Raw genomic sequence first — 144,179 nt, forward strand, 5'->3', positions numbered from 1 at the left:
GGGGCCCGGTAACATGGGCCCCTGTCTCTTTAAAATGTACTTGTGCTCTCAGTTTTGTAAGGAGGTCTCGGCCCAACAGAGGGTAAGGACAGTCAGGTACGTGCAAAAAGGAATGAGTTACCTCTCCGGTAGCCAGATGTACCTTCCGGTCCGTGGTCCACCGATACCGCTTGCCCCCTGTGGCTCCTTGGACCCAGGCCGACTTGCTGCTCAGAGGTCCCGTCGGATGAGTCAACACGGAGTGTTGTGCGCCGGTGTCCACCAGGAAGGTGACAGGTTGCCCCCCAACGTCAAGGGTTATCCTAGGCTCAGGGGGGGGCTCCTGGCCCTGACTTTCCTAATCTTCTAGGGTCAAGAGGGACGTCTGGGGCTTTGGTCGGCGGGCCCCCTTTGGTCGCCTTGGGCAGTCCTTGACCCAGTGACCCTTTTCTTTACAGTAGGCACATTGGTCTTTTTCCACTCGGGGCCCCTTCTTGTCTCCCCCTAACTTATCCTGTCGCTGCCCTGATACTACGGTGGCTAGCAATTTGCTGAATTCTTTATTTCTCTTGCGATCTCTCGCATTTTCTCTCTCTTCTGTTTCTTTTCTAAGCCTCTCGTCTCTCTCTTCTGCCTCTCTTTTTAGTCTTTCATCTCTCTCTTCTCGAGTCTCCCTCTTATTGAAAATGCGTTCTGCCTCTTTTACTAAGTCTTGTAAGGAACTTTCTTTGAGGTTGTCTAGCCTCTCAAGTTTCTTTCTAATGTCTGGTGCAGATTGCCAAATAAAGGACATAGAGAGGTTACACCCTGGGTCTTCAGGATCGTAAGGAGTATATATACGATAGGCTTCTTTAAGCCGCTCCAGGAATGCGGAAGGGGACTCCTCAGGACCCTGAATAACCTGTTTTACCTGGGCCAAATTGGTGGGGCGCCTTGCTGCCCCATGGAGACCCGCTATGAGCAACTGGCGATAGAGACGTAGGTGGTTCCTACCTTCAGCTGTAGAGAAATCCCAGTCGGGACGTTCCAGAGGGAAGGCGGAATTAATCTCGTTAGGCAGTTGCGTGGGACGGCCATTTTCGCCTAGGACGTTTTTTCGAGCTTCCAGGAAGACCTTTTGCCTCTCTTCAGTGGTCAGCAGCGCTTGTAGCAGTTGTTGGCAGTCGTCCCAGGTGGGTTGGTGAGTAACTAGGATGGACTCAATCAAAGAGGTTAACATGGAGGGATCTTTGGAGAAAGGGGGGTTGTTATTTTTCCAGTTGTAAAGGTCGGAAGCAGAAAAGGGCCAGTATTGGGCCTGGCCGTTGGACCCCGTTCGCAGGGGAAGGGCCTGGGAGGTGGAATCCGGAGGTGGCTCTCTGCGGACTCTTAGTCGTCCGGCCACCGGGGACGGTGCTGGCGCGACTGGGGCAGGAGCCGCCGCTGCGGCTTCCCTTATTGGGGCTGGGTCTCGGTAGGGTGGGGGGTCCTCGGCTAACAGATCTATGAGTAGGTCATCTCCCGGCGGCAACACAGTGGCTGCTGTAGGTTTTTCTTTTTTAACCTTTTCCCGTGGAGACTTAGTTAGGGCGGGATATAGGGACGAGTGGGTAGGCGGTTGGGCCGAAGCAGGGAGGGGGAGAGGTGGAAGGGCAGGGGCCGATGGGGGAAGGGGGCGCTTGGGATTGACGAAGGGCTTGACCCAGGGCGGAGGGTCGTAGGCCAGGGCTTCCCAAGTCACGATGTATGCCACTTGGTCGGGATGACCGAGGGGCCCGGGATCCATCACTCTTGCCTTTACCTGGAAAATAGTATCAAGGTTAAAGGTCCCATCCTGTGGCCAGCCCACATTGAAGGAGGGCCACTCGGACGAGCAAAAGGTTGTCCATTTCTTTTTTCGGACTTCTACTGACTGGTTATGGGCGATGTCTTGGACATCTTTCCAATGCTGTAAAGTAAGACTCAGTGGGGTGGTTAGAGATTGACCCATTTCTTCTAGTAAGAGTACTCCTGTTATAAGACAAACAAACACGACACAGAGACTAATACACCAAAATCGCACGGCACGGTTTTTGCGCAAAACTGAAAACAAAAGCTCGGATGGAGGCGTAGATGAGGGTCCGGATCCCTCGCCTCCCTGAAGTTTCACGTACCCCTCGGACAAGGGCAGAGCCCCGAAAAGTCCGACTCTGGTCGTGAACTGAGACGGATGAGCACCGAAAAATCGGGCTCCAGATAGCCTTGGAACGTCTTCCAGGCTTGCGGAGGGAAGTCCGAGCTCGTCAGCTCCTTCCTGCTCCGCCAGATACAGATTGTTTCAGCTGAAACCCGAGTTGCACCACAACAGACACACAGAAAGTACGAAAACATAAAACAGTAAAACGTAAAACGCTGGCCAGCTTACCTCCCGACGAGGGGTCGGTGGTCCCTGGGCGAGGGGGGGGTCTCCGGATCCCGGACGAGCCCCCAAATGAAAGACCTCCGTGGAGTATCTTTCCCACAAGGGAGACCCTTCCCAGGGAACAGCGAGACCATTCACGTTCGGATGCAAACAGCAAGAGGTTTATTCAGATACACAGGTACCTGGGGCGACAAAGTCTCTCGGTGGACTTGCGCGCCCAACGGCTGGAGCAGGGGGTTTTTATGGGGTCGGGATGCAGAAAGTGCGGGTACAGAAGCGAGAAGCTTGGTTACAGGGTTTTCATTGGTTGGTTTAAAAGAAAACCAAATGGCGGGGACAGGTTCCAGGATACATGAGCACCTATTTCTGTTCAAAAGATCAAGCTGGCAGAAGCTCATTGGCCAGTTTATACATGCACGGAAGTTCATTGGCCAGCTTATACGCGCGCGGTTTTTAGGGGGGGGGGGGTTTCCCTCTTTTACTGATTGGCTCGACTTTTGGCGCCGGCGGGACTTTTCTTGGGAGAAGTTTCTTAATTCTTGGCGCCGGCGGGATCTTCTTAGGGAGGAGTCTGTGACTCAAGTTTGTGTGTCGCAATCCCCTCCTCCCTCTAGGGGCTTTTTGAGACCTGGCCCAAGATAGTCAAATTATGGATCTCTCAGTGGTAAGCGGGGGGGTGGGGGGCTCCAGGTGCCTGGTCACCATGGAAACCCTCCATCCTGCCCACGCTCACTACCACTTCCCTGAGTGATGGGACCAGCCCCGTCTGCAAGCGTTTGAGGATGTGTTCTGATTGGTGCTGTAGCTGATACCTGGAGCTCTGGGTTTCTCTGTAAACCACCCTGTCGCAACCCGAGGTGGTCCTGAGGGTTACAGGTTCCCTAACAACAGTCCCAGCTCTCCTCACCTCTCATTCCAGGCCACCTCATCATTTCCAGCTCTCTCAGAGCCTTGGACGATCTCACGGTCATCTTCTTCATCTTTGTGACAGTCCCAGATGAGGAGAGAGGCAGAGGTACAGTCTCCCTCAGAGTACAAGAGGGGAAACCGAGGCCCTCAAAGAAGTCACATCACTACACCCAAGTGCCCCCTACAGGCAAACAGGAGCTGGATGGAGCCCAGGATTTGCTCCTTGTTGTGAACCCAACATCTGAGCCTCCCCCAACTTCATATGTTGCAAGCTTAGCCCCCAGTGTGGCTGTATTTGAAGGTGGGGCCTCCAGAGAAATAATTAAGGTTGAATGAGGTCATGGGAGGGGGTCTGCTCTGATACGATCAGTGTCCTTCTAGGAAGAGACACAAGAGAAGACTGTCTGTCCCTCCCTTCTCCCCCCCACACCCTACAAGCATGACCATGTGAGGATCACATGACAAGAATGCCATCGGTAAGTCCAGGAAAGAGTCCTTAAGCCAGGAAAAGAGTCCTCAAAGCGACCAGATTGGCCAGCTCCTTGATCCTGGACTTGCAGCCTCCAGAACTGAGAAAATAAATATCGGGTGTAGAGGTCGCCCAGCCTGTGGTTCTGTTATGGCAGTCTGAGCAGACTGAGTCATACCGCACACTATTTTATAAACTGCTTTTCTCACTTAATGGTGCATCGTAGACATCTGGTGGGGTCATTCCTCCCAAGGGATACCTCCTCATTTTTTTTAACGCCCACATGCAGCTTCGTTTCTGAAATCCAGGCTGTTGATGTCTTGGGGCAGGGAGTCCCTGAGGGCAGGATCCCAAGCCTGGCTGAGGGGAGACCCAGGAAGGGCCAGGACCAGCCTTGGGCAGAGAAGGGATGGCGTCGGTCATGCGCCTGGACAAGACAGCCATGCCGGCGCGGCCTCCTTTGGTGGCCAGGGAGGCGCTTCCTGTCCGGTTGCTCTGTGGCCCCATCCCCTCTCCCTCAACACGCAGGCACAACTCTCAAGTTGCTGCCACAGGAACTCACCAGCCAGAGGTTGCTACGTTCTCAGTGTGATTAGGGATAATGGTGCTGAGTCACATGAGCCGTCTGACTGTTTTTCAGCTCAGTTTTTCAAATTAAGGCTATGAGAGCACTCTCAACACCACCCAGGCTGGCAGTGTGGAGTACCCACCCCTCCTCGCCTCCTCCCGCCAGTTAGAGGGCATGAGACGCCCAGCCGCGTCTGCCAGTGCTGTTGACAACAATCTGCTGGATGCTGAGTTCCCAGGCCACCTGATCACAAAGCCCTCATGCCTACACGTGGCCCGGCTGGGAACAGGGGTCCTGCAGCCTCCAGAGGGGGTCCCTGAGGCTAGGAGGTGGGGGGAAGAAGGGCAGGCCTGGAAAAATGGGATGCAGGCCCCCTCTAGCTGAATCCCTCAGTCCTTGTGGCGTGGCTGAGATGACAGCCCCCTCCACCCTGGGGCTGCCGCTAAGGTCACCCCTTCCTCCTCTTTCCCAAAGACAAAGACAAAGAACCACTCTCGGAACAGCTCCTGTGCACCAGGCACCCTCCTGAGCCTTTTACACAGATCGTCTCGCTTAATGTTTAATGCCCCGTTTAGCTCACAGTGTGGCATGTCCTAAGGCTCTCCTCCTCCACGGATGATGGAAAGGAGATGCTGAGAGCCTCCAAAGGCCTTGATGGGGCCAAATTTAAGAAAAGGCCTTTGATTCCCCTTTCTTGCCACTGCCACAGAGAGAGATGGAGCAAGGGAACCTCAGAGGCAGTCAATGCCACGAGGAGAGAGGGGTAAGTGAGGGTGATGTATCCAAACTCCCCCCAGCCCCATCCTCTGTCTGGGCAGTCTCTACTTAGCCACGGACCAGGCTCTGCCCCTGAGTTGACAATATATGGCCTGCAGCCTCTCCCTGGTCTGATGGCCTTGGCTGTGCAACCTCTGGCAAAGTTGCCTAATTTCTCTGAGCCTCATACTTCTCAACTGTCAGATGCAGCTTTCAGATTAAAAAGATTTTGTTTCCAAAAACCTTCAGCTGCAGAGCCCTCAAACACGCAAGAAGCAAAAGCAGAGCTTGATAAATTTGGGGGTTTTGGAACAATAGGGGAGCTCACCCCTAAGACCATATCTGTGTGGTTCCTCGCCCCAAGGCTGGCTGAGCAACTTCTCCACGGACACTAAAAGCATCCTATTCACCAAGAACCATTTTGCTAAATACCAAGGCATCCAAAGAAAATATCTTACATGAAAAATTAGCATATGTCAACTTAAATATAGTCACAACCTAAAAGTGGAGAATTGTGTTTTATTTTGCAGAAATTTTTAAGATTTCAAGCCCAGGAGACAGCATCTCAAGTAACCCTGAGAGAACTGTTCTGGGTGGGGGTGGGTAGGAGTGAGGGGGAAGAGTCGGGTTATAGAGAAGCTTGCAACAAGGGGCAGGTAGTCTGAGCATCGAAAGATTATTGTTAATTAAATAAAACCAGATATCTCAAGTTGAAGAATTTAGTACTTTTCTATGTATGGGAAGATGAGAGAGTCTGGGTTCACTAAAATCATTCCTTTCACATGTATCTCAGCTCTCTGGGGCAATAGCTTATGTTTTTTTCACATCTGCCTTCTCCGGCTCCTCAGAGCTCACCGTCGGGAATGGCTGCAATTAGGTGGTTGCCAGATAGCAGGTATTGGCCTCCTTCCTGGGTGCTCTCAGGGCTCAGAAACTCACATTTGGATCCTTGTCTGCTGTGTTATTGTATGTTATGTTATTATATGTTGTATGTTATGTTGTCGTATTTAACGTATATGCAGAGTACATCATGAGAAACACTGGGCTGGAGGAAGCACAAGCTGTAATCAAGATTGTTGGGAGAAATATCACTAACCTCGGATATGCAGATGACACCACCCTTATGGCAGAAAGTGAAGAAGAACTAAAGAGCCTCTTGATGAAAGTGAAAGAGCAGAGTGAAAAAGTTGGCTTAAAGCTCAACATTCAGAAAACTGAGATCATGGCATCCAGTCCCATCACTTCATGGCAAATAGATGGGGAAACAGTGGAAACAGTGGCTGACTTTATTTTCTGGGCTCCAAAATCACTGCAAATGGTGATTGCAGCCATGAAATTAAAAGACACTTACTCCTTGGAAAGAAAGTTATGACCAACCTAGACAGCATATTAAAAAGCAGAGACATCACTTTGTCAACGAAGGTCTGTCTAGTCAAGGCTATGGTTTTTCCAGTGGTCATGTATGGATGTGAGAGTTGGACTATAAAGAAAGCTGAGCACCGAAGAATTGATGCTTTTGAACTGTGCTTTTGGAGAAGACTCTTGAGAGTCCCTTGGACTGCAAGGAGATCCAGCCAGTCCATCCTAAAGGAAATCAGTCCTGAATGTTCATTGGAAAGACTGATGCTGAAGCTGAAACTCCAATACTTTGGCCACCTGATGCAAAGAGCTGACTCATTTGAAAAGACCCTGATGATGGGAAAGATTGAGGGCAGGAGAAGGGGACAACAGAGGATGAGATGGTTGGATGCCATCACTGACTCAATGGACATGGGTTTGGGTGGACTCCAGGAGTTGGTGATGGACAGGGAGGCCTGGCGTGCTGTGGTTCATGGGGTCGCAATGTTGTAGCTACACGTTCCGGGAAACAAACTCACTCAGAAGGACGATGCAGATAGTGAAGTGCAGTTTATCACACGGGCGGGCCCAAGGCAGAGTCTCCTCTTAGCCAAGGATCCCGACCAGCATTGTGAAAACCTTATACACCCTAAGTGTACGTGCCCAAACCCACCTCCCCGAATTCCCTGAAACTAGTCTGAACAAAGGAAGAGAAAGACACAATCAAAGTTAACCCGTGATTCTATGCCTTAAGCCTATGTAGTTGACAGTGGACAATTATCAATAGGCCTGTGGTCGTACCCCAATAAGCATAATAGAATTTATGATTCTATTTGGTTACACAGATAATTAGGGTATTCTTTTAGGCAATGGAGAGTCTAGGTATGAGCCCTGGGGTTCTTCCACATTAGAAACAGGAAATCACACTCTTGAAGAAATACCTGCATCCGCATGTTCACTGCAGCATTATTCACAATAGCAGAGACATGGAAGCAACTTAAGTATCCATCATTGACAGACAAACAGATAAAGGAAATGTGACAGATACGTGTATACCTATGTAATATACGTAGTATATTCCGCCACAAAAAGGCAGGAATTGCAACCATTTGTAACAACGTTGTTGGGCATTTTGGTAAGTGAAATAAGTCAGATAAGCCAGACAGAGTGACAAATACTGTATGGCATTTATATGTGCAATCTTAAATAGCTGAACTCTAGAAACTGAGAGTGTATATTGGTGGATACTAAGGGTCAGGAGGTGGGGAAAAGATGTCGATCAAAGGTACAAACTTCGACTTACAAGGTGAATATGTTCTGGGGATCTAGGGTACAGACAGTGGCTACAGTTGACAGTGCTGGAGTGAACCCTTGAGGTGCTAAGAAAGGAGATCTCAAATGTTCTCACGACCACAAAAAATAGTAAGTGTGTGAAGTGATGGATGTGTTAACTACCCTATCGTGGTAATCACTTTGCATTATATACAAGCATCAAGCCACCACATTGTACACCTTAAACTTAAAGCAATGTCATATGTCAATCATGTCTAAATAAAGCTAAGGGGGTGGGAGGAAAGAATCATGTGAGGAGCTTTACAAACCTGTCAGTGCCCAAGTCCCAGACCCAGAGGGTCTGATTTCCCTGGCCGAGGGTGAGGTCTGGACTCCCTGTTTCCAAGCTCCACAGCTGCCTGGTGTCTACATTTCTCTATCTCCTCCCTCCCCTCTCATCCTCCTGGGGACCTGGGAGCTCCAAGCTGGTTCCCGACGCTCTCAGCGGGGGACCTGATTTCTATCATCTGAAGCTGACAGTCAGTCACAACAAGCCATCAGCCAGGGAGATGCATCCATTTCAGAACAAGCCGTGAGCAGCCTCCCCATCCACACCTTCCATGGGACTAATTACCGGCAGGATGACAGTGCAAGATGCAAGCCCTGCAGACTGCAGATCAATGAGACCCAACCAGAAGCAGGGCCAGCAGCGGTGAGGCCAGAGGCAGGGTGCCAGCACTCACTGACCACTTACTTCATGGCCTGCTCTCAAGCCCATGAGTAGGTTTGGAAAGGACATAGATCAGGGAGCCACCAGAGCCAGAAGGAGACTGCTGGGCTGGAAGAGGGAGTCGTGTGGGGCCAGGGGAGGGAGCCAGAGCTGTGAGTTGTGGCCGAGTTTAAAGCCAAGATGTTGAAGGCTCCTTGAGCTACTACCTTGTTCAAGCTCTAGCACCCCAGCTTCAACTGCAGGGCTGGCCTCACCCCCAGAGTCTCTGATCCGGTTGTTCTAGGGAAAGGCCAAGAGCTTGCATCTCAAACACATTCTGAGATGATGCTGATGCTGCTGGTCCAGGAACCACACTTTGTGAACAAAATGTCTTTGAGACTATACTTTGAAGCAACCCCTCGATCACAGACTGCTCAGCATTATGGTTAGTGGAGCAGCCTCAGGGGGCAACCACACCTGGGTTGGAAGCCCAGCTCCACCAGTTCCCAGCTGTGTGACCTAGGGCAAGTTACTTAACCTCTCTGTGCCTAGTTTTCCTTTATGCCCATTTGCCAAGAGGTGCCAAGGACAGAAACTATGCCTTAGGGCTGTGGGGATGAGTAAGAGAAGGAATACCTGTGAGATGTCTGGAGTACTGGGTGTCCTCTTAGCACTCCTTACCTGAACTGTGGCCAGGATGTGTCTGGAGAAGTGTATGCATACCTCCTGTGGGCCAGGCTCCTTCCAGGGTTCAATTGTACTTCACCAAATTATTTCTTTCCATCTTCAAAAGAACACTTGGGAACAGGTGCTTGTAATACTCGCCCTGACCCCTCAATTTACAGATGAGAAAATCTGCTCAGAGAGTCCAAGTAATGAGTCCAAGTTTACACAATTCAGAAGTAGTGGGGTCTGTATTTGAACCCTGGCTACTGACTCCCTTGCCCTCCTATCTTTTGTTCAAAGGCACTGAACTGATGTGACTTCAGCCTGTGCAGCCTTGCTGGGTACACACAGTTGTGTCCAACAGGGTGGTTCAGAATCTTCTGGAACATGGGGCCCTCCAGTTATCCGTAGTTTCTTTGCTTTACAGTACCCGCTAGCCACACTGGGCTACTGGCATTTGACGTTAAATTCATTAAAATTAAATAAAATTAAAAACTTCAGTTCTTCACTGGCGCTCACCGCATTTCAAAGGCTCAGTAGCCACCCATGATTAGTGGCTACGCTATTGGACAGCGTAGCTCTAGAACCCTCCCACCTTCACATAAAGTTCTATTGGACAGTGTTTCTCTAGAACTTCGATATACTTATTCTCTGTACTTTCCTATGTTGTTTTCTAAGTAAATAGAGGGAGGAAGGAAGGAAGAGAGGGATGGAAGGGGTAGGGAGGGAGGCGCAGAGAAGAGGAGGAGCATGATTTAACTCAAGTAATCACTCTGGGGGTCACCTGTCTCCCCATGAAACCTGCAGATCAGGCCTTTCAGTGTCTCCTCTTGAGACAGGCGAGCGGGAGCCTGTTCTGAGGAGGGTTAAATAAGCGTCAAAGACAATGAGAGCCTTAACAGCCCCACTTGCAAGAGTCCAAATACTGCCTGGGGGAGACCTGGAATCTCCACCAGAACAGAGATCCACCGGCCTCTGCAGGGGCTAGACCCCTCTCTGCTGGCTTTCGTCCCTATCTGGCAGCCTGGCTCAGAGGGCAGCTGGGGCTGGCAGTTAGCTCTTCCCCAGAAATTTCTCCATCTGAACCTGACAGGAGGCCTTTGAAGACCATTCCTCGGCGGTGTTCCATAAACCAATGGGGTCATTTGCCTCTCTGCGCAGTGCGTGAGTGATGCAGGCCGAAGTTAGACACTGCTAACTTTCCCAGGGACTGGGGTGACAGGGCAGGATGGGACTGATGCTGAGTCCCAGACCCAGCTCAGAAGCTCTGGGACTCCCACAGGTTTCAAGGACAGCACCTGGCACAAAATAGATACTCACTAAAGAATTGCTAAATGAGCAACTAAATTGATGGGTACAGGTTTCGAAGTTAAACCACCTGTGTTTGTACCAGGCTCGCTGACTGTGCCACCCTGGACCAGTGCCTAACATCTCTCAGCCTCATAGAGCTACTGGGAAGACAAGCCGAGATCTCATAGGCAGAGAGCTTGTGTAACAAGAGAGCTTGTGTAACAAGGTGCTCAAGAAATGTTGGCATCTGCGATGAGATGGGCCCTTGACTTCGGTCTGGTCTCCTTGTCCATGTTGGGTCAGCAGTGTCCGCAGAGAGAATTCCAGCAACTGGTACTGTGGCTTGGCACCCATCCAGGCTCCACTTGCCAGAGGTCCCCTTCCCAGTGCTCCCGGGGTCCTTCCTGGCTTGTCCTCAGACGCTGTCTCTATGTACCTCTAGAGGGCTTCACTACATGGGTGGAAGGCAGCAGGAGGAGGCTCTGTCCGGGCACACCCCCTGCCCCAGATGAACCCTCTGCCCCAGGTGACCTCAAATCCTCTTGCAGGATGCATTCTGGGTTAGTGCTACAGGGTCAGTACCCACATTATCTTCACATATCAGAACCACTGCTGTTGGCACTCAATGCCTCTGGTGATGAGCCCACTGGACCAGAACTTGGAGGCCAGAGAGCCACACCAGACCTGCCTATTTCCCCCTCAGGGCCTGGCCTCACCCCAAGAGGCCAATGGAGCCCCTTAAATAACAACCTTCCTCTCGCCACCCCAGTATTTATTCACCAAGGCCATGTGGTTGTCATCCGGGGATGAGAATTTAAACATCCCCTGGTTAATGGCTTTGGGTCTGCCACATCCAAGAGTCATGTCCTTTGTCTCTGGCAGGGGAGGGAGCAGTCTCCTGGCTGTCTTGGGCGTCGCAGAGAGAACACACTGTGTTTCTTGATCTTAACACGTTTAGTGGTCACATGATTCTGCATGACCTCATCCAGCCTGGTCTGAAGGCTCTGCCACCCCAAACTCACTGAGTGCAAAGTCAGAGAGCAAGAACAGAGATCCTGCCAGGCCCTCTCTCCTGCCCCTGGATAATGAATGGAGCCAGCCCTGGTTGCTGGAGTAACCATTCAAAATCCATTTATTTAAGGAAATCAAGAATCCTGTTTATGCCCATTAATCTATATTAATAAAACCTTTGACTGCCGAGGGCTCTGGAGGAGGGGTTCCAAACCAAAGCTTCCTCCTGCTCCCTCTCAATCTGCCCCAGCTGGCGGGGTAACCACGCCACCCTAACTGGGCCAGCGGACAATGGGCTCCCCGGGGCTGGGCTGCAGCAGGGCTCAAGGGGCTTGCTCGAGAGAGGGAAGCTTCAGCCAAGTCTCTTTCAGGACCCCCATCTGGGGAGGCTGAGAGCTTTGCTCAGGGAGAAAGCTGTCATGAATTCCAGAAAATGTGCCCCGCATGCTGGGCCCCCATTGAAACGGTCTCTGGGCTCCTCCCAGCTGCCACCAAGGGCTCTGGGTGTGAACCTACAGCAGCAGGAGCCCCATCAGCCCCAGGGCACGGTGACCGAACTGCATAAAAACATCCACCGAATTTGGGATTCTAATTTCAGCCCCAGATGAGAAAAATTGAAAAATGATTTAAGAATTAGTCTTCATTTCAGACCCTCCATAGAGGGCTTCCCAGGTGGCACTAGTGGTAAAGACCCCGCCTGCCAATGCAGGAGACATAAGAGACATGGGTTCAATCCCCGGGGTCAGGAAGATCCCCTGGAGGAGGGCATGGCAACCCACTCCAGCATTCTCGCCCGGAGAATCCCATGGACAGAGGAGCCTGGAGAGCTACAGTCCACAGAGTTGGACACAACTGAAGCAACTTAGTCTGCACAGACTCCATAGACGTGAGAATCTTAGACCTGGTCCAGCCTGTGTCCCCACTCGGGATGGGCCCAGGTGTATGTAAGTCTCCTGGGGCGTGAGGCTGAAATGCAGGTTTCTGGGCCCCGCTCGGGACCTAGAGAATCAGAATCTCGGCAGGTGGGAGAGGGGTCACAGGTAACCATCCCCACTGGCTCTGCAGGCCGAAGTTCAGGAACCCCACCTCTTTTCACCAGTGAGAAGAGAGGCAGCCGGTTGGCCAGGGGCCCCCGGAAGGTAAGGTCAGGAAGAAGCCTGGGAACCATTCACAGAAATGCCATCTTTGCTGACGAGGAGAGGGGTGGTAGTCAGGCCTCGATCGGTTGGGAGGCAGGTAGATGGAAGCTTCTGGACTTGGGACTTGGGCTCTGGCAGCTATTTCAGTCTGGCAGGTGGAGTCTCAGCCCAGGGTGGGATCTTCAGGAGGGAGCAAATCCACTCGGCCAAGGTCCACTCCTGTGTGGCAGCCACGAACCAGCAGAGTGGACAGCGCAGGGAATGGTTCGGGGGGCTCTGCTCTGCGTCCGACCACCTTGGCCCTGCCAAACAATGGCTGTGTGACCATTCTCTGGGCACTTCTCTGGGTCTCAGCTCATCTGAAAATTGGGTCTAACCAGGGTTCCTGCTCCCTGGGTAAGCTGGGGTGGGGGGACGGGGGTGGTGGTGAGACACCACCTGCAATTGCAGCTGCTCAATTGCATTTGCCTCTCAGTTCTTGCTGCTTCCCCGACGCCCACCCTCATCTCTCCGTGAGGGTGAAACGGGAGCCCCAACTCTGCTCCCAGCCCTGAGCCTCCCAACTCTCCCTCCTAGGGGCACAGCGCAGTTCACTTCCTCCCCCACTCCCGGCCCCACCAGACTCCTTGCTTGGAAAGAGGCTGCCTGCCCACCATATGGTTAACTCACCCCCTGTGTTATTCATCACATCTTTAACTGCCCATCAGGACCGGGTAGGCCAGAATGAGACTGCCAAGGTGGTCGTGGAAAGTTAATCGCTTTCCAGCTGCCAAACAGCCCAATCTGAACAGCATTTCAGAGGTAAACGATTGGTTGGGTCCTAAAACGCTGAGGTGGTTCAGAGCCTCGTTCTCGAGCTGGGGTCTGCAGAGTAGCCCAGGCTAAAACCACAGCCCTTGGGGACAGACCCAGATTGGACCACAGCTCTACCCCGAGTAGCTGTCATGCTTAGTCGTGCTCAGTCCCTCAGTTGTGTCCGACTCTTTGTGACCCCATAGTCTGAAGCCCGCCAGGCTCCTCTGTCCATTGGGGATTCTCCAGGCAAGAATACTGGAGTGGGTTGCCATGCCCTCCTCCAGGGGATCTTCCCAATCCTGGGATAGAACCCTGGTCTCCTGCACTGCAGGTGGATTCTTTACTGTCTGAGCCACCAGGGAAGCTCTAGTAGCTGAGGGACTTTAAATAAGTCGCTGATTATCTCTGAACACCACTTACCCCATCTGTAAAATGGGGCTGAAAATGCTCATAGCTCCCTCCTGAAGAGTCTTGGGGATTAAATGCCACAGTGGATATAACATGCTTCACCCACGGCCTGACAATGCTCAAGTTCAATAATTGAAAGCCACTGATCCTGCCCAAGGCCTTCCTTCCCTCACCCGCAGCCGTGGACGTCGAGGCACGAAGCTAATAAGATGGAGACGTCTCAGACTACTGTGGAGATTGTCTAATCTAATCTGCAGAGGCTGCTCTGTGGCTGTTTATTGAGTTAAAAGAAAACAGGAATCTAATTTTAGCCCAAAGAAGAGAAAGCTATATGACAACTAGAGTAATGGGCTCTGGCTAGACAGCTTGATAGTAACCGATGATGTTTCCAGCATTCACTTCATGGTACCTGCTTTCCCTCAAAGGAAAAAAGTCATTTAAATTGACTACAATTGTAGCTGCTCTCCGTTTTCCCAATACGATTACTAGCCCCACTTCTAATACAAGCCCAGTGTATCCGTAGAAAGGGAAACGACAAGACAGTCACATCTCTAAGGAGCTGAGCTGAACTGTCTGCCTCCCTGGAACCAGGCTCCTTCCCAACAAACACCCCGTTCTGAGCATCAGCAGGAAAACTCAACGGCAGCTGACACAGCACCGGCTCTCGCAGCTCTGTGTCTCCCCTGGGAAAAGGGACAGATGGTGTGGCCCCAAGCAGACCTCCAATGTCACCCGCCAAGGGAGCGGACGCCACAGTACCGCCATGCCAGGCGCCGGCTGTGCCCAGGTGCTGGGGTGTGCAGTCAGGAGAGGATGGCCCAGGGCTAAGGACGAGTGTTTATCGCCAGCTGGTTCCCCTGGGCCGCTGCCTAACAGACGCGGCTCTGGAGCCAGGCAGCCCTGGTCCGGACGATGTCTGGGCCTCGTGCAGACGGCAGGGGTATAGTAGCGGGGTGAGGACACACGACGCAAAGTGTACAAAGTGCCTGACACAGCGCTCGACTCAAAGCAAGGCTTGCTAAGCGGGGCTTATTCCTAAATGGCCTCATTTCGAGAACAGACACTGAGGCCTTCAACTCAGCGTCCTACTCAGGGCACAGTGAGGCTGGGGGGCCTGTGGGGACCCCCTCCAGATCCTGCCAGGCACAGAATGAGAGGGCCGCTGTGCGTGGGGACAATGGTGCCCGTCGCCTGCCCCCTCCCACGCCCACCAAGCTGGCTCCCACCACCCCAGAACATCACCTGTCCTCCCCAGGCCCAGGGGCCACCCCAGCCCAGCATGTTAGGTTGTCCCTGCGAGCTCAGAAATGCTGATAGAAGTACACCTACTGCTACCTGGAGATTGAATATGTGTTTTTCACGCTGTCAGGCAGTAGGGCAAACGCAATTTACAAATGGTCAGCCACAGGAGAGCTGCGGCTGGAAGTGTTTGGTGGTTTATCAAACAGTGCTGACCAGGGCTACAAGACACGCAGTGCCCGGACGGGGCTGGGGTGAGCGTGCAACTGAGTTTCTCTGCAGGGGGGGTGACCAAGGACACGGGCTCTTAGGAACGGCATGCCTGGTTACTCCATGCTGGGGACCTTGGCTTTGGGATCAACTGAGCATCTCCCATTTCTACCCAGAGAGAAAACGCAGAGGAGGAAGAAATCGTAGACTTTATCTTTTAAACGTATTTGCTACTGAAAGTATGTGTGGGGTTCAGTGAGCGCCGCTCAAAAGCCAATAAACAGGCCCGGTTGGTGGAAAGGGAAGTCTGCTTTATTTTAGATGCCTGCAATGGAGTGGGTGGTGGTGGGATGGCAGGCATCTGTTCAAAGGCCGACTCCCCCACCCCACTCCACCCCCTCACCCCATTCCATCCCAACATTGGCAACCAGTAGGACAAGAGCTTTTATAGACAGAAGGGGATACATGAAGAAACAGCACAGTCAACTCTGACAGTCATCAGTGGTCTGACCAGCATTATCCTGGTTATTTTAGGTACAGTTAACCTTCAGTTCCAGCATCCATTCGTTCCCATTTCTTTGAGGCTTGTTCTTGGAGTTGTAGCAGCTTAGGCCATGGGTACAGTCTGGTCACCGTGTAGTTAACTTCTCCCACCTGGGGTTTCAGTATCTATAAGACAACTCACAGGATATGGTTCAGAATATTACCTAAAGTCCAGATCCAACCAGTCTATCCTAAAGGAAATCAGTCCTGAACATTCGTTGGAAGGACTGATGCTGAAGCTGAAATTCCAATACTTTGGCTACCTGATGCGAAGAACTGACTCGTTGGAAAAGACCCTGATGCTGGGAAAGATGGAAGGTGGGAGAAGGGGACGACAGCGGATGAGATGGTTGGATGGCACCACTGACTCAATGGACATGAGTTTGTGTAAACTCCGGGAGTTGGTGATGGACCGGGAAGCCTGGCGTGCTGCAGTCCACGGGGTCACAGAGTCAGACACCACTGAGCGACTGAACTAACTCGAGAAGGAACTAAAGGTCCTTGACCATCCTAATGACTACATCATTATTATTTGGTCTCCTTTGACTGTTTCCGTTTCTGCGTTTCTCACTTCTCTGATTAAACTTATTCTTTGACTAAAGTTTTCCACAAAAGGCAGATGAAGACATGGTGGGGGGGCGGGACAAGGACTGTAGGGTCCTGCTCCAGTTCATATTATTTGTTCACGACTGTTTCAGAAAAGCTCCAAAGTGGGTAACAAAGACCCTGTTTATTGAAAAGGGGTCACACAGATCACCCAAGAGATCTTCTGGGGGGCCTTAGGACACTTGGGCTGCAAGCAGCAAACACTGACCTTCACCCCTTACGGTGAAGGAAGTGTGGTCACCAAGTGGACAGCAGAGCTAGCCTCTGTGGGAACAAGAGCCTGGTGGTTCCAGGATTCCAGCAGGCAGATCCCAGCCCAGTCCCTGGGGCCTCTTTCAGGGTTCAAACGGCTCTGCTCAAAACTCCATCTCCAGGGGAGAAAGCTGATTGGCTCAGGTAACACACCCATCCAAAGGCTGAGGAAGGCAGGACAGTTTCACTAGCCCTGTCCAAACATGTTGAATAGGGAAAAGCAAATCCTCTAAATTATGTGCAGGAGATGGATTTTACAGCAGAGCAAACCAAGGCTCAAAGAGAGCTGAAGTGACCTGCGTGGGGACACACGACACAGGACCCCAAATGCATCTGAGTGAAGAGCTTATGTTATCTGTACGGCTCCACATGGCCTCTCCGAAGTCCTGGTCCACATCTGTACTTGCCCGCTAGCCTCTGGGTCTCCAGGTCCCCATGACTCCTGCCTATGGGGGCTCACCCTGGGCCCTGGCATGAGATGGCCTGATGAGACTGGGAAGTCTTGGCTCTTACAAATGCTTTTACACCAACCCACCCGGAGCACTGCCTTGCACCTGAATTTTCCCACTTCTCCTTCCAAGACCCCCTTGCACCCCTGATAAGATGGCACCCCACAGTAAGCAAGCCCATTATGCCTGCTTCTTCTCTTTGGTCTCCTTTCCTTATTAGTAGATGGGTCTTGTACCTTTAATTTTCTTGCTGTCCTTGTAGCTCTGACACAGTTCCCCCCCTTCACACTGCCGCCTTGTATTAGTTTGATTTAGCATGACTTTCAGTAGACTAGAACTCCAGATCTGTGGGACTTGGGAAGGTCTGACTAACCAGGTTATCCTTGAAAGCCTGAGAGCAGAGAGTGCAGGAACCCAGAAGAGAGGGCTCCTTTAGTGCCCAGGGACAACCCCACTCATTGACTACACGCCAAGGACTTTAACTGCTCCTCCATCAAAGCTTCCTCTGATGGGGTGCAATGACATTTTCTCCAAATGTCAATCTAATTCTCTAACCCTGACTGGAAGCCAACATGTACAATCAACTACAACAAGAGGATCTATGAATGAAACACGTGATTCACGTGAGAGCTTAAGCTGACCCTCCAGTTTGAGGATGGACATTTTTATCCATCTCAAAACAGACTTTTGATGCGCCACCAGCCCCAATAGCTATGTGTTCACTGGATTCACTGTGGTTCTCTACAGTGGAATCATTCCCCTTATAATTCTGAGAAACCCATGGGATTAAAGAAAAAAAAAAGAAGCTTTCTTGGGGAAACAGATTTACCTATCAAGACTTGCAAAGACAGGACAGTGTTTCTATAAATCCTTCCCCCAGGTTCCCCTAGGGTTTAAACTTCAGGTAACCATGGTACAAGCTTCCCCAATGGCTCAGCAAGTAAAGAAACTGCCTGCAATGCAGGAAACATAGGAGACATGGATTTGATCCCTGGAAGAGGAAATGGCAACCCATTCCAGGATTCTTGTCTGAAAATCCCAAGGAAAGAGGAGCCTGGTGTACTACAGTCCACAGGGTCACAAAGGGCTGGACATGACTAAGCATGCAATTTGACAACCATGGTACATTTCTAGAAATGAAGAAGTCATCAGAGCAACGCTATGCCTCAGATTTTATCCAGATTTCTCCAGTTACTCCACTTATATCTTTTTTCAATCTCAGGATGCCAAATGGCATTTTGTCACCATGACTCTGTACTTACCTTCACATGTCACAGGTTTTTGGTTTTCCCTGGTTTTTCACGACCTTGACACCTGTGAAGAGGGGCAGTCAGGTGTCCTGGAGAAAATCCCCCTCTTGTCTGACACCACAGAGGTGAAGTGTCCTTCTCAGGGCATCGTTATCGGGGGTAGGATACCACATGACTCATGGTTGGGATGTGAACTGTGACCACTTGGTTAAAGGGCTGCCCCCAGGTTTCTCTGTGATGAAACCTTTTCCATACTCAGAAGCCAGTCACTGAGTCCAGACCATATCCAGGGGGAGTGTAATTAAGCTCCACTTCCTGAAGGCAGAAATATCAAAGCATTTCTATACATGTGTTAAAACCACACTAATAAATATTTGAAGAATGAGACAACTTTTGAGTTTATTTCTCCTTCAACAACTTCCATATACTAATTTAGCATTCATCAGTCGACCTTGTCTATAGCAACTATTACTATGGTTTTCTAATGGATTTTCTATTTCTCCACGCACGCGTGCATGCACGCTTGGCTCAGTAGTGTCTGACTCTTTGTGACTATAGCCTGCCAGGCTCCTCTGTCCATAGAACTTTCCAGGCAAAAACACTGGAGTGGGCTGGCATTTCCTTCTTCAGGGGATCTTCCTGATCCTGGGATTGAATCTGCAAAGCCTGCATTTCCTGCGTTGGCAGGTGAATTCTTAACCACTACACCACCGGGGAGGCCTCACTCCCCCAATACTGGTTTAAAAAGCGATGTATTCTGAAAGGAGCAGTGGGACTCCACAATGCTGGGACGACGACACCATTCTCTTCTTGAAAATTGTGGTCTGAGTGCCCCCACAAGGCAACCGGACTTAGACTTGATCTTACATGAGAGCATCTTTACGATATTTTACGAGATGTGTGTGTGTGTGCGCGTGCATGCCCAGTTGTGTCTGACTGTTTAGTTGTGTCTGACTCTCTGCGACCCCATGGACTGTAGCCTGCCAGGCTCCTCTGTCCATGGGATTATCGCTATTGCAGCAAGAATACTGGAGTGGGTTGCCATTTCCTTCTCCAGAGGATCTTCCGGACCCAGGAACCTAAGCCAAGTCTCCTGCTGCTCCTGCATTGGCAGGCTGATGCTTTACCACTGAGCCACCTGAGTAGTCCCATTTTCTGAGATGGAGAAATTTAAATCCCAGAAGAGTTTGTTGGTTATCTCACAGTAACATTTGAAAAAGTATCATCAGTATTAAATATGTTCTTTATTTTTTAGTGATAAAAACACATCTGCAATTTGCCAACCTTTTTTGTAGTGACAAGTGCCTGTCAATAATGCAAACATGGAGGTACTTTAAAAACAAAAAAGACTTTATCCAACCCTTCAAACTAAAGATGCTATACTGAGAAAGAAAGTTGCTACTTTTTCTAAAGAAATTCATGTTAAGAGCATCTCAAAATGGCTAGACATGATTCCAGCTTTATGAAAAATGTGTTGTCCAAAATCGTTCACCTATAAAACCTCTTATAAGAGCACACTCAAACTTGGGAACTAAAATTCAAAAGTGAGTTTCAGTAGATCTTGAAACCATTTAACAATAAAAATACCACACTCACAATTACTGAGCAAGAAAAAGTTAGGGACAGTGAGACAGATGGAAATTTATTACAAAGATTTCAACAAACACTTTAAGACTAATAGATGGAACTGAAAACAGTACTGTTTTTCAGAAAGCCAAGTCATCTGGATCCACGTCTTAATGAAGTGGTTGTTTTTTTTTTTTTCCCAGCTACAATAGCCATAAGAACTTAGCATTAAAATAAACTTACCTTAGAATCACACATTGCTTTTATTGTGAAGTGTTAAAACTAGGAGTTTCAAAAATAATGAAGCATTTTAAATAATATGGCTCTTACTAAACTTTTCAGAAAGAGTAAAGGGTTTTTTCTTTTTTAACCACAATACACACAAAAAGTATTTTAAAACATTTTCACCTCATCTTTCTCATCTACTTTTTGTCTTACGTGTATTAGTACAGTACACAGACAATTTAAAAATATGTATGTATGTACAGATGCTGGGTCAGTGCTCTACACAGTGCAGTTGGGCGACTGATTTACACAGGGTTCTGTTTCCAGACCATTGCTTACATTCATAGAACAAGTGTCTCCCACCTCAAGAAAATATAAATGGTACTGTCTTCTAGTTCTTATAATTTTTAGTCCATCTGGAATTTCTTTTTGGTGAACTGTATGACTGAATTTTCGCCAGCTGGGTCAGCACTTTCCACTGAATAATCTGTCATGATCAGAACCATTTTAAATACCCACCTTTAACATGTTTAAAAGCATTTGAGTCTATTTTAAACCATCTTCCATTAACTTGTCTTTTGACACCAGTGAAAAAATTTAATTGCCATTGTAAAAAAAAGTGTTTTTTGGTACAGCAAGTTCCTTTTCCCTCTTTCGATGAAGATTTTACTTTCATCTGTTCATACTATCACACAAATTTTTTTATACTTAAAATACTTTTTGGTGTTTGGACTGGCTTTGCACTGAATTTATATATTAATTCAAGAACTGACATGTTTACTAAGATCAAAATGTTCCTATCCTCAACTGCTTACAAGCCAATGTTCCTCTTTGTTCTCACTTCCCCTTTACCCCACCTTCAAGGAAACCATGGTCTTGAAAATGAAAGTTGTTCTGTCGTGGAATTCTCCACGCTAGAATACTGCAGTGGGTAGCCTTTCCCTTCTCCAGGGGATCTTTCCAACCCAGGGATCAAACCCAGGTCTCCCACATTGTAGGTGGATTCTTTACCAGCTGAGCCACAAGAGAAACCCACGAATACTGGAGTGGGTAGCCTATCCCTTCTCTAGCACATTTTCCCAACCCAGGAATAGAACCAGGAGCTATCAGGGAAGCCCCATGGTCTTAAATGTTAATAATTCTCTTTACAGTTTTACTACTTATGAATCCCTAACAGAATATACTGTCTTATGACTTTATATATAAAGGTAATTAGGCTGACTATACTCTTCTGATTTGCTTCTTTGTAACTCAATGTGGTTTCTGAGACTTACCCAGGCTGATGCACAAGGCTGTGCACTGCACTTAGGCCTCGACACAGATCCCATGCACACACACACATTTCATCTCTTCATTTCCCTGTAGGTGGGCAGCTGGCTCTTTTCCTTTTTGATTACTACAAACACTGCTGTTGTGACCATTGCTGTACATGTTTCCTGGGTATTCACATCTGATGTGAATTTCTCTAAAATTCTTAAGATACACCTGACATTCAACTTCACTAGCTAATACTATTTTCCAAAGTGGTAGTACTGACTTACACGCAGAGTAGCAGATGAAGTTCCTGCTGTCACCACCTCTGCAATTTTTAGTATTTCTGACCCCTCCCCCCTTTTTAAAACTGCAGTTGACTTACAATGTGGCATAAATTTCTGCTGTGCCGCAAAGTGACTCAGTTATACACACATAAGTTCTTTTCCACTATGGTTCACCCCAGAACACTGAATAAAGTTCCGTGTGCTACACAGCAGTGCCTGGTTGGTTATCTATATGTAGTAGTTTGCACTTGCTAATCCCAAGCTTCTAATTTATCCCTCCCCCGCTGCCTGACTTTTTAATTGTTGCCAATATAGGAACCAGACACTGCTACTTATGGTTTCAGTGCGTGTTTCCTGATTACTGATGAGGCTGGGCACTTTTTCATGCTTATGGGCCATTTCTGTTTCTTCTGTGAAATGCCTACTTGTGCTTTTTGCCCAGCTCTCTCCTGAGTCGTTGCTTTCTTACTGATATACATTCAGGTGCTTTTTAAGGATTATGCATATGTCATGATTATCTCTACCTTGTTCCAGTTTGGCCTGACTTTTTCATTCTGTGGCATGTTTGGTAAACAAAAGTAGTTACTATTAGTGCAACCAAATTATTTATTGCTTAACTAATGGTTTGCACCTTTTCCCCTTCCCCCTAAAGTCATAAAAAATATTCTTCTATATCATCTTCTAAGTTTTACAGTTTTAACTTTAATCCAGTAAATCTTTAATCCACTTGGGACTAACTTTTGTGTCTGGTGGAAAGTTGAAGTCCAATTCACTTTTTTTCCTTTGTGAAAAATAACTGAAGCCCCATTTAAGAAATAATCCGTCCTCTTCTTCACTATCTGCAATGACTACCTTTAACAAAAGCTGGTTCTAGAACATGAGTGGGTCAGTTTCTGAGCTCTTTATTCCTGTCCGTTCATCTACTTATCATCTCGGTGCCAACTACACAGTGTTTTAAGCACTCACTGTATTTCACAGTGAGGGTCATACTCCGGTAATTCTAGTTCTCCTCATACCTCACCTTCTTTACTAGTATCTTGGATATCCATGGTCCTTTGTTCTTCCATTTAGATATTAGCATCAGCTGGGATTTTTTTTTTTTTGATTTACTTTAATCTACTAACAGACTCGGAGAAAGAGTTGAGACTGAGATGATCTTACCAACCACTGTCTCTCTATTTATGTCAACAAAGGTGCTTTTTAAAAATTATCGATTTCTCATTAAAAGGCTTATGTATCTTTTATTACGATTTTTAGGTACTTTATGACTTTTCTGTTCCTAGTATAAATTCTATTTCTTAACAATATTTTAAAAATTTACAGACATTACTGCTTGTGGTTGCTGCATGAAAATGTAATAGACATTTGCATATAGATTGTGTTCCAGCAACCCTGATAAACTCACAAGGCTACTAATCTGCCTTGTAGATATTTTGGATTTTCACAGACAATCTGATCACACATTAATCTGTTGATAGATGGGTCACATTAATTGATTTCCTAACATTAACCAATTTGCATTCCTGAGATAAATCCAATTTGGTCATCACTGATCACCATCATCACATACACACACTCACATTGGTGTAGAGGTCAGGATGGCCACTCATGCTGTAGGCTAATGAATGTGGTAGAATATGGAGTGTCGTTATCATTTAGGAAGCATCATGAATATAAGCAAAACCATACATTCTGTATTAAAACAAAGTTCCAGTAAACCAGGTATCAACATAACAAGGCCAAGGACATCTGTACAAGATTTATTTCATTAACCACAATGTTTTAGAGTGACGGTATACACCCTAACACAGAAGGAGTGATTCAAAATCCATCAAGAGTTAAAGGTCAGAGCCAAAGTCAGTGGCTCTGAATCCCCAGTCAGTAAGAGTTTCATCCACCATCTTGTTCTTCTTGGATTCATAAAAGAGCTGATGTAGAGAACACCCTGTTCTAAGCTCTACCATGCTTTCTGACAAACAAGGACCCCCAGGAAATAGACTTCATCGCTTCAGCCTTGCTCTGGCTACGCTGGCAGGTGGCAGAAGCCTTTTGTCTGCATTTGGCCTCCCATTTACTCTCAAGCATCCCTGTCTCCAGTCATAGCTCCCCTCAACATCACATCTGAACAACTCCTGAATTGCATGGCTGTAATACTGACAAACAGGGCAAATGAGAGCAATTAACTTGCCAACTGTTGAACAAGACATACCCTTTGAAGAGAACAGCCACAGTCTTATTGCATTTAGTACATAGTCACAACATTGAAATGACATTTGAGAATCAATACAAAATATTTATTTTTTTCAAACCACAGAATTCACCTCAGAGCCACACTATCAATTTCCCAGAATTATAAGCCAATAACACATTGCATTTCTAAACAATGCAATCCAACCAGAAATGAAGATAATTTCCAATCAGTAGGGGTACAATATACCCTACGGTCCTATAAGAATGTACCTCTAATTACCATTTTCTTAAATTCTCCCACAGCCACTCCACCAACATAAGCAGAAATAGTATAGGTACGTGTGCCACTTGGCTCTGGAAAGAGGTTCGAAATGAGGTCTTGGCCAGTGGACATGGGAAAGTGTCAATGACTGAGTTAATGAACAGTAGGAATAGAAGAGGAATCATTTCCCTTGAAAAGAACAAAGGTCCTTTCATAGATCCTGGTGGCCAGAAACTGGGTCAAATTTCAACTCGGTAAGGAAAATAACAGGAAAACCATTTCTCCATGAATACCTATGACCTCTGTTTTAACTTCTGATACACATAAATTTCATCTTATGCAATCTTACTGAAAAGAGAAATCACAACTAAAAAGGTCCTTATAAATCTCTTCTAGGTGTACATCAAGGGATTTATATTCTGATCTTAAAGTCCTGTTAAGAGACCTGTGAAGAAAGCTGAAGAACTGATGCTTTTGAACTACGGTGCTGGAGAAGACTCTTGAGAGTCCCTTGGACTGCAAGGAGATCCAACCAGTCCATTCTAAAGGAGATCAATCCTGGGTGTTCTTTGGAAGGACTGATGCTGAAGCTGAAACTCCAATACTTTGGCCATCTCATATGACGAGTTGACTCATTGGAAAAGACTCTGATGCTGGGAAGGATTGGGGGCGGGAGGAGAAGGGGACGACAGAGAATGAGATGGCTGGATGGCATCACCAACTCGATGGACATGAGTTTGAGTGAACTCCGGGAGCTGGTGATGGACAGGGAGGCCAGGCGTGCTGTGATTCATGGGGTCGCAAAGAATCGGACATGATGAGCAACTGAACTGAACTGAACTGAAGAGACCTAAAGTGGATTAAAGTCAACATAATACTCTGAAGCTCAATGAGATACTACTAAAAACAAACAAACAAACGAACATCCAAACAATGACTGGATAACTAATGCAGGGGTTCTGTTTTGTTTTTTAATTGTAAAGTTTTTTAATAACCCAGATTAGTGTATATTCATAGAACAATGTTATCTAATACTAGCTGCTTATTGGACAACTGAATTTTAGCTCAAGGGTAATGCCTCGTGTAATAATCATGGAAATAATAAACTGCAATAAAAAAGAAAAAACACAGAGAAGAAAACAGAGCCGGTCTCAGTGAGAAGACGAGATCTGAAGGGTGACCCTGGGAGAGTAAACAGCTTCTTTAAATACTACGACACAAGCACTCCTGCTCATTTAGCTCCGGAAACCAATTGTGTTTGCGATATCACCATTACCTTTGCTTGTACGTGTGCACAGACCATCACTCTGAAGTTCTCCTTTTGTGCTGAAAAACTTTCAAATCCCTTGTTTGTTTGGTACGGAATATTACAGCGAGGTGATGCGTGTGCAAACTCTTCCTGAGGAATTCTTTGTGTGTGCAAATTTGCAACCTACAGAAAGCATGGCATGCAGCAAGAGGAGTGACGGCGTCGTGGGGCTGTAGCACTGGGGATATCTGTGCGTGCAGCGTTATCGCCACAGCCCACTCTTCTGCAAGCTCACTTACTTACACTTTGACTTTCCGAAGGGAGGGGAGGGGAACCGCCTCCAACTCGTAAAAGGGACAGGGAAAAAAGTCACTTTTCCACAAAATTTAATAATGCACAACTCATGCGCCCAGGTATTTGTCTCTTTTCACTAACTCCTATCTAAGAACTAGTAGATGAAGAGTCACACCACCAGGTTTTGCTCTCTGCCCCACAGAAAACACAGCAGTCAGGTTAGGGTGCAGCTGTGATGAGAGAAGGATATGAGACAACACATACTGAAGCTTAATGCCAACTTTAAAATAAGTACCATCTCTCCAAATAACGATCATCTATTGATGTGAAGTGTCACCATTCCACAGTGAGTGAACTGGCTTTCCCTGGAGGGTCCGGTTTCAGGCTGCACGTATACACTAGTCCATTTGGCAAACCAACTGCATGTGGTGACTCATGAGACGATCAACCTGCTTTACAATTCTCTGCCTTTGATGATTTGGGCCCCATAAAAAGCCAGTGTTTAACTATGGTGTGTAAACTACACACTGTACTGGCAAGAAGAATACAAGTGAACACGTGCAGGAAATACTTATAGGCAGACAGTGCTTAGTCAATACAAAATGGAGGCATTTCTTACTTCTTCATTGCAGACTAAGAATTTTGTTAAGAATCCCAATTAAATAAGCAAGGTCAATACTGAGTTAAAGAAATAAGTTCTTCATACTACAGTATACCTCAAAAGGCCAAGATGAGTAAGAACCAGGTTGAATGCACTGGGAGAAGGTGTTCCTCCAGTGCCTTCCAATCATAGCTTTGCACCACTAAGCCCTCACCCATAGCGAGCTGTAGCCACTGTGCAAAAATTTACAGAGAGACTAAATTCTGCAAACTTTCCTCTGCCCACTTTCTTAACACACACATAATAATAAAAAGAAGACAATACAAAATATTCCCCCATTAACTAAACAATGCAAAAAACATCCAAAGATTTTAATGCCAATTCACATCCTAATGTGATGCTTTCAAAGGGAAGGTTCCGTTGTTGGCCAAAGAATACTTCCTTCCCAGAAAAAGCATTTGGGTACATTACTAGGATAATGAAGAAGTCATCCACATTTAAGGAAACATTCCAATTTAATTCTTTTTCAGAAATATTATTATTAAAACTACTTGAAAGAATTTGGTTGCAGGTGTTATATTTATAAGCCTGCAGTAAGCATTCCATTGAGTAAAGTAAAATTTGAACTTCATGATAAAAGAGAATTATTCCTTGACATTAGAATGTTATGATGTGGCAAATCAAACCGTACAGGGCACAGTGAGAGCCTATTAACTAGTCTTAACAGTAATTCAGTGTTTATCAATACAATCCAAGACGCTAACGGCATTAAAGGAGCACGGGTCAAAGTCCTCCTCAAAATCTACCAACTCTGGTTGATAAGTACTTAAAAAAATAAATCGAACAACCTTTAACTTTTGCTACTCTGAATATTAATTTTACAAATAGAGGATTTCTATTGGATGACTTGACTTGCTCCTAACACAACACTTCGAACTCATCCCGACCCTGCTCTCCGCAAAGGACCAAGTGAACTGGCAGAGGCAATTCTATGAACAACCTGCAAATCACAAGTATGATAGTCAGTATTCCTGATATGTCTTCTTTTTTTGCCCCTAGTCCTCTGAAGAGATAAATCAGTCTGACATAGCCAACAAAGCCAAAGAGAGTCAAGCATATGCTTGATTTAGATTTAAGCAAAACTGAGAAGGAACACATTTTCTACTTGTCGCATCTATTTTCCTTTGCCTTTCAAAATCAATAGGGTAAGCGTCAGAGTCTTTTATAAGGAACTAAATAGCACTGTGAGTGTATGGAAACAGAAAATATAGCTTGGCCAGAGCCAGAAGGGAGCCTTAAAACAGCAGTGCTACTTCTTCTCTATGACACTCGAATATAATGTTTTAAAAGATACAGACTGCAGACTTTTTAAGTATTTATCTCACCCATTTAAAATGAGACTGATCAGGAAACCCACACTATTGATTACGTTTGGATTTAATAACCGTATCTGCTTCCGAGAGCATCCCAGGAACCAGCTTTGACCACTGGGTAATTCTTAACAGTATTAAAAAGTGAGCTTTAGTGCTGAAGTACTGCCCAACCCTAAACTAGCGTAATGCCAACACTACAACAGCCAGGGAAAGCCTGTTCAATGGCAGAGGAATGGAAGTGTTCTACAAGAGTTGGTCCCCAACATTTAACAAGAAAATACCACTGCAAGGCAGGGGGAAATCTGACCCGTGCATAACGTGCTTCTCTTTCCCAGCTGATTTCAGCGTCCTGCTATGAAGTCACACCCGACATCTTGGCGGGTCAGACTGTGATACCATCAGCTTTTTCGGGAAGCATTTGTGAGTTTGACAACACGGTCACAGAGCTGCAAAGTGCAGAAAGCTCAAGGCACAGAGTAGAAAAGAGCTGTGAACCGATGGGGGTGTGGGGAGGGGAGAAGTTACACTGAAAGCAGAGTTAGCATTTTCCTGTAACAAGACTTTCTAATGCTAAATAAAGACCAACTCTTTCTTTTAAAGGGGGTTGTTTTGGTTATGGGTGAAAAATACTGTATTTTGTAATGATCTGCTTGATTTTAAAGCAAAAGACATCTTGATGTGTGAAACCAATATGCCAAAGTGCTAAGTCCACAAATGAACCAAACAAGTGCTTTAAAAAAATTCTTCTGCTCTTATATTTTTTGGAGGAAGCTGCTGATTTTGGCTGCCGGATCTCAGTTAGCAATGGTCACTCTTCATGATGTGTGTTCCTCACGGAATCTGTAGATAAACTCATTAGAAGATTGTCCCATTTCAAAATCATACCCAAGTCTAGCAGCAACTGTTTTGTTTTTGTTAGTTTTTTTTTTTTTTTTAATTACAAACCAAAGAAAGAAGTCCAGCATCCTCTTCCAAGAACAGCTTGGTGACACGGCTCCTGAGTGTCTGCGGGACCCCCGCTGTGCTCTGAACACAGTCTCTGCAGCTCCAGTGTCCTCTCTTCAGGAAGGAAAGTACGTTCAATACATTCACTATCTGTACCCTCTGGAACTTGCACAGGCTGATGAGCTGTCTGGAAAAAAAAAAAATTGGAAAAGGGAGAAATATTAACAGCAGCCAGCATCTGATAATGGTAGAAATCTGCTTATGTGACACATATTTCTCACCCCTCTCCCAAAAGTAGATCAGGAAAAGAACCTCAAAACCATGTGACTGTGAATGACAAGAAAGGGGACCACATCACCCGGAACTGAGTCTGGATACTTATCTCATTCGAGTGGAGAAGAAAGAACTGGCAGTCTCTTGACAACTGCCTGAGAACTACCACCAGCAACTGGGCTTTCCAGATGCCACGGCTTACGGAACAGTCTGACCTTGACCATACACAGTGCCCTTGGAGACCACCATTAGGAACTCTGTGGATATCATTATGGCCAGAGGCTGCTTCACATCACAAAACCATCAAAGATGGTAAGGAGCATCATTACTTACTATAAGTCAACTCATCCCCAGCTCTCTTCCGGGACTGGTCACCTCTGGGGATAAGAAAAGAAGGAGTCAACAGAACTGACTGACATCTTCACACACCGAAGCAGGGGAGAAATGCGCCGGCATCACTGACGATGGAGGTGGGGGTTTTCCCACGGTAACAGCCTATTTTCAAACTGACGTTAAGTCCCTTATAACCTCAATATTCTTAGCTAAAAGGTGCTACCTTATAGAAAGCCATTAAATGAAGGAAGGATTATCTATAAGGATGGGTCCTAGAAACTGGTTCAGACTAAACTGTCCTTGAGGACAAATCTAGGCTCGATTAACAACATCCCTGGTGAACTGCATATAACAGGGCAAATTTCAACTACAAAATAGAATAAATCAAAATCTCCCTCTAAGAGTCCTATTAAGGGATTGAAAACTGCTTAAAGCGTTTGAAAAATCTCAGAAATCTTAGTGAATACCCTTCTTGCAGATAGAACATGAACCTTTACATACAGTAACCAGTTCACCTTAAATACCCACAGTAATACCTAAATACCTACAGAAGTTCGAGTTCCACTTAAGAGATAGGAAAATAAGAGTTCTATGCTATTTGTAAATCCTTTTGTCTCTGCGGTTTCTTAGACAATAGCCCAGACAAATGACTAAAATGCCTAAATAATGAGTAATAATAACCAATCCACAAGCTTTTTCTTCCTCAGTCTCAGCAGCATTTACTCGGTTGATCTCCTCCTTCGTGAAACCCTCCAAGTTCTGCCCAATGCTCTGTCCTTGGACACTTTCTCTTCTCCTCCACATATGCTCTCCTTAGTCTAGGAGAGTGGTCATACCAGTCCTGTGACTTGAAATACAATCCTTATGCCCACGGCTCCCAGATTTCTATCTCCAGCTCTGAGCATCATTACTTACTATATCATTACTTCTCTCCTGACACTTCGGTCTTGTAAGGCCCAGTTGTCTCATCACCACTGTCACCTGGATGACTTCCACATTCTGCAAATTTACCACGGCCAGAATGCATTCCACCCCCACGCCTTCCTCAATAAACTGCACCAACATCCGCCCAACTACTCAGGCCCCAAATCCTACCTCATCCTTGATTCCTCTTTGTCCCACTCTGGAGCCTTCTGTCTCAACACATAACCCAAAATCAACCACCGCTCGACCCCACAGCTACAATGCCAATCCCAATCCACTATCACCTTTCCCCTACACCACGGCAAGATCTTAGTATTAGTCCAGGCAAGAGCCAGAGCTATCTTATGTTAAAAGCATGTATAAGTCTAGTCAAGGCTATGGTTTTCCAAGTGGTCATGTATGGATGTGAGAGTTGGACTGTGAAGAAAGCTGATCACCAAAGAATTGATGCTTTTGAACTGTGGTGTTGGAGAAGACTCTTGAGTCCCTTGGACTGCAAGGAGATCCAACTAGTCCATCCTAAAGGAGATTAGTCCTGGGTTGTCACTGGAAGGACTGATGTTGAAGCTGAAACTCCAATACTTTGGCCACCTCATGCGACGAGTTGACTCACTGGAAAAGACTCTGATGCTGGGAGGGATTGGGGGCGGGAGGAGACGGGGACGACAGAGAATGAGATGGCTGGATGGCATCACCGACTCAATGGACATGAGTGTGAGTGAATTCCGGGAGTTGGTGCTGGACAGGGAGGCCTGGCATGCTGCGATTCATGGGGTCGCAAAGAGTCGGACACGACCGAGCGACTGCACTGAACTGAAGACGACATCTCAGCTCTGATTAAAAGCCCTTCAGTGGCTTTTTATGACAGTTAAAAAAAATAATAAAAAAACCTCAAAGTCAAATTTATTTTCCCAGTCCTGTGAGTTATGGCTCTTATACCTCTCCACACCCATTTTCTCTCTCTGTTCAGCATACTTCAGCCACTCTGGCTTTCTTTCTGTCCCTGGACACGTGAGCACTTCTGCACTTTTTTCTACACCTGCAACACTCTTCTCCCAAGTTAGGCACGTGGCTATCTCCTTACTGTTCAGCTGGAATCCTCCTCCTCAGGGTCATTACATAACCAAGTGAGGGGAACAGCCCCTCGTGCATGCCCTCGCCAGGTACTCTCTATCCTATACTCCGTCTCATTTTCTGTGTAGTACTCATTATTACTCAAAATAATTTTTTTACATGTTTGCTATTTATCTCCCAACAGCAGAGTGTAAGCTCCATAAAAATAGGAACTCTGCCTGTCTTGTTCACCCAGTATCTAGAAGCAGTACCTAAGCACAGAGTTCAGTTCAGTTCAGTTCAATCGCTCAGTCGTGTCCGACTCTCCACGACCCCCTGAATCACAGCACGCCAGGCCTCCCTGTCCATCACCAACTCCCGGAATACACTCAAACTCATGTCCATTGAGCTGGTGATGCCATCCAGCCATCTCATTCTCCGTCACCCCCTTCTCCTCCCGCCCCCAACCTTTCCCAGCATCAGAGTCTTTTCCAGTGAGTCAACTCGTTGCATGAGGTGGCCAAAGTATTTGCAGTTTCAGCTTTAGCATCAGTCCCTCCAATGAACATCCAGGATTGATCTCCTTTAGAATGGACTGGTTGGATCTCCTTGCAGTATAAGGGACTCTCAAGAGTCTTCTCCAACACCACAGTTCAAAAGCATCGATTCTTCGGCGATCAGCTTTCTTCACAGTCCAACTCTCACATCCATACATGACCACGGGAAAAACCACTGCCTTGACTAGACGGACCTTGGTTGGCAAAGTAATGTCTCTGCTTTTTAATATACTATCAAGGTTGGTCATAACTTTCCTTCTAAGGAGTAAGTGTCTTTTAATTTCATGGTTGCAATCAGCATCTGGAGTGATTTTGGAGCCCAAAACCACAAAATATCTGCTGAATTAACAAATTAGTGCATAACGGATAAACAGCCTCCACAGATGGATTAAAATGCTAACCCAAGTATTTATTTCATGCTTTTGTGTAATCTTCCAGATTACCAAAGTTTCCCACTTTTTCTGGTTACGATCAAGACCAGGAAAGAAACCTCTTGCTAAGCTGATGAGGAGTCTTAAGGACCAGAAGAAAGAGACACACCAAACGCTCTCTGAAGGATTTTTCTCTCAGCCGAGCATTTAGAGAAAAACTTAGCACGAACTAGGTTCAGACAGCCTAACAAATTCTAAACAGATCCACCCTAATGCTGCTTTTGAACACCTCTATTGTTAATACACTATTTGGCCAAAGCCGGCTGAGAATCTTACATTAGTATCATCATAGCTTTGTTGCTGTTCAGTCACTAAGCCGTGTCCGACTCTTTGCGACCCCATGGACTGCAGCACACCAGGTCTCCCTGTCCTTCAATCTTTCCCAAAGCTTGTTCAAATTTATGTCCGCTAAATTGGTGACGCTATATTACCATCTCATCCTCTGTTGCCCCCTTTCTCCTTTTGCCTTCAATCTTTCCCAGTATCAGGCTATTTTCCAAAGAGTCAGCTCTTCGCATCAGGTGGCCAAAGTATTGGAGTTTCAGCATCAATCCTTCCAATGAATATTCAGGACTGATTTCCTTTAAGATGGACTGGCTGGGTCTCCTTGAAGTCCAAGGGACTCTCAAGAGTCTTCTCCAGCACCACAGTTCAAAAGCATCCATTCTTTGGTGCTCAACCTTCTTTACGGTTCAACTCTCATATCCACATATGACTACTGCAAAAACCATAGGTTTAACTATACAGATCTTTGTTGGCAAAGTGATTTTTATGATGCTGTTCAGATTTGTCACAGCTTTCCTTCCAAGGAGTAAGCATCTTTTAATTTCACGGCTGCAGTCACCATGATTTAGGAGCCCAAGAAAATAAAATCTGTCACTGTTTTCACTTTTTCCTGCTTCTGTTTCCCATGAAGATGGGACTGTATGCCATAATCTTACTTTTTGAAGGCTGAGTTTTAAGCCAGCTTTTTCACTCTCCCCTTTCACCTTCATCAAGAAGTTTTTTAGTTCTTCTTCACTTTTTGCCATTAGAGTGGTATCATTGGCATATTTGAGGTTATTGACATTTCTTCCAGCAACTGTGATTACAGCTTGTGATTCATCCAGCCTGGCATTTCACATGATGTACTCTGCATAAGCAGAGTGGTAATATATAACCTAGATGTACTCCTTTGCCAATTTTGAACCAGTCCATTGTTCCATGTCTGGTTCTAACTGTTGCTTCTCGACCTGCATACAGGTTTCTCAGGAGACAAGTAAGGTGGTCTGATATTCCCATCTTTTTAAGAATTTTTCAGTTTGTTGTGATCCACACAATCAAAGGCTTTAGTGTAATAAGTGAAGCAGAAGTAGATGTTTTCCTGGAATTCCCTTGCTTTTTCTGTGCTGTGTTTGGTCTCTCAGTCATGTCCAACTCTCAGGCTCCTCTGTCCATGGGGATTCTCCACGCAAGAATACTGGAGTGGGTTGCCATGCCCTCCTCCAGGGGATCTTCCCAACCCAGGGATCAGACCCAAGTCTCCTGCATTGCAGGTGGATTCTTTACCAGCTGACCTACCAGGCAATCCCTTGCTTTCTCTATGATCAACAAATGTTGGCAATTTGATCTCTGGTTCCTCTGCCTCTTCTAAACCCAGCTTGTACATCTAGAAGTTCTCAGTTCATGTATGGCTGAAGCCTAGCTTGAAGGATTTTGAGCATTACTTTGCTAGCATGTGAAATGAACTCAACTGTACAGTAGTGTGAACATTCTTTGGCACTGTCCTTCTTTGGGACTGGAATGAAATCAGATCATGAGCTCCTGATTACAAAATTCAGGCTTAAATTGAAGAAAATAGGGAAAATCACTAGGCCACCCAGGTATGACCTAAATCTAATCCCTTATGATAATAGAGTGGAGGTAACAAAATAGAGTCAAGGGATTAGAGCTGGTAGACAGAGTACCTGAAGAACTATGAACTGAGGTATGTAACATCATCACAGCAGCATTCACCAAATACTCTGAAACAAGTAAATTAATGATGATCAAAAAGGAAGACACAGGATGGATCTTGAATTTGGAACTTAGACTTCTATAAACAAACTTCACTCCTACCCCTCTACCCCTCCAAAACTTTTTAAAAAAATGAAACGTTAAAATAACAGGAGAAAAATATGGATATGAAAACAACAGGAGGCACAAAGAATGTCAGTGTGAGTACGTGAGGCTGTTAAACCATATCTGATAACACTATTAAGTCAGCTGCCCTCAACACCAGACCCAGGCTCCTACTGAAAAAGCCCCGATCCTGGAGTGACCGTCTCAGCTAAAGAACAATACCCCTAACAAGGTTCTATTTTGTTCCAGAAATCCAGGTAACAATCACTCAGCAAGAGTGGTTTACTTGCCTTTAAAAGTTATCTGTCACATGCTTTGAAAAGGCCCATAGATGGGTTTGAATGAGGACACTCCATCTGAGGGCCTGCATGTTAGAAGTTCCCCAGTGAGCTTATCTTCCATAATGTAATCTTTGACAACAGCAGACAACAACCTGCCCTTCCCCCAATAAGCAATTCAGCTACGCAGGTAACATGTTTAAAAAAAAAAAAAAATACTGCTTTTAGCTGGTATATTATTTCTAGCTTGGAAATAAGTCCATACTGTATTTCTAAAAGATGCTTAAATTTCCACACCTAAAGATGCTTCACATAAACTCCAACTCAAATAAGAATCTGTCCATTAACTACAAAGACAATATATTTGACAATATTCACTTATTATTTTAAAACATTTCAAAGACTGTGCCATCTACATTAAAGCAATGCACTGTCATACCCTACATCATGTAAATGGAATACAGCCTTAAACGAAAAAATAGCTTGCAAAGCTGAACAGGAATCATGTGACTGGCTAGACATAAACCATAAAACGATTGCTCGTATGAAGGCAGCCAGTAACAGAATTTTTGTTAGGCAGCTTATATGCTATTTTTTGCATCAGCGGACACCATTTCTTCAAAACAATTCTAGCCAAATAATGATCAAAGGTAGCATCAAGTTTGGCAGGAGCAGAGTACGGAAGGTCCAGACACAAGTGCTAGAAGCATAGGTGACTGCCGTCAGCTGCTAAGTATATGGTGTGTGCACAACCTTTCCAACTGGTCTGAGCCAGCCCAGCAGTTCAGAATGTCCGCTGAAAGCAGGGCCTACTCTGTGCAAATCACAGAGTAAGTCATGAGGCAGCCTTTAATCTTCAGAATAAATGTAGAATAATTTGTTAACAGAAATAGCTCAACTCAGTTTGTAAAATAAAACATTTTTAATTTTATCATCTTTTGGAATACTAGCGTTTAACCTGACCATCCTGACCTTATTAGAACAGTGCCAGGCTAGTCCTTCATGTTCAAAGGAAATGTTACCTGAGATTATTGATGGAGTCAGTGCCTCAACTCATACCAAGCAGATTTTACCTAAGAGCGGTGACACACCAAACAGTGCTGCGCCCCGTTCCCTTACTCCCGGTCCCAAGTGTTACCGAAGAGCGGCGGGCCCTGCGCCCTGCTCCCTTACTCCCGGTCCCAAGTGTTACCGAAGAGCGGCGGGCCCTGCGTCCTGCTCTCTTACTCCCAGTCCCAAGTGTTACCGAAGAACGGCGGCTACACACCAAACAGTCCTGAGCCCTGTTCTCCTACTCCAGCTCCAAAATCAGGATTAGGAAAATGTCTCTGGATGTGTTCCACAGTCTTCTGTAAGGTGAATTCAGGTGTTCAGAGAAACCTACAAGAGCTGTCTTCCTACACTGGTTCACAGAAATAAAAGCCTTCAGAGGGCTGTTTGTTAAAAGCATTGATAAGCTCATCTCTAAAATTAAAAGCAAACATTCAAATATAACATGGAAAAAAAGCATAAAATAATTCAAAATTATGGTGAGCCTAGGAAAAAACATAAGAGGTATACTCAGTTTATTCTGCATTTATTTTTAAAACATTTCAAGAAAAAACTTTTAACTATAATTCAGAATGCATAAGTCATAAAGAAAAAACTTGATATAGTTACATAAAATAAAAAAAACTTCCACATGACTTCAAATAAAACAAACAAAAAACCCCACCATAAGCAAAGTCAAAAGAAACAGAAAAAAACTGTCATTTTGGGCAAACAATCTCTTCACTATAGAAAGAGCTCCTAGAAACCAAGAAAACAAGACTAACAATCAAATAGAAAAATGAGCAAAAAAGCAGAAACCGTTTACAGGAAAAGAAACACAAACACAGGAAAATATGCTGAGCCTCACTCATAATAAGAGAAACACAAATCAAACTACCTCTGAGTAACTATTTTTCACCGCCAGATTGGCGCTGTGAACAACATTCTCCATAGGCAAGGGTGCGAAGAACAGGCACTTTACTTAGTGAATGCACAAACTGGCACGGTCCCCTGTGGAGGGCTGTATGCAATATTAATCAATCACCACTGCATTTACTCCTGACTCAGCAATCTAACTTAAGGGCGTTTACTCTCCAAACATACTGACAACCAGTATGAAAATTATGCATGCAGCATTCTCTGTAACAGCAAAAAGACTGGAAATGATTCAGTTTGCCATCTATAGGGGACTGGTTAAATAAGTTATAGTACATCTACATAACAGAATGTATAAGAAAGGAATAAAACTAAGAATATATATTGTGCTTGCTTATATCTGTATATTATATAAACGCTGGAGGGGCTCATAAGAAACTAATAAAAAATGGTTACCTAATGGCTGAGACATGGAACAACTGACTGGTTCCAAATAGGAAAAGGGGTACATCAAGGTTGTATATTGTCACCCTGCTTATTTAACTTCTATGCACAGTACATCATGAGGAACGCTGGGCTGGAAGAAGCACAAGCTGGAATCAAGATTGCCGGGAGAAATATCAATAACCTCAGATATGCAGATGACATCACCTTTATGGCAGAAAGTGAAGAGGAACTCAAAAGCCTCTTGATGAAAGTGAAAGAGGAGAGTGAAAAAGTTGGCTTGAAGCTCAAAATCCAGAAAACTAAAATCATGGCATCTGGTCCCATCACTTCATGGGAAATAGATGGTGAAACAGTGGAAACAGTGTCAGATTTTATTTTTGGGGGCTCCAGAATCACTGCAGATGCTGATTGCAGCCATGAAATTAAAAGACGTTTACTCCTTGGATGGAAAGTTATGACCACCTAGATAGCATAGTAAAAAGCAGAGACATTACTTTGCCAACCAAGGTCCGTCTAGTCAAGGCTATGGTTTTTCCAGTGGTCATGTATGGATGTGAGAGTTGGACTGTGAAGAAAGCTGATGGCCAAAGAATTGATGCTTTTGAACTGTGGTGTTGGAGAAGACTCTTGAGAGTCCCTTGTACTGCAAGGAGATCCAACCAGTCCATTCTAAAGGAGATCAGGCCTGGGTGTTCACTGGAAAGACTGATGCTAAAGCTGAAACTGCAATACTTTGGCCACCTCACGCGAAGAGTTGACTCACTGGAAAAGACTCTGATGCTGGGAGGGATTGGGGGCAGGAGGAGAAGGGGACAACAGAGAATGAGATGGCTGGATGGTATCACCGACTCGATGGAGATGAGTTTGACTGAACTCTGGGATTTGGTGATGGACAGGGAGTCCTGGAGTGCTGTGACTCATGGGGTCGCAAAGAGTCGGACACGTCTGAGCAACTGAACTGAACTGAACTGAATGGCTGAGAGCAGACAGGGAGACAGGCGGGAATAAAACTTCTCAGTGTATGCTTTTTAATATCTTTATTTAAAAAAAAACCTATATCAGCTCTTTAAAACTACGTAAAATTACTATAGCATTAAATGGCCTCATTCTGTGTATGAAAATAGTACCACTGTTAGAAATACTACAGTTGATGTCAGAAGACACCCAACCACTGGACATCAGGGAGAAAAGCCAGTTGTTGGCATGCAGTTGTTGGCCTTTTGTTCCTCTCACTTGCCAGAGAAGGCGGGATCCTGGGCCTGTCTACATAGCTTCCTTCTGACAGCTGACCGAGCCCGTCCAGTGTCAGCTGCCCACGAGCTGGATAATGACTGGCAGGTTACTCAGCAGCCCCTCTACCACATGAATACAGATGCCACCGGGACACAAAAGAATAAATGCCAATCCATGGGCCAACAAAGAACAAAGGATCTGCTTTCTTTTCTAACTGGGGCTGAAATGAGAAACTGAGAAACAGTGATCTTGATCGAGGCTGGTGTTCTGAGACTGAATGTGGCCTCAGAAACTGTGAAAGAGCGTGGCCATCCCCTGCCCAAGCCAGAGAAGTGAGTCAACACCCAACCACTCTTTGTGGTCACAACTACGCCTCAATGAGGAACCCAGGTGTCTTTCTCTCCACCAACTTTCTCCCTTTAATGTGAAGGATTCAAATAAGAGAAGACATGCAACCATGCTACGGAGAGGGCAAGGATTATGAAAATTATAAAGTTCTACTATACCCTCCAACGATCTGATTACAGAACAGGGTGCTTTCCCATGAGAAATCACAAAATTTTTGCATAATTTTTGTTGAAAATACACACTTTGAAAGATGTTCTGGGATAAAGCCAGGATACTGAATTGCAACTTTCAGAAAAATTAGCAAAGTGTTTATATCAAAATTAAGGTAGGTGAATTTTGTGGACACATATAAGTGATACCCTACTTTTTAAGAAGAAATGACTAGAATTTAGTGGAAAAAATGGAAATATGAAAAACACAATCTAAAGCTTCCTTACCAGTTTAGTCATAAAACTAATCCTTTGCTACTTTAGTCATAAATGTACCTTATAACTGATCATAAAATTTTGACAAGGTTTTTCCAAATATTCAAAATGAGTATAAGAGGATCAAAGCTAGAAGAGCTCTTCGGAGGCTGCCCAGACTAACTGCCCACCTGATGAGAAATTCCTTCTTCAAAATCTACTTAAAAGCAGCTCCCATAAAGTCAAAACCCAGCTTCAACACTTTCACAGACAAGGAGCTCACCACCTCTCCCCTCAGCACTGGCCCTATCAGTGGGCAGATGGCTCCCATTCAAAGAACCTAGCGTCCCTCCCCTCTACCAAGCCAAACTGGCCTAAGGAAATGGACACATTTTATCATGAAAGGAAAAGAAAACTTGCCTCGTGAAACCATTCTGTATAAGTTCTCTTTGAAGCTTCTGATCTTGAGCAGCATATTCAGACAGTTCAGACTCCACCGCACGAGGGAGAATGTTTGGAATAAACTTAGAAAACAGAGTCGGAGCCATCTGAACCCACTCTGTGAGGGAAGGAAAAGATTCATTAAGGAAATCATACAATTTAAATAGAAAAGGAAAAGTTTTCTTCCCAAAGAACAAGATTATAAATTAAACCAAACTTAAAGTGGGGAAAAAATTAGTGCAACTCCTTCTGATAAAGAGGTTAAGTTTCTTTTCTAAATGGAATTTACAGAAAGAGGATATTTTACGTTTTACTGATTTAACAAAATTTAACCAAAAATCCCTAGAGAATTTTTGAATGAACCGTCTCAAAAATTCTAAATGTGGAAGAAAACACGAGAGAAATAAGCAAAGAATTCTGAGCAGGAGGGACTTGGAAGGAAAAGATTTGGTGGAAATACTTAGCCCTGTGGAACATTAATTAAAAAAATACACTGGCCTAAGAACAGAACAGTACATGAAGTAATAAGCAGACATATTTTTAAAGAACCATAAAAATGGGGAGGGAGGTGGAAGAGATGAAGGGTAAGTACCTTTAAAATATAAACCAACTTTGACTCAAATTAAATTATAGCAAATTAAACACATATAACGGTGAAAGAGAATTAACTGGTAATCAACTATTAAGGAAAAGATAAAAGATCAAGAGAATACTCTATAGAAAAAAATTCATTCATCAAAATAAAGACAAAAAGAAGTCTAAGGAAAATATCTGCATTAGACATGACAAAGATAAATTAGTATCTTTACTATAAAGCATTTTAACAAATCAGATACTCTTCCCCTTACTCAGTGAACACTAAATATAAATACTGCCACTTCTGTGCCCTCTTGGATTCTTTTAATCTAGTCCTTTCAAATTTTTTCTTTTCAATATATATATAGGCTTCCCAGGTGGCACTAGTGGTAAAGAACCCAACTGCCAATGCAGGGGACCTAAGAGATATGTGTTCAATCCCTGGGTCAGGAAGATCCCCTGGAGGAGAGCATGGCAACCCACTCTAATATCCTTGCCTGGAGAATCCCATGGACAGAGGAGCCTGGTGAGCTATAGTTCATAGGGTCGCACAGAGTAGAACATGACTGAAATGGTGTGTGTGTGTGTGTGTGTGTATGTATGTATGTGTGTGTGTGTATCCTGGCTGCATATATCAAAACTGTACTGCTCACAGAGTAGAACATGACTGAAATGACGTGTGTGTGTGTGTATGTATGTATGTGTGTGTGTGTGTGTATCCTGGCTGTATATATCAAAACTGTATTTAATCCAGCATGCTCACTTTAAAAACTGTAATCTAAGTAAACAACTCAAAATCAGAAAAACTAAGCAAAACACATTTAATGCTATACAATGCTGGATCACTGGCAAGTTAAAAAAAAAAAAAGCCTAATGAGAGAAGAGCTAAACTAGAGATGGCGAAAAACAAACAACAAAAAAACCAAGTACCACAAACACTATCAAGGTGATCCAATCACCCTTTGTACAAAATGTTCTCAGTAGTGTCCCTTTATCTAGCTCAGTTCAAATGGCTTTCAAAAAAAGTCTGAGTTCAGTGTCCTGGGGAACCACTAACCCATAAGTCAGAGAAGGCAAGGAGTCAAACCAGTCTTACATTTTATGGAACTCCAGGCAATCATTAAAATGAAGATAAACAATGAAAAGTGTTTGTATTAAATGAACAAAAGCAAGATGGGATCATGGGAACTATTCCTAGTGAACTTCTAAAGACTAGATGGAAACACATTTAAATAACAGATGTCATCAGAATCTCCAAGGACTAGGGCCCAGGAATCTAGTTTAACAAACCTTTTTGGGTGATTCAGATGCATCCATTATATAAAAATCAGCACTACTGTAATGAAAGGAAACTTTACATTTAAAATTCAACTTTTAAAATATTTTAACCTTAATCTGTCAGGTGAATAAAACTGCTTTAACAAACTAGGAAGACAATGGGTACTGGCAAGACGAATAAATGTCAAAATAAGCTTAAGATATCTCAGAAAACAGCTAGGACAGCAAAAGATTCGTCTGTGATAAAATTTACCTTTTCAAAAGGGCAATTCTCAAATACAGAATTCTCACAAGTAGTATGAATCCTATTACAAGAGCTCAAACCTGGATAAAAACAGCATTTGGATAAACATGGATCTACAAGTTTTTCTACCCTTAGTGACTAGTTTCATTCTGTAATTTTGTTACCAATGATAAAAGTCAGAGCTGATAAAGCTGCTCACTTTGGAGGCAGAATTTAGAAATCTGTCATACTGTACTTGGATGTCTTCCAAAATAAAAGAAAAAAATCATTCATAATCTAGCACTAAAAGAAAAATTCATGAGTTACTTTCACCACACTTAGCAAAATGAAATTTAAAATTCTAAGAAAAAGAACTGTGTCCAGTATATTGGACACAGGCAATACTTTTCATTTTATATACATAATTATTCTGTAGGAATAATATGTCTAAAAATTATGAAGATTAGAGCAAGAACTGATTCCAGTTTAAGTAACATTACATTTGAATACTCTAGAAATCACTAATTGTTTAAAGTAGCCTGAGAAAGAAGGTACTTCTGGTAGATCAGTCCATCCCTAACATCACCGTTTTCACTTGGTTTCCAGTTTGGTAAGCTAAATTCTGCTATATCTTTTAAATTAAGTAAGTACACTATTAGATATCAGTCCATTAAAATAACCACTGGACCCAAATGAAAAGCAGTAACGACAGTTAGTATTGGCATGCTTATTACATTATCAGGTACTGTATGTTAAGTTCTTTAGATCCTGTTTTATTTCATTCAATCCTCAAGCAACAGAATTTCACAAAAAGATAATTATCCTAAAAAGGCATCCTGTAAGTTTCTAGACTGAAAAGTATTTTTCTTTTTTTTCCTCTTTCTTTCTTTCTTAAGGAGCAAGAGTTTACTAAGCAGAGAGAAAGTACACTCCCAAGTAAGTATGAGAGGAGACTATCCAAAAACCACAAGCAGTCAGAAAACAATTTTCTACCCTGAACTTCAGCAATCTCTGTCCTATGGACATTTTTTAATTGGCTAGACCACCGGGATAAATTTGAGTTGCTGGGTTATAAACAGAAATATATGTATAAAAGCATCTGGAGAACCCTTTAAATTCAGTGTTTTTATTACAAGACATATATTAAGATAACTTACAAACCATGCCTTGAACACAGTGATCTTTGATTTCTGGTTCTGCTATTCTATCTCACTCCTCAAAGTATCCTTGAAATGACTATAATTTTATCAGAACTTCTAGATTCCTTGCAAGATACATAACAGGTCTTACAAGATGGAGCTGTGGATGCATATGCCTGGGCATATTTGCAGTATGAGGTAGGAGAACCTAAGAAAAAAAGAGACTCAGGCCAGAAAAAAGATTCAACTGTGTCTCAAGTGTCTCCTACAAACGATTTCTTGTATTCCCTAAACTACCTGCTTTTCACTAGTACAGAAAGATTTCCAAGTGAGATCTTGAGTTTATATTCCACAATAATGAGTATCTACTTAACTTTCTTCTGTAACAAACCCAAATACCATTAAGACTAAGAAAACACAGAGAAACAATATCCTCTCACAAATCAGGCTGGAATTGCCATAAACAAACAAATCTAACCCCTAAACAAATGATGAATGTTTACCTGGTCTGAGAGTATACAGGCCTTTCACAATATTTGCCATAGTTGAAGGTGTGACCTGAAATGGTGTTGACTGGGCTTCTAAAAGTAAAGCTGAAATAAAGAGAAAATGGGTTATAAAAATGATACAACTCTTACTGATTGTCAAGGTTTCACTTTCTATCACCATTTTGCCCAAAGACTGAAGGATAAACAAGGATAAGAAAAGAACAGCTCAAGAGGGCAAACCAAGTATTTATACACTAAACTTCTTTTTTTAAATTAATCCATCACAGTCGAGTTCTATCTACCAAGTAAATATGTGCATGTCTGTTGAAACATTGACGGAAATGATTCAATTGATGTAGGTTCTGAAAATAAGCAAAGCTTTATTAAAGCAACAGCACTCATAGTACTTAAGTGAATGAGCTATAAATACTTCCCATTAAGTTCATGATTTAAAACACTGACATTTGAGGAATGAAAGCTCTTTAACTCCCTCATCTCTAACTCCCTCAATCATTTCCCTTTCCCCAAAATCACCATATATTAACTAACAAATACTCATGAAACTTAGCGTAATTTTAGTCTAAGCCAGGCTTGTCAAATTATTAAATTGTTTTTTCTATTCACATCTTTTTAAAAATGGAAATGTCATCTCACTTGTTCAACATTTCTGTAGTTTCAAACATGCAATGTGTGTTACATTTGAATTCATGTACTGAAGGCCAGGTCACTGGTTCAAGTTTTTCCTTCTGATTTTATCATCAGTAGATAGTTATAATTTTGAATGGCATAATAGATAAATTTAAAGGCTAACAAATGCTAGGCACTGCAGAAAAATCATGTCTTAAAAAGCAATGTTTAAAAACTGAAATTCTAAATTTTAGTTTCTTGGAGTCTCTTCTACTAATTTCAACATGACCCCAAACGCAGACTCTGTCTCTGTTAATTCATCCTCCTACTTTTGGACCAATCATCTGGCTTTCAGTAAGTCTTGAGAGTGAAAGTCACTCAACCGTGTCCGACTCTTTGCGACTGTATAGTCCATGGAATTCTCCAGGCCAGAACACTGGAGTGGGTAGCTTTCCCCTTCGCCACGGGATCTTCCAATCCAGGGATCGAACCTAGGTCTCCCGCATTGCAGGCAGATTCTTTACCAGCTGAGTCACAAGGGAAGCCTAAAAATACTGGAGTGGGTAGCCTAGCCTTTCTCCAAGGTATCTTCCTGACTCAGGAATCGAACCAGGGTCTCCTGCATTGCAGGTGCATTTACCAACTGAGCTATTGTCTTATTCCCAACTAACTCTACAGGTTCAATCACATAGTCATTATGTCATCAGATACATACATTTGCAAATAACCTCTACATAACTATAACCACCTATGTCAAACTTATAGCTATATGAGGAAATGATAAATTCACAGATTAAATATAAAATGAATACAAATTTGGGATGAATTAATTGAAAATAATCACATTCAGTTACAAAAAGATATAACATTTCAATAAAATCCTCTCCACTTAAAATTATTTGTAGAAAGTCTTTAATTAAAAAGTAAAATTTTCTAGTTGAATTCCCCTTTTAAGTAAAACAAAATGGAGTTTGAGGGAGCCGTAGCTTGAGAGAAGGGACAAACATATGTTTAATTCTCATAAGCTTTAACTTTTTAATAAAAATAAGGAAACTGAAAGAATACTGTGCTATTTCAAAAATATTAACATTACCCTTCTAGAATTACCGTAACAACATTATGGGCAAATGAACTCCTTAATATTAATAATATTTCCCCCAATGTCAGAGGAAAACAAAAGAGGCAGCAAGTATCACTCCAGCTATGACGGCGCTTTTCAGAGCCTGGCTTCTCCCAGCTCACTGGGTGACCTTCAAGTTACATTTCAATTCCTCAGTGTCTCGCTATACAATGAGGCTTTAACACTTCTTATGATATGATTCAAAAGATGTCAACATTGGGGTTCAGATGCCACTGCTCTCTGATTCAAAAAAGAAAACCTGCTAGTGTCATGTCATCCCTCCAAGTTGAAACACTTACGCATTAGGCTGTAAATGTGCTTTTCTGCAACATGTTCGGTAAACAGCTTTATAAGGTCATCTTTTAAGTCTCTGTTAAGCTTGGTTTCGATGTAAAACTTATTCTGAAATAGAAAACAAGTTATTTTTCAGGGCATCAATTAAAGGGAAATAATTAGTCTAATGAACTGAAACACTAAAAAATAATTTTAGGAAACAATTCATAAAAGCATCAATTAAAACATAAAAAACCAACATCAGAAAACGAAAGCTCTGCCACTGTTATAGTCTTCTTAACATGGAGTTTAAAGCACATAAAGATAAAATGCTATAAATCATATAAAAGAACATGGGAAGATACTCAACATTAACTAGAGAGGGATGTAATGAACCATATTGGATGACAAGCACTTAATATGCCCTTTTATATGACTACATCATCATCTAAAGGCAATACCAGGAAACACAAGTGATAGGTAAGCTATTTAAAAAGCCAGGCTTAAAGCAGGCAGTGGGCACGCACCGGTTGACTCCCCTACATTCCACTTTAATGATGAGTCCAAATCATTCAGTTTACAGCATTCCTTCCAGATGGGTAGTCTTTGGTTCAAAGGCAGACAAGTGACCCAAGGTAACCCAAGCAGACTAAGGGAAACTGAGGCTTGAGTGAAGAGTACCTTACAGTCATCTTACAACCATGTGGAAAACAAGATGAAATAGATATGTAAAGCAAGGAGACAAAAAACAAGCTAAGACTTTGATAACACTGCTGAACTACAGGTTTAACCAACCCTGGAAACTACTTTATTTCTAGAATTTTAAAGGAAGAGATAATATTTTTCTTTATTTATCTAAATCACTTTGAATCAAGTTTGCTGTTTCTTACAGCCAAAAGCATCCTAATTAGAATGACTGGCAAGTCAAAAAGACTAAACTCTTTCGTGTTTAAAAATGCTAACTCCATGTATAGGAGTGGAAAATACAAAGAGGAATATTAACAAGTTGCTCACTGATTCTCTCAATTTTTAACATGTTTTTATCTTCTCTGATATGTTTTATTTCCCCTAAAATAAAGAAGAAAACACTTGCTAATGAAGAAATATAACTCACACTGCTTTACATCTTGCTTTTCCACCTAATGTTGTAGCTTGAAAAGATTTCTCTCAAAAATAACATACGGACATGTTATTTTTGACTGTATAGTTTCCACTGTAAATATCCTTCATCCATTATTTAAATAGTAGTCTCCCACTGACAACACAGATTTCTCCCAATGACCTGGTTTTTTTTCCCCCAGTAGAGCATATCTTATGGACAACAAATCATTTTGAAGTTTGGTATTACATACATAGTGACCTCTAAGCAATAGAATGTAGGATCAATCTAAACAACTCAACCTAACAACAAGAAAGTGGGACAATGGTTTCTAAAGGCTCTTCCATTCAGTACAAACACAAACATTAGGATCCTATAACTTTATATATTTAAAACAGGGTGGGGTTGGGTGGGAGTGGAGAACACGTCAGCAAAGTCAAGAGACTACAAATTATACCCATGGCATAATCCTCCAAATGAAAGAGATCATTAGAATGAAAGAAAATTTTACTGTTCTACTTTTTATGGAGTTACCTCCTTGGCATTTATTATACATCATGTTTTTAGATACATGTCTTAACTGTACTTTCTGAAGATAACCAATCTTCATATGTAGGAAAGATTTTATTTTCTTACCTTTATTTATTTTCTAAGCACAGTATCTTTCATATGGTAGAAATAAAATAAATGCTAATTGGGTGACTGCGATTAAGTAATGCCTAATTGTCTACTTCAGCAATAGTATTTATGAAATTTTAAAACACTGTACACAAGGCTAAATAAGTTTTCTATGTCAACACTATCAAATATTGCTCAGAGATTAATTTCCATTTCTAACATAATACTTAGTTAAAGAAAAATAGACTATACTTAACTTTCTGCATCTGTTTGCACTTAGACCAATAAACCAAGGTATGTGGAGAGGGAAAATAGCTCTAACTTACCATATATATGAAAAGAGGCACAATGCTCTGCAATGCTCCCATATACTGTCCAAGAGCTATATTAAATCTTTCAATATAGAGGTCTGGAGGGCTGGCCTGTGAAAAACAGCATACATGGGATCATTTTGAGAAACCAGGTACAAAGATCTTCCAGCACAATTTAAAATGCAAATAGAACTCAATCAAAATTCATATTGAAATTCACAATTAGAAAAAGAGGAGGCTTATATCCTGAAGTTTAATTAAAACATTTATCTCTATTCCAGTATCTGTTATGCAAAACTAAGGTTTGATTTAGTTGTCTTTAAAATTTGTGTAACTGTACCACCTTAAAAGGCTTGCTCTGTTAATAAGCAAAAATGTAAACTCATAATTAAGATAAATGATATAATTTTTTAAATTACCACTAAACTACACACATTTACTATGGGAACCAAACTATATCTGGGCTTGGAAAAGGTGGGGAGTGGGGATTCAAGGAAATGGTATATGCTTAATATACTATAAGAAAGGCTGTTGGTATTCTGTAATTATCTTTGACACAGTAATATTCTGAGTTCTATAACTAACTCGGTTGTAAACCACTTGGGTAGCTAACCAACTATAAACCTCATCAACTAGAAAGCAGGACTTAACAGGGTCCATACACATCTGCAGCTCTGGAGAGCAGATAAATATAATACATGACTGGCACTTAACTGTTATCAAATATTATGCTGTAAACCCATCAAAAGAGAACACTTCCAATTTCAATGCATGTTGTCGAGTGTGTCTGTATGCCTGCATGCAAGCTATGTGTCCCTCAACAAGCAAGTCCTGTATGCAGAGGCTAAATGAGGTCACAAGAGCCCTGATCCTAAAGAATTAGTGTCCTTATAAGAAAAGGCACCAAGGGGTTCATTCTCTTACCCTTCTTCTCCCTTCCCTCCCCCAAAGCATACTCGGAGGAAAGTCCACATGAGCACACTGCAAGATGGCTGTCTACAAGCCAGGAAAAGAGCTCTCACCAGAAATCACATCAGTTGGCACCTTAACCTTGGACTTCCCAGTCTCCAAAATGATGAGAAATAAATTTCCACTGTTCACACCACTCAGTCTGCAGTATTTTGTTATGGCAGACCAAACAGACTGCGTTTTACAAAAATGTACCCAGGTTCTATTTCACTTTGTTCTCCGAAGCTAAATTAATTAGGGACCATTTTAACATTAAGAAACATACAAATGGGCAAGGATTTGCCAAAAATGAGTGTGTAGGAGATGACAGATCCAGGTCTTCCAAGTCTGAATTGAGTCTTGGGCCAAGAAGCTGGGAGAACAGGCATGGCACACAACATCACACAAAGCTGATTCCACAAAAGGGCTGACTCGTAACAGTCCGATAAGCTGATAATCATATCATACACAGAAAGTCTGGCTTTCAAACAAGGCTACAAAGAAACACCACACTGACAGGCTCCTAAACATTAAATATTGAGCTTATAAAACCATTTCAGCTAGGCTGCTTTAGAAAATGCCCAAATAATCCAATAATATTTCAAAATAAAATTTAACTCTTTTTTTCAGTTCTGCTTAGAAAGAAAGTGAAGTTGCTCAGTCGTGTCTGACTCTTTGCAGCCCCATGGACTGTAGCCCACCAGGCAATTTTTCAGGCAAGAGTACTGGAGTGGGTTGCCATTTCCTTTTCAGGGGATCTTCCTGACCCAGGGATCGAACCCTGATCTTCCGCAATGCAGGCAGATGCTTTACCATCTGAGCCATACTTACTTCTAAGTCATCTCCCATTACTGAGTTCTTACATAGAAGTTTGGTGCACATTATTTTAATATTTATTTTTCTTACTCTACTGCAATACATCCAACATTTTTCCATTTAACTTCTGAGGTAACTGAGCTCTTACATAGAAGTTTGGTGCACATTATTTTAATATTTATTTTTCTTACTCTACTGCAATACATCCAACATTTTTCCATTTAACTTCTGAGGTAACTGAGCTTAGTTCACTTGACTGTAGTTCTATTGCTAATAAGCCCAAGAATTAAGACTCAAACACTGTTCAAACTCAGTCCTTGAATCTATTTATTAGGTAGGTGCAAAAGTAACTGTGGTTTAGTACTGTTGAACTTTGCTATTTCATACTAGAATACATTCTTAAATAAATGTGGTTATGTTATACATCATTTTAATGTGCATTTCTCGTGTTTTTTTTGGCTATTGACTTACTACTTGGTGTGTATTTCATATTTATTTCAGACTAGGAAATGATGTTAGACGAAAAGCAAATTCGAGCGATTTTCTTATTCAAGTTCAAACTGGGTTGTAAAGTAGCAGAGACAACTCTCAGCATCAACAACAAACGCATTTGGTCTAGGAACTGCTAAAGAACATACAGTGCAGCAGTGGTTCAGGAAATTTTGCAAAGGAGACGAGAGCCTTGAAGATGAAGTGTATAGTGGCCAGCCATCAGAAGTTGGCAATGACCAACTGAGAACATCATCAAAGCTGATCCTCTTATAACTACACAAGAAGTCGCGAAAGAACTCATCACTGACTATTCTCCAGTCGTTCAGCACTTGAAGTAAACTGGAAAGGTGAAAAGTTCAATAAGTGGGTGCCTCAGAAGCCAACTGAAACCAAAAAAATCTGTCATTCTGAAGTGTCGTCTTCTCTTGTTCTACGCAACAACAAACCATTTCTCAATCTGATCATGATATGCGATGAAAAGTGGGTTCTATACAACAGGCAACAACCAGCTCAGTGGCTGGACTGAGGAGAAGCTTCAAAGCACTTCCCAAAGCCAAGCTTGCACCAGAAAAAGGTCACAGTCACTGTTTGGTGCTCTGCTGTTGGTCTGATCCACTACAGCTTTCTGAATCCTGGCAAAACCATTACATCTGAGAAGCATGCTCAGCAAATTGATGAGATGCATCGAAAACTGCAACACCTATAACCAGCACTGGTCAGAAGAGACCAACTCTTCTCCAGAAGGGCGAAGGTTGTGCCCTTCGCACGACCCATGCTTCAAAAGCTGAACGAACTGGGCTAGGAAACTTTGTCTCATCCTCCGTGTTCACTTGACCTCTCCACCAACCAACTGCCACTTCCTCAAACATCTTGACAACAGGTAAAACACTTCTACAACCAGGAGACAGAAAATGCTTTCCAGAGTTCACTGAATCCCAAGGCATGGTTTTTATGCTACAGGAATAAACAAGTTTACTTCTCCATAGCAAAAGTGTGTTGACTGTAATGGTTCTTATTTTGATTAATAAAGATGTGTCTGAGCCTAGCTATATTTCTTGGGCTCCAAAATCACTGCAGATGGTGACTACAGCCAGGAAATTAAGACACTTGCTCCTTGGAAAAAAAGCTATGACCAACCTAGACAGCATATTAAAAAGCAGAGACATTACTTTGCCAACAAAGGTCCATCTAGTCAAGGCTATGGTTTTTCCAGTGGTCACGTATGGATGTGAGAGTTGGACCATAAAGAAAGCTGAGCGCCAAAGAATTGATGCTTTTGAACTGTGGTGTTGGAGAAGACTCTTGAGAGTCCCCTGGACAGCAAGGAGATCCAACCAATCCATCCTAAAGGAAATCAACCTGAATATTCATTGGAAGGACTGATGCTGAAGCTGAAGTTCCAATACTTTGGCCATCTGATGCGAAGAGCTGACTCACTGGAAAAGACCCTGATGATGGGAAAGATTGAGGGCAGGAGAAGGGGACAGATGGTGGGATGGCATCACCGACTTGATGGACATGAGTTTAAGCAAGCTCCAAGAGTTGGTGGTGGCAGGAAGCCTGACGAGCTGCAGTCCACGGGGTCGCAAAGACTGAGTGAACTGAACTGATAATGATTTAAGATTCACAGTCCAAAACTACAATTATGCTTGCACCAACCTAATACAATCAATTTTTAGCACCTCGAAACTTAAGAGAAAAAAATCCAAAATTCCAGTTTAAGGCACCATCTTACCTCTCTCCTTTCACATCCTGCTCTCACATCCTCCCAGGCAGCCCAGCACAGCCATCACGTGCAGCTACTAACAGCTCCCAACAACATCCATGTGCCGTATAGGCCTAAGTGCCTACACGTTCGCCCTAACCAGACTCACCCTGGCTAACCTCTCCTAACTCATCCTTCAGGATCTGTGCCACCTCCTCAAAACCAACTGAGACACATGGCCCTTCAACTGGGCACCACCACACTTATTTTCTTCTCCACGGGGTCGTCTCTGTCACTCAACTTCCAACCCCTAGAGGGCCAAGATCTGTGTCTTGTCTTTATATCTCCAGTTGCAGACCACAGAACCTGGACATCACAGGTATAGATAAATGTTTTTGGTGGGTTTTTTTTTTTTTTGCATTTAGAACAGTCCTGCTCACATCTAAAGTTGTTTGAAACTAACCTGTGCTATGTGCTCACTTGGTCACGTTAGACTCGGTGACCCAGCAGACTGCAGCCCACCAGGCTCCTCTGTCAATGGAATCTTCCAGGCAAGAATACGGGAGCGGGTTGCCATTTCTTCCTCTAGAAAAATCTAATCTAGCCTTGCTTAAATTTATATTGCTATTTTATCATTTAACAAGGTTATATGACAATTTACTTATTTAGCCTTCTGAATTTTGATTTCCATACATACAAAAAAAAAAAACAAGAAAAATACTAATGTGCTACTTCCAATATGTGTTGAGAATCAAAGAAAATAATGTGTAAGTGCTCTGAAAAATGTCAATTATTACACATGTACATGCAAATAGTAAATTCCTTTCTGAATTAACTATCTGTCTAATACCTCAGAAAAACTTATTAACATTATTAAAGGCATTCTTGGTCAACTAAAGAAATTGGGAAAAGAGTTCCACATTATGGGCGAACTGTTCACTATAACTAATGAACAGAATCACATGTAATATCTTTCTCCAAACTGCATCAAAGAACTCTGGAAATATTTCAGCATTCAAATAAATAAATTTTATAAGTATTATATGAAAAAAGAAACTCTGAAGAGTTTTTGCATTAAAATAATTATCTCTTTTCATAAAAGGATATTTAATCTATCCAAAAGTTAAAAGTATGAACACTGATCAAAAGTCATGCTTAACAGCAGACACAATAAATAAAATTTAATTCCTTAGCTATTCTTTTAAAGAATTCCCAAAGCCTCAAAGAAGTGTTAGAAAGTACTTTTTGTACTGAATCAAATGTCAAAACATTCACTTAGCTTTTATACTTCCATATTTCATGTAGTACTTTTTCGAAACCTCTTAAATAACAGACTACAAATTGTAATAGTCTTCTAAAATAAACCCAGTCTCTACAAGAAACCTAGAAAATACCTGCTAGTAAAAAAACTAATCAGATTTTTTTCTCCTTAAAACTTAAGTTCAGTATACTTTGGGCCCCACTGGGGAAACTGCTACCTATTTGATTTATATAATTTCACCATAAGTGTATTTGGATTGGACAGTATGTGAAATTTTTTACCTGTAAAATAAGCAAGCTTCATTTACTTCACTAATTAAGAAAAAGCAAGTCGCCAGAAAAATAACCATTATTCCAAACTTGCTCCAACTATCATAACAGACTTATATATTCCCTGAAATTTGTAATACAGCTGGTAGGAATATTTTAATTTCTTTTTTTTTAAATGAGTAATGCATTCAACTGGTTTTAAACTCAAGGAAATTCAAAAGAGTTTAAAGAATTTACGTTTCACTCCTTCCTTACTGAACAAACCAACACTTAATTCCTTTATAACCTTCCAGAAGAATTTTACTTACATACAAGTAAATAAGAGTCCTATTTATAGCCAGTGGGAACTTGGTATATAACACAGGGAGCTCAACCTGGTGCTCTGTGACAACCTAGAGGGGTGAGAAGGGGTGGGAGCGAGGTTCAAGAGGGAGGGGACACCTGTGTACCTAAGACTGATTCATGCTGATGCAGTAAAGCAATTATCTTCCAATTAAAAATAAATTTTAAAAAATCCCACTTATATTCTTTTTCACATAAATGCTAACTTACAATCATAATGGATCTGCACTTTTCTTAACAATGTATCTTGGAGATTGTTTCCTCCTAGTGGTTCTCAAACATTTGGATGTCAGGAATCCTTTATACTCTTAAAAAGTAATTGAATATTCTAAAAGTATTTATAATGTAGGTTATTCAGTTCAGTTCAGTTGCTCAGTCGTGTCCGACTCTTTGCGACCCCATGAATCGCAGCACGCCAGGCCTCCCTGTCCATCACCAACTCCCGAAATTTACCCAAACTCATGTCCATCGAGTCAGTGATACCATCCAGCCATCTCATCCTCTGTCGTCCCCTTCTCCTCCTGCCCACAATCCCTCCCAGCATCAGACTCTTTTCCAGTGAGTCAACTCGTCGCATGAGGTGGCCAAAGTATTGCAGTTTCAGCTTTAGCATCAGTCCTTCCAATGAACACCCAGGATTGATCTCCTTTAGAATGGACTGGTTGGATCTCCTTGCAGTATAAGGGACTCTCAAGAATCTTCTCCAACATCACAGTTCAAAAGCATCAGTTCTTCGGCGATCAGCTTTCTTCACAGTCCAACTCTCACATCCATACATGACCACGGGAAAAACCATAGCCTTGACTAGACGGACCTTGATTGGCAAAGTAATGTCTCTGCTTTTTAATATGCTATCTAGGTTGGTCATAACTTTCCTTCCAAGGAGTAAGCGCCTTTTAATTTCATGGCTGCAATCAGCATCCACAGTGATTTTGGAGCCCCAAAAAATAAAGCCTGACACTGTTTCCACTGTTTTCCCATCTATTTCCCATGAAGTGATGGGACTAGATGCCATGATCTTAGTTTTCTGAATGTTCAGCTTTAAGCCAACGTTTTCTCTCCTCTTTCACTTTCAAAAGAGGCTTTTTAGTTCCTCTTCACTCTGCCATAAGCGTGATGTCATCTGCATATCTGAGGTTATTGATATTTCTCCCAGCAATCTTGATTCCACCTGTGCTTCTTCCAGCCCAGCGTTCCTCATGATGTACTCTGCATAGAAGTTAAATAAGCAGGGTGACAATATACAACCTTGCCATACTCCTTTTCCTATTTGGAACCAGTCCTTTGTTCCATGTCCAGTTCTAACTGTTGCTTCCTGACCTGCACACAGGTTTCTCAAGAGGCAGGTCAGGTGGTCTGGTATTCCCATCTCTTTCAGAATTTTCCAGTTTGTTGTGATCCACACAGTCAAAGGCTTTGGCATAGTCAATGAAGCAGAAATAGATGTTTTTCTGGAACTCTCTTGCTTTTTCCATGATCCAGAGGATGTTGGCAATTTGATCTCTGGTTCCTCTGCCTTTTCTAAAACCAGCTTGAACATCTGGAAGTTTTGGTTCACGTACTGCTGAAGCCTGGCTTGGAGAATTTTGAGCATGACTAACATAGTTACCTTCAAATAAATAGCTTTCATATGTTATAATGAAACAGGGGGGTAGAAAGGAAGGAAAGGAAGATTCTAATAAACCTAACAAGGCCACTAACACATATGTTTGTTGGAAGTAATACATATTCATTGAAATTTTTAAAAATAAAAAATGCAATTATAGAAAAATAACCACTACCAAGAATGGTTGATAACTACCATCAACATTTTCTTCTGTTCTTCTGCGTGTGTGTTTTTATGGAATGATTTTGTAATCTAGTATTATCATTCAGCTATATATACTCATTAACACCTCCCAGATCAAATATATTTCTACAGTGTAATTATAATGACTGTCTGGCCCCACCAGTGTCTACTTCATCAGTCTCCCTTCACTAGACACGTAAACCAAGCTCTGCTATTTGTATTACCCAGGGATGCATGGTACTCCTACTCCAGACTGGCACTGCAGTGATGCAAATGTGTGTCTTTAGCAACAAGACAATCTCACATTTAAACCAAAAGAGACACCACTCCTAGCTTGAGAGAGTCCAGGTTCGGGAATCACGACACATTTCCCCAGGCCATTGCTCTCCTAAGCACCTGAAGGGTTTATTAATGATGCAAATTCCTTTGCCACACTCCAATCCAAAGTCCAGACTCATTTTTTTTAAAAAAAAAAAAAAAAGAAAAACAAAGTCCAGACTCAGAAACTCTCCAGAAATGTGTATTTTTAATGAGAACTTCAGGGGATTCTTTAGATAGCTGGCCCAGCAGCTGTTAAGCACTTAGAAACCTCTACCTTCAACCACTTCAAAAGAAAGAGAGGTGCTCTATGGGAAGGAAGTCTAAAGGATCCAAGGGAGAGTGGAACAGTAATCACTCACTGACACAAGGCATTTACTGCGTGACACAGGGACACTGCAGCTGCAAACTAAACCGAAACCAGTAAAAACATGGTACACTAACATTTTAACATTAGCATTAAGACTAAAGGTGAATTGTTTTTTCAAATTTAACAGCTTCTTGCTTATTATCAAATTCAGTGATTATGAAGTTTTTAAAGTCTAACAGTGAAGCTCTAACTCCACTTAGAATGCAAAAAACCACCAGAGAACATCAGTCCTGCCTTGATGATAAGAAAAAGCTGGTCAACCTACAAAATCAATTTTCTGAGCTCATCAGAGACCTGACATCACCATATTTTACAACTGCAATGTCCAATCCCTCCTGATTCACACTAAGAACAGTCACAGTGAACTGCTCGCGAATCTGAGGCTTTCTTATCTATTGAAACAATAAAACTCAAATCCAACTCAACTACTAATATGACTGACTCAACTCCTTATACTAAGAGCCCAACAGAAGAGTGGCAGGCCCGTTAGTAAGCATAAATATCATTTATGCCAGTCTCTACCATTGTTTCCATACACACTATCCAGCATTCAATTAGAAACACCCAAAAAAGGCAAGAAAATACACCCACTGTCAAGAGTTAAATGGCCAACAGGCCCAGACAGAGATACACACAAGTTGAAACTATCTTACAGACTTTAAAATAACTACGATTAATATATGTAATGATCTAGTAGAAAAGGTTGGCAACATGCATAAAAAGATGGGGTTTTTAAAGTCAAACAAACATCAAAAATGTTCAAATACTTCCTTCAAAATCTTTTAACATTTATTCCTTACTGTACCAAGCAGGACTTCAGCATTTTGGATGCCATACAAATGGATCTGAATGCTGTCTTAATATTTTCCGAATCAAAAATTCGTTTTTCTCTTTTAAATCTGCCTCTGTATGAATAACTTTAGCAAAAAAGAAGAGCGTGTAATAATATACTTTGTCTCACTAGCTTAATCCATGACTTTCCAGAGCAGTTCCATGCTGCCAACAGCCAGATTTCTTAAGGCTCCAGAAGCAAGGAGAGACTGGCAGAGCTACATAAAAATGGAATTTCTTTCCAAATAGACAAATACATACATCTGGTATTATATTCTTATCCATTCCCATTTCCAATGTGCAGATATTGTTTCCATAGTAAAATATCCAAAAAATGATAAGATATGTACACGGTAAATGAGTCTCGGGAGCTATTAAGAATTATAATATATATATTTCAGTTCAGTTCAGTTCAGATGCTCCTAATATAAATTTTAAATCTCAGTTTTTTAACTGACTGGTGGTAGTTTAGTCAATAAGTCGTGTCTGACTCTTGAGACCCCATGGACTGCAGCCCACCAGGCTACTCTGTCCATGGGATTTCCCAGGTCAGAATACTGGAGTGGGTTGCTCTTTCCTTCTCCAGGGGATCTTCCGAACCCAGGGATCACACCCCGGTCTCCTGTGTTGCAGCTGGATTCTTTACCAACTGTTGTTCCCCAACCAGGGAACAACAAAGAACAGTTACAAAAAGTTCAAGGATTACTTAATAGAGAAAATACCCAAAGAAGTCAGATGGACTCGGATGACTTCTCAATGTCCTATACCCTCAATGTCTTTGAACGCTGAGCAAAAATGGTCTGATCACTTCTCCATATTTGCTTATTTTTTGAAGGAAACTTTTTTCCTTATCTTTTCCAATTTAAGTACATAAATCTGTCTTAAAACAAAAAGATTACTTTAAAAACAGTACAACTCATCAAGGTACTCTGTACACTCTGATAATAAACAACTGCAAATAATTATTATTTAACTCATTTGACTCTCCTGCTCATCACAAATTCCATTTTCCAAGTTAACTCTTTTAACTGGAATAGATGGTTCGAATAATCTTAGCTGTAAGGCAAGCATATGTTTTTTTATCTTTATCAACTAGTAACCACTTTTACTGGATCTCTTTGGGGCCTGGTGGTCCTATTAGGACAAATGAAAAGAAAACACAGACCTGCCTTCAAAGGATGGTGGTAAACATATTAGAACTATGGTCTGAATGCAAGCCTATAGACTGAACAAGGGTTAAGGCGTCTCACTGCCAAATTCCCTGAGATAAGAACAACTTTGCTATAACAACTACTTTAAGTTCTAATTTGTACTTAAAAATACATCTCTAAATAACTTATTCGGAAAGACTTCCTGTGAAGAGTTACTTATCAGTTGGCAATGAGAGTTAACTCACTTGAAATCTATGCAGAAAAGGTAACAGACATTGTTCTTATTATTTAAAAATCTGTTAACCTTCCTACATAGTTATAGAATATATGTATACACTTTTTAGTTCAACAGCTATAGAAATTATAGCCTCCAAAAAATATACAAAATCTCATAGGAAGACATTCATGACAACTAGTTGAATTATGCTGCCATCCACTGGACAAAACACAAATGGCAAAGCAATTCTTGGCTATGATTTTCAAACACAAAGATAATCAGGTTCCATTTGTTAGCAGTTTGAAGAGTAAAGGATGTCAAACCCACACAGTTCAGTTATCCAAATGGTAGCAGGGCAAAACAGAATCTTCTAAATATTGTCAATTCAAGTGCTGATGTTACCCGTCAAAATACAACTCCCCAAACCTCAGTAACTCAACAGAACAGAACTTAGATAAACAAACTGTGGTATAACCATACAATGGAATGCTATCCAGCTAAAAAGAAGAATGAAGCATCACGCTATAATCATGAATAAACCTTGAAAACATGCTACATAGTTATTTAAGACAGATACAGAAGGCCACATATTGACTAATTCCATTTCTACAAAGAATAGGCAAATCCACAGAGACAGAAAGTAAATAATCTAATTTACTGCCAGTGGCTGAGAGGAGTGGAGATGACGGACTGGCTACTAATAAGCGCTGGCTTCTTTCTGGGGTGAATAAAATGTTCTGACATTAGTGGGTATGTTACACCAATTTGCGTCCACACTAAAACTCACTGAGTTGTAAATTTCAAAAAGGTGAATGTCAGGGTATGTGAATTGTATCTCAATAAAAATATAATAGATTTTTTTACCGTGTTTAAAAAAGGAAAAAAACAATGTATGGCAAAACCAACCAATATAATATTGTAAAATAATTAGCCTCCAATAAAAATTAAAAAAAAGTAAAAAAGGAAAAAAAATACATATAGCACACTTTTCTTTCTCCCTGTTTCATGCCCATCTTGAGTATAGCTCCACACTATGCTCACTTAGGGACCCAGGTTATGGGAGGCTTTGCCATCTAGAGCACTGGGCAGAGAAAGGGAAACGTGGAAAATTGCACTACCCATCTTAAAGGCTCCAGATCTTTGCGGGGTGCACACCTCACTGAACACACTTTCTCTTACAATTCACAAGCCAATGCACTTGGCCAAGTCTAACTTCAACAGGATTGAGAAGTACTCTTGACTGGGAACATTTGGTTAACAGCATCAAAGACCAACATATTTGCCTAATGAATTGTTGCTGCTGTTTAGTCAATAAGTTGTATCTGACTCTTGTGCGACCCCATGGACTGTAGCCTGCCAGGCTCTTCTCTCCATGGAATTTTCCAGTCAAGAACACTAAAGTGGGTTGCCATTTCCTTCTCCAGGGGATCTTCTAGACCAGGCATTGAACCCACATCTCCTGCATTGACAGGCAGGTTCTTTACCACTGAGCCACCAAGAAAACCCTACCTAATAAGTACTGAGTTCAAGACCACAATAGGCCAAGGAAAACAAAGTAAAGTTAGGATCCTTGCCCTTAAGAAGCTCTCGGTATTACAAAGGTGACTTCCTGCTGGTAACTAAATACATGCCAAGTGCTAAACTAAGGACTCTAGCAGCAACACAAATTGATAGGGCAGCAAACCCTAACAAGGGAACAAGTAGAATGCCCCCTCTGAAAAGATGGAAAGGAGGAAAGAAACAGTGGCAAAAAGAACTAAGAAAATACACAAACAGAAAAAGACAATCCCCAGCACCACCACCATTTAAATTTTAAAAGCAAAATACTCTTACACTATCTTGCTGAGTTCAGGTGTAAAGAGTCTTGAAATCCTTGTTAAGCACGATGGTCTTTGTTCTTTGGGCAAATGGAGAAGCAAAAGGTTAAGAAAATGAATGGCATGATAAGTCTAAAAAAATAAACAAAATGGATAGAGGGAAGGTGCAAGGTCAAGATATGAACCAGAAATCTTTTTCTGTTGTTTGAGCAAGTATGAATGAGGACCTAAATAAACTAGGGACATGGCAGGGAATAAATCTGAGACAGTTTATAAGGGAGGAAAATCAGCAAGACTTGTGACTCATTTCGAATCTCTATCATGCTATTCATCACACTCCAGTACATCAAAATGACCATCACACTTCTTCCCTGAAGAGTACAAAGAATAAACCCATCTTACTTATCACTGTATCCTTTGCATCCAGCACAACGCCTGGCATATGGACACTAAATGTTAGCTGAGCTAAATATTCAAAAACCACTCTCATCTTCCCTCCCACTCCCACTCCTAACAATTCCCCTGAAGCCAAAATGACCTTCAAATCCTCTCATCCTACCTCTCTTCCAACTGACTGTCTTATCTGTCCGCCTCTTTCATCTGTGCAATGCACCCCAGACATCTCTTTCTCCCTTTTGATTGACAACAGGTTCACAACTTTTCACCCAAGATGCCTGGGACTAGAAGTGTGTTACAATTCAGAGTTTTTCAGATTTAGGCCACCTCATGCGAAGAGTTGACTCACTGGAAATGACTCTGATGCTGGGAGAGATTGGGGGCAAGAGGAGAAGGCGACAGCAGAGAATGAGATGACTGGATGGCATCACCGACTCGATGGAGGTGAGTTTGCGTGAACTCCGGGAGTTGGTGATGGACAGAGAGGCCTGGCGTGCTGTGATTCACGGGGTCGCAAAGAGTCAGACACGACTGAGCAACTGAACTGAACTGAACTGAACTGATGGTACATATACCATATACTCTGTAAAATATCCAGTAGAGAATGGGAGTATCAACCCACTGATATTTCTGGGAGAAAACATATGTAGGTTCCCACTAAGTTCCTTCCTCACATGAGTTTTAACCAAGTTTTACTGCAAATGAGTTTTGGCACCAAACTTACAGGGGGAAAAAAAAATCAATTTTCAAAGCTTTTATTTTGTATTTTGGAATTACAGACAAGGGACTGTGGACCTATATATATTCAGAGATATGCAATTCATATCTCTATTTTCGTTCACTCCTACTGACTCCCCAAGTTTTCACCTAGGGACATTTCCTTCTATCTGAAGAACACTCCACTATTTCCTCAAAAGGAGAAACTACTGGTGATGAATTCTCCCAGTTCTTGTCCAAAAATGTATTTCACTGTTTCGCTCCGTTTCATGATCACCTCATCTCCTAATATAACCAGGTATTTCTGACTTAACATCAGACACTGTTTATCAAAAATTATGCAAACAATTTGATGCCTAGGATAATGATCTTGCTCTAGAGAGAATTTACTTTTGCTTCTGGTAAGCCACTAGAGGAGCGAGCAAATCCAGACCATCTTCATTCCATCAGGAATCAAATGCCAGCGACCATGACAGCTCTAACTGACCATTCTTACTATACCTGGGATGTGATCCTTTAGGCTTGGTGGGACCTGAACCCCAATTTTTATCACCCTACCCCCATAAACCCATCAAAGCTTTATAAAATTTCTCAGCCTATGACACTACTCTTCCCAAATAAACAGGCACCTCTAGTAGAGAAACGGCTCAAATGCTAGTCTCCCCTCTCTAGATTTCCTTCTTTTCCCAGATCTTGGTCCTAAAATTCTTCACTTTTTAATTAGCTCCTTGGACTATTCTTTTTTAAAAAAACATTTTTGTTTTTTGGCCATGCCACAAAGCATGTGGGATCTTAGTTCCCTGACCAGGGATTGAACTCGTGCCCCTGCAGTGGAAGGGTGGAGTCATAACCACTGGGCATCAGGGAAATCCCCATCCCTGGTCCATTTTTAGAACTGCTCTCAACTGTAGGGTTGGTCCAAAATTATCCAGTCTTATCAATCATATGTCTATGGCTGTACCTACCAGAGTACCTTGCACACTTGCATAGGAGAGAGCAAGCCACAGTAGGTTCCCCACTAGGGATCCCTACAACGAACCAACCAGATCAGTTACTTCATACTGGCTGAGAAATCAACAGTGATTAAGAAAAGCAAATGGGAGTCTTTGATGTTTTTGAATAAGAAAGCATGCCCATCAAAAATTAGCATTTTTAGAAGATTCAGTTCAGTTCAGATGCTCAGTCGTGTCCGACACTTGTGACCCCATGGACTGCAGCATGCCAGGTTTCCCTGTCCATCACCAACTCCTGGAGCTTGCTCAAACTCATGTCCATTGAGTCGGTGATGCCATCCAACTGTCTCATCCTCTGTCATCCCCTTCTCCTCCTGCCTTCAATCTTTCCCAGCATCAGCGTCTTTTCAACGAGTCAGTTCTTTGCAGCGGATGGCCAAAGTATTGGAGCTTCAGCTTCAGCATCAAGATTAGTCAGTCAAAAAAACAAAAACAAACTGGAGAAAGGAAGACCAGTTAGGAGAGTCCTGCACTGAGGAGGCGCGAGCCAGCGTGACAAGGAAAAGGATGACACAGTGGGAGGAAAAGGGACAGAAACAGATCAAATTACCCAATTCTGTCAACCTTGACTATCACCTGGAAATAAGAGATAAGGGAGAAAAAAGAAGTCAAAGATGAATATGCAATAACAAGCCAGGGAGTAAAACTGATTTGCGAGAAGAGGAATTTCAATTTATGCATGAATATGAAGTGTTCAAAAGGAGAAATCCAAGTTGAAACGTCTAACAGGCATTTGGAAAAGCTGGTCTGAGCCCTCATCTAAAGTATAACGATTGCTACAAGTTTCAACAGAATTTTCTAAAACTAACCAGAATGAATGTCATTTACTAAACTAATAAACCAATTTTGGTATATCAAAAAATCAGAACTGTAAATTCACATTTTGAGGCTTTGGAGACATGGGAAAAAAAAAACAGATGTTCATTACCACAGTTAAAGAACAGAGGAGTGACGCACAAGTCCAGCAGAACACCTTTAAAATAAAAACATGCAAGATATGCCAAGTTCAAACAATCTAGTAGTTTAAGTAAAAAAAAGTGTAGATACACACGTAAGAAAAATACAAAAGTAAGTAGAATACTAAGCTGGTTTAGCTATGAAAGTGATTTAATAAATTTAACAACAAAAAAGTTTTTAACTTATCAAAGTGGTCAAAAGTCATTGTTTCCAAAATGCAAACAAAAAATACATCTTTTCACGAACAAGCAAGTTAGATTATGCTGTTATATTAAAACATTTAGGTTCAACGAATTAAAAGAATCTTTTAAAATGTCAAAAACCAATATTCTCTAGTTTTTAAGTCAATACCTGGGGAACATGAAACTTTATTTCATACACTCTTCAGTCCCTTCAATGCAATATGGCTTTTGATAGAAATAAATAAATCATTCTGACAATGTAAACTATACACACACCAGTAGTTATTTTAAGATGCTCTTGAAAGATAAGAGGTTGATGCCCTAAAGGTCCAACTCACTGATTAATCCCAACACCAAATTTCTGATTATCAGCCAAATGCAACTCACCCCACACTCCTGTTTTAGCTCATAATAATAGTATTTCATTACTAAACTCAGAGCTGCAAACAAAACATTCCACCCAAATGAAACTCTTTTGGCTCAAGGGACCTGAGCATACACTCATGTTCTGTACCAAATGAAAACTGTCCTTAAGGTCTCTATAAAGTAGCGATTACATCACAATTATGCCACACACCTGCAACACTGAATAAATTAATATACTGGATTAAGTGAAAAATGAATAAATTAATAAAATGCCTACACAACTAGTTAGGACTTCCCAGGTGGCTCAGCGGTAAAGAATCTGCCTGCCAACGCAGGAGACGTGGGTTTGATCTCTGGTCTGGGAAGATCCCCCTGGAGAAGTAAAGGGCAACCCACTCCAGTGTTCTTGCCTGGGAAAGCTCATAGACAGAGGAGCCTGGGAGGCTACAGTCCATGAGGTCACGAAGAGTTGGACACGACTCAAGAGACGGAACAACAACAGGCGTCCAGAGACACAAAGATTAGCGGTCACTAACTATGCTACTCTCCCCACTGGTCAGATCTGATGCTGAGCATTCACTTGACAAACAACTGGTGAGCTGTAACTGTGCCAGGCACTACGGATGAAAAGACAAACAAGACAGAGTCCCTGCCCTCTAAGGAGCAAGGAGCTGTCAGGCGTCCAGACGTGGATGCAGGAACAATACAGAGTTGTTATTGCCAAGATGCTATGAGTACACAAAAGAAAAAGTTTCAGTGGCATTTTGTTTGTCTGAGGGAAATGTGAGAGTGCTAGATTTTACACAGGTGGACACTAATGAGTTTAAGCCTGAGAAAAGAAAGGAGATCAATCCTGGGTGTTCGTTGGAAGGACTGATGCTAAAGCTGAAACTCCAATACTTTGGCCACCTCATGCGACGAGCTGACTCACTGGAAAAGACTGATGCTGGGAAGGATTGGGGGCGGGAGGAGAAGGGGACGACCGAGAATGAGATGGCTGGATGGCATCACCGACTCAATGGACATGAGTTTGAGTGAACTCCGGGAGTCGGTGATACACAGGGAGGCCTGGCATGCTGTGATTCATGGGGTCGCAAAGAGTTGGACACGACTGAGCGAATGAACTGAACTGAACTGAACTGAGCACTGGCCAAGAAGTAAGCAAAGAAAGAATATCTTAGACCTGAGAGGGAAGGAACCAGATATTTCGGTAAAGCCACTTCATTTTAACACTGAGAAAATTTGCAAGATGATATCAGCATGCTTGATCAAGAGGCAAATAGCTGCTGATGGGCAAGAGTTGAGACCAGTGCCCAGGTCCTCATATTTTTATCCACTTCACCCTGCTATTTAATAATGGTTTGACTTAACTATTTTACAACAGAGATCATTTCAAAGTAAGATTTTTCATAGTCCCATGATGCTGAACTCAAAGTAGGATATGTATTGATTCTAAAAATAAACTAAGTTCCCTGGTTTTACATAGCATATTATCTACATATTTATCAATATGGCTTTTAAAATATTCGCTATCACCTAATACTAGCTCACAAGAGCTATCACCCCGTCTACATTTTAATTTTTATAAGAATTATCCCTATATTAATATAAAGCAAAAATTCTTTAGTTACCTAACATGCCATATTAGTAATGGTAGAGAAAACAGGCATTCTGATACACAACAAACCAGTGGGAGCACATAACTTGGCACATCTTTTGTGAACCACAAAATATGCATAAAGTACATGAGATGGCAGGCAGACCTCAGAGGAACTATAGGTTCAGCGGCAGACCACCACAATAAAGCAGTTATCAATAGATCAAGTCACACGTATTTTTAGTTTTCCAGTGTTATAGCCTATTAAGTGTATAATAGCATTATATCTAAAAAAACCCAATCAATGTTCATACTTCAGTTTAAAAAAACCAATCAATGTACATACTTTAGTTTAAAAAAAAATACTTTATTGCTAAAAAATTCTAAACATAATCTGAACCTTCAGCAACCTAAAGTAATCATATCACTGATCACAAATCACCATAACAAATATAATAATAATGAGAAAGCTTGAAATATTGCAACAATTGCCAAAATGTGACACAGAGACACTATGCAAACAGATGTCGAAAAATGACGTCAAAGGACTTGCTCAGCATGCGGTTGCCACACACTTTCAATTTGTAAAAAATGCAGCGCCTGTGAACTGTAATAAATCAAAGCACAATAAAACTGACAAGAGTGATTATTCACTGTAGCACTGTTAGTAATAGCCAAAGACTGGAAGCAACCTAAATATACACTGGTTAAAAAGTGGTTAAATAAACTGAGGTACATCCATAAAGCAAGGGGCAATGATCTATGATAAAGGAGCTCTACACACAGAGATCACTCTCCAAAACCGTGGAAACTCACTCTGTGAACCTCAGTGACTCCCAGGTATTAGTTCCCTGTACACTCCATCCTGGGCAAGTAACAGTTTACCTTTGGGATACGGATAACTGATCAAGCAAATTTATGCCAGAAACTGTAGCCACGTGGTCTTCCAAAACTACCAGTTAGATAGAGCTTGATAATAGTATACTACAAGGCCCTCTACCTTTAAAAATATTTTACAGTAATATTCTAATTGTAAGAATGAAAAGTCTTACAGTGCTTACAAAATGAAGAACCAGAAAAATTTACTCAAGCAGAAACTGCAATACGACAAATAGCTTTGGCAAATCAGAACTCTATCAGTCTAATTAATGACACGTGAAGTCAGAGCATAAGCGTAAAATGTATTATAAAATTTCCAATTCACATTTCAAAGATGACTTTTATAAGTAAGACAAGTAATATATTTTATCCTTATAATTTGAACTGAAAGGCTTGCTTTCTGTTTAGAAGACTATTTAATGTTATTTCAATAATAGCAAAAGAGTATTAATAAAACGATCCTTTTTGAGATAAGTTCTTTGCTGATCTAATGAAATCTCTGGTACATCCTACACCCAGAAGACCACCTAGATTTCAGGTTAAAAACAAGATCAAACTCAGATTTCTGCTAGAAAAATTTTCATTACCCAAGAGATAATAAATATTCAAAACATTCATTCACTGTACATTTTATTCAGTAAGTGATGCCTCGTGTGTATCAGACACTGGGCAAGGTACTAACAGCACAATAATCAAGCAGACAGACCTGCCCCTCTGCTCTCTCAGGACACGGTACTGGGGCAGCGGATGTGGGGAGAGGGAACAGCTAAACTAGAAATTACAGTACACAGTGAACTGACTTGGGGAACAAGGTATCAGAGAATGTTTAGTTCACAATGACTGAAAAAATAAGAGGGAAGAGAAAAAGGAAGAATATTTCAGGCAGTCAACTTAAAGTGGCAAAAGTCAAAATGTGAGAGAGTACCTAAAGTGTTCAAGGAACTGAAATAAGTTCAGGAACAGAAAAGCCATTATTGCTGTTCAGTCGCTAAGTCGTGTATGACTCTTTGCAACCATGTGGACAGCAGCTTGTCAGGCTTCCCTGTCCTTCACAATCTTCCGGAGTTTGCTCAAACTCATGTCCATTGAGTCAGTGACGCTATCCAACCATCTCATTCTAAAAGCCATTAGGCTACAGAAATAAGCAGAAGTCAAGACAATGAAATCCCATTAAGAAGCTTAGATGTTATTCCAACAGGAATATGATTAGCAGAGCTGTATTTTAGAAACAGTCACTCTAAAATGCAAGATTCTAGTTAGAAGTGTTAAAAGTAGAGGCAAAGCACCAACTGAGATGAGCATTTTAGAACACACCTAAAAAGACGTAGGCTAGACTGGATGATGAAAAGTGGACAGAAGCCAAGACAGAAGTAGAACATAAATGGGATTTGGCAATAAATTGGATGTGGGGATTCAGAGAGGGTAGAGTCAAGAATTATTAAGCAAGCCATTCAAAGCTACAATGCACAGGTCTTAGGTTTTACCTGTAATTCATATACTATGCCCAGTACTAAATATATGTGTTAAATGAATAAAGATTTTGTATTTACATGTGTATGCATGGCTGAGTCCCTTCACTGTCCAACTGAAACTATCACAACACTGTTTGCTAATCAGCTAGACCCTGAAACAAAATAAAAAGTTTAAAAAGACAAAAAAGACAGATTTTGTATTTAATGGCAAAAAAGACGAAAAACAATTTATACCAACAATATATAGTTGGCTGTGACAAATACAACTCTGGCTATAGAATTTTTTAAAAAACTACTTTTACTTAGTACAACTGTTTGGGGTAAACAAACACTAAGACCCCTCAGGCCACAAGGGGCGTGAGGAACAGCACCCAAACAGGAGCCCAGCGCTTGCTGGGAACCGGGTATTCAGGACTGCTGAAGCTCGTCCCAACCGTGGGGCGGACCCGGTGATCCACTGCTGAGCGACCTTTCTGCACATCCTGTAATTTCTACACCGCAACTAAAATGTGAACTTGCCCTGGAACAAAGATAGTACGTGACCTTCAAGCACTGGAAACTTTACTGAGGTGGGGAGGACCAGAGTGCCATCAAGAAGCCAAGTGCCTCCTTAAAATATTTCTGCAACTTGCCCCAGATTTTACAGCTGGGATGATGTTCATCTGTAGAGAGTTGACCAATAAAGCGCTAACTTCAGTTGTTAATATTAGCAAATATTAAAAACTGGTAGGCAAATAACGCTTCAAAGATAACAACAACAAAAAAAGTTCAGAAAAAATTAAAATATACACACGTTTATAATATAAAAGTCACCAAAGACTGAGGTTAACAGAACAAATAGGTTTTAAAGAAAAGAAATGCTGACATGGTTAATAAATGGAATTAAGGTCGGAAATACATGTAATCTAAACATGTCCACAGTTTATGTCAAATTTTCAAATTAATCTATTCCCAAGATGAAACAATTTGAAGAAGTAAAAATCAATACAATCAGTTCTTTACCTGCAGCTCCTTTGAGACTCGTTCTAAGTGGTTAGTTATCTTTTTAATCAGATCACTGTACATCTGCTCCGAGTGCTGCTGGCACACACATTTATACACACAACTGTGGGGAGGAGGGCAGACAGAAAAATCAATGATGACACACTTAATTCAGCCCAAGGTAAAGGCATACCCTCAATATACAACCACTGGTGAATTAATTCGGGCCTAACAAAGTGACCAATTGCAACTCTTAAACAAAAATGTACTCTGTCCCAATCAGTGTTCAGACAGAAGAGCCAGCACTGCCAGCTACAAAGAATCTTTCTGAGGATCCTATCAACTATTTTATCAGTACTAGATAACCTAATACTGGGTAATAATCTGAGTTTGACTATGATAACTACTTAAAAGTCGGCTTCTCTCTTTGACAACGAAAAGAAAGTGAAGTCGCTCAGTCGTCTCCAACTCTCTGCGACCCCATGGACTGTAGCCTACAAGGCTCCTCAGTCCATGGGATTTTCCAGGCATGAATACTGGAGTGGGTTGCCATTTCCTTCTCCAGCGGATCTTCCTGACCCAGGGATCGAACCTGGGTCTCCCAAATTGTAGGCAGACGCTTTACTGTCTGAGCCACCAGGGAAGCCCCATTAATGAACGTCAAAATAAGGAAGAGAGACTGATACACAGTACGAAGTTTCTAACTCACGAAAGTGTTTGCAATGTAACGCCTTTGTGATTCACTTGCGTAGAACAGCACAGCTGTCACTCCCTCCTCTTGTGACTGGGCTGATCTGACATCCCACCCCAGTCCTCACTAATGTGTTACTTTCACTTACCAGGAGCTGGGAAACAAAATCACCAAAGACAGGTAAACTTGTGTATCACAAACATCAATAGAACAAGCAAGCACCTCCCCATGAGACTAAAAAGACAGTTTTTTGTTTTTTTTTTTGCCTTTTTCACTGACCTCTATAATTTCTGCATTGTGTTTGGTGGGGGTGGCAGGCTGAGGTACAGTTAACAATACCTTGATTTGAAAACCAATTCTGAAGCAAGAAGTACAAATAAAACCCCCAATCCACAAGTGTGTAACATATAAATAATTTACAGAGCCTCACTGTATGTGTCATATATTATATGCATACATACTGTCATAATTGAATTTGTTGTGAATCTCAATATACCCTCTAAAATCCAAGCAAATAAAAGCTTGACTTACCTGTATATCTGTTCATAGGATATGGGGATATAGTCACCAGGACTCTGAGTTAAAAGCTGATCTATGGCACCATCCAATTTTGGCCAGTATGTGCTCTTATAATCTTCAATAGTTATAACATTCATTACTAAAAGTAAAAAGTAAGATGAATATTACCATGTGCCACATATAAAATAAACACAAATCACAGCAGTTTTTCAAATTCCTCTCACTAATTTTACATTGACGATCTATCACCTAAATACAACTCAATTATTATTTAATTTCCAATTTTAAAAGCCCAGTATGATCAGGGAATTTAAGCAGCCATTAATTAGGATTTTAAAAATTACGATACAAAAGAAAAAAAAACAAAAAACTGCTATAAATCTACCTATCATTAAAAATAACAAAACAAGCAATTCTCTCTGGTTCCCTTTGCAGTTTTCTGTGATGACTGGAGCATTCCTAACATGCACTGACCTTCAAATATACACTGTCCATGATGCGACAAGATGAGCTATTCATGAACCGCAATAAAGTTCTAGAAAACTTAACTTCTAATCAGTCTTTACAGAAACCCCTGGGAAAATCTACCTAAGGAAATGACTGTGGAGATTAAATTCCAAATGCTACAGTGCTAGAAACTTGCCAAGATTTTATGGCACCACCAGGAGCTCCTGGACATGACAATGGCTGTGATGTAGGCTCACATGATCCCACCCTTTAGATAAGTCCAACAGAAAAACGTTGAGGAACTGCAGCTGTACATTGAAGACTTACCTCATGCCTAATGGCTGGCTCTTATTCCTCCAGGATGGGTTTAGTAAAGCATTTATGTAACAGCCTGTCCTAACTGTGAAATCCAGGGGTGATGGGCACTTGACAGCAATGAAATGCTAATAGTGAAAAGAGCTACCCAAAGCACCTAAAATAACTTGCGTCTCAGGAGTCTCGATAGGAGCTAACAACTACTAGATCAGCCAATTTACTATTGAGTTTATCAGAAACCTGGGAGCAGAAGGCTGATTTCCCCAAGAAACACAGCTAATCACTGGCAGCGTACCAGGAAAAGCGAAGTCTTGATCTGGCATTTTTCTACATTAGTGTTAGTCACTCAGTTGTGTTGGACTCTGTGAGTCCATAGACTGTAGCCCACCAGCATCCTCTGTCCATGGGATTCTCCAGGCAAGAACACTCGAGTGGGTTGCCATCCCCTCCTCCAGGGGATCTTCCCGATCCAGGGGTCAAACCCAGGTCTCCTGCATTGCAGGCGGATTCTTTATCACCTAAGCCATAAGTCCATTTCCCAATTTTAGGTTCACTAAGGTTCAAGATGTTTCTCATATCTCTGTGGCACATCTATTGTGTTTGTTCAATATTTTCTTTAAATCAATTCACTTTTTTTTTTTTGGCTTAGGAAAGTTATGACCAACCTAGATAGTATATTAAAAAGCAGAGACATTACTTTGCCAACCAAGGTCCGTCTAGTCAAGGCAATGGTTTTTCCCGTGGTCATGTATGGATGTGAGAGTTGGACTGTGAAGAAGGCTGATCGCCGAAGAATCAATGCTTTGGAACTGTGGTGTTGGAGAAGACTCTTGAGAGTCCCTTATACTGCAAGGAGATCCAACCAGTCCATTCTAAAGGAGATCAATCCTGGATGTTCATTGGAGGGACTGATGCTAAAGCTGAAACTGCAATACTTTGGCCACCTCATGTGATGGGTTGACTCACTGGAAAAGACTCTGATGCTGGGAAAGGTTGGGGGCGGGAGGAGAAGGGGACGACCGAGAATGAGATGGCTGGATGGCATCACCGACTCTGTGGACATGGGTTTGAGTGTACTCCGGGAGTTGGTGATGGACAGGGAGGCCTGGCGTGCTGTGATTCATGGGGTCGCGGAGAGTCGGACACGACTGAGCGACTGAACTGAACTGAACTGAACTGATACCTAAAGGACACTTGAGTTAACTAGTGATTTACACAACATGGAATAATCTTAAATGTATTCTGCTAAGTGAAAGAATCAGACCAAAAAGGCTATATATATATATATATATATATATATGGTAAGACTCTCTTATTTAAGGCAAAACTGTAGGGAGGAAAATGGATCAGTAGCTGCCAGAGACTGGAAGGGGGACTGTCTACAAAGGGGAAGCAGGAGGAAACGTTTAAGACAATGGACTCTTTTGTATGGATACGTGGTGGCGGATACACCACTCCGTGCATTTCTCAAAACCAAAACTAATCACTATAAAAAGTACATTCACTGTATGGAAAAAAAAAATTCAACCAGGATGTAGTGGTAAAGATGGAATGTAAACTGTGACATATAAATCTAATTCACAAATGAATCACATAGCCGCCACTAAAAGAAAGGGCTGGGGTGGGGGGAATGGAGACAAAAGTAATGTTTTGACTACATATACGGCTAAGGACAAGAAGAACTGTACATGCGTGTGCACACACAGGCACACACACACAAAAGGCAGAAGACGGCCAGATCCTGGAGGGTCTTATGAGCAGTGGAAAGGCTCTGCCTTTCACTCTGAGTAAGAGAAGCAGGGTTTTGAGCAGCCAAGTTATGTAATCTTTGATTTTCTATGTATCATTCCAGCCGCCTTATGCAAGAAAGCTATGAGATGGTGGGGGGGTTGGACTATGAGAGAGCAGTGAGGGCAAGAGGAAAGGTCAGATTCTGTACATATTTTAAGGTAAAGCCAACAAGATTTGCTGATGGTTTGGATGTGGGATGTGAGAGAAGGGTCAAGGATGACTCCAAAGTTTTTAGCCTGAGCATCAAAGGATGGGGATGCCATTAACTAAGATGAGCAGGACGCAGGAGAAGTCCAGCACGTTTGGGAGTTGAAACTGCTGGGACCCCACTCACTTACTCTGCCCACAAAGGCCGTGGTGGACACCCAGCACTATATGCCACAGTGCTCTCTGGCTGCCATTGCTCTGCCTGAAAGAGGGGCAGGTTGGAAGTTCAAGAGAATTAACACCGCCAGGAGCCACCATCAAGTAATGACTAATGAGACCTCGGGCGCAAACCCCCAGCATCTCCCTTTACTCTGGGTGAGTGCCGCACCCACTCCCAAGTCCCCACTGGGAACACACTCCAGTCGCCATCGTGCTGACTTCTTTACTGGCCTCCTTACCATCCCTGACTCTCATCTCCACACTCTGACAGGTGCTTCCTAGAATCACCTCCTTGGGCATAAAACTACCCGTTCTTCAAACAAAACAAACAAAAAAACTCATCAAAAACAGAAAAGTAGTGCCATTGGCAATATACCCCATAAACAAAAATACAGTTATTAAATTCTAGTGAGGTCCTACTGCCTTGAAAGATTGAGTGAAGCTTGCTTTCCAGCAATAAAAGGGGATCAGCAGATGTTGCGAAGTGTTGCATGCTAGCTCCAAAATACCACCTTCCCATATGCCAAGTCCCTTCACTGTTTAACAACATTGTTAATCGGCTATACCCCAACACAAAACAAAAGTTTAAAGTTTGAAGAAAGAAACTGAAAATAACTGAAAACCAAAGAACTCACTATGTGATTCTAGGTTACTGAACTATCAGTGTGTGGGAGACAGTGGAGGACAGAGGAGCCTGGCGTGCTGCAGTCCATAGGGTCACAAAGAGTTGAACACAACTCAGTGACTGAACAACAATACAACATCAGTGTTCATCATCTAAACCACACCATACACCGGCTCCATGCCCAAAGCTGGGAACTGAAGAAGGTAACATGTTCAGATCAGAAAGAAAACTTCAAGTCCCAAAAGCCAAGAACGAACAGGCCAACCCATTGGCTCCTGGACAGCTCAGTTCAATGAACTCCACCCAGCAGTGTAGCTGGGGAGCCGCCTGCTTTCCAAGCACAGGTCCCACACTTCTACAAATCTCCAAGGCAAAGATCTGATGGAGGAAGAAGAATCTAAGATGTGAAGTCCCGTAGATGTAAGGACAAGATGAAGTCCCAGTACAGAAGCACAGATTTCTGATGCTTCTCGGATATCTTTCATGTGGCACTAAAAAAAAAACTCTGCTTTTAAATATCTTTGAGACTTTCAAACCAAAATGAAAAAGGCATAAGTCACAGGAGAAAATCTTAACTCCTATTTCCACATCTAAAAAGAAGTTATATCTATTTCCACATATATTTTGCTTGAAAAACAACAGAAAACCAATTCACTTACAAGCTACATATTATGCAGTGAATGCTCACAACCCCTCAAGACTCATGTGTTGAAATCCTAACCCCCAGAGTGATGGTATTAGGAGGTGGAGCCTTTGGGAGGTTTTCAGATCATGGGGGTGGATCCTCATGAATGGACTGAGTGACTCTAGAGAGTCCCCTCACCCTCTCCATGATATGAGGACCCAGGGAGAAGGTGGCCTTCTATGAACCAGGAAGCAGGCTCCCTCACCAGACTCCCAGTCTTCCGGGGCCTTGGATCCTGGACTTCTCATCTCCAGAAATGTGAGAGATAAGTAAGCCACCCTCTCTACAACAGTCTAGCCCAGCAGCATGAACGCTAGCTAACATGTGGCTTCTCAGGAGCCACCCAATCTTCACATAGTAGAAAGGAAAGCAGAACACAGATAAGCATCTGCCAGAGCTACAGGGAGTTTGAAGAATGAGCACTGGTTGGTTTTCATACCTTTAGCCAAAGATCAAGAAGGTTTTTCATATCACTCTGCGGTCAACACTTAAAATCAATCCCGACAACTTTTAAAATATTTAATTCCTTGCTAATGACAGGGAGGCCTGGCGTGCTGTGATTCATGGGGTCGCGGAGAGTCGGACACGACTGAGCGACTGAACTGAACTGAACTGAATCTCAACCCAATCTCTGATTTAAAACAAACCAAATAATATTAGCCATTTGTTTGGTTTATCTAACACTTGATACACACAGCCTCAAAGTGTGTGTGTGTGTGTGTGCGTGTGTGTGAGTGATCTAACACTTGATACACACAGCCTCAAAGTGTGTGTGTGTGTGTGTGTGTGTACACCCACACAGCCTTGAATTCTAAAAATAGATCCTCTTGTTAACAGAAACGTAAGCAATCCCTTTCAACTTTGCCCACAAAAAAGTTCAGACTAATCAAAAGAAATATAAAACACAGAACCTAAACAAAACCTAACTGAATTTTATCTAGGTTAGATTTCCCAGCTTGAAAAAAATGCACTAGTTTTCAAAGTGCCTAAAGAAGATATTCTAAACTCAAATGCCTACAAGGCCCAGGCCAGTAACATAGATGAGTAAAACAGACCTGGCACAAGAATAAAAAAGAGCTGTGAGCATTTCAATGAAGTGGAGAATACATATGCCCTCTAAGAGACATTCAGGTTCAAGAAATTTAAAACCCTACAGCCTCAAAACATCATGCCACAAGGCTTAAACTTTGAACCTCATAAGATAACAAGCTCACGCAGCCTACTGAGAAAGTACTACAACTGACCTTTACTAAAATAAAGTGAAATAAAAGCTGAAACACATGGAATAGCTGGAATCTGAGGTTCAGAAAGTACTGTCCGGTTGCTAATAAACGAGAAACTACTGGGGATATGTAATTCATACCAGGCAAGAATAATTATGTTCAACTTTCATACTTTGTTATCCAAGTAACTTATCAACACTTGACACATTATGTGTTAATTATCAATCTTCCTCAAACCAGACATAAGCCCTTTGGAGAAGGAATTCATTCAATGCTAGATCCCCAACTCCAAACTAGCACATGATAGGTATTCAATAATGCATGTGAAGCAAATGAATTTAATGGAAGACAAAATAAATGTTTAATATAAAAACAGTTTAAGGCATACTACTTATTAGTAGCTTTGGAATTAAAGTGCATTTGGTTTCACAGACTAAAGCAAACCAGGTAAGCCCTACCAGATATTCCTTTTGACTTTTTTTTTCCTTGTTATTTGTTTGTAAGGGGAGGATATATTCAGAAATTATAGCTGCTGCTGCTGCTGCTGCTGCTAAGTCACTTCAGTCGTGTCCGACTCTGTGTGACCCCATAGACGGAAGCCCACCAGGCTCCCCCGTCCCTGGGATTCTCCAGGCAAGAACACTGGAGTGGGTTGCCATTTCCTTCTCCAATGTGTGGAAGTGGAAAGTGAAAAGTGAAAGTGAAGTCGCTCAGTCGTGTCCGACCCTTAGCGACCCCACGGACTGCAGCCTACCAGGCTCCTCCATCCATGGGATTTTCTAGGCAATAGTACTGGAGTGGCTTGCCATTGCCTTCTCCGGAAATTATAGCAGGCATTATTAATTCATTCTAGATCTACTGCAAAGACTGGTCACTCCCTTCAATCAGTGGCTCCAAAAATGTGATACCAGAAGCAGCATCGGTACCACCTGGAAATTTGTTCATCTGATGTAAATGCACAACGCAGGCAGGCCCCAACTCAGACCTGTGGGGTCAGAAAAGGAGGGAGGGTGTAACGCATGATGCAGAAGAGAACCACTGCCCACTGCTCCTACTCCGCTCAGAACAGCCAGGGGTCACAGGCGTTCCTCTGTTCTCAACTGCTAGCATGTGGTTGTTGGGTCTGAACAACTTCAATCACAGAACAAACAAAGGTGCACGTGTAACAAAGAAAACAATTTAAAGGGCAGCGAGTCAAAAAAGCCTTCAAGTTCTAGTCTTCCATTCCCTTCTCCCCACCAAAAAAGCCACCTTCATTAAGAACTGGCTCCTCAAGGAGAATATAGTATTGGCAATTATGAAATAAATTAAGCCAAATTAAACAGGCTAAATTATGTCTCAAGCATAATGACTTTTTAGATTAACTACAACTAATTACAATGAGATAATCTGACAGGTCAACTAGGAGAAAAAAGATTTGGCTAGGGTACACGATTTAAGAGAAAAATTATGATTTCTTGTGGTCACAGTGTGCCCATCTATCAATAACAATCTTGTAAATCTGTGTGGTCTAAAACTTTACCCCCTGGTAGAATATTCTTCTCCCTCCAACATAAGGGGAAGTCTGAAATCTTTCAAGCAATGGAGAAAGAGAACAAATCCTGTAGAAAGGGGAGAAGCCTTTGGGGAAAAAGAACAGTCAGAGTGGAAGAGAATTAGAATCAGAATAAGGTGGTGCAGTTTAACAAATAAATGGAGTTTTACTCTTTCTTTAAAAAAAAAAAAAAAAATCCCAGTTACTTATTTCTCTCAATAGGAAAATAACTTGATCCAAGCAAAGAAAACAGTAGTTTAGCTGCTCCCAAGAGAACTGCCCAGTTGGGGGAAAAAACAGTAAAAGAAGTTACCAAATCCTTTAAATATATTTTTCCACATTAGAAGGGAAAAAACAAAACCTGTACCAGCTACTCAAGTATATTTGATTCACCATTAAAAGATGATAGCTAATGTTAAATGCTAATAAAGGAATTGTTTCTAAAGTAAGCTAAAACTTTTTAAGAGCTGCATACTCTATGGGGAGTTTATATGTTTTAAGTTCTAAGTTGCATGTGTCTGGGAAGTTTCTAAGTTTTAGGGTATATGGTTTATATAACTTAATTTAAACACTATGAACAATATAAGTTCATATAGATCATTAATGTGATCATTAAGAAGTCATTCTTTGTAATGTTGTTATAGCCATGGAAACACTGAGTTACATTCATGTAAACAAATAACTAGATTAACATTTTGGTCCAGAAAAGAACTGTAAGATAAAGACACTGGAGCCTTGGAAGAAAAGCTATGACAAACTCAGAGTATTAAAAAGTAGAGACATGCATATTAAAAAGTAGAGACATCACTTTGCCCACAAAGGTCCGTCTAGTCAAAGCTATGGTTTTTCCAGTAGTCATGTATGGATGTGATAGTTGTACCATAAAGAAGGTTGAGCACCGAAGAACTGATGCTTTCAAACTGTGGTGCTGGAGAAGACTCCTGAGAGTCCCATGGTCAGCAAGGAAATCCAACCAGTCCATCCTAAAGGAAATCAACCCTGAATATTCATTGGAAGGACTGATGCTGAAGCAGAATACTCTGGTCACGTGATGAGAACAGCCAACTCTGGAAAAGACCCTGATGCTGGGAAGATTGAGGGCAGGAAAAAGTGATGACAGAGGATGACATGGTTGGATAGCATTACCCACTCAATGGACACAAGTTTGAGCAAACTCCTGGAGTTAGTGAAGAACAGGGAAGCCAAGCCAGGTGTGCTGCAGTCCATGGAGTCACAAAGAGTCAGACATGACTGAGTGACTGAACAACTATATGAAACGATATAACCTGCTTTGCCTTGCTTCAAATGACATGTTTCTTTTCCCAAACACCGTAAAACTTACACAGAAACACATTCCACTATTATTTTACTCAATTTGAGAAAATGTAATAGAAGGGCTTCCCTGGTGGCTCAGAGGTTAAAGCGTCTGCCTGCAATGCGGGAGGCCTGGGTTTGATCCCTGGGTCAGGAAGATCCCCTGGAGAAGGAAATGGCAACCAACTCCAGTATTCTTGCCTGGAGAATCCCATGGAAGGAGGAGCCTGGTAGGCTACAGTCCATGGGATCACAAAGAGTCGGACACGACTGAGCGACTTCACTTCACTTCACTTCACTTCAATAGAAGGGTTGGGGCTTCCCTGGTAGCTCAGCTGGTAAAGAATCCGCCTGCAATGCAGGAGACCCTGGTTCAATACCTGGGTCATGAAGCTCCCCTGGAAAAGGGATAGGCTACCCACTCCAGTATTCTTGGGCTTCCCTGGTGGCTCAGACAGTAAAGAATCTGCCTGCAATGCAAGAGATATAGGTTTGATCCCTGCGTTGGGAAGATCCCCTGGAGGAGGGCATGGCAACCCACTCCAGTATTCTTGCCTGGAGAATCCCATGGACAGAGGAAACTGGAGGGCTACAGTCCATGGGGTCGCAGCGAGTCGGACACGACTGAGCAACTAAGCACACAGCAAAATAGAACAGTAGAAAATTTCTTCATCATTACTATGTTACAAACAGAAAACAGCCGCTGTGGCCTACAAGCAAGATCGAAATCGACATAACTTTAGAATAATTCCTGCACATTATTCCACAATTATAATATCACACTTGAGCCTGTGACAGAATTTCCACAATCAACATGTTATTTATGAAAGAACATATATGAAAACGGTCAAGTGCTATCAATATATCGTTTATGGCTCCAACTCCAACTAATCCCAAATCTCCCCATGTTCAAATAGAAAGCATCTGCTCAACTGAGATTCCACAGGTGTGAACTATGCTAACTTAACTGCAGGTCTGTCACAGTTTTAAAATCCTGCTACTTCTTGAAAGATTTAAAGTCAATTCTCCATGGCATTGACACCAGGAAAGTAACTGCAGTAAGAGCAGAAGGCAGGGCGCCCTGAGGGGGAAACACCAACAGGTGAGCTAACCTTGCCCTGCAGAACCCTGAGAAGTTCACAGGAGGACACTGAGCAAGGTTAGAGACAGAGAGTTGGTGGGTGGAGCGGGAAGGGTGAAGACTGGTTACAAATCTGTAGACTAAACAATGAGAAAGAGAAGGATCATTCTGCACAGAAACTGGAAGATAAGAGCTTGGGACTCCAGGACAAGATACACGGTAGGTGGGTGCGTGGGTGGGAAGCTCAGGGCTTGGTGGGTTGAACTGAAGTCAAAAGTCAAAAAAAGAAATGCTCAAACATCCAACCCTGCCCCTTTTCTTTAATTCTAGAATATCACTGGCAAGGAGTAATGTCTTTACTTCCTATTTGGCAGTTCACCCAAGAAAACAGCAGTTCTGCATCCAATTAGCCTACAGCGAAGGCCAATACTTACTAGGGCAAAGTCCCTTGTAAACAAAGAGTTACCAATTAGCCTTTTCACTTTTAAATATGAATAGCTGGCAAAGGATCACCAAAATGTGCAAGGTTTCAGACAGAAGAGACCAAAACAAACAAAAATTGCAAAAAACATAAAAGCAAAGATAATCAAGAGACTAAAAGAAAACTTAAAAAAAAAAACTTTATAATTAATATGCTCAGAGAAAACAAAAATTTTAAATGGTGATGAAAAAGAAGCAATCCAAACACTCTTAAGATTAAAAATACAGCCACTGTTAAAAATCCAACAGAAAACATCAAGAAATTCTCCCTGAGTTTAGAGAAATAGAATATACTGAAAAATAGTTAACAGACTTAGAAGATTAAGGCAGGAAATTTGACTACAAATAATTCCAGATAACAGAGAGAATATAAAGGGAGAAAAACACTAACTCACTAACCTAAAAAAGCATCCCGATAACTTTCTCAAGGGAAAAAAGCCACATGTAAAACAACAAGAATAAAAATTGTACCTAAATTCTCCACTGTAACACTGCAAACTTAAAAGTAAAGGAAGCAACAGTTCAAAAATTATTTACGTAAGAATTCTCAACCCAAACTATTATCCATACACATTTTTCTCAAGAGTTTGCTAGAAGATATGTTTTTCACAGACACACACGAATATACCAGTAAAAACGAAGACATGAAGTGAGGTAGCTGAGATGGCAGAGTAGAAAAATCCTGAATTCATCCCTTCTGCCATGGATACACCAAAATTACAGCTCCTTACAGAGATGCTATCTAGGAGAACGGCCCAAAAACTAGCAGAAAAGCTACTCCACGACTACACACCTAAAGAAAGAATCACAACGAGCCGAGTAAGAGGAGACGCAGTACACTCAGTACTCACAATTCCAAGTCAGGGATCCACAAATGGGAGGAATATCACAATCACAAAGGGTCTCTCCAAGGGGCGAGGCTACTGAGCCCACCTCAGGCTCTCCCACCCAGGGCTCCTGCACCAGGAAGACGAGCCCCAGAACCTCTGGCTTTGAAAAGCAGCAGGGCTTGTGTTCAGAAGAGCCTAACCACTTGCTGATCCTGGAGAGCCCCCTGGAAAGGCAGGAGGCAAACCGGAACTCACCCTGGGGGTGGAGATGCTGGCAGCAGCCATTTGGGGGCGCTCCTTCTACCAAAGTAACACAGCCCTGGCAAGTGACACTTTGGAATCCTCCCTTAGCTTATTAGTGCTAGGGGCTTACCTGCCCACCAGCAGGCGAGCCCCAGGCCCAAGGCCAGGCAGACAGCAGGCCTACCTCACCCTCCAGCAGGCTTGCACCCACCACATGAGGCAGGCTTCACAGCCAGGCTGGGGGCCAGTGCCACCCACCAGTGCACCAACCACAGAAGCCCCACCATAAGAGAAGGGTGCAGGCAACCCTATGGGGGCACCCCTAGAATATCTGACTCTGGTGATCGCAAAGTGTGCTGCTCAGACCCACAGGATGTCTCCTACATGAGGCCATCGCTCCAAGACAGGGAAATGTAACCAACCTACCTAACACAGTGAACTGGGCAAAATGAGCAGAGGAACATGCTCCAAAGAAACAAGAAAAACCTCAGAAAAAGAACTAGATGAAGTGGAGATACACAATCTACTCAATAGAGTTCAAGGTAATGATCATAAAGACGCAATGGCAAGCCACTCCAGTACTCAGTTCAGTTCAGTTCAGTCGCTCAGTCGTGTCCGACTCTCCGCGACCCCATGAATCACAGCACGCCAGGCCTCCCTGTCCATCACCAACTCCCGGAGTACACTCAAACTCATGTCCACAGAGTCGGTGATGCCATCCAGCCATCTCATTCTCCGTCGTCCCCTTCTCCTCCCGCCCCCAACCTTTCCCAGCATCAGAGTCTTTTCCAGTGAGTCAGCTCGTCGCATGAGGTGGCCAAAGTATTGCAGTTTCAGCTTTAGCATCAGTCCTTCCAATGAACATCCAGGATTGATCTCCTTTAGAATGGACTGGTTGGATCTCCTTGCAGTATAAGGGACTCTCAAGAGTCTTCTCCACAGTTCAAAAGCATCGATTCTTCGGCGATCAGCTTTCTTCACAGTCCAGCTCTCACATCCATACATGACCACGGGAAAAACCATTGCCTTGACTAGACGGACCTTGGTTGGCAAAGTAATGTCTCTGCTTTTTAATATACTATCAAGGTTGGTCATAACTTTCCTTCCAAGGAGTAAGCGTCTTTTAATTTCATGGCTGCAATCAGCATCTGCAGTGATTTTGGAGCCCAAAAAAACAAAGTCTGACACTGTTTCCACTGTTTTTCCATCTATTTCCCATGAAGTGATGGGACCAGATGCCATGATCTTTGTTTTCTGAATGTTGAGCTTCAAGCCAACCTTTTCACTCTCCTCTTTCACTTTCATCAAGAGGCTTTTGAGTTCCTCTTCACTTTCTGCCATAAGGGTAGTGTCATCTGCATATCTGAGGTTATTGATATTTCTCCCAGCAATCTTGATTCCAGCTTGTGCTTCTTCCAGCCCAGCGTTCCTCATGATGTACTCTGTATATAAGTTAAATAAGCAAGGTGACAATATACAACCTTGACGTACACCTTTTCCTATTTGGAACCAGTCTGTTGTTCCATGTCCAGTTCTAACTGTTGCTTCCTGACCTGCATACAGGTTTCTCAAGAGGCAGGTCAGGTGGTCCGGGATTCCCATCTCTTTCAGAATGTTCCACAGTTTATTGTGATCCACACAGTCAAAGGCTTTGGCATAGTCAATGAAGCAGAAATAGATGTTTTCCTGAAACTCTCTTGCTTTCTCCATGATCCAGCGGATGTTGGCAATTTGATCTCTGGTGCCTCTGCCTTTTCTAAAACCTGAAGCAGAAGATATTAAGAAGAGATGGCAGGAATACACAGAAGAACTGTACAAAAAAGATCTTCACGACCAAGATAGTCACGATAATGTGATCACTGACCTAGAGCCAGACATCTTGGAATGTGAAGTCAAGTGGGCCTTAGAAAGCATCACTACTAACAAAGCTAGTGGAGGTGATGGAATTCCAGTTGAGCTATTTCAAGTCTTGAAAGATGATGCTGTGAAAGTGCTGCACTCAATATGCCAGCAGATTTGGAAAACTCAGCAGTGGCCACAGGACTGGAAGAGGTCAGTCTTCATTCCAATCCCAAAGAAAGGCAATGCCAAAGAATGCTCAAACTACCGGACAATTGCACTCATCTCACACGCTAGTAAAGTCATGCTCAAAATTCTCCAAGCCAGGCTTCAGCAATATGTAAACTGTGAACTCCAGTACTATTGCCTAGAAAATCCCATGGATAAAGGAGCCTGGTAGGCGGCAGTCCGTGGGGTCGCTAAGGGTTGGACACGACTGAGCGACTTCACTTTCACTTTTCACTTTCACACATTGGAGAAGGAAATGGCAACCCACTCCAGTGTTCTTGCGTAGAAAATCCCATGGATGGGGGAGCCTGGTGGGCTTCCGTCTATGGGGTCACACAGAGTCGGACACGACTGAAGTGACTTAGCAGCAGCAACTCAGAAGAATAGATAAACATGGTAAGATTTTAAATTCCAAAATGGGAAAGGAGTATTTCAAGGCTGTATATTATCACCCTGCTTATTTTAACTTCTATGCAGGCAGAGTACATCATGAGAAATGCTGGTCTGGATGAAGCACAAGCTGGAATCAAGACTGCCAGGAAAGAAAGTGAAAGTGAAGTCGCTCAGTCGTGCCTGACTCTTTGCGACCCCATGGACTGTAGCCTACCATGCTCCTCCGTCCATGGGATTTTCCATGCAAGAGTACTGGGATGGGTTGCCGTTTCCTTCTCCAGAGGATCTTCCCAACCCAGGGATCCAACCTGGGTCTCCCGCATTGTAGGCAGATGCTTTCCCATCTGGGCCACCAGACTGCTGGGAGAAATATCAATAACCTCTGATATGCAGATGACACCACCCTTATGGCAGAAAGCGAAGAGGAACTAAAGAGCCTCTTGATGAAAGTGAAAGAGGAGAGTGAAATAGCTGGCTTAAATAAAACTCAACATTCAAAAAACGAAAATCATGGTATCTGATCCCATCACTTCATGGCAAATAGATGGGGAAACAATGGAAACAGTGAGAGACTTTATTTTCTCAGGCTCCAAAATCACTGCAGACGGTGGGTGACTGTGCCAAGAATTTAAAAGACGCTTGCTCCTTGGAAGAAAAGCTATGACCACCTAGACAGCATATTAAAAAGCATAAACATTACTTTGCCAACAAAGGTCCATCTAGTCAAAGCTATGGTTGTCCCAGTGGTCATGTATAGATGTGAGAAGTGGACCATAAAGAAAGCTGAAAGCCAAAGAATTGATGCTTTTGAACTGTGGTGTTGGAGAAGACTCTTGACAATCCCTTGGACTGCAAGGAGATCCAACCAGTCAATCCTAAAGAAGATCAATTCTGAATATTCATTGGAAGGACTGATGTTGAAGCTGAAGCTCCAATACTTGGGCCATCGGATGCAAAGAACTGCCTCATTTGAAAAGACCCTGATGCTGGGAAAGACTGAAGGCAGGAGGAGGAGGGGATGACAGAGGATGAGGTGGTTGGATGGCATCACTGACTCATGGACATGAGTTTGAGCAAGCTCCGGGAGTTAGTGATGGACAGGGAGGCCTGGCGTGCTGCAGTCCATGGGGTCGCAAGGAGTCAGACACAACTGATCTGAAGGTTTTAAAAGTTAGAGAATACTGAGAATCAAGCAGACCCTAAGAATACAGTAACTTAAATTAAAAATGCACTAGAGGCAATCAACAGTAGATGAGGTAAAAGAGAGTAACCAACTGGTGATCTGGGAAGATAACAGTAGAAATCACCCAAGCTGAGCAGAAATGAAACTTCTGTTTCAGTACTGCCAAAAAAGAAAAAAAAAGACCCTGATGATGGGGAAGACTGAAGGCAAAAGGAGAAGGGGATGACAGAGGATGAGGTGGTTAAATTGCATCACTGACTCAATGGACATGAATTTGAGCAAACTCAGGAAGATGGTGAAGGACAGGGAAGCCTGGCATGCTGCAGTTCATAGAGTCGCAAAGAGTTGGACACAACTTTTGAGACCGAACAAGTCCCTGCTGCTAAGTCGCTTCAGTCGTGTCCGACTCTGTGTGACCCCATAGACGGAAGCCCACCAGGCTCCCCCGTCCCTGGGATTCTCCAGGCAAGAACACTGGAGTGGGTTGCCATTTCCTTCTCCAATGTGTGAAAGTGAAAGTGAAGTCGCTCAGTCATGTCCGACCCTTAGCGACCCCACAGACTGCAGCCTACCAGGCTCCTCCATCCATGGGATTTTCTAGGCAAGAGTACTGGAGTGGCTTGCCATTGCCTTCTCCGGAACAAGTCCCTAGATATTTCCAAAATCTGAAACCGCCTCTGTTCCAATCCTTAATTTGCTCAGGCTGTCACATCTCTTGTCACTGCAAGCCCCTAACCAATCTCTATGTTTCCATTTACTCTCCTTTCTAATAGAACACACTAAGACAAATTTTACCAAGGTGACTCCCTGTGGCTCCTGTTCCCACAGAAGAGAATCCCACCTCTAACCTGGCATGCCCTTTGCATCTAGACCTTTCTATTCATCCAGGTTTAATCTGTGCCACTCCCTTCTCACACTCTATGTTCCTACAGTAATTGCAACTCTGAGTTTTCCACACAGGCTTCTCTCTCTGCAAAGGAAGTCTCTTCAAGCCCAACTCTGCCACCTCACTCCTCCCAATAAACTTGTTCATTTTCAAAGATTCTTTTTCCCTCTGTGCTACCATGGACATACACAACTTTACTACAGCATTTAATTATAACGTATCACAATCATCTGTCCATCAACTGCCATGCTAAATTCTGTCTCATTCATCACGAGAAGCTAAAATATTACCTTGGCATACAGAAGACAATAAATATCTGTTAGATAAAATGCCATCCTAGTCAGCACACCTGCAACTACAAATTACTACTCCTCTATCTGTAGAGGTTAACAGCCAAATAACCACAAACGATGAAAGAAATATGAAAGGCCAGTTTGCTCTGCCAAGACATATTACCAAAGAATACCCAAAACAACTTTTTATATAGCTTTTAACAATTTACAATGTGATTATATCAATGTATGGTCTGCAGCTTACAGAGTTACAGTTTCTAAAGAGGAAGGAAACAGTACTCATTTTCTTGAAGGATTTGGGACTGGGCCTTACATAAACATTACAATGGATTTCTCTTACAGTTTCATCAATGTCACTTGTACAATTTATATCAAAAAATAGCAAGACAAGGGACTTCCCTGGTGGCCCAGTAGTTAAGAATCCATCTGCCAATGCAGGAGACATGGGTTCAACCCCTGGTACGGGAGGATCCCACATGCCTGGGAGAAACTAAGCCCATAGGCCACAACTAGAGCCTGTGCTCGCGAATTCGCAAGCCATACCTACTGAGCCCCCGGGCCGCATCTATTGAAACTCTCATGCCTAGAGCCTGTGCTCCACAGCAAGAGAAGTCACCACCGTGATAAACCCACACACCCGCAATGAAGAGTAGCCGCGGGTCACGGCAACTAGAGAAAGCCCACACCCAGCAATAAGAACCCTGCGCGTCTATAAATAAATAAATAAAGGCGAGAAAAGATCCCCAATGAGATCCTGAAATTCGGACAATCGATTGATATCACAGCGACGTTTGCTGCTTTGGAGAAGGAAATGGCAACCCACTCCAGTATTCTTGCCTGCAGCATCCCATGGACAGAGGAGCCTGGCGGGCTGTAGTCCATAGGGCTGCAAGAATCAGACACGACTTAACGACTAAACCACCACCAACTCCACTAAGATAGAAGGTTCGAGAAGACACCAAACCACCACCACCGATGCTACGAACAGTGCATATTTTAGGGCCTGAATACATCAGCTGATCCACTTGGAAAAGAATCAATCAACCTGGAAACTGGCAGACAGGACCTGATCAGATAAAGAGCAACTTTATTCAGGATTTACTAAAATCGGTTAAAACTTTCACTAAATTCAGAAGTCAATTTTAACAGACTTCTGAATCACTAATTTAAAAAAGTGGTTTAAGTTCGATTAAAAATACTGTGAAGATTTCATCTGTCTGGAGAAGCTTCTGGTGCACTGTGCTCATAGTTCTCCTGTGATCATGACACAAGATCATAAGTCAATGCAAAATCCCTCCCACCCACCTCCTTCCATCTACCCTCTCACTGCCTTTTATCCTCACACTCAGTTCCCCCTGCCCGCAGCCCCAACCCATTCAGACAGGGAACCATTCTAGCCTATTTCACACATTTGGAATATAAACAGATGTGACATATGCTACATCTGAGCAGAGGCTTTCAAAGCCATGGGGTACTGCCATCCCCTCTCTTCCCTTTGCCTCGGCCAAGAGTGACAAGACCCAGAAGAGAGGTGTGCCTCAGAATGAGATGACCTGTGAATAGTGACAGCCAACCATCAGCCAGCAATATAACACAAATAAGAAATAAACCTTTACTGTTCCATAAGCTTCTGAAATTCGGGGGTTAGTGTTGTAGAAAGCTGACTAATATGCAATGAAAAACTGAAGTAAATAATTTCACTTCCCAAATTACATTCCATCAGTCAGACACATCTGAATGAGATTTGGAAGGGGAAAGTGAGGCAAAGGAGAGATTATTGTGGCTGGTGGTTCTGGCAAGCAAGGTTAGAGACGTCAGAGTGTATGGCAGCCAAACTCTGAGTTCCAGCGTCTGGTCACCAACTTCAAGAATGAGGGAGGCAACTGTGATGATTCAAGAATGGTGGCGGTGAGTAACAACAGCAGCCTGCCCTGGGGACTGCGGCTAGTGGAGCAGCCTCACTGACTTCATGCCTCCAACCACTCCGACAATTTGCAAAGGACCTGGCTTTTGCTATTAAATCTCCTGTTGCTTTAGATACCTAGTGTTTTCTTGGACTGAACTGTGATTGATGAAGTATTTGGTACCAGAGGAGTTACAAGACACAGACTCTGAAGTTAGGAAGCTAGCTTTGGTTTGCCAACCTAATTGGATTTAAAGGGAATGATGGGCATTGCCACCATTAGATAACATAATGCTAACACTCTATGACATGGAGCGGCAAAGGAAAACCTATCACCTGTAGCGACCTGGAATAAAGGTCTTCTTGAAGAAAACAACATGGCAGACCGCTACGGCTGTTATGATGGAAATAAGAAAGACAAGAACTGTGGAGCGGGCTGATTCTGATGACAGGTGAAGGTTTTAAAAAAATATTTAGCTTAGTAAACCGAGTACCAAAGAACATCTATGATTACCAAAAAAAATGCCCTTTAATGCTTAAAGGCACAGGACTGATAGAGCTAAAAGTCAGAAACAGAATGATTCTGCAAGTTACAGAATTACCAAATAAAAATAATTCAAATTCTAGACGGATATCATAAGTAAAAGTTAGGGCACTGATTGTGAAATGGTAAGACCCTGAGACCTGAAATGGGGTCAGTTTGGTGTTTTATCAACCTGAGAATCCTGACTTCAAAGCACTCACAGAGAGGAAGACCCCTTCTCCCCAATATGAGGCTGATCTTTACTTGACAGAAGCCCCTTCCACAATACTACCTGGAAATAAACCTCCAACTAAATTAAATTTCCCCAAGGGAACAAGCACCAAATCTAAACAAACAGGAGCCAGTCTTCATTCCAAAAAAAATAGATGCACTGTAGTTAAAAAATAACTCATCTTATTGAGCTTTGTTTTATTGCACTTTGCAGATACTGGGCTTCTTACAAGCTGAAGTTCTGTGGCAACTCTAAGTCAGCCAAGTCTATTGGTGCCATTTTTCCAACAGCATTTGCTCACTTTGCGTCTCTGTCGCGTTGTGGTAATTCTCAAAATACTGCAAACTCTCTACCAGCAAAAAGATTATGACTTGCTAAAGGCTCAGATGATATTTAACATTTTTTTAGCAATAAAATATTTTTAATCGTTATGTTTGTTCTTAGACACAATGCTATTGCACACTTAACAGACTATACTATACTGTAAATATCACTTTTATAGGGACTGGGAAAACCAAAAAATTCACGTGGTTCACTTTATTCCAATGGTTTGATTCATAACCCATAATACCTCTACATATGCCTACGTAGACTTTCGGAAGACCTTTTAAGAATTCTAAAGACTGAAATATAACTTTAAACGAGACTGAAGTTATCAAAAGGAATACACTAACTGAAGATTCATTGTACTATCCCAAGAAACCAGACATGATTATAACGATTTGTTCAGTTAACTGACTGAAACCTGGACCCAATGACAGCCTATGTTAAAAACAGTTGGAACTCCAGCTGATCAAGAGCAGACTCGAACTAACAACAAATTAAACACCAAAGACAACACAGCAACAGAAACTATCTGAAGTGAAGCACAAAGAGGGGAGAAAAAGCTGAAGCGGATCAGGAACAGAGCCTCAGTGATTGAGTGAACCTAACACGTGCGACGGAGGGGCGCTGCGTAGTCATTCCGGATGACAATGTTCCAAACTGGACAAACTCCACAACCTTAAGCTCAAAGAACACTAAAAAGAATACACCTAAAGAAAACTCTACCCCCAAGGAACAACATAATCAAACTAAATTTGACATAGCGAAAGATAAAATGAAAATCTTAAAAGGAGCCAGAAAAAAAAAAAAAAGGACACATTAGATAGAGAGGAAAGTAGAATATTCACAGATTTATTATGAGAAATAACGGAGGTTGAGAAACAAAGGAAAAACATATTTAAAGTACTGAAAGGAAAAACAAAGACAATACAAGACTGTCAATCTAGAATTGTATCTCCAGCAAAAATATCCTTAGAAAATGAAGGTAAAAAAATACTAGTGAACAAGCAAAAGTTGGATAAATTCCAAGCTAGATCCCTTGGCAATATCAGGCACTGCAAATATCTTCTCTAATTCTTTCATCTCTGTCACTGAAAGAACAATCTTTCATTTTTTTCTACCAAGTTATCATTTTTCCACCTGTTTAAGTCTTACCAGCTTTAAGATGCTCTTCCCTGTCCCAAGGGAGAGTGTCTTCAACATTGTCTTCCATTAATTTTCTAACTTCTCCTTTCACACTTAAAATCTCTATCTATAGTTCATCCCATCTGTGGTGTTATTTTGTTTTTTTTTTCCCATACAGTTTAGTCACTTTTCTGAGCAACATGACTTTCTCTGATGATTTATGATGACACCCTTAAGTTCCTAAAGATTTATCGGTAACTTTCTGCTCTCTAATTTGTCCCCCCAGTCTATTTCTATGTTCTCACATTCCTACTAGTTTTTATTACTATAGTTTTGAAACAGAATCTTGACTTCTAATAAGGCAAGCCCCCACCAAAGCAAATCTTGAAGACTGATTTAGCTGTTCAGACTTTATCCCACCTGTCATATAAATTTTAGATCTAGGTTATGGAGTTTGTCAGACAAACCAACTGGAATTTTGACAGCAGTTTAATCAAACTTACAGATTAAAATGGAGAAAACTGACATCCTTACAGCAATAAATAGTCCCAAGAGCATGGAAAATTTTCTCGTTTAGATCCTTTTCTGGCTCCTTGGGGGGGCATCCCCGGTGGCACAGTGGTAAAGAATCTGCTTGACAATGAAGGAGATGTAAGAGATGTAGATTTGATCCCTGAGTGGGGAATAATATCCCCTGGAGTAGGAAATAGCAACCCACTCCAGTATTCTTGCCTGGGAAATTCCATGGACAGAGGAGCCTGCTGCTGCTAAGTCACTTCAGTCGTGTCCGACTCTGTGCGACCCCATAGACGGAAGCCCACCAGGCTCCCCCATCCCTGGGATTCTCCAGGCAAGAACACTGGAGTGGGTTGCCATTTCCTTCTCCAATGTGTGAAATTGAAAAGTGAAAGTGAAGTCGCTCAGTCGTGTCCGACCCCTAGTGACCCCAGAGGAGCCTAGCAGGCTACATTACAGTCCATGGGGTTGCAAATAGTCAGACTCAACTGTACAACTGAGAACACATTTCTGGCTCCTTAGTCAATTTCTCTCCTTAAAGATCTTATGTGTTCTTAGGTTCATTCCTAGAGACTAGTTTGTTCCCATTACTGCATACAATATTTATCTTTGATTACCTTCAGTTCAGTTCAGTTGCTCAGTCGTGTTCGACTCTCCGCGACCCCATGAATCAAGCATGCCAGGCCTCCCTGTCCATCACCAACTCCCGGAGTTCACTCAAACTCATGTCCACAGAGTCAGTGATGCCATCCAGCCATCTCATTCTCTGTCGTCCCCTTCTCCTCCCGCCCTCAACCTTTCCCAGCATCAGAGTCTTTTCCAGTGAGTCAACTCGTTGCATGAGGTGGCCAAAGTATTGCAGTTTCAGCTTTAGCATTGATTACCTTACTGACCGCTTATTGCTAGTGTGCTGCTGTGTCACTTTAGTCCTGTCCGACTCTGTGCGACCCCATAGACGGCAGTCTACCAGGCTCCGCCGTCCCTGGGATTCTCCAGGCAAGAACACTGGAGTGGGTTGCCATTTCCTTCTCCAATGTGTGAAAGTGAAAAGTGAAAGTGAAGTCACTCAGTCATGTCTGACTAGTAGCGACCCCATGGACTGCAGCCCACCAGGGTCCTCTGTCCATGCGATTTTCTAGGCAAGAGTACTGGAGTGGCTTGCCATTGCCTTCTCCAGCTAGTGTGCTGCTGCTGCTGCTGCTGTGTCACTTCAGTCGTGTCCGACTCTGTGTGACCCCATAGACAGAAGCCCACCAGGGTCCCCCTTCCCTGGGATTCTCCAGGCAAGAACACTGGAGTGGGTTGCCATTTCCTTCTCCAATGTGTGAAAGTGAAGTCGCTCAGTCGTGTCCGACCCTTAGCGACCCCACGGACTGCAGCCTACCAGGCTCCTCCATTCATGGGATTTTCTACGCAAGAGTACTGGAGTGGCTTGCCATTGCCTTCTCCAGCTAGTGTGCTAAATACTACTAATTCCTGTAGGTTGATTTTAAAAGCACTAATGGGTTCGCAAAGAGTCGGACACGACTGAGCGACTGAACTGACCTGAACCCTGCTAAACTCTTACTAGTTCCAACAGTTCCTCTCTTGATTCTAATGGCTATTCTAGATAAATAATATTATCTGCAAATAATGAGTTTTCTTGCTTTCCTTCTTGTCCTTATACTTTTTATTTTTCCCTCTGTAGTGTCAGTCAGGACCTCCTTATGTTAAATACCAACAGTGATACAAGGGCATCCTTATCTCGTTACTGATCTTAAAGTATCTAAAATTTCTTTATTATTATTTGCTGTAGGCTTTTGGTAACAACCATTATCTAGTTATCTTGTGTTCAAAGCTTGTTAAGACTTTTTATCATATATCAATGCTGGATCTTATCAAATGGTTTTATGGTATAGAAATAACTGATGACTTTTCTCTTTCAGTCTATTATGAGACAAATTACATAAGCAGATAACCAGATGTTGGACCATATTTACATTCTTAAAAAACTCTACTGATCAAGATTCTTTCAACACATTATTGGATTTGATGAGCTAGTATTCTATGTAGGATTTTCTTTTTACGCTTGATGTATACCTTTCTCATAATGACCTCAACTAGTTATGAAATCAAGACTTTACTAACTTTATAAAATGAGCTTGGCATCTTTTTTTTTTCTCCCTATTCCCAGAAAAACCTTTAAAAAGAAATTTTCACTTAAAAAATTCATTGCAACTCTGTAAGATTATCTTCATACAGGGTTTTTTTGAAAGGGGAGGTGTCGCCATTGTTTATTAAATATTCATTAGTCAGCTCAAGCTATCTATTTCTTCTGATACCAACCTTCAAAGCTTATAGTTTTCTAAGAATTTATATATTTCCTCCAGGCTTTCAAATTTTTAAACCGATAGCAATTCATAAAATTATTTTTTAAACATCTCACGTTTGTAGCCGTTTCCCATTTATCACTTATTTTATCTGCATCTTTTTAAAATCAGAGGTCTGTTTAGCTTGAAGTGAAGTAAAGTCGCTCAGTCGTGTCCGACTCTTTGCAACCCCATGGACTGTAGCCTGCTAGGCTCCTCCGTCCACGGGATTTTCGAGGCAAGAAAGCTGGAGTGGATTGCCATTTCCTTCTCCAGGGGATCTTCCCGACCCAGGGATCGAACCCAAGTCTCCTGCATTGTAGGAAGACGCTTTACCATCTGAGCCACCTCTGTTTAGCTTCAAAACATCTTTCAGTTTGGCCAATCTTTCTTTTGTTCCTAATTTCACTGATTTCTGCTCTTAACTGTAGGCTGTTTTATTTTGGAACTCTTGAAATGAACTTGGTAAAGCACTAAGGCACGTTTCCTTCACATTTAGAAAAGTCACCCTGCCACTCTGTCTCAGACCTGGTTTCACTACATAGACTACAACACAGAAACTATACAATACAAACATTACTCTCTCGTATTCACAATACAAAAAAAAACTAGACAAATCTTATCAACCGTAACTACATATGAATGTCTCCATGTTGAAGGCAAACAGATAAAGTAATGTGCTTGTTCCCCCAAAATATGTAAGGCTACCACTATATACCTGAACCAAAGCACTTTCTCTGCACAGCTACTTGGACAATTACTGTTACAGCTTGATAAAATTAGCAACTAGAAATGAAATCTCCAGTTGCTTTACCAGATGCCGTTCAAAACTTGTAGTTATTAATAGGAGGGAAAAAATCTGGCTGTGGCGATCGATTTCCACCACCACCAGCCCACCAAAAAACTCGCTTAAAGCAGAAGCACTTTTTTTTTTTTTTCGAGCTGTGGAAGCATACATCCCTGGCTGGGGACAGTTTCAGTTACAGAAGAGATTTTGATCTTAAATCTTTCTGCCTGCAATTGAGCGTTAAGACGGATCACTAACATGAAGTTCAACATTCAACACAACCTTGGACTTGGACACATACCGAATGGCTCATTCTTATGAGTGTAGGCTTTGAAAAAATAATTTTATACAGTATTAGCTTCAAAACGGATGTCGTAGCTCCCACTGCACTGGTGTTAAGTCAAGAAGCAACTCATACATTTTCCCTATGAGGATGCAGAAGGCGTGCACTGGAGCCGGGAAAGAACGAAGCGCAGATACAGGTCAACTTTCTAACTCCTGACTTGCTTAACGCAGGCTGGCTAAAAGCACAGAAACACAGTGGCCAGATTTCTCTTTCATGGCTCCAAAAAAAAGCAAAAAGACTGAAGGCATCTCCCTAACGAAACCCGGGCAGCCTTATACTTTTCCCTTCACGTCTGAGGGTGAAACTTAAGGGGGAACGGAGAAGAAAAGGGCTTCCTAACGTTGAGACCGAGCCAGTCGTGATATGGATCGCGTCTGCAGGAGAACTCGGGGCTGCGTGCGTTTAACCCAGGCTGCTCTTTTATAGGCCAGGTAATACAAGAAGCCAGGGCCGCTCCGGCGCCGGCCCACCGACACCAAACCGGGGAGGGAGGGAGGGGGAGAGGGACGCGGGGAGTGGGGGGAGAGCAGACCCGGGCCTGGAACAAAGGAAGAAGGGCTGGCCGAGAGGGACGGATTCGGCGTCCGCGTGGGGAGGAGGAAAAACCAAGGCTGCTGGCGAAAGGCTGGACTCACAGAACTTGGAGGTGGAGGTGTTGATGTTGATGGTGGAGCCGGGGGTGGGGGCGGGGGCCGCCTTGGCCACGGAGGCCGCGTCGCCGCTCTTCAACATCATGATCACCCCATTGGCCTCCGGCGGCGGCGGCGGCCCCATCGGAAGCCCCTCCTTGGGGCCCTTCCTGTCCACGGAGACGGCGGGCATCGCCAGCAGCTGACCCCCGGGAGTCTCTCGGGCAGGGGCTGGGATCGCAGGCGGGGGTGGCGGGGGCTGCCGGAAGCCGTCCACGGCGGCCTCCCAGTTGTTGTGGTTCTGGTCGTCCATCATCGCCTCGTAGCTGCCGCCCTCCTCCTCCTCCATGCTTTCCTCCATCCTGCAGGCCCCCAGCACCCGCCCGCCTTCACAGGCACCTGCTGCCCGTCTCGACCCCGGGCCGGGCCGGGCCGGGGTGGGGGGCGGGCACCGCAGCCTCCTGGCGCTCACATCGCCGAGGGCCGGAGCGGGCGCGGAGGGGAGGGGCAGCGGCGCGCCTCGGGTCTCAGTGTCCGCCGGGACGCCTCTCTGCAGACAGGGCTGACGGCGGTGGGCGCTCCCGGGTTCCAGTCCGGGGAGAGGCAGCCGTAAAGCGGGAGCGCCCCTCACGACATTTCACAGCAGCTTCCAACAGGCAGTTGGGGAAAGGGCGGGCAGCGGGGGAGGAGCGGCCAGGAGGGCACGTGGTGCGAGGAAACAAGCCTCCGGAAAGCAGAGCGAAAAGGGGCGGGAGCTGTGAGCCACCACCAGGCGGGAGAACGGAGGTCCGCCCCGCCTCGACTGGTCGCGCGCAGAGAGGCAGGCGCTGGGCGACCCAGTTCCCGGGCAGCCGGCTCCGGCCCCGCCCCGCGCCCGGCCTCACGTGATAAGGGGGTGGTGCTGCGCACGCGCCTTCGGAGGTTGGTTACCGGGACGACGGGTGGCTGAGTTTGTGAGTGAAGATGCGTCCAGAGCCTGGCGTGGCGGTCGAGGCGACCCAGGCTTCCCCATTCGGCCGTGTTTTTCTTCCGCTCGCCCGATTACCGGGGCTTCGGACCACAGAGGGCCTTGCAAATCCGGCTTTGTCTTGCATTTCCGGCTTTTGCTTGATCACGTAACCTTGTTGGCCAGGAGAGGGTTCAGGTCGAACATTATAAACGGGTTGGGACCACCCAGGGCGGCCCTTGGCCGAATCGCTCATGGCCCTCAGCAGACCCGTCCCAGACCCTCAACCTGGTGAATAACAGACGAAGCAGCAGAGTGACTAAAAATACTAAGTGTGTTTGAGCTAATCGAGGATTTAAATTCCTAATTCCTCCATACACTGAGGCCAGAAACGTTAAACTTGAAAATGCCACTCTCCGTATGCTGTTTAATCCAAATCTTAACTACAAATTTGAGATTATGAGAGGTTTGAGGGACAAAGAAGAAACATCTTGTTTCTATTATAATTTCTTCGGTTCCTCTGCATTCTCAGATTATAGCAATAGCAGTATATTGTGTGACAATGTGGTTTCAGTTGTTTATTGTGGCTCTCATTCTCGCTGCTGGTGAAAAGTTGTCTAGAAAAACCCTTAATTACTTTAAGCTAGCAAATAATGAATCTTTATTTCCACAGATCTGTAATTAGTTTGAAGTTACGTAAATCACTTCAGCCACTGAGAAGTTGTCTCTGATATACTTAAGTGTCCACATTTATTTCAACTTCTCTACACGTATTTTCCCAGCGTATTCTGCACTGTACTTAATGAAGCATTTTGACCACTGTTTTTTGAGTCGTTAAGTCACGTCTGACCCTTTGGCAACCCCATGGACTGTAGCCGATCAGGTTCATCTCTCCATGGGAATTCCCAGGCGAGACTACTGAAGTGGGTTGCCATTTCCTTCTCCAGGGGATCTTCTTGACCCAAGGATTGAACTCATGTCTCCTGCATTGGCAAGCAGATTCTTAACCACTGTACCACCAGGGAAGCCCTGTGAGCACTTCAGTTCAGTTCAGTTCAGTCGCTCAGTCGTGTCCGACTCTCCGCGACCCCATGAATCACAGCACGCCAGGCCTCCCTGTCCATCACCAACTCCTGGAGTTCACTCAAACTCATGTCCATCGAGTCGGTGATGCCATCCAGCCATCTCATTCTCTGTCGTCCCCGTCTTCTCCCGTCCCCAATCCCTCCCAGCATCAGAGTCTTTTCCAGTGAGTCAACTCGTCACATGAGGTGGCCAAAGTATTGGAGTTTCAGCTTTAGCATCAGTCCTTCCAATGAACACCCAGGATTGATCTCCTTTAGAATGGACTGGTTGGATCTCCTTGCAGTCCAAGGGATTCTCAAGAGTCTTCTCCAGCACCACAGTTCAAAATCATCAATTCTTCGGCGATCAGCCTTCTTCACAGTCCAACTCTCACATCCATACATGACCACTGGAAAAACCATAGCCTTGACTAGATGGACCTTGGTTGGCAGAGTAATGTCTCTGCTTTTTAATATGCTATCTAGGTTGGTCATAGCTTTCCTTCCAAGGAGTAAACGTCTTTTAATTTCATGGCTGCAATCAGCAACTGCAGTGATTTTGGAGCCCCAAAAAATAAAGTCTGACACTGTTTCCACTCTTTCCCCATCTATTTCCCATGAAGTGATGGGACCAGATGCCATGATCTTTGTTTTCTGAATGTTGAGCTTCAAGCCAACCTTTTCACTCTCCTCTTTCACTTTCATCAAGAGGCTTTTGAGTTCCTCTTCACTTTCTGCCATAAGGGTGATGTCATCTGCGTATCTGAGGTTATTGATATTTCTCCCGGCAATCTTGATTCCAGCTTGTGCTTCTTCCAGCCCAGCATTCCTCATGATGTACTCTGCATAGAAGTTAAATAAGCAGGGTGACAATTTACAGCCTTGACGTACTCCTTTTCCTATTTGGAACCAGTCTGTTGTTCCATGTCCAGTTCTAACTGTTGCTTCCTGACCTGCATACAGGTTTCTCAAGAGGCAGGTCAGGTGGTCTGGGATTCCCATCTCTTTCAAAATGTTCCACAGTTTATTGTGATCCACACAGTCAAAGGCTTTGGCATAGTCAATAAAGCAGAAATAGATGTTTTTCTGGAACTCTCTTGCTTTCTCCATGATCCAGCGGATGTTGGCAATTTGATCTCTGGTGCCTCTGCCTTTTCTAAAACCTGCTTGAACATCTGGAAGTTCATGGTTCACATATTGCTGAAGCCTGGCTTGGAGAATTTTGAGCATGACTTTACTAGCGTGTGAGATGAGTGCAATTGTGTGGTAGTTTGTGCATTCTTTGGCATTGCCTTTCTTTGGGATTGGAATGAAAACTGACCTTTTCCAGTCATGTGGCCACTGCTGAGTTTTCCAAATTTGCTGGCATATTGAGTGCAGCACTTTCACAGCATCATCATTCAGGATTTGAAATAGCTCAACTGGAATTCCATCACCTCCACTAGCTTTGTTCATAGTAATGCTTTCTAAGGCCCACTTGACTTCACATTCCAAGATGTCTGGCTCCAGGTGAGTGATCACACCGTCGTGATTATCTTGGTCGTGAAGATCTTTTTTGTACAGCTCTTCTGTGTATTCTTGCCACCTCTTCTTAATATCTTCTGCTTCTGTTAGGTCCATACCATTTCTATCCTTTATTGAGCCCGTCTTTGCATGAAATGTTCCCTTGATATCTCTAATTGTCTTGAAGAGATCTCTTGTCTTTCCTATTCTGTTATTTTCCTCTATTTCTTTGCATTGATTGCTGAGGAAGGCTTTATCTCTCCTTGCTATTCTTTAGAACTCTGCATTCAGATGCTTATATCTTTCCTTTTCTCCTTTGCTTTTCCCTTCTCTTCTTTTCACAGCTATTTGTAAGGCCTCCTCAGACAGCCATTTTGCTTTTTTGCATTTCTTTTCCATGGGGATGGTCTTGGTCCCTGTCTCCTGTACAATGTCACGAACCTCCATCCAGAGTTCATCAGGCACTCTATCAGATCTAGTCCCTTAAATCTATTTCTCACTTCCACTGTATAATCATAAGGGATTTGATTGAGGTCATATCTGAATGGTCTAGTGGTTTTCTCTACTTTCTTCAATTTAAGTCTGAATTTGGCAATAAGGAGTTCATGATCTGAGCCACAGTCAGCTCCTGGTCTTGTTTTTGCTAACTGTATACAGCTTCTCCATCTTTGGCTGCAAAGAATATAATCAATCTGATTTTGGTGTTGACTATCTGGTGATGTCCATGTGTAGAGTCTTCTCTTGTGTTGTTGGAAGAGGGTGTTTTCTATGATCAGTGCGTTCTCTTGGCAAAACTCTATTAGCCTTTGCCCTGCTTCATTCCGTGCTCCAAGGCCAAATTTGCCTGTTACTCCAGGTGTTTCTTGACTTCCTACTTTTGCATTCCAGTCCACTGTAATGAAAAGGACATCTTTTTTGGGTGTTAGTTCTAAAAGATCTTGTAGGTCTTCATAGAACCATTCAACTTCGGCTTCTTCAGCATTACTGGTTGGGGCATAGGCTTGGATTACTGTAATATTGAATGGTTTGCCTTGGAAACGAACAGAAATCATTCTGTTGTTTTTAAAATTGCATCCAAGTACTGCATTTCGGACTCTTTTGTTGACCATGATGGCTACTCCATTTCTTCTAAGGGATTCCTGCCCACAGTAGTAGATACAATAGTCATCTGAGTTAAATTCACCCATTCCAGTCCATTTTAGTTCACTGATTCCTAGAATGCCTACGTTCACTCTTGTCATCTCCTGTTTGACCACTTCCAATTTGCCTTGATTCATGGACCTAACATTCCAGGTTCCTATGCAATATTGCTCTTTGCAGCATCAGACCTTGCTTCTATCACCAGTCACATCCACAACTGGGTTTTTGTTTTGCTTTGGCTCCATCCCTTCATTCTCTCTGGAGTTATTTCTCCACTGATCTCCCATAGCATACTGGGCACCTACCGACCTGGGGAATTCCTCATTCAGTATCCTATCATTTTGCCTTTTGATACTGTTCATGGGGTTCTCAAGGCAAGTATACTGAAGTGGTTTGCCATTCCCTTCTCCAGTGGACCACAATCTGTCAGACCGCTCCACCATGACCCATCCGTCTTGGGTGGCCCCACATGGCATGGGTTAGTTTCATTGAGTTAGACAGGGCTGTGGTCCATGTGATCAGATCAACTAGTTTTCTGTGATTATGATTTCAGTGTGTCTGCCCTCTGATGCCCCCTCGCAATACCTACCGTCTTATTTGGGTTTCTCTTACCTTGGTCGTGGATTATCTCTTCTCAGCTGCTCCAGCAAAGTGCAGCCTCTGTACCTTACCTTGGACATGGGGTAGCTCCTCTCGGCCACACTTTTGCACGAGGTCGGTTGCGCCCGGAGCCAGCATCTCCCACGTCTGCGCTTAGAATGGTTTAATTTCAGAAAATGCTCTCTCATATTCATTAAGGGCATATATTTTTTGAATCAGCACAGGGTTTTTATTCTCTGACCCATTTGGGGAATATGGGGAATATGAAAAAGAAGAAAAGACAATTTTCAGAGTGAAATGCTAAGATGAGAAAAAAATTGTAACCTTGGAATTATAAGCCTGGCAAGAAAAGAATGTAAGAGAAAGAGAAATTACAGTTTTTTCAGGCAGCAAAGGATAGTTTGTCATTACTAACCTTTTGAGGTGGTGGGTGTGGCTAGATAAAAAAACGCTCAGTACACGAGAGAATCATAAATATGTGTGTAATAATGTGGTCACAAAATATGTAAAGCAAAAGTTGACAGAAGTACAAGAAGAAAGAAATCTACCATGGAATAGGTGATTTAATAGTTTGCAATGGGTTGAATAGTAGCTCCCCCAAAAGATATCTCTGTGTCTTAATTCCTGGAACCTGTAAACGTTACTTTATTTGGAAACATGGTCTTTGCATCAGTAATTAAAGATCTTGAGATGAGGAGAGCTTCCTGGATTATCCAGGAAGTAGGGATAATCCCACTTTCTCCAGGGGATCTTCCCAACCGAGGGATTGAACCCAGATCTCCTGCATTGCAGGCAGATTCTTTACAGTCTGAGCTACCACGGAAGCCCTAGGATTATCCAGGTGGACGTAGTTGTCATAGTTAGCAAGGAGGAGAGAGATCTGAGACAGAATCAGAAGAGGAGTGGGCAATGTGACCTCAGAGGCAGAGGCCGGAGTGATGCAGCCACACTCACACCAATGCCAACAGCCACCCAAAGCCGGAGGAGGCAAAGAATGAATTCTCCCCTAGAGTCTCCAGAGAGGAGACAGCCCTGCCAAAACCATGATTTCAGACTTCTAGCTTCCAGCGCCTTGAAAGAATATCTTTCTATTGTTTAAAGTGCCCTGCTGCTGCTGCTGCTGCTAAGTCGCTTTAGTCGTGTCCGACTCTGTGCGACCCCATAGACAGCAGCCCACCAGGCTCCCCCGTCCCTGGGATTCTCCAGGCAAGAACACTGGAGTGGGTTGCCATTTCTTTCTCCAATGCATGAAAGTGAAAAGTGAAAGTGAAGATGCTCAGTCGTGTCCGACTCTTAGTGACCCCATGGACCACAGCCTACCAGGCTCCTCCGTCCATGGGATTTCCCATGCAAGAGTACTGGAGTGGGGTGCCACTGCCTTCTCCTATTTCTGCTAATTTGTTACAGCAGCCACAAGAACTAACACATAGATCAAATGAAGGAAACATCCTTAAGGGACTAGAGGATTTGAATAACACAGTTACTAAGTTTTGGTTTAATGTATACACAGAGAACTCAACAACTGCAGAATATACACTTCTTTTAAGTATACATGAAACTTTACAAATATTGAACATGCTGGGTCATAAAGCAAGTCTCTCTACATGTGTCAGGATTGGTATCATAGCAACCACATTCTCTGACCACTGTATAGTTCAGTTAGAAATCAATTACCAACAGACAGCTAGTAAACCCCCATATTTCTAGTCTTCCAATCAACTTATGGGTCAGAAAATCACGATGAAAAGAAGACATTTAGAACTGAAGGGATCGGTAACTGTCACAGCATATAACTTTCATCTATTAATAGTAAGGCTCTACTACAGGGAGGCTTACTGAGCGTACTTGTGAACATAGAACCCTTTGCATGTATACTGCCATAATAATCAATATGAGACATTGATCTTAGCTGTAATTGGTTAAACACACCATTAGGGGAAAATCTAACCATGATTGAACCAAAACAGTTACTGACAGGGTGCAATTTGCCATAAATAAGAAGCATCACCTACTGAAGGGAAACAAATGAACATATTGATAACTGATTGATTTTATGGACATGAGACATTATTTTATTACACTTGGGACTTCCCTGGTGGCTGAGACGATAAAAAATCTGCCTGCAATGCAGGAGACCCTGGATTCAATCCTTAGGTCAGGAAGATCCACTGGATAAGGGAATGGCTACCTGCCAGTCCATTCTAAAGGAGATCAATCCTGGATGTTCATTGGAGGGACTGATGCTAAAGCTGAAACTCCAATACTTTGGCCACCTCATGCGACGAGTTGACTCACTGGAAAAGACTCTGATGCTGGGAAAGGTTGGGGGCGGGAGGAGAAGGGGACGACCGAGAATGAGATGGCTGGATGGCATCACTGACTCTGTGGACATGAGTTTGAGTGTACTCCGGGAGTTGGTGATGGACAGGGAGGCCTGGCGTGCTGTGATTCATGGGGTCGCGGAGAGTCGGACACGACTGAGCGACTGAACTGACTGACTGACTGACTGACCTGCTCCAGTATTCTTGTCTGAAGAATTCCATGGACAGGGGAGATTTATGGGCTACAGTCCATGGGGTGGCAAAGTGTCAGACAGAACTTAGTGACTAACACTTTCACTAAAAGTTTAATATATTTTAATAGGTATTAACTTAAAATTTTTGGTGATTTGTTCTGGGATGTGGAGATGGGGAATAATATTACTAGCAACCATTGACCCAACACTGTACAGATAGAACACAGGTTAATTAATAATTACTACAACATTCCGTAGTCTCAGACATTAATCTATTTTCTTGGATTTTTGATTCGTCTTTTATTTCCCACTAAGATATTAGTTCTACCAAAGTAGGAAATATGTATATGTTAAGTTTATTTATGTAAATAGAAGACTAATTCAAAACATTAATAGCAGTTACCTGAACTGAACTGAATGGAATTACAGGTGGTTTTTATCTTTTTCTTTGTTATCTTCCAATCTTTCCTATATTCTCTACAGTGAGCATGTATCAATGCTATTTTTATAATCAGAAAAATATTCCTAACCTCAAAGTTTAAAAACAACGTTAAGAAAGTATAATTTGGGATCCTGTATGTTAAAACATTTATTTTGGCTTCCAGAAACAGAAATCTCAAGTAAAATTTGCTTAAAAATCAAGGCTATTCATTGACTAACATACTGATAAAAGTCTAGGAGGGGCAAAGGTGGGGTGTGTTTCAGTCAGGTCTCCAGCTCTATTATCTGCCTTGAGTTTTGACTTGATATTCTCTTTTACAAACTTCATTCTTAGGCTGCCAACAAACTGGCTGCCACAGCACTAGACCTCATATACTTGACCGACAATGTCCAAAAGAGGGTCTGTGGCTCCTGGTAGGCATTGATTGTAAGCAAGCAAGTTCTTTCCCAGAAGCCCTGAGCATACGTCTTCTCCATGTCCCATTGGCTCATTCTTGAACCAATCTACACAGCATTTAGACCCAAATCCCAGAGTCATTTACTGCAAGGGCATGGATTTATTCTTGGAAAATGAGGCCCATTCCTGGTACTCAGAGTGGGATACAAGAATAAAATCTGAGGTCAAGTAGGGAAGTTTAAATGGATTCAATACCCATTAGAGGCCCAGATATCTAATCCCCAGAGCCTATCCACTACATAACTTCATCCCGACTTCTCCACTCCCTCCACCTCGTAAGCACATCCCTAAAAAATATGTAGGCAAAATTGAGTGGGCTTCCCAGGTGGCGCTAATGGTAAAGAACCTGCCTGCCAATGCGGAAGACATGAGAGACACAGGTTTGATCCCCTGGGTTGGGAAGATCCCCTGGAGGAGACATAGCAACCCACTCCAGTATTCTTGCCTGGAGAATCCCATGGACTGAGGAGCCTGGAGGGCTACAGTATACAGGGTCACAAAGAGTCAGACGTGACTGAAGTGACTTAGCATGCACACACACACAAAATTGAGTATGTATTGATTAGAATCAACACAGATAATTACAAAATAAATATGTAGCTAATTATCTAAAATAGTTAAAATGGGGGAGTGCAGAGGTTTTGTCACTAAGAATTAGTTTTACATAGCTTTGAATGCCATCATGTCACCTTTCCTACAGAGTATCTCATTACGATTGTTCAATATTTTTGAATGAGTAAACACATCACTACCTTAAATCTACTTGAAATCTTATTTTTAGATTGTTAGCCCTTTTTTGTTTTAATCAACTCTTAAAATACCATCCATATGATGAGATACATTCTTCCCTAAGAGAAAACAAAGCTTGTTATTACCATTTTTTAATATATTTTCATCTATTTAACCCTCCTAATTCTTGCATTGTTGGTGGTATAGTGGTTTACTTGCTAAGTCATGTCTGATTTTTGCAACGCCATGGACTCCTCTGTTGATGGGATTTCCCAGGCAAGAATACTGGAGTGGATTGCCATCTCCAGGGAATCTTCCCTACCCAGAAATCAAACCTGGGTCTCCCGCATTGCAGGCAGATTCTTTACTGACTGATCCATCAGGGAAGCCACTTGCATTGTTAGAAAGAAATAAAAATTGCTCAGAGGTGAGCAAGAAGAGAAAAGAAAAGATGAAAATTTACTTGAAAAAACTCCCAAACTGTACATGCTTCTAAGTAGTCAAGTCAGAACCAATTGAATTAGACAAGCTTGTGATAGATTTTCCACGACCAAGGTAAGAGAAACCCAAATAAGATGGTAGGTATTGCTAGGGGGCATCAGAGGGCAGACACACTGAAATCATAATCACAGGAAACTAGCCGATCTGATCACATGGACCACAGCTGAATGTGGTCCACTGGAGAAGGGAATGGCAAACCACTTCAGCATACTTGCCTTGAGAACCCCATGAACAGTATCAAAGGGCAAAATGATAGGATACTGAATGAGGAATTCCCCAGGCTGGTAGGTGCCCAGTATGCTACTGGAGATCAGTGGAGAAATAACTCTAGAAGGAATAAAGGGATGGAGCAAAAGCAAAACCAATACCCAGTTGTGGATGTGACCAGTGATAGAAGCAAGGTCCGGTGCTGTAAAGAGCAATATTGCATAGGAACCTGGAATGTTAGGTCCATGAATCAAGGCAAATTGTAAGTGGTCAAACAGGAGATGGCAAGAGTGAACGTCGACATTCTAGGAATCAGTGAATTAAAATGGACTGGAATGGGTGAATTTAACTCGGATGACCATTATATATACTACTGTGGGCAGGAATCCCTTAGAAGAAATGGAGTAGCCATCATGGTCAACAAAAGAGCGAAATGCAGTCCTTGGATGCAGTCTTAAAAGTGACAAAATGATTTCTGTTCGTTTCCAAGGCAAACCATTCAATATTACAGTAATCCAGGCCTATGCCCCAACCAGTAATGCTGAAGAAGCCGAAGTTAATCGGTTCTATGAAGACCTACAAGACCTTTTAGAACTAACACCCAAAAAAGATGTCCTTTTCATTATAGGGGACTGGAATGCAAAAGTAGGAAGTCAAGAAACACCTGGAGTAACTGGCAAATTTGGCCTTGGAGCACGGAATGAAGCAGGGCAAAGGCTAATAGAGTTTTGTCAAGAGAATGCACTGGTCATAGCAAACACCCTCTTCCAACAACACAAGAGAAGACTCTACACATGGACATCACCAGATGGTCAACACCGAAATCAGATTGATTATATTCTTTGCAACCAAAGATGGAGAAGCTGTATACAGTTAGCGAAAACAAGACCAGGAGCTGACTGTGGCTCAGATCATGAACTCCTTATTGCGAAATTCAGACTTAAATTGAAGAAAGTAGAGAAAACCACTAGACCATTCAGATATGACCTCAATCAAATCCCTTATACAGTGGAAGTGAGAAATAGATTTAAGGGACTAGATCTGATTGATAGAGTGCCTGATGAACTCTGGACGGAGGTTCGTGACATTGTACAGGAGACAGGGAGCAAGACCATCCCCATGGAAAAGAAATGCAAAAGAGCGAAATGGCTGTCTGAGGAGGCCTTACAAATAGCTGTGAAAAGAAGAGAGAAAAAAGCAAAGGAGAAAAGGAAAGATATAAGCATCTGAATGCAGAGTTCCAAAGAATAGCAAGGAGAGATAAGAAAGACTTCCTCAGCGATCAATGCAAAGAAATAGAGAAAAACAACAGAATAGGAAAAACAAGAGATCTCTTCAAGAAAATTAGAGATTCCAAGGGAACATTTCATGCAAAGATGGGCTCGATAAAGGACAGAAATGGTATGGACCTAACAGAAGCAGAAGATATTAAGAAGAGGTGGCAGGAATACACAGAAGAACTGTACAAAAAAGATCTTCACGACCAAGATACTTCATGGGAAATAGATGGAAAAACAGTGGAAACAGTGTCAGACTTTATTTTTTTGGGCTCCAAAATCACTGCAGATGCTGATTGCAGCCATGAAATTAAAAGACACTAACTCCTTGGAAGGAAAGTTATGACCAACCTTGATAGTATATTAAAAAGCAGAGACATTACTTTGCCAACCAAGGTCCGTCTAGTCAAGGCAATGGTTTTTCCCGTGGTCATGTATGGATGTGAGAGTTGGACTGTGAAGAAGGCTGATCGCCGAAGAATCGATGCTTTTGAACTGTGGTGTTGGAGAAGACTCTTGAGAGTCCCTTATACTGCAAGGAGATCCAACCAGTCCATTCTAAAGGAGATCAGTCCTGGATGTTCATTGGAGGGACTGATGCTAAAGCTGAAACTGCAATACTTTGGCCACCTCATGCGACGAGTTGACTCACTGGAAAAGACTCTGATGCTGGGAAGGATTGGGGACGGGAGGAGAAGGGGGCGACGGAGAATGAGATGGCTGGATGGCATCACCGACTCTGTGGACATGAGTTTGAGTGTACTCTGGGAGTTGGTGATGGACAGGGAGGCCTGGCGTGCTGTGATTCATGGGGTCGCGGAGAGTCGGACACGACTGAGCGACTGAACTGAACTGAACTGTGATAGATAACACACGGACCTATAGATGATTGTTTTTTATTTCTATTTCATTTTAAATTCACTATTAATTTCATGAAGGCATTAGCATGGAAAAATTGAAAACACAACTTTGATAAACTATATTAGGATAAAGAAGAATGAATACTTTTCTTGTAATCTCCCTAGGAGATTATAATGGTACCAATACAGCGTTTGACAAAGAAGTGACTTGTGAATGCATAATGCAATTGGAAGTCTAAAGGCAAAGCTATTGGAATGATCTTGATTAGAAGGTAAGAGGATTAAAGGCATGTAAATAACTCAAGCCTCAATAGCTGCGCAATGAGATTACTGCTTACAGTGGAGATGTGTAGCCACTCGGGGGAGTATTCTGTATTCGATATTTCTTTCCATGTTGGATTTTGTTCCTTCCTTTTACATCTGCATCCAGCCAGATTCCATCCTAGCAGGGGAACAAAAATAATGATGCAGGTTCTTTCTGTAACCCTGATGAATTAAGGGGCTGAAGGAAAAGATTCCAGGCTGAAGGCGACTATAGGAAAAAAACTTACCCTACCAGCTCCCCGTTGTCAGCCTATTTCTTGTACTCCATCATTCACAAATATCTCTGCGCTCAGGCGCTGTGCTGGGGCTACAGGAGTAAACAGACAAGAAGGGTTTCCATCCCTCGTGGAGTTTCCGTTCCTCTTAAGTGTCAAGATTTAAACAATGAACCACAGGAGCCAAAGCCTGACAAGCAGCACAGAGGAAAACGCCAGGCGCTGTAAGAAGGCATCGCAGAGAAAGTCACTTCACTTGGGGGGACCCAGGAGACTCAACCTGAAGAAGAGCATTTCTGCCAAGACTAAAGGATGGGTAGAAGTGAGCCAGTCAGCTTAAGGAGATAGCTCTCCAGCCAGAAGGTGTTTGACATCATCTCGGGACTAAAAGGAACTGAGACTCTAGTGGAGGGAAGGGGAACGGAAGGGTTGTGGCATATGAAAGAGGTACAAAGGGCTTCCCTGGTGGCTCAGTGGTAAAGAACCTGCCTGCCAAAGCCTGCCAGTGCAGGAGACGTGAGCTCAATACCTGGGTCAGGAAGATTCCCTTAGAGAAGAAAATGGCAACCCATTTCCTTGAATATCAGAAAAGGAATACCAATATTCCAATATTAGTATATTCCAATATATGAATTGGAATACCAATATACTATTGGTATATTCTCTTCCTGGAAATTTCCAGGCAAGAAAATATGCCACTATTCTTGCCTGGAAAATCCCATGGACAGAGGAGCCTGGCAGGCCACAGTCCCTGGGGTCGCAAAAGAGTCAGACGTGACTTAGTGACTAAAGAACAACAACAAAAGTAAATGGCCACCTGTGTGCCCTGTACCTCCTGTTGAGGAGTCTGTATTTCTGTTTGAATGGAAAAGACATAAGGAAGTGCTGTGGGATGTAACTTACATTGTATAGGGGCATCTCACTACCCTGAGGGAAATGAGACCAATTAGGGAGTTATGGCAATACTTCAGGCAAGAGAGGATGGTGGGGGACTTCCCTGGTGGTCCAGCAGTTAAGAATCCGCCTTGCAATCCTGGGAACATGGGTTTCATCCCTGATCTGGGAACTAAAATGCTATATGCCACAGAGAAACTACGCCTTTGAGCTGCAAGTCCTGAGCCCTTGCACTCGAGAGCCCAGAGCCCTTGGGCCACAATTAGAGAGTCTGTAAGATCCCAAGTGCCAAAACTAAGACCCAGTGCGGCCAAATAAAGAAATTTTTTTTTAAGAGAGTTAACGATGACTTAGGCCTTGGGGACGGTAATGGCTGAAGAAAGATGTAGAAGACTGCAGGACTCTTTTGGCACTTGAATGGACAGGACTGGGGTTAAAGCTTGAAGGTGAGGGAAAGAAAGGTTTCAAGAATGATGCCGCTGCTTGATGTAAATGATCATGTTCTTCTAAAGCCGGGGTTTTGTCAGATGCATGCAATGGAGGGAGAGTTGGACCAGTGATGAAAAAGATGAATCAGTCATGAACTTCATAAGAAAATGAAGACAGATGGGGCAGGTGGCTAGAGAGCTGGGAGAGTCGTTTATGGACGAGAGGTCTCCATGAAGAGCTGCTGCAAGGATGTCTGTCCTTAATCAGGGAACCTGCAGGATAGATGATAACCTAAAGGTAGAATGTTTGAATTAGCAATTCAGTATTGCTTCTCACTGATTCAATGGACATCACCGATTCAGTGGACATGAACATGGACAAACTCAGGGAGATAGTGAGAGACAGGGAAGCCTGGCATGCTGCAGTCCATGAGGTCACGAACAGCTGGACACAACTTGGTGATCTAATAACAACAATTGCTTCTCCAACCCCCACATCCTCAAAACAACAAGCAACAGTTCTGGATGCCATGAAGGTGATACCACCAACAGTGGACAGTGATGTATCAGATTGTATATCAGAGAATCTGAGCAACAGCAGCCCTTAACTGAAAGAGAAGACAAATTAATTAACTTCTGAAATCCTTTCCACTTGGCACTAATGTGATAGATTCTTGCATAACAGTAACATTGCCCAGTTGTGCCAGGTGTCCATTTTCATGTTCTAATTCATAGGCTTGGAGCTACTTGCTGTGTTAAAGCAATTTGATTTAATTTAGACAAGACAGATGGGGTACACTTGAAAAGTTAAGTGAAACAATAGAAGTGAATTATAGTCATCAGGAGAAAATAAAGTTACTTATTTTTTTTGTTTTTGTATTTGCACTGTCCACAGATACTTGGTGTGAACTGTTGCTTACAAAATAAAACCATACACAGTTGTTTATTTTTCACTTTTTAGAGCATTAATATTATAATTTTTAAAGAAAATGTTAAAGGAAACAAAAAAGTTTGCATGACTACAAAAAGCCTTGTACAAAATTACCCAAAAATAGTTTCTATGGAGATTTTTTTATCCATTAGAGATCAAAATAGACTCTGAAGAAAGATTTTAACAAATGAAATAATATGCTGTGGTTGTCAGTCTTCTTATTCTATCTCAGCATTGAAGAATTTGAAAGGAAAATAATTTAAAATAATGTATAAATCTTGACCTTTCTTATAAGAAAGAGTGAAACTCATGATATTGGTAAAAGAAATTTTCATAATGAAATTAAAATATTTGGTACTATTTTCTGTAACAGTAACTAATTATATATAGCCTAACTTTCACACGTTGGAGAAGGAAATGGCAACCCACTCCAGTGTTCTTGCCTGGAGAATCCCAGGGACGGGGGAGCCTGGTGGGCTTCCGTCTATGGGGTCACACAGAGTCGGACACGACTGAAGTGACTTAGCAGCAGCAGCAGCAGCAGCAGCAGCCCCATTAAAATATTACATATGAAACTCATAATATATCATGATCATATGCACATGATATGCTAGACTTATGATTCATTTCCAATCTAAGTATTATTTTAAGAATTTAATTAACACTTCCAGTTGCTGCAACCTCAACCAAACGTAGTTTCTTCATTTTGAAATGTCCCCAGAAGTTTATCTAATTCATCATTACTCTTGATAGAACACAAATTATGTGAAAGTCTTGATTATAACAACATAATTAGTAATTTACTTAAATGAGGCAAGAAAATTAACTTTTATGGAGTAAATATAATTTATGAATTTTTTATGAGTTCATTTTATTACTTATCCAAATAATAAGTTCATGGAAAAAACACCCAGCCAAAAACAAAAATAGTTATGAATAAATCCATTATCTTGAAATATCACCATAACTTTACACACTTTGTAATGTTGCTGTCATATAAAGATATTTTTCAAGAAAAGGGGATAGTATATGTGTTATTTAGCATTCTGTTAGCTGGGTGAATAACATGTCAATATTTGGACATAGAGACATATAGATGAGCCTCCATTTGTATTCTTGCAGCAAATATTATAATTGGGCCTGGTGGGATTTCCCTGGAGGTCCAGTGGCTAAGACTCCATGCTCCCAATGCAGGGCACCTGGGTTCGATCCCTGGTCAGGAAACTAAATCCCAGATGCCACAACTAAAGATCCCACATGCTGCAACAAAAATCTAAGACCCTGAGGGCTGCAACTAAGACTCAGCATGACCAAATAAATATATTTTTTTAAATAAAAAAGAATTGGGCCTAATGAGGTCAGCGACAGTTGAGGCTAGAGGGCTTGAAGGGCCGTCTGCCCAGATGTTGGTGTTTCCCACATGGGAATGGTGGCAGGGCTGACGTGGAGATAAGAGGAATCTGGAAAGGAAAGTGATGGGGGCGGTAATGTCCCGGAGGTGGTCAATATGAGGAGGGCGGGTAGAAAACTCCAATGATGTGAGCCTCCGTGGAGCTCCCGAGGGGCAGGGGAGGGAATGGAACGGGACGAGGAGCACACCAACACCACTTGCCCGTCAAGGAGCCCAAGTGACGAGAAATGTGTCCCTTTGGGAGGTCACAGGGTGGCTGCTCTTGGAGGAGAGCTAGGTCTGGGTTAAGGCTGAGTCGTGCAGGGAATAACTGAAGAAAAACTACATGAGAAAATCTGCTGATCAGGGAGCAAGTGTTCCCTGGAAGGCACGGTGAAAGATTGTGTCAGGGGAGAAGATTACAGAGAATTTTGAAGATGAGAATTAGAAGTTTATTAAACATTATCGCCTACACTTATGGGGGGGAAATGTCATTGAAAGGTCTAGTGCATCCAATCCCTATGGCGTTCTTAGAGGAAGGGGACGCCTGGGTCCAACATCATTCAGCTGTGGCCTGGAAGTAAGGGTCTTCCTGGGACTGAAATTCAGGGCTCCCCCACCCCTTCTCCTCCCCCTCCTGCCACCTCAGCCAGCACTGGCAGGTGCCACAGGCATAAACGTGGTTGGCAGCAAGCAGCACGAAACACCTGGTTCTTCATGGCCAATCAATCCAAGCAATTGTCATCAGCATTCCAGGTGGTTGGACCAAGATGCTTCACGATCTTGGGGCCAGCACTCTCAGTGGATTAGCATTGGGCAGGGGCTCAGAGCCCTTTATAGGCCACACTGATCATCTGGTAGAAGCTGACATCCATCTTGTCATTTTTAAGGAGGGACAGACACCACGGGCCTCAGCTCCATCTGTTTTGCACACAGTCGGCACTTTCATACATCATACACCAAATTGCCTTTCATACTGTCAACCCAAACATCTCCAGCTTTGGCACAGTGGTGTCTCCTGTCAGCCAACTGGTCAGTTTGGGCAGCTCCCTTTCATATCTGGTCAACAGTTTATGTTTATGAAAATTGCAGGGGTTTTGCCTTATTGTTTTATAAAAATGAGTAGAAAATGGAATACTGGATGGACTGATGTGTGTGTGCTAAGTTGTGTGCAACTTTTTCAACCCTATGATCTGTAACCCTCCAGGCCCCTATGTCCATGGGATTTTTCAGGCAAGAATACTAGAGTGGGTTGCCATGCCCACCTCCAGGGAATCTTCCCGACCCAGGGATGGAACCCGCATCTCTGGCATCTCCTGTGTTAGCAGACGTATTCTTTACCACTGCCCCACCTGGGAAGTCAGATGGACTGATACCAGTGATTTTTAGAAAGCTGTAAAGTTAACCCCATTTTAGACACAGATGGAAACCATTAGGAGCACCACAGGAAGTCTAATCTCCTCTGGCCAGTCGCTGGACTTCAGCCAGTGACTCACATGTCTAATTGCAAAATAAAAGAACAAAATGAAATTCAAAAGGCAACAAAACATCAGCAAGGAGGGTTAAAAAGGACAACTGTGATTGAGGATTTTAAGTGTTTTTCAGCTTTCTGAGGATAGAACAGTCGTTTATTACCACATGGATCCATCGTTCATCTTCACATATACAGTTGTCCCAACATCTTGAGGAATTCTTTTGTAGGGAAGCGGAGGCTGCCTGTGCCGTCAGCAGAGATTCAAAATGGAAACCTCTCTCCAATCCTTAGGCATCACACAGGAAGCTTGACAGGAGAGATAGGCAGCCTGGTCTGACAGAACAGGAGAGTTTGGGTCAGGGAGATAATCCCACCTTGCTGCTGCTGCTGCTGCGTCACTTCAGTCATGTCCAACAACTCTGTGCGACACAATAGATGGCAGCCCACCAGACTCCCCTGTCCCTGGGATTCTCCAGGAAAGAATACTGGAGTGGGTCGCCATTTCCTTCTCCAATGCATGCATGCAAGCTAAGTCACTTCAGTCATGTCCGACTCTTGTGTGACCCCATGGACAGCAGCCCACCAGGCTCCCCTGTCCCTGGGATTCTCCAGGCAAGAATACTGGAGTGGGTTGCCATTTCCTTCTCCAAATCCCACCTTAGAGGGAGCATTTCCTGAGGTTCTGAGGACCAGTCCCATTCTCTCTGATACCGTCTTCCCAAGGCAGAGCTTTAATATTCCCCAGAAGCGACCAGGGCAGCTTGGCCCGGCTCATAGCCGAATGCACCTCTCTTTCATCCTCCAGTCAGCTTGCCTCCTCCTCTAAACAGTCCTCTCTCTAGCTGCTCTTTTCCATCCCTTTCCCCTACCTCACTGCATCTTATCTTGCCAGCCCCACCTACAAGCAAAGCTAAAGCTTAGTCCTCAGGAATGCAGAGATGGCAGACATCTGGTGGAAAGTCATGAAGCAATGATTTGCAGCTAGAGTCCTTTGATCATAGTTTTGCAGACCTGGGATGGGCTCAGCCAAACCTGCCTAGAGTGTGGCCACGCTGGTTTCAGGCAAGGACAGTTGGTAGCCTAACCAACAGTCACTCCCTGTCCCCACAGGTCTACTAGGTGGCTAGCAGGCAACAGATAGCCCTGGGTGCTACAGAATGAGTTTTGATTTGCTCAAACCCATTATAGTGGTTCCTTAGGAACAGTGGTTGACTTAGGAATGGCCCTGGGCTGCAATCCTGGCCAAGGAGTCATGTTTAATCTACTGGAGGCTCAAGATGCCAGGAAGGCATGTCCTTTTCTAGGGATGTGGGAAAGCTTGAAGATACAGCACCGGATACACAACTACAGGTCTGAGGTCAGAAGCCAACATGCTGATTAGAAGAGCAGGAAGATGGAATGAGCCTGAGTGTTCCGAAAGTAAATTAACTAAGCCTGGAACTGCCTCAACTCCATAGTTCCTATCACAAGCGATTTTAAGTCCCTTTGAAATTTGAGCTGTTTTTTGGTTGGATCCACCATCACATTTGGGTGAAATCACCCTGATACAACAGCCCATTAGCATATGGTGGCCCTTGCCATTGATGGGGTATTAGGTCCAAATCTGCGCCAAACTCGGGGTGCCCTGGGAACTTTAGTCCCATCACCAGCACCCCAGACCTGTGGGTAAAAATGCAAGTGAACAACTGGGAAACTATATAATAAACTTTCCATAGGCCGGAGAAGTGTCAAAGCACTTTACAATCAAATCTAATTGAAAACAACAGCTCTTTAATCTAAATTTACAACATAATCAGCCTTCTGGTTACCTAATTATAATTAAATTAGATTGGCAGTGTATTTCATAGATGCTAATTAAAAGCACCGAAAGAAAACGCTGCGTTTTGAAACTACTGCGTCTCTTCATTCCCTATGAGAGCCAAGTGTGGAAAGAGAGCTCCCTGAGCTGTAAATCTGGAGACCTGGACTCTAATCCTGCCTCTGCTCAAACTGGCTGTGTGACTTTAGGTCAGCCCCTGAGCCCCTCTGCGTCTCCTTGTCTGTTGCATTCCAATCAAACACAGTGCAATCTTTGATTCATTTTGCCTGTTCTTGAACATGATATAACTGAAATCAGATGCCACACAATTTCCTGTGTGTCTAGTAAGACACTTAACAACAATTTTTAGGGTGTTTTATTGCCAAAGAAATGACAAGCCCCAACTAGCAAAGATTTTGACTGTTGAAGCATTGAGCCATCCTCTCGGCCCCGAGATTGCCCAGGCAGGAAGTTGGCTTATGCAAGCTGGACAGCCTCTAAGTAGAGCAAACTCCCCGACATTCACTTCAGATGTGGCCCACGAGATAGTGATCAAGGAGACATCTCCCAGAGGGTGGAGTCAGCCATAGAGAACGATGGACCAGGGAGCTCCTCTCAGAAATCAGAATAGGCTGTATTGAAGGGACTAGTCCATTCAAGGGAGAAGGCAATGGCAAGCCACTCCAGTACTCTTGCCTAGAAAATCCCATGGATGGAGGAGCCTTGTGGGCTGCAGTCCATGGGGTCACTAAGTCGGACACGACTGAGCGACCTCACTTTCACTTTTCACTTTCACGCATTGGAGAAGGAAATGGCAACCCACTCCAGTGTTCTTGCCTGGAGAATCCCAGGGACGGAGGAGCCTGGTGGGCTGCCGTCTATGGGGTCGCACAGAGTCGGACACAACTGAAGCGACTTCGCAGCAGCAGCAGCAGCAGTCCATTCAAGAGCCCACCTCCTCAGTGTGTGCCTGGCAGAGCTCATCATTGCTGGGGGCCAGGAGCTGCTCTGTCTGCCAGCCTTCCCCTTTCTGAATACAGGCTGGTACTGCAGTCATGCTGTGTCTGCCTCTACTTCCATGTATAGGGTGTGAGCTGAGGGAATTGAGATAACTTGCCCTTTTAGTTTATATGTCGTTAATGCGAGAGAAGCCACTTTCAAACTCAAGGGCGATCCAGTATGTTCTTAGGGAAGGAAGAAGAAAAGTGTGCACAGATGTTTAGCTGGTCACCAAGGCTATGTGACCTCCTTCTGGACTGGGGAGTGGTCACTGGGGAGCAGCAGCTGCCCTGCCAAGGATAATGTTTGCCAGCCCCTTTCATGCATTTTTTTTCAATTGGAGTGAAATTCACATAGCATGCAATTAACTGTTTTAAAATGGACCATTCAACAGGAGCTAGTCCTTTCACAATGTTGTGCAGCCAACCCCTATAAAAAGTTCCAAACCATTTTCATCACCTCAAAAGGAGAATTACACCCCATTCCTCCTTTTTTCTGGCTCCTGGCAACCACCACTCTGCTTTCTGTCTCTATGTGCATGCGGGCTAAGTTGCTTCTGTTAGATTCGACTCTTTAAGATCCCATGGACTGTAGCCTGCCAGGTTCCTCTGTCCATGGGATTCTCCAGGCAAGAGTACTAGAGTGGGTTGCCGTGCCCTCCTCCAGGGGATCTTCCCGACCCAGGGGTCGAACCCGCTTCTCCTGTGGCTCCTGCACTGCAGGCGGGTTCTTTACCGCTGAGCCACCGGGGAAGCCCTTCTGTGTACAGACTTACCCATTCTGGGTATTTCTTACAGGAGGAGACACGCACTGTGTGGCCTTCTGTGCTTCACTGTGTATAATGTTTTCCAGGTCCATGCATGTGGTAGCCTATGTCAGTGCTCCGTTCCCGTTTCTGACTGGACACTATTTTTCTGTGTGGATTCACCACAAGTTGGGTTAGTCATTTGTTTGTTTCAGTTGCTTTTTTAATCTTTCGGGCAGTATAGTCGATTTACAATCTTGTGTTCATTTCAGGTATACATCAAAGTGAATCAGTTATACGTATACATATATCCACTCTTTTTCTTTGGATTTTTTTCCCATATAGGCCAATACGGAGTACTGAGTAGAGTTCACCATGCTATATACAGCAGGTTCTTATTAGTTATGTATCTTATATATATATATATGTATTTTTTAATATATATATATGGTAGTATGTACATGTCAGTCCCGATCTCCCAATTTATCCCTCCCCGCACTTATCCCCTGGTAACTATAAGTTTGTTTTCTGTATCTGTGCCTATTTCTAATACAAATTGCTTATCCATGCATCTGTTGATGAGCATTCCTGGAGAAGAAAATGGCAACCCACTCCAGTATTCTTGCCATGGACAGAGGAGCCTGGTGGGCCCCAGTCCATGGGGTCACAAACAGTCAGACACGACTGAATGACTAACACGTTGTCATCATCGTTGATGGGCATTTGGGCCATTTCCACCTTTTGGCTATTGTGGATCATGTGACAAATTCTCTACAATGACAAGTGGGTGGAAGGGACCTTCATCACATCTGGGCAAGAGTGCCTCCCCTCTGTCTCAGCCCCCTCAGTGGACCCCAAGCTGTACGGGAGGAAGGAACCACAAGATGGAGGAACCTCAGTCCTTGATGAAGACTGCCTGACCAGGACACACACACATCATGGTATAAACAAGAAATAAACATTTATTGTTTTAAACCACTAAGATTTTGGGATTTGGGTGTCTCAGCAGCTGGCATTAACTTATACCTCACTCAAGCTCCATCTCTTAATTTCCAGCTTCCTAGTAGAGTCCAACCTGTATAATCCACCCTCAAATCTCAACTGGCCTGTATCAGAAACCAGATTCATCATATCTGCTCTAGGCAGGGATATGTCAGTTACAGGGATCAGAACCCCCTTAAAATAGCTGAAGCAAAATAAGAGTTTACTATTATTACATCCCTGAGACGTCAGGGACTTTGGAGACAGGGGTGGGGAAAGTACACCCAAATCTCGTGCAAGCAATCAGAAGCACAGCAAGCAAAGAGGGCCAAAGGAAAATGGGCCCCTGAGTGCCAGTCACAGGGTTGTCACAAAAATGTAGGTAGAGAACGTTTTCAAGTTCAGTTTTGCACTGAGTTGAGTTGAGTCACCAAATTGTATCTGACTTTTGCAATCCCATGGACTGCAGTACACCAGACTTCCCCATCCCTCACCATTTCCTGGAGTTTGCCCAGGTTCGTGTCCATTGAATTGGTGATGCCATCCAACCATCTTTCCCTCGACTGCCCTCTTTTCCTTCTGCCTTCAATCTTTCCCAGCATCAGGGTCTTTTCCACTGAGCTATTGTTTTTAAATATGCTGACCATGAAACCTTTAGTCCTGCTGTGTATTTGATACTCATTTCCAGGTAAACCCTAGCCCCCAGGCTCCACTGATCTTCCTCTATGCTAGGATGAGGGTCCAGATGGCCATTAGGAGGCGAGGCAAGTACCATCTCAACTTCCCCACCCAGGGCCCAGGTGGTCTCTGGTCTCTGCTTCCCTCTGGGCAACTGTGCCTGGCTCTGCTTCACAGACGGCAGTCTCCTGCTTGCTTCTTCTCTCCCAGGCAGGCCTGACTTCACACTGGAGACAGTCCAGCCCTTTATCCTGAATATCCAGACCTCACTGGTTTCATTTTTGCCTCTGAAATCTTAAGTGGCTCAGGGCCCACTCCCATCTGTCACCTAGAATTACTACCTTGTGTGGCTGGTTCTTCTCTAGTGATTGTTTATCTCATCTCTGCAGGGAGAATAGGGTGCCAGGGTTTCATGCCTGGACCGGAACCTGGAGCCCCCACACATTATTTTATGATTGCAGGAAAATGACTGAATATCTCAGAGCCTTAAATTTTTATCTGTAAAGTGGGTAGAATAATACTACCCACCTTAGAGTTCTTGCAAATATTGTATATATATATATATATATATATATATACATATACATATATATATAAGGTAATGCAAGCAAAATGCTTAGTAGCGTTCCTTAGTAGGTTTCCTGATATATAGTGACTGCTCTCAATTTTTACAGTTCCATCTCCCTCCTCAGTCTTGCAGGTGCTTGGGGAGCAACGGATGCGATCATCTGTCTGGTGCTCAGACCTTCAGATGAGCAGAATGATAGGGATCTTTGGGAAAGCCTCCTTGCCCCTCCCTCATGCAACTGGATCAGAATCCCAGGGTTGGGCTTAGGAATCTGAGATTCTAATAATCAGCCAGGTTCAGTACCCTAGGGAGATCCCATCAGGCTGGTGAGGCCACTTTCAGTAGGAAATAGGGAGAAAATGCCAATCATGGCCTAAAGCAGTCATCCCCCTGCAGTCACTAGAGTTCCTCCCTCCCTCATTCAAACCCTGGTCAAAATCCCCTCCTCAGAGGGGTGACTGTCTCCTGCCATCTCTTTCCTCATCCTTCCTAGCATTTTTCACTACCCAATCTGGAGTGTGTGTTTATTGTTCATCATCCATCTCTCCCACCCTTGAGGCAGTGCCTAGCACATACCATGAAGAAGAGAATGAACCAGCCTCTACTGAATCTCCCTTTCCCATCCCTTAGCAAGATGTGGGGCAGATTTCAAAGTTTTCAGGTCCTGTTCCTTATTAAAACTCAGCCCGGTGTGGTTTAGAACTCTAATCTCTTATCTGATTCCAAGGTCACCCCTTCCCCATCATGAGTGGATTTGGGGCTCTGGGGACTTGAAAGGGGACAGACAGTCTGCTTTCCACCTCTTCTCCCCACTTCCCCCCACCCACCACTGGGATTGAAGGGGAGCTTGGTGTGACTTTGAGATAACCCTCTCCTTCCTCAGGTTGTCAGAGGTCGGGGGCCGGGAGTCAGCAACTCGTGGGAAAGGAACAGGGAGTCTCCCAGTGTAGCCAGTGTTTTGCAATCCGCTCCAGGTTAGCAGAGCTGCTGGCCTGCCTGACTCTTCCTGGGGGAGCTTCTCAACACTAGTGCCTTGCAGGGTGCCGCCGGGGGGTTCCCCGGATGTTCTCTGAGTGAGTGATCCTGTTCCACTCCACCACACACCTAAGCTGCCTAAACTGGCAGTTACACCCACAGCCTCTTGCTGCTGGGGTCCTTTTCCCTGGAAGAAGCCACCTCCCACTGTGTTCCCTGGATGCCTGAGAAACTCACACAGGTGGGTGTTCAGGGCACACATGGGTAGACAGGCGCCAGCCTACCCTGTGGCTTCTCTTCTGCCCTCTTCTCCCCTGCATGGGAGGCTCATCTGGAGAACAGCATGTTCAGGGCTAAGCACTATCTGATTGGGATGGAGGGGCCCCCAGGGCCCACAAGGGATACTTTGCAACCCTTAGTTACACAATAAGGGTAAAAACACAAAGGAGCAGCCCCCGCTCCTCCACGCACACCTTGGGGAAGAAAGGAAAGTGCCCCTGGTGAACCCCCGTCACGCAGCCCAATCAGGTGACTCCTTGTCCTCATCAGTCTTGGGCCAAGAGCCACAGAACAAGTCCCAACTCACAGCCTGTCCAACAATCAAGCACTTCTTGATCTTCTGATCAAAGCTTCCAGATTTGGAGGCTGTGCCAAGTGCAATGAATTCATGAAACTTGTAAAAGTCAGGATCCTAACAGAGCCATAGGAATACAAATTTTGGTTCCTCCCTCCCCTCCTTCCTTCTTCATTTCTCCAGTGGCTGAAGGAATATTAACTGACTTCTAGAAAGTGGCTCTTAAAGGAAAGGGCAGGATCTTCCCTGTTTCCTGATAGCTAGAAGGTGGACCTGATGGACATGATGGCTGGAGCTACAGCAACTATCGTGGGCTCTAAAGGAGACATTACATGATAAAGGTGACAGAGCAGCAGAGTAGAAGGAGTCTGGGTACCCCACGATCATGGGACTGCCTTTCCATCCCTAGGCTATTTGGATCTATTTACACGAGAGAGAAACGTATCTTACTATGTTCAACCAATCTTTTCAAACTTCCTCTTACAGCCAAAACTCATGCTAATAGTCTGGCTCTAAGCTTGAGGCCTCACTTTATTGGAAAAGTTATTTGCTTGCAGGATTGCAAGGCAAATGGAAAGGAAACCTGCCTCATGACTTGGTGTTCTTTAAACATGTTTGTGTACTACTTTAGCTCTCTCTCCTGCCACAGGTCGTGCCTGCTTCATGCTTTAGAAAAATCTCACAGGTTACAAAGTCGGTAAAACCCAAGTTAGAATTTGGTTTCTATGATTTCTTCAGCTGTGTAGTAACCTCGAGCAATTTACCCAACATTTCTGAGTATTAGTTTTCTGTTTTATTAGAGGGTTGGTTTCTTTTTTTTAATATATTTTACTTACTTATTTTTGACTGCATTGGGTCTTAGTTGGAGCACACAGGATCTTTTGTTGCAGGGTGTGGGCTCTCCATTTGTGGCGTGCAAGCTTAGTTTCCCAGGGGAATGTGGGATCTTAATTCCCTGACCAGGAATCGAACCAGAGTCCCCCGTGTTGGAAGGCGGTTCTTAACCACTGGACTACCAAGGAAGTCCCTTCTGTTTTATTAAATAAGAATAATAAAGTCTGTCTTGAAGAGTTCATCTGACAAATTTTTATTGAAAGTCCACTATCAGCATGACATTAAACTGGAGATACCATAGACAATAAACAAGGGGAGTAATAAACAAGGGGCTTGAAGTCCAGTGAGGGAGAGATGATAAAGAAAGCAAATAAACAAGCAAACAAAATAATCACAGCAAACAGTTTACTGTGACAGAGAATAGCAGAGTGTGGGAGCCCTTGGAGCTAGGAAATCCTCCCCGATGAGGGCTAAAAGACACACTTCATGCAAAGCGCTGAACACGCACACTAGCTACCATTCTAGTCCTCGCCTGGACGTTTCAGTCTCCTCACACGGGGCGTGAACAAAGCCCAAGGATGGGCCCCCATCCCGTGCAGCTTGTGTACAGCTCTATCAGGGTAATCTGATCTGTGCTTTTTCTGTCCATCCAAGGATGGAAGAGGGAGGCTGGACAGACAGAGGGCCTCACACAGACTGCCAGCAGGGAAAGCTGGCTGTAGACCCTGCCTGGCACAAACCCACCCGTGAACTGGCTTTGTCCCTGTGCTTAATGGGCACCACCTGGGTCCCAGGGACGGCAACTGGCATCAATTAGTTCTCATCAAGCCCAAGCTGGAGCAGCACCCTGGCTCCCCTCCCAGGTAGCGGCGTCAGAAACGGCCAGCTCCCGAGCTGTGTGTCGTTTACTGCTGACGGCCTCCGTTGGTGACCTCTGTTCCATTACCTGGGATCCCACCAGGCCCGTGGCTGTCATCATCATGAGAAACCTGGTTCTCTGGAGGGGCCAAATGTGTGCAGTGAGGACCGCTGAAGCAACAGAAGAATTCTGAAAATTCCCTTTCTGGCTTTCAAATTTCATGCAGTACAGAAAGATAGGCAGTCCAAAACTGGAAGGATTGCATGGAACCTAAGCAGGTACTATGAAGGCAGACCTAACGGAGAAATCAAGTCCTCCTCAGCTGTTTGCAGGTGTCTGATCTTAGGCAAGGTACTTAACTTCCCTAAGCCTTGGTTGCCACATCTTAAAATGGGCATGGTAATCCCTGGAGGGGAAGGAGTAACTAAAACAATCCATGTAAACTTTTGAACTGTGGTGTTGGAGAAGACTTTTGAGAGTCCCTTGTACCGCAAGGAGATCCAACCAGTCCATTCTAAAGGAGATCAATCCTGGGTGTTCATTGGAAGGACTGATGCTAAAGCTGAAACTGCAATACTTTGGCCACCTCATGCGACGAGTTGACTCACTGGAAAAGACTCTGATGCTAGGAAAGGTTGGGGGAGGGAGGAGAAGGGGACGACTGAGAATGAGATGGCTGGGTGGCATCACCGACTCTGTGGACATGAGTTTGAGTGAACTCCGGGAGTTGGTGATGGACAGGAAGGCCTGGCGTGCTGTGATTCATGGGGTCGCGGAGAGTCAGACACGACTGAGTGACTGAACTGAACTGAAACACTTTTAGGAAATCTTCCACATATGTTTGTTTTGACCTATCTTCTTTATTCCACAAACATTTCCGAGCATCTAAGATGCGTGAGACTCTGTTCTAGGCTCAGGAAATGCAAAGACAAATAACAAAGCTGGAAGGACAGTTGAAAGGCATCTCATCTGGGACCATCCATTTTTAGACTGCAGATCATCTAAACTGAGTAAAAGGCCCTAGAATCCACCCATCCCACTGTATCACTTAACTTCTGCCAGGTAACAAGCCGCTCCAAAACTCAATGACTTCCAGCAATAAATGTTTCTACTTCCTCTTAACTCTGTGGATTCTCTGGGCAGTTCTTCTGGTCTGGGCCAGCCTGGTCAGACCTGGGTGGGCAGGGTCGGCCCCACGCACAGGTCCCAGGCCTCAGCTGGGAGGTTGGCAGCTACACTTCCCTTGGTCTCGGAGCCTCCAGGAGGCTGCTGGTGGGCTAGTTCACTAGCTGCCAGAGGGCCCCGTGGTAAGAGAAGAGGCAAGCTCCAACTCAGCAGCACTTTCTCAGCCTCTGCCTGTGACACATTAGCTTCGCTTCCTTGGCCAAAGCAAGTCACATGGTCAGGGCCAGAGTCTGTACGGGAGGGGACCACCCAAAGGCGTGGAATGAGGGAAGTGGGAACAAATGGGGCTGTCACTGCTACAGTCAAACACAATGAGCCATTTCCACCTTCCAGAGGAGAAAGAACCTGATGATAGGAATCAGAGAAGAAATATACGGGAACCACACACTACGTCCTTCAGTGATTCACAAATGTTTTTGATCACATATCCCTGTATTTTGGTCACATGTCCCTCAGGGGCTGCCATTACAAAATGCCACAGACTGGGCTGCTTAAAGGACAGAAATGTGCTGCTCATCCTTCTGGAGGCTGGAAGTCTGAGATCAGGGTACCATCCCAATAGTTTCTGCTGAGAACTGCTGTCCTGGCTTGCTGATGACCACCTTCTGGATGTGGGCTCACGTGGGCCTTTTCTCCATGTGTGTGCATGGAGAGAGAGAGAGATGGCTCTCCTCCTGCCATTGTAAGCTCGCCAGTCCTATTAGTTTAGGACTCCTTCCTCAGGACCTCGTTCAGCTCTGTGTGCTCAGGGGCTCAGTCGTGTTTGACACTTTGCAGCCCCGTGGACTGTAGCCCTCCAGGCTCCTCTGTCCGTGGGATTTTCCAGGCAAGAATACTGGAGTGGTTGCCATTCCCTTCTCCAGGGGATCCTCCCGATCCAGGGATTGACCCACATCTCCTGCATCTCGTGTATTGACAGGCAGATTCTTTACCACTGAGCCACCTTGGAAGCCCCACTTAACCTTTGATCACCTAATTTCAAATTCAGTCACCATGGGGTTAGGGCATCAACATATGATTTGGGGGCACCATTCAGTCCATCCGTTCAGTTCAGTTCAGTTCATTTCAGTCGCTCAGTCGTGTCCGACTCTTTGCGACCCCATGAATCACAGCACGCCAGGCCTTCCTGTCCATCACCAACTCCCGGAGTTCACTCAAACTCATGTCCATCGAGCTGGCAGTCTATAGCAATACCTAATTTTTTTAAATTTCGTGTCTCCGATATACGCATGGAGGAGCCTGGTAGGCTGCAGTCCGTGGGGTCTCTAAGGGTCGGACACGACTAAGCGACTTCACTTTCACTTTTCACTTTCACACATAGGAGAAGGAAATGGCAACCCACTCCAGTGTTCTTGCCTGGAGAATCCCAGGGAGGGGGGAGCCTGGTGGGCTTCCGTCTATGGGGTCACACAGAGTTGGACACGACTGAAGTGACTTAGCAGCAGCAGCAGCAGCATGTACACATTGTATACACATTCTATTAAATAGAAAATTTAAGCAGATGACTTAAAGGTGAAAGGTAATATTTGAAGTGTTAATTTTGATGATACTATACTATTAATAACTAATATTCCAAGGCACAATATACACTAAGGGTGAACTTCATTATCAGCAACAGTGAGTGTAAGTCCATCTTTCAAGTAAACTCCTTCATAATTTTTATTTGAGGGGCAAGGGGAATGACTTCTTGTCTGATCTTGTTTTCACCTCGCCAATACAGAGCTCATACATACAATATAGAGTTCATACCACCACATCAGCTAATGCTTTTGTTTTTTACTGAGTCTTGTACTATTTTATTAGTATTGTCTTTAATTCTCAGTCTCTCTACAATAATCCATTCAAATCATTTCTCCTAATCTGTAGGGATTAGTTTAGCTAAAACTAGATTGTGTAATTTGTAAATCACTTACACAAGCACATGTCAACTGTAATATCCCAAATCCTCCTGGGAAGTAATGCATAGGTGAGGTTACCCCCATTGCCCCCTCACTGTGGAGCTCTTGAAGGGCCTAACTATGTTATGGGTGACATCGGACACCCTGACATATCCACTGAAGGAAACTACTATTGCTGATCTGAACCTCAAAAGATTAGAAAAGTATAACTGTGGGGCTTTGGGGGGACCCCAAAGTCTTACTTTTTCCCCACAACCCACTTGTATTGAGTATCCCACTTGGAGACCGTTGATGTGCTTTATAAAGACAAATATGAAGTTTTACACATGATACTAAGATTTGAAACAATGCCTTATACCCAAACCTGGGGGCTTAAAACAAGAGAAATGTATTTACCCAAACCTGGGGGCTTAAAGCAAGAGAAATGTATTCTTTCATAATTCTGGAGGCTTGGAATCTAAAACCAGGGTGTGGGCAGGGCCCTGATCCCTCTGGAGGCTCTGGGAAAACTCTTCCTTGACTCCTCCAGCTTCTAGTGTTGTCAGCATTCCTCGGCTTGCATCTGCAAGACACTCTGCAGTGTCTTCACATTGCTGTTTCCTTCGTGTGTCTATCTTCCCTGGTAAATGTCCTTTTACAATGACAAATGACATTTGTCATTGGATTTAGGGCCTACCTGGGGCTTCCCAGGTAGCTCAGTGGTAAAGAATCTGCCTGCCGCAGTAGATGTGAATTTGATCCCTGAGTTAAGAAGATCCCCTGGAGGAGGAAATGGAAACCCACTCCAGTTTTCTTGCTGAGAAAGTTCCATGAACAGAGGAGTCTGGAGTGCTACAGCCCATGGGGTGGCAAAGAGTCGGATGTGACTGAGCAACTGAGCAAGCACACACGTGAGGCCTACCCAGAGAGATGGTTTAGGGTGATCTCCTCCTCTCAAAGCCCTTAGTCACATCTGCAAAGACCCCATTTCCAAATAAGGTCACATTTGCAGGTTCTGAGGGTCACCATTCAGCCTGACACACGCATGCTCCCCGCTATTATAGTGGATGCAGCGGGAACTAGAGGGGAGTCGGGGCACAGTGTGGACCGGCTTCTGTCTCTCCCAGCAGAGCTTGGCTGAACACAAGGTTTCTCTCCAGAACACTTCCCCCAGCAAACAAGTCCTTCCTCGCTGTGGTTCATGATTAACTCATGTCTTTTGATGTGAAGCAAATGCCTGAGACTTAGAAAAGCAATTGCTTGTCCTTTAAGAACTGTTAAGACGCCTTCCTCCTGTCTTTTCACTACCATTCCCATGCATCTCTTCTCCTCTAGGGCTCCTCCAAGCATTCTCTCAGGAACTACCAGCCTGGTTTCTGATTTCCAAGGAAGGAGCCAGCCACTGGGGCTTTACAGTGGGCACAATAGCACCAAAGCTTGGCCAGCCCCAGGGCAGAGCTCTGGCCAACCAGGAAAGGAAGAGTGAACTGGGGACATTGGCTCTTAGCCTCAGAATCTAACCACTTTCAAGTTTTACTAGGAGTTTGCCCTATGATCAGGGTTGCTGTCTTTAGCAAATAAAAATGCAAGGTGCCCAGCTGAATATCTATTTTGGATAAACAATGAGCAGTTTTGTTTTGTTTTTTGTATTTTAGTATGTGTATTTCTCATGCCTATTTAAAAATCTATTGAAGATGAAATATTTGGAAGCAAAAATTTAGTATCTTGCGTTTTATCTGTCAACCCTACCTATGACCTTCCCTCTCTCTTCTTCCTTCCTTTCTTCCAAAAAACTTAGTCTCTGCAAAACCCCATATAGGCATAAATAAAGCCTTTCCTTGGGGCTTCCCAGGTGGTGCAGTGGTAAAGAATCTGCCTGCCAATGCAAGAGATGCAAGGGACTCGGGTTTAATCCCTGGGCTGGGAAGATCTCCTGGAGTAGGAAATGGCAACCTGTTCCAGTATTCTTGCCTGGAAAATTCCATGGACAGAGGAGCCTGGTGGGCTGCAGTCAATGGGATAGCAAAGAGCTGGACACAACTGAGCACACACACAGTGCTTTCCTTCAAGGTATTCACAACATAGGGGAGGAGACAGGTAACAGATGGCCTTTGCACAATGAGATTCATCTCCATCCCAATAAATCTTCTTTCAAATTATTCAGACTACATACAAGCAGCAATTCTATATGAGAAAGAGCTCAATGAGGTGGGAAAATGTTTGAGAAAAGGCACAGGGGTGGAAGGCTCTTGAGCTGATTCCATGGACAAGTGTAAAGCCATGGAAGGCATGGCTTCAGAAAGACATGCTGGGCTCTGGGAGCATGGAGTGGAGGTCTTGATGAGGCCAAGTTGCTGATGTGGGAGCTGTGTGTGTCCGAAGAAGGGTGGGGGCTGCTGGCATCAGAAGTGGGGGCCAGAAGTGTTGTCTGGAGAGTGAAGGGCTCTATACACCATGCTGGATAGCTGGGGATTTCTCGGATGGGTCCTAAGAGACCAAACCTACAAATTGACAAAGTTCAGATCATAAGTGACCGTAGAGCTGTAACCACAATCGCTGCAGCAACCTGCCCAGAAATCCAAATCACAGCCTCAGTCCACACCTCCCAGCTTGCCACCTTTTTGTCCCTGTTTCCAACTCAGGACCAATCACATAAAATGCCCCGTTTCGAGTTACCAGCCTCCACCTTCCTCTGGCAACAAGCTCCAGTCAGGGCACACCTGAAGTCTCTGAAAAGCGCTCCTGCCCCCTACTTGGCTTTGAGTTTCTGTTCTAAATAAATTGCTTGTTTATTCTCATTTAAGTCACGTCTTCATTTATTTCCACGGTAGAGACCACAGGTATTGCTTTGTAGAGAGGGAGAGGGGGCAATGGAAACAGATCTCATACCCTGATACGTGGTGTTAATGCAACCACAGAGAGTGGTGTTATTCAGAGCTGGGAAAATGTGCTTTTTAAGACCCTTTGCAATCTACACACACACACAAATTCAAATGTTTGTTCACCTGAACACCCCCAAATTCTTTTACATTCTAAAAAAAGGTTTTGTGTCTTTAAATGCAATTTAAAAACAAGTGTCAGCGCTGCCCTTCGTTTTCTTTCTGACAACATTTTTATTTCCCCTTGTGGGAGATTGCATCAGTTTGTTCCTCTTCCTCGATCAGGCCCCTGAGCCATTTTGCTCTACAGCCTCCTCTCACCCACCCCACCCCCGCGCCCCAACTAAATGGGTGGAGCCCTGAGATGTTGAATTTGGTCATGTGCCCTGCTTTGGCCAATGATATGTTAGCAGATATGATGCAAGCAGAGGCTTGAATCAGGCTTGGCCTCTGAGCCTGGGGCTTTTACACCTCTACCAGCTGCATAAGAAGGACCCCGCTTCTTATGCAGGGTGAGAAGAGGATGAGTGTCAGGTGGAGCTAAACCACTCCAGCCGGAGTTTAGATTAGACAACCGCCAGCTGACCAACGGGTTAAACAGTTATTTTCCAGTTTCTCTAAAGTTCTGTGATTGTTACTCAACAGTTTCATACCAGTAGTTGACTTGCCACCCCTTGATTTCAGAATTTCAAGAGATTTTTTCATTACCATGAATATATGATTGTCCAAATTCATGTCCCCTTCCATTCTTTCCTTCTGTTAGAGCCTTGATTTTATTTTCAGGTCACCCTATGCCCAGACAAATGCCCAGAGAAGGTGTCCTGTTCAACCTCAAGGAACAAATTTCCCTTCATCCAAGTCAATTGTCGTTTGCTGGTGACTGCAAATCTATACCAGTTATGGCCAGTGAAGTGTGACAAGGCTGCTAGGAGCTTTCCGAAATGGCTTCTCTCCTCTTTATAAGGAATTCATGAGATGATGCTTCCTTTTTAAATGCCACTTGACTCTTAGAACTGCTACAGTCATCTTGGGACCATGAGGGGAGCTGACAACAGGACAAACCAATATTTTGAAGAGAACAGTCTGCGTCCCGGACTCATTGAGTAGCCGTCCCATAGTGAACCTTTGGTACTGCCCTAACTCAGGGCTATCTGTTATGTGCCCTTGCTATTTAGGCCTTGTTTTCTTACAGTTTCTATTCCTTGCAGCTCAATCCTTCCTGATTCAGATGTTTCCTCAGAAAAGGAAAATCCCATTTAAAGAAGGGGATGTGTTGATTTTCTTTTCTTTCTTATATTTTCATCAAGTGAGAATCACTTGATAAAAAGTGGGGCAAGGCCTCTCAAAATCTTAAAGATGGGCTTAAAACGTTTGCTCCAATTTGTTGTTGTTGTTGAGTCATTCAGCTGTGTCCAACTCTTTGTCACTCTGTGGACTGCAGCACACTAAGCTTCCGTGTCCTTCACTCTCTCCCTGAGTTTGCTCAAACTCATGTCCAGTGAGTCAGTGATGCCATCCAATCATCTCATCCTCTGTCGTCCCCTTCTCCTCTTGCCCTCAATCTTTCCTAGCATCACAATCTTTTCCAATGAGTCAGTTTTTCACATCAGGTGGCCAAAGTATTGGAGTTTCAGCTTCAGCAACAGTCCTTCCTGTGAATATTCAGGGTTGATTTCCTTTAGGAACGACTGGTTTGATTTCCTTACCGTCCAAGGGACTCTCAAGAGTCTCCTCCAACACCACAATTCAAAAACATCAGTTCTTGGGTGCTCAGCCTTCATTATGTCACAACTCTCACATTTGTACATGACTACTGGAAAGACCATAACTTTGACTAGTCAGAACTTGGTCATATAGAAGTCATTTGCTTCAATTGATGCCTCCAAAATTTGACTTTAAGTGGTGTCACCATGAGTACAATATGCTATGAAAGGACTTCTGACCGCATTACATGAGTCTGTGCTGCTTTGGGCTGACAGGTAAGTGCAGGAAGAATTTCAACAAGCACAAGGTTCCTTAATGGACGGTCCCTCCTTCCAAAGAGAGACTCCCAGGGCCTATTACCCTTCCTTGACCAGGGTGAAGCTGACCCGCTTTAAGTAGTAGCAGATACATTATAAAAAGCAGATTCAGTCCACAAGAATGTTCTTGCTCCAGCACAATAAGCACGTGATACACCTGCTCACTATGATACATTCCATTGCAGTAGATGACACTTTTTGAAAACATATTAAAATCTCATTAGATTTTATCTAAACTTGCTGCTAATTTGGATCACTTGAGTATCTTTCCCTCTTCCCATGCTGTGCTCAGCAGAAACCAGCTCATGCCAAATTATCATTCATTTTGTTAAAACAAAACTTCAGGCCACTCTCTGGACTTGCAAACTTTCTTCTACCCCGGGGCTACTCACTGCCCTCGCTCTTATTGTTCCCGGGAACATCTCCCTCCCACTCACTGCCTGGTAAACTCTTGGCATCTGGCAATGCAAAATTCAAACATCAGTTCCTCTCTGAAGGTTTGCCTGGATCCTTGAGACAATGCTGCACAAGGGGTGAAGTCAGACTATGTGATTTTGGATTCACCTCTGCACCCAGTTGGGGCTCAGGTGGTAGAGAATCTGTCTGCTGATGCAAGAGACTCAGATTCGATCCCTTGGTCGGGAATATCCCCTGAAGAAGGAAATGGCAACCCACCCCGGTATTCTTGCCTGGAGAATCCCATGGACCAAGGAGCCCGGTGGGTTACAGTCCATGGGGTCACAAAAGAATCAGAAACAACTTAGCAACCAACACTTTCACTTCACTGTCCCCAGTTAGCCAGGACATCTCAGTAGAGGAGCCCAGCTTTTCTGAGCCATGTCTCAGCTTCCTCTCCTGTAAAATAAGAATGCTGATTGCCCCTGCCTCCAGCCTGTGCCAGGAATGAGCCGAGCTCATGTGAGAGGCCTGGCACAGAGTAAAGGCTCAGTACGTTTTGGCTGTTGTTACTGGACACCTTTCTACAGAATCATAAAGCTTTATAGCTAAAAGGGGCTTCAGAGAGTTCTTCTCAACCTTCAATGTACAGCGAATCACTTGGGGATCCTGTCAAAACACGGACTCTGATGCAGCAGCTCTGGGGTGGTGCCTGTGATTTCTGTGCATTTCTCACAGGTGTTGCAGATACTGCTGGTCCCAGAACCGCACTTAACTAGCCCAGCTGTATAGGACGCTGAGTTCCTGCTTGTTTTAGAAAAGAGGAAGATGAGGCCTGAGAGGGGATGTTCCTGGCCCAGCGAGATGTAGAAGGCTGCTGAGAAAGGCAGTATGGATCACAATCCTCCTGGTGGAGTTTTATGAGAGATTCACTTTTCAAAGCAGTCCTCATCTGAAAACCATGTGAAATTGATCTGTGCATCATGAATTCGTTTCCTCACCCCGAGAGCCAGCACTCCGTTTCCTGAAGAGGTAGCCTCTTCTCCTGACTCTCAGATGAGAGGAAGAGGGGATGAGATGGACAATGTCAAAAGCAAAGGCATTAAGCCAAAATGAGTGTTGTTCTATTGTGGGAGAAGAGGAAACACATGACCTCAGGGCCGGTGGTATTAAACAGCTTAGACAGAGCTGCCTTGGGTTTTTACTCATCCCAGAATGTCCTAAAAACAATCAAAGTTTTCAGGAAATTGGGAGAGTGTGCAGAAACAGTCATTGGTTTTTCAGCAAAAGACAATTACCAGGTTTCCAACATTGGGGAAACACTCAGCTCTCGCGTCTGTGGGGAGGCATCTGGGCTAATGGGGTTCGGTTGTGTGGCACACTGAGCCGGGTCTCACAGCTTTCCTAAGTAGATCCCAAAATTATTCCTTCATTAAGAAGCCGTGCCCACCACATCCCACTGTTTGCGCCGATACCCGGATGCCTGTCACATTGACTGCCGTGGTGGGTTCTATTTCTTTTCCCCACATCTGACCTCTTCTCTCATTTGGTTCAAACCAGAGCTTAACCCCGGCTTCTCAGCACAGCTGGGAAGGAACCTGCTAAAGAAAACACACAGAGCCCCCATCAGAGAAACTGCTGGAATCTACCAGCTCCTGAATGCGATCCTTTCAAAAAGGCATGATGCAATCCTGAGTGAGATATGATATTTAACAATCTTCCGCCATCCACAAGCCCTGTTGGTGTCAGCAAAGTTTTTCCCATCAGCTGCTGGATGGAAGAAAAACTGGAAGCAAATTGTTCTGCGAAGGGTTGCTCATACCCAAAAGGCTACAAGAATTCAGACATGCAAGTCCCTGAAGAAAATGGATCAAGTCTTTTGCATGGTATCAATAACGATTCAAGCAACTCTGTTCATTTTCTATCAAAAGAGACCCTCAGGTCTCTCTGCTGTTTGCAAATGGGCCTTGTCTTCAGAGAGTTGACAGTCTAGTAGAAGGAAGAAGAAATAACTAGGAAACAAGATGGAGAGTGATCCCTGCACTAAAGGCGTAGGAGAATTGCTGGAGGAAGGAACATGGACCCTGGTCTTAGAAGCAGAGCACCACCCCTCAGGCCATTTTTAGAGTTTCATGGCCCAGCTTTCTCAGCTTCCCTAAGGATATCTAGAATATGAGACTTGTCTAACTTAAAGAGTAAATGAATGGGAAATAGTGTATATAGTCTTCTGCTTTTATAAATATAAAAATACATATGAAAGTAATTGTAGAGAAGAGGAGCAAAGGACTTACACATTTTAAGTAGTTGTTTCATCCCAAATGGCACTGTAAGATTGGGCAGGTTGTACACTGCACAAGGGCACCTGACTAAGGGGCTAAACAAGGACTAAAATCCAGCGATGTGCCTTAGTGCAGGCTTGTATCTATCCAGAAAAAGAAAAAAAGAAAGGTGTCCCTTTTCCTGATTTGCACAGGGCACCACATTGGCTAGAAGTGACCCTGATTCTGAGAAGCTGAAAATATCTTAAAATTCCTGTCAAATATTTATAGCATTTTCTTTTGAAACTTAGCGACTGAACAACAACACTGCTATATAGAAAATAAACAACTAGGTTCTAGTGTGTAGCACAGGAAACTATATTCAATATCTGGTAATAAACTATAATGGAAAAGAATCTGAAAAAGAATGTATCATATATGTATATATATAAAAAACTCAATCTGCTGTAAATCTGAGACTAATACAACGTTGTACATCAATTATATTTCAGTTTAAAAAAATTTAGGATTCATATTGATAAATGCCTGGTTTGTAAAAGTCAGAGTCACCTCCCAGAAACATCAGAGTGCCTGTAGAGTGGGTGCTGGTACAAAGTGCAGGCAGGAGCTTGCTGAGCAAGGCCCTCCAGGCTGGCTTTGTAGAGGATGCAGCAGGGCAGCAGGATAGGGCTCTGGGGGACGTGGTTGGCTGGGGTCTTTCTCTCCCTGCTCGCCCGGAGCTGAGATGAGAATTTCTGACTCTCTGGACTTCTGCCGTTGCTGCTCTAGAGTACTCTGCTTAGCCGCCCACCCCAGCATCAGCTCTCCTGGTCATCCAGTAACAGGTGATATGGAACAGGCAGTCCAAGGTTTAGGCAGAGAGGTTACCAGGCACACAAATGAACTTCAACATACCTCACTTGAAAAAAAAACAATAAAAAAAAGCAGATTTCCTGTTTGCTGCTCTAAAGAGGAAATTTTCTGTAACCTCAGAAATTTCAGGCCCCGATGCCTGCTCTTCTCTCCCTTAGGAACCTGCAGCCTCAGCCCTGGCTGAATGCAATTGGCATTAACCACATTCAGCTTTTTAATAGCTGATTCCAGTCAACCTTCTCCTCTCCCTGTCTCCAACCCCAAGAGTATTGCAGAGATTAATTAGAGAGAAGCTGTCTGTAAGAAGGTAGCCATATTATGAGTCTCTGGAGAGCAGGTCCCCTGTCTAATTCAGCCACTCCTCCCATAAATACTTATTGAATATCCCAGGCATTCTTCCAGATAATAGAGCAGAGTGGTTCTGGGCACACGCTCTGAGCAACGCCGCAGGGTTCCTGTTTCAGCTCTACTACTACCTACAAGCTGTGTGATCTTGGGCAAGTTAACTGACTTCTCTGAGCCTTAGGATGATAATGTTACCTACCTCACAGGGTTTTAAGGTTTAAATGACATATGTATAAAGTTCTGAGAACAAATAATGAGAACATGTATCCACACGGATGTTGTACACAGATGTTTGTAAGAGCCCCAAAGCAGAAACCACCTAAATGTCCATCTGATGAATGGATAAATAAAAGGTGGCACATCCATACTATAGATGATTATCCAGTGATAAAAAGAAATGAAGTACAGACAAATATAATAAGGATGAGCCTTGAGAACATTATGCTAAGTGAAAGAAGCCAGTCACAGGACCACGTATTGTATGATTCCATTTTTATGAAATGTCCAGAACAGGGAAATCTAAAGAGACAGAAAGTAGATTAGTAGTCACCTGGGCAGGGGGAAGGGAGAATGATGGGTGGGTACAGGGTTTCCTTTTAGGGTAACGAAAATGTTCTAAAATTGATGGTGGTAATGGTTGCACAGCTCTATGAAAACACTAAAAGCCATTGGATTGTATACTTGAAATTGGTGAATTGTATGGTATGTGAAATATAATTTTCACTAAAGCCGTTTTTAAAATGTCTTCGAACAATGCCTAGCGCAAGTGAAACACGGGTTAGTTAATATTGTTTGGTGCTCGGAAAATTAGGAATGTAAACGATGAGCAGTCTCTGCTTCGCGAAGCCTGCATCCCAGGCCTTGTCGGGCTCGGGGTTTGGCGCATGGCCAACAGCCTCCGTTGTCTGCTGGGCCGTGTGCCTCCACGAGTCTCATCAAGGGAAGGGGCAACTTGTGAGGGCTGCTCAAGGCTGTCTGCCTGCCTAGTCTTGTCCCACCCTCTCGTGGTCCACACTGTCAACTCAGCGGTTTTCTTTCTGGATCATCTCAATTCCTGGCTTGGCTTTGTCTTATGCTCTTAGAAGTCCTTGATTTCTTCACTTCCTACCCTGTCCTTGGACTTTTTTTTTTTTTCTTAATGTGGACCATTTTTAAAGTCTTTATTGAATCTGTTACAATATTGCTTCGGTTTTACGTTTTGATTTTTTGGCCACGAGGCACGTGGGGTCCTAGCTCCCTGACCAGGGATCGCACAGGCACCCCCTGCATAGGAAAGCAAAGTCCCAACCACTGGACTGCTAGGGAGGGCCCCCTACCCTTGGACTTGACAATGCCTCTGCTTCTCTGGTTTGGACCTTCAGCTCTTAGGGACAGGCTCTGGGCCCCCTTCCACGGGGTGGGGTGGTGCCAGTGACATGGGACCATCTTGTTCTCAGGGCATTGCCAAGGTTTCCAAGCACACCAGTTCTTGGAACATTCACCAGAGGGACTCGAGTACAGAGGTAGATGAAGACCCCACCCCCAAGGAGCCACATCTGGGTTCATGCAGCCAGGTGGCCGCGTTCCTGGGGAGCCTCAGGGGGTGCAGAAGAGGCAGACTCTGTTCTTCCAGGACAGCAAGGCACTGCCTCCAGCCCCATCCAGTCCTGGCTTTCCATGTCGGGTGACCAACGCATCCCAGCTTGCCAGGGACTTTCTCAGTTAAAAAGCTCAAAGTCTCTGCTCTCAGGAATCGCCTTGGCCCCAGGCTAGTTGGAGCGGATGGTCACTCTAGTTCCACAGCTCAGTGGGAGGGAGTGTCCCCTGGGAGTCAATGACCCAACTCCTCTTTCCCCTCCTCCTCTTCCTCCCCGGCAACAACCAGGGTGGAAATCATCGTGATGGCACCAGGTCAAAGAGAGACGACAGAGCCAGCACACGGGTCACTGGAGACTGGGGAGCCTCCCCTCACACCCATGGGGGCAAAGAGTGGAGGAGCAGGGGAGCTGCAGGACAGCCCCCCAGCCTGGGGGTCCCCAGGGGAGAGGCTTCCAGACACAAGGTGAAGAGGAAAAGACAAGGAGGCAACTGCATTCCACCAGAGGGCTGGGCGGGCCTGGGGCATCCGTCCTCCCCAGAGCACCATCCTAGCCCCAGCCCATCTTCGTCGGCCCCCTTTGCCCTTGTCACCCCCAGTCTGTGCCTCTATGTCACACAGCAGCCTGGATGACAGCAGCCATCCATCTTCCTGTGCAGGCGGCAGCGGTTATCAGGCAGAATGAAGCTGGTGGAGTGGAGATAGTGTTCACAGCTGCGGGCAGAGGCCAGAGTGGCTGACCCCCAGCGCCGTGGGTTTAAGAATAATGAACGTCACCCATGGGAGCCAGACAGCAAAGAGCCCTGAGGCGTGGCCTCCCTTGTCTCTTCCCACGGCATTGTCCTGCAGCCAGCCTCTATCTGGGAGGGACACGTAACAGTGTATGAATTCACCACAGGCCAAAACCAGGAGACAAGCACCCCCATGAAGGGATCAGAGTGTGTACAGCAACCCCTAGCTTAGTCAACACCATCCCCGCTACACACATCACACCAAGGAGGGCATCTCTGAAGTTCTTAGACCCTTTAAAAAAAAAAAAAAAGCAAGTCATCATTGACATTTTGAAGTACTAGAATCAAGTTATCGGGTTCTTCCCTCCAAAGCCCTGCTGCTGCTGCTGCTGCTGCTGCTAAGTCGCTTCAGTGGTGTCCGACTCTGTGCGACCCCATAGACAGCAGCCCACCAGGCTCCGTCATCCCTGGGATTCTCCAGGCAAGAACACTGGAGTGGGTTGCCATTTCCTTCTCCAATGTGTGAAAGTGAAAAGTGAAAGTGAAGTCGCTCAGTCATGTCCGACTAGTAGCGACCCCATGGACTGCAGCCCACCAGGCTCCTCCATCCATGGGATTTTCTAGGCAAGAGTACTGGAGTGGCTTGCCATTGCCTTCTCCGCCAAAACCCCAGGTGATACCAACCCTAAGTGTCTTTGAATAGCAGGTTTTGAGGGTCTGGGGGCTCTGGGTGGGGGGCTGGGGAGGGGCAGCTCTGTGCAGCGAGGGTCCTGTGGTAGGAGAGAAGGATACTGAGAGGTGCCATCTTCATCTCTTCTCACCCGCTTTTTCCTCCCTGCTGTCCAAAGAGAGAATGCTCATGCTCACCTGCAGACCCAGCACTACCCAGGTCTGAGACCGTCCTGACAGTCAGTAAGTGTCTTGGCAGTAATGTCAGCCCCCGGGGCTGGGGGAAAGTTCTATTGCCCATGGGTCTAAGGCTTGTATAGCCAGGTTACCCTGAGAATAAGAAGCCTGAATGGGGCCCCATGAGTTTACCCAGTATGGAGGACAAGATTCCTGATTCAGTTTCCCTACCCAGCACTCTGTTGCCCTATAGACCACGTGTCCTGCTCTCACTTCCCTTAATCTGCTGAGTTGGGCACCTAACATTCTGCCTGAGTTGTTCCAGCCGTTCCTTAGAGGCTGTAGCTTGATTCCCAGAGCTTGCTTTTGGACCCGGGACAGCTGGCCTTGCCAGGACCACACCCACCCCATCCTACCTGGTCCTGGGGCCTTCTCTCTTCCCCTGAGCCTGTTAGCCACATGGCTGTGGCCCCAGTGGGTCTCACACTTGAGTTTGTCTCCTTTCTTTCCCTCCTTTTTCCATATTCATTGAGTGGACTGGAAGCTGAGGTCCAGTGGCTGGACAAGTGACCATTGCCTTACTGAGGGCAGAGAGGAGCCGAAAGAGAGCAGAGGCAAGATGTGACCTGTATCCTCAGAAAAGAAAGTGCTGCTGCTCAGAGGAACCAGGAAGAAGGGTGTGAAGGGCATCTGGGAAGAGGCCCAAAGCAAATACAAACACAAATAGGGCACCAAAAAAGTATTGCATGCGGGTTAAATGCCCACGCTCTGGAATGAGACTTCTCAGGTTCAAACAACCTGTGTGACCTTTAGTAAGCACTTAATTTCTCTGAATCTCATCTGAATTTCCTCATCTAAAAAATAGAGATAATAAAACCTTAAAGGGTTGCAATAAGAACCAAGTGAGAAGCACATAGCCTGTGCATGGCATAAGGTAGATACTCTAGAAATAGGGGCCATCATTTTATTGGAAAATACATACAATTTGCTTTTGTTATAGGAACACCACTACCAGGAAGCCCTCTAGGCTCTCTTTCAAGTTTCTGGAGTACTTTTGGGGGAAAAAGCAGAAGAGAGAGTAGGGGATGGTGGGGTGGGGGTGTTGCTGGGGAGGGAATAAGGATAATAAACAGGGACAAACAGGCATTTTGCCCCTCCCTGGGGCGGGGCCCTGTGCTAAACCCTTGACATATCAAACCTCATACTATCCACCCAGGAAGGGCTTCCCTGGTGGTTCAGGGGTAAAGAATCCACCTCCAAGGCAGGAGACACAGGAGACACAGGTTCGATCCCTAGGTCCAGAAGATCCCCTGGAGGAGGGCATGGCAACCCACTCCCGTATTCTTGCCTGGAGAATCCCATGGACAGAGGAGCCTGGCAGGCTATAGTCCATAGGGTCACAAAGAGTTGGACACAACTGAAGCGACTGAGAACTCAAGCACATTCACCCAGGAGCCCCAAAGAGGGAGACATTCTGGTTGGCCCAACCAAACAATAACCGGCCTTAGTCAGGGAACAGTAAGTTGCTCCTGAGTCATGTGGGGACATGTGAGGCCCAAAGGGAAAACTAGCTCAGGACTGGCCTTCAGTGAAGCTCACATTCTGGGCTTCAGGCTCATCAGCATAGAGTGAGGCTCTTTCCTAAGGCCGAGGGGCTGTGAGCATCTGAACATCACACTACCATCCCCCAGGACAGCAGGTGAAGAGAAAACTTTTTCCAGGTACAAAAGCAGGAGCATGGGCAGAGCCCATCAAAGGGGAGGTTACACACTAAGCTCAGACCTGGGTTAGAGACGTGGCATCTTCAAAGAGTAACCTATTTACTGTGCTGGGTCACAGGGTAACCAATGGGGCAGGGGTTCTGGAATGATCTGCTTGTCTGTAAATGGCTGTTTGCCATGGCAACGGGCACTGTGGAGACTTCGAGCCTGCTCAGATGGGAATCTGCTCTCCAGGGATGAGTCAGACCTCTCTCTCCTCATTGTGCAAGGCAAGCTACTCACAGAGCGAATTTGGGGGCTGAAAGAAGCCCAGAGATTCCCATCTCCCCTTCCCAGGGCCAGCCCATGTCTCCCTGTTTTCTCACTTTGGGAGATTTGGATCAAGGGACAATAGAGTGAAGAGGAAAGAAAAGGCAGCACAAAATCTGGTCAGACCAGCCTCTCTGAGAAAACATGTTCCGCATCCCACTCCCACCAGCAGAAGTCAGGAAGCCCAGAAAATGCTATCGCCTCATCCCCAACTGAGCCACGTATCACTTCTACAAGCGACTTTCCAGAATGCCTTCATCCGTGCACCCATTCCATGAGCAGTTACTACAAAGATAAACATAGACACAGGCCCACCTTCCAGGAGCTTCCAGACCCCCAGGGAGGTTTCCAGAGCATCTGCTGCAGGAGATTGGCTGAGTATAGCCCCAAAGAACACCCTCAGGGAGGGATGGAGTCCTGGGAAGGCAAGGGGCCCCACCTCAAACTCCCATCTCTATGGTTCCCCCCATCTCGTAATGGCCAAGCCCAGTATTCCAGTGAGTCAGACCAAATCTTGGTTCCAGGTCTGTCTCTCACACCTCAGGTCCAGCCCATCCTATGCTCCCTACGGCAACCATGCCTCTTGGCTGGCCTCCCTGCTCCCCCTCTCTCACTGCCTCTCCTCCGTGGACCTGCAAGGGCCAGCCCTCCATATGAAGTCAAGCTGTGTCTTCTTCTCAAAACACACCAGGGCTCCCCCTCTCCCTGGGAACAAAAAGCTGTACCTGTGGCTTTAAGGCCCTGTGTGACCTGCTCGCTGCCACCATTTAAACTCCTTCCACTGCCATCCCCTCTCCCAGGCTGCTCCAGTCCTGCTGCCCTTTTTATCATCTCTCCTCGAATAGCACCTTCTCCCAGAGATCTTTCCCAGCCCCTGTGGGGAGGCTATGATGCTTCTGCTTTCCTGTTGCAAGAATTTAACGAGTTCTTGAAGTATCTGGCAAGATGGTGCTTAATAGATGGTAATAACCTCCTCCTACCCCTGTATCGGTCAGTTATGGCTGCATAACAAACATCCCCAAATTTCATGGCTTAATGCAGCAACCCATTGCTTCTGCATCTGAAGCTATAAGATTCTTTGGGTTTTTAATTCCTTCCATTAAATCACCATCCACTGAGACAAAATAAGTAGAATAAAAGAAACACTCAAATGTCCCAGCTCCTCCCTCATGCCCAGAAGAGATGGCTGGTGCCCATCCAAAGTGCTGCTTTACCAGGCAGAGACCTGGGCTACAGAATAAAAGCCAGGACTGTGCTGACAGTGGGATTGGCTGGAAACCAACCAGGAAAACAGGCCAGCATCCAGCAGAGCTAATCTGTTGTCCACCCACTGTGGGCTCAAGGGGCTCAAGTCACTTTTCTAGAGTGGATACAACCCAGGTATCACCTGGCTCTCTCTACCCCTTAAAACCCAGACAACGGTCCTTCCCACGGTGGTTCAGTGGTTAAGACTCTGTGCTCCCAATGCACAGGGCACAGGTTCTATCCCTGGTCAGGAAACTAAGATCCCACATGACCTGATGTGTGGTGTGGCCAAAAGAGGAAAAAAAAAAATCCAGACAACATTGCCTCAAACCCCTTCCCCTATCCCAGCCCTGGCTCCCCCCAAAGTGTTACATACTCACAGTCACCCTGGCTCTAATCCCTGCCTTCCCTGAGTCCCCATTTTCCACTCCACATTCTGCGGCTGGTCTTTTGTGTCCATACAGCCACCCAGCCGTAGGATGCAGACCCACCCTGGCCTTGAGAGGGCAGCAGTTCACACTGGTGATTTGGCAGATGGATCCACAAAACGAGTTTAAAATTAAACCTCGGACGTGCTTGCTCTCAAATAGAACCTCAGCTACTTCACCGCCCCCGCCCTGGGTGCCAGCACCTTCCAGGCTGATCAGGTTCTCTTGTGGCTGGCTCCCCTGCAACTGCAAACACTGACCCTGTCCATTTTATTGCGCAGAGGAGCCCAACTTTCTTCAGCTCCAAATAGCTCAGAACGCCTTTGCCTGTCCACCAGAGCACGTCCTCAGAACAACACACAGCCCAGGTGATACCCTGTCCTGCGTGATTTTAAGATATGAACATCCACTTCCTCAAGCAGAAGGGAAGGACGTCCTCTCCCCTCAGGAAGACAGGCATCCTAGTGTTGGCTTGGACATTTTTATGATGATACTTCTTCCTTCCTGTGGGATGGATCTGCCCTCATCCAGCCCTGTTCTTTCATCTGGCTTTACCCACCTGGTCCTCTAGCCCAAAGGGACTGGGGGTGGATTTGGAGTGAGAGGACACTGGCCCAGGGGGTAGTGGGCATGCTTGTGAACTGGGTTCTGTAGCATGATGCTTGAAGCCACCAGAGGATGAGGTGAATGTCCATCACAGCCCTGATGATTTAGGTCAAACTCTTTCCCCTGAACAGCCCAGCCTGTGACTCAGGGGTGCAGGATGAGCTGCAGAGTTCCCGGATGTGTGACACCCCACTCCTTCACTCCAGGTAAAAGGAAGGCTAGGCTGCTAAGACATCTGTAGGTAAGAGGCCACGGAGCAATTCCCTCCAGAAATCCTGGCCCGGGCCTGTGGACCACACATGTCTATCCACACCTTGCCTTGCTTGTCCTTTTGCAAGGAATAAATGCCCAACTGGTAGGTCCCTGGGTCCAGTGACAAGGAGAGGAGAGGAAAGATGACTGGCAAGGGTTGGAAATAAAGGCAGGTTGCTCCAAGCCAAGGCAGGCCACACCTGGAGCCCTCCCCAAGGCCATGGTCAGAGTGCCTTTGGCTGGCCTCCCCCCACCACTGCTCTGTGCCCAGACCTTCCCAGGAGCTTTTCACCCTCCGTTAGCCACCATCTGGTGGTGGTGTTGAGAGCCTGGAGGGTGACCAGGAGCTGGCACGAGCTAAGCACAGAGATTTGCTGGACTGTGCGCTGAGCCTGGCCCCAGGGACCTGGGTTCTCTCCTGATTCCATGAGGGGGGAGGGGGTTTCAGCTGCACCAAGCATGGCCCCCAAGGTCGGCAGATGGGCAACTCCGGGAGGAAGCCACATGGCAGGGCTGTGTTGTTGTTAAATGCAGCTCATTAGGTTTTATCAGCAAGATGCTGCTCCATTGGCAGGAACATACCTGCCCCCAGCAAGGGAGGCTGCCAGAAGCATCAGTGGCCCTGGGAAGACTTTGGTGGGAAGGCTGGAGCCATAGGCTTGCTGGAGCCAACCTTGGAACTTGGTACCCTCTCCAGACCTACCCCTCCGTGCTTGAGGTGGGGGTTTGTTCTCAGTCATGACTCGCCTGCTGACTGTGGTCAGGTCACCTCCCACCCCTCCTCCTTCCTGACTCCCAGCCCCTCCCCGTCACTTTGTGCCAGGCACCAGCAGGCACAGCTCTGAGAAATGAAGTGGGGTTGTTCTCATCCCAGCCTTGCCTGTGTTCCCTCCTCGTCGGCTTCAGGCCAGCTGCACTCTGCCTTCCCATGCTGTTTCTCCACCAGCATGTCCACAGCTCATCCTGTTTCTGAACCTCAATTTTCTGTGCAGATCCGGGAAGCAACTATTGAAGACCATACATGTTCCAGGTCACAGATGCCCTGTGCTGGACCCCTCCATGTACCAAATCTGATTTATGGGCTCCTGAGCTGGGCACTCCAAAATCCCTGCAGGTGGTGACTGCAGCCATGAAATTAAAAGACTCTTGCTCCTTGGAAGAAAAGCTATGACCAACCTAGACAGTATACTAAAAAGCAAAGACATTACTTTGCTGACAAAGGTCCCTCTAGTCGAGGCTATGGTTTTTCCAGTGGTCATGTATGAATGTAAAAGTTGGGCCATAAAGAAAGCTGAGCGCCAAAGAATTGAAGTTTTTGAACTATGGTATTGGAGAAGACTCTTGAGAGTCCCTTGGACTGCAAGGAGATCCAGCCAGTCCATCCTAAAGGAAATCAACTCTGAATATTCATTGGAAGGACTATTGCTGAAGCTGAGCTCCAATACTTTGGCCACCTGATGAGAAGAACTGACTCATTTGAAAAAATCCTGATGCTGGGAAAGACTGAAGGCAGGAGGAGAAGGAGACGACAGAGGATGAGATAGTTGGATGGCATCACCGACTCAATGGACATGAGTTTGAGCAAACTCCAGGAGCTGGTGATGGACAGGGAAGCCTGGAGTGCTACAGTCCATGGGGTTACAGAGTCCGATACGACTGAGCAACTGAACTGAACTGAGTTGGGTGCGGTGATCACTGTTTTTTACAGATAGGAAGGTGTTGCTGAGTGAGTTGAATGGCTGGCTTCCAGGTCATGTGGCTAGGTGTCTGATTCAAGCTTCTTTCTGCTAGTTTTTCCCTTTAAGATGGATTGGGATTGGCAGTATGATCTAGAAGACCAGCATCCCAGGCCACCAGAAATGTGTTTGTCTGATGAACTAAGGAATATGCTGGGAGAGAAGTCACCTGAGGAAGATGGAATCAGGCAGATAAACTCAGCCTGGCACTGAGCATGACACGGGGAGGGGGTCATCAGGACCACAGCGGGCCCGGGCCCAGCCAGTGGCCTCAGCGGTGCCTGAGCTAAAGCAAGAGGACCTGAGGTAAGGACCAGGAGATGCAGGGATGGCCACGCAGCAGTTCAGGGGCCCAAGGGGCCAGCAGTGGGGAGAGAGATCTCCGCATGGCACGGGCAGCAGGCCAGGGCTGGGGACACTCGCACGGTCTGTCCGCAGATGAGGTGGCCACACACAGCGGCTGTGGGGCTCAGCTGGCCCCAGACCTCCGTGGCTTAGCCTCGGAGGAAAGCTGAGGGTAGCCTCTCCTGCAGGATTCCTTGCCCAGGGACTGTAGACCAGGGGCTGGCAAATCTGGCGCTCTGCCTGGTTTTGTTCGACTTGCGAACCAAGAATCGCTTTTACATTTTTCAACGGTTACCCAGTGTCTTCCCAACCACCTCCATCCCTGAGTGCAAACAGATGCTTTCCCTCACCTGCACCTGGCCACGCGGGTCACCATCAACCCACCTTCAGGTGGGATGGCTTTGGCTGCACCTGAGTCAACCAGGCTTAAACAATATGGAATGAGAAGCCTGGAAGTCGGAGGTTACAGGGTAAGTTCTCAGCTCTGGAACATCTCCAGGGCACATCCTCTGAGAGTCTATGCTGTTGGCCTTGCCCGCCTGGCTGCAAGAAAGATGCTGCAGGTACCACCTCCCCAGACAACTGCATCCCAAGACCCCAAGTTGCGGGGAATGGGGCTTCTCATTCAAACCAAGTCCTTAGCAGACTTCCGTCATGTCCCATTGGCCAGGGCTGGGTCACATGTCCAGCCTGAAAGCCTGAAAGCCATCATTGGCAAAGGGAAGAGAGCTGGGCTCCAGGCTGACCCCCACAGTGTACATAGCGCCCTGAGCACAGCTTGGATCCTGTTGGAAGTAAGATGGTGGGAGTGGACATTCAACTGGAAACCAACCCAGCTGCCAGGGCTTATTGGGATTTTTGTTTTTTTAGCTTCTGCGTTATTTTTAACTAGAGATATTATACTGTCAAAACAAGTGAGTCACTGTGCCCTTCTGACTGAAGCCTGGTGGCTTATTAATACTTCCATCCAAATTCCCAGGGAGACACAGATGCCTGGATGGGATGAAGCAAGGAAATGTTCGGCTGCCCTTGGAAGGGTTTGATGTCATCACACCAGGAGCTGGGATGCTGGATTGATGGAGAGGGGCTGGGCTGAGGACCCATGTGTAGGGATTTGGCAAGTAATGGCTTTTATTCATTCACTGTGTGACAGGCACTTCATTAAGACATAAGAGAAAGAGTCCATAAAATATTAAGGGGCTAAAACTAATTGAATGGTCCAAATGCTCCATGGGTGCCCCAACAGGGAGGGGAGACTTCTCCTGGCCCCTCCTTGTCACGGAAATGATTCAAGGTCATCAGGCCAGGGGACAGGTTGCCAGCATTCTGATTCTAAATGAGCCGCTAGTCCATCCTCAGTTTCCTCATTTGTAAAATCAGCATTTGGTGTCAAAGCTCAAGGTTCTTTCTGCTCTGGTCCTCACTGACTGCAACCTTAAAGAACCAATGACAAGCAGGACCCAGAGGTCTGAAACCAGCAAATCTCTAGATTGATGGAGATGATGCAGTGGTGATGGGGATGATGAAGGGGTTGGAGATGATGGTGTTCAGCAGGAGGAGCCCTTGCTGTATGCCATCATTGCCCTCATGTAGCATCTCACTGAGAGTCCCTTGGACCGCAAGGAGATCCACCCAGTCCTTCCTAAAGGAGATCAGTCCTGGGTGTTCATTGGAAGGACTGATGCTAAAGCTGAAACTCCAATACTTTGGCCACCTCATGCGACGACTTGACTCACTGGAAGAGTCTGATGCTGGGAGGGATTGGGGGCGGGAGGAGAAGGGGACGACAAAGAATGAGATGGCTGGATGGCATCACTGACTCAATGGACATGAGTTTGAGTGAACTCCGGGAGTTGGTGATGGACAGGGAGGCCTGGCGTGCTGTGATTCATGGGGTTGCAAAGAGTCGGACACGACTGAGCGACTGAACTGAACTGAGAACCTCATTGAATTCCCTCAAAAAACTCTATGGAATAGTTACGTTTATTAAGCTGATGTAACAGATGGGGAAACTGAGGCTTGGCAAGGTACATGCCTATATTCACCTATGGAGTTGTGTCTCTCCAAAATTCATATGTTGGAACCCCATCCCCGTTGT

General features: G+C 44.1%; 1 protein-coding gene across 1 annotated transcript; it reads right to left on the minus strand.

The window, feature by feature from the left end:
- Window positions 1–19,462: 19,462 nt before the first annotated feature.
- Window positions 19,463–94,261, minus strand: CACUL1 (CDK2 associated cullin domain 1). The gene is made up of 9 exons (XM_055424557.2): window positions 93,552–94,261; window positions 69,069–69,195; window positions 67,868–67,970; window positions 46,976–47,071; window positions 44,959–45,061; window positions 42,928–43,017; window positions 39,188–39,326; window positions 29,088–29,131; window positions 19,463–28,668 (listed from the first exon to the last, which is right to left on the minus strand). The coding sequence occupies exons 1-9, from the start codon at window positions 93,904–93,906 to the stop codon at window positions 28,628–28,630; spliced, it is 1,098 nt and encodes a 365-aa protein (XP_055280532.1). The 5' UTR covers window positions 93,907–94,261; the 3' UTR covers window positions 19,463–28,627.
- Between the last annotated feature and the right edge of the window lie 49,918 nt (window positions 94,262–144,179).

The sequence above is a fragment of the Moschus berezovskii genome, chromosome 12 (assembly GCF_049115385.1).
Source record: "Moschus berezovskii isolate FMDL1 chromosome 12, NW_MosBer_1.0, whole genome shotgun sequence".
Classification (NCBI taxonomy): Eukaryota; Metazoa; Chordata; class Mammalia; order Artiodactyla; family Moschidae; genus Moschus; species Moschus berezovskii.

What these genes read in the sequence shown, in the direction of transcription:
- CACUL1 (XM_055424557.2), bottom strand. Translation starts at nt 93,906, where the DNA reads ATGGAGGAAAGCATGGAGGAGGAGGAGGGCGGCAGCTACGAGGCGATG. An exon ending in TGCCTCTTTTCATATATATG is followed by an intron (nt 45,062 to 46,975) that starts GTAAGTTAGAGC and finishes TTTCTATTTCAG; the next exon opens with AATAAGTTTTACATCGAAAC. An exon ending in CCTGTATACTCTCAGACCAG is followed by an intron (nt 39,327 to 42,927) that starts GTAAACATTCAT and finishes CTTCCCTCACAG; the next exon opens with AGTGGGTTCAGATGGCTCCG.